Below are 125,374 nucleotides of genomic sequence, written 5' to 3'. Positions count from 1 at the left end.
GCCATTAAAAGCCTGTCTACCTTTTCATTGGTCTCTTCTCCCCTTTATTGGTGTTGCCACATGTGAAGCAGAAATACCTCCTGAATTGCTGGCAAGGGACATTGGCTACGACTGTGCTTGGGTTTCATTCCAGCTGCCATAAAATCGCCCCACAAGGTACATTATTTTTTCCTACATTGTGACAACTTAGTTGGCTGCGACCAACCCCAAAACACATGCTGGCAAAGACCAGGAGCGTTCCCTTGTTTCAGTATGAGCATCAATGATGCAGCTCCTGCCTTGTACATGTAAACAGGTAGGCAAAAGCTCAGAGCTGTCTGATTTGCCGGTAGCCTTTCCCTGTGCCACAGTGGTAATCCTGGCTCTCTCTTCTCTTGTGGCTTTGATTCTTGCAAGCAGACGAGGTCAGAGGAACAGCTTGGAAGAATACACCAGAGCGGGGCTGTTGCTATTCATGAAAGCGTTCTAATTTCGTGACTGTGGTTGTGACCCAAATACCTATTTGAAACATTTGAGTATATGGTAAAATACCTCACCTAGTATCATCATGGTCTAACACACCAAATGAGTGCTTTATCTGAGATTTCAGACTATAAAAAACCTACAAGGTAAGAACTTAATATGTACCAGTCAATGTGATTTTCTTGGAAGTTGTCTTTGTTAGGTAAATATGGTGGCTTCTTTTTTTTACATTGCGTTCCTATATGCAGCTTTTGACTGAACATCCCAAAACACACAGTTTCCACATTGATAACATGAGCTGCACAGTTCACAGGTGAGAGCTGCCACACCTCCTGAGCCCCAGGACACAACTAAGCCGAGCTGGGATAAAAGTAGCCATGGTAATCCAATTACAGAGCAATGAGGAGTAGCAGAAAGCTTAGTCTCCTTTGGGTACACGAGTCTGACAGGAGACACCATCAGCTCCTCTCAGCTTTAAAAGGCTGTGAAAAAATGGTGAGTGTGAAGAAATGGATATAAAATAAGTGCTGCCTTGGAAAGATGTTCCTATGGTGACAGATTTTATTCCTTCTCCTATAGCCAAAAGAAAACACAGTTGACTCCAGTGCAGAGCATAAATCCATAGAAAGAAACACTGGGATCTAAGAAGCTCCTTAAAGTCCATGTCAGGAACAGGAAGACAAAAATTAAAGCTGAGCAGCACCAGCTTGAGAAATATTTCAGAACCGCATGGACTGGCTGCCAGCAGGAGGGTTTGCTGGAGGGGCTTCATCACCCTCTCCTAGGTGGTGAAATGAGAGGTCCTCCGGAAGGCGTGTTTGTCAGATGCAAGGTGCAGGGTACAGCATTGGCAGAGGCACTCTGCCTTTGTCAAGTGAGAAGGCAAGTGGAGAAAGAAACTAAAACAGGCTGCTCTTACTGGAACAGTTTCAGGAAAGATGAAAAGACAGGTTTGTAGGAGGAGGTGGTATCTTTTCTTGGACCAGCTGATATAGCTGGAAAAACCACAGAGGCTTTTGGGCACAGAGACCTTTCTTCTGCAGACCTGACACAGCCACCTTGAGATATTTCAAGAAAGAAAAGCCCCAGTGTGGACAAGGCAAGCCACAGAAGTGCCTCACCACTGTAGGGGAAGCCTGCACTGCAAGGAAACACAGCTCCCACTTCTTATTCCTGGCCTTGCCTTCATCTACCCTCTAATGTCAGAGGGTAGAATCATAGAATGATTAGGGTTGGAAGGGACCTTTAAAGGTCATCTAGCCCAACTCCCCTGCAAGGAGCAGGGACATCTCCAACTAGATCAGGTTGCTCAGAGCCTCATCCAACCTGGCCTTGAATGTTTCCAGGGATGGGGCATCCACCACCTCTCTGGACAACCTGTTCCAGTGTTCTATCACCCTTATCCTAAAAGATTTCTTCCTTATGCCTAGTCTAAATCTACCTCCTTTTAGTTTAAAATGATTACACCTTACCCTATTGCAACAGTGTAGCTATGATGGACTCTCAAAGTGGGGCTCTGGAGTCAGCTAGCCCCAAGCACCGCTGATGTGAGAAAGCCTTCTGCAAGCCTGTAGCTTCAAGGAAGCTGCTAAAATGTGTCTGGTTGCAGAGGGCACCTAGAGACCAACAAACACTTACAGACAAAGACAATAACACAATTGAGTCCAGATGTTTGAATTACCTCATCCTTATTTAAAACACAATGAGGTAAAGCCTCAAATTTAAAATAACAGGCTAAACTAGTCCAAAACCTTGTGGTATAATGTCCATAGGCACATAGGACAATTCAGGCTGGAAGAGACCTTGCGAGGTCTCCAGTCCAAGCCCCTGCTCAGAGAAGGGCCCGTGCTGGTGTCCCACCAGGTTGCTCATCAGACTGGGGGGAGGTTGCACGTGTGACTCCCAGCCTCTGAGGCTGGGGTGGAGGTGCAGAGCACAACAGCATCTGAGGAGTTCATTCTACACTGAAAGCAAAGCAGCCAAGCCACCTTCCCAGAGCCTGTCCCAGAGCTGCTGATGGCGGATGTTGGCTGAAATGGAGCCATCACTGCAGACCCAGACGTGGCATCACCAAGGGTCCTGTAAATGCATGGATTGAGGAGGCCTGGGCAAGCTTGTCTATGGTGTCAAGAGGCTACCAAGCTCTAATTTCAGGAAAAAATGGCCAAAAAAAAAAAAAAAAAAAAAAGCTCAGCTGCATGACGTGCAGACCAAAGCAACAGCTCCCCACTCAGGTAAGACTGATGATAGGAAAGAATCCAGCAAGAGCTGCCGTTGGTGAGTACGGATGGGCTGGGCATGGTACAGGCAGCTCACAATCTTCCCTGCTCATCCACCGCCTCTGGAACCCCAGCAACTGCTGAAGGGGACATCTTGTGCGCAGGAGGACACAGAGCTGGGGAGGGCAGCAAGACCATTTTGGAACAGCCAACATTGCCATGGAAGGGCCATGTGGTGGCTTGCACTGGAGAGCTCCCTACAGCCACATTCTCTGACATACTCTCAATGCCACATGCAGGACAGATGGACAGGCAGATTGCCAGGACGATGCAAAGTTTTAATGCATGGCTCAGAAGAGGCGATGTGAAAATAGATTAATTAAGGAATTTCAGAAACTTGTGTACTGGGATGAACGGGTATAAAGACATGAACTGCATGCCAGTAATTGCATACATGACATTACCCTCAGCAATTAGATACATGAGAATACAATCTGTCTGCAGGCATATAAAATTACCTAAAAATAAAATTATGTTGCAATTTTAACCCAAATCATAGGTGTAAATTGAAAGCTGTCAATAAGCATCTAGTTTGGGACAAAGCATCTAATAGGAGGAGTCACAAAAACTGCAAACAAGGAACAGGTTGGAGGCGAGAAGACCATCTGGAAAGTGATATTAGATAAATGCCCTGTTCCTACACCCTTTCCCAGGCTTCTTGCTAGTGTTGGACATGGAGTACTAGGTGAGTTTCATATTGATTCAAGGGGTCAAAGCCTGATTCCATTTCTGTATTGCTGAAACTGCAGAGGATTCCCGTTCAAATAGAAGGCAGAAAATCAAACCTGAAGTCTTGGTCACTTAAGACAGGAGCTAGGGGATGTTTAGGTTTAAATGAGAAAGTTAGTGGAAGGAAGATGGTCAGTGGAGGAAGCTGATCAGTGCAGGAAGGCAGAGCAGTTCCAGTGCTGGAGACCTGGTGCTGTATGGAGAAGGCAGCTCCCCTGGACACCCTGCAGCTTTTCTTTACTCCTTTTGGGGAGGAAGCCTTTGGGAATGGCCTGGAAGGGGCAGGGAGGGCAGGCTGGAGCTGTGGAGCTGCTGGGATGTGAGAAGCACACAGCCACCTGGGCAGAGAAACACCATCAGGGCGAGCGTTAGACCTCGCTTCGCCCACTTGGTAATTACCTACAAATCACTCTCAGCATCCAGTCTCCCCGGCTCCTCTTTCAGTGGAACAAAGTGTGTGGCTGTGTGTACTTTCACTCCCACACCTTTGCTGTCTGCACAGGCTTTCCAAAAATAGTCTTCCAGCCAGCGCTAAAGCCTGCTCCAAGCTCCCCAGGCAGCACTGCATGACTTTTTGATGTAAAACCCTGGCACTTGAGGTAAGATACAGCGTGTCAGGGCCTCAAGGGCACCAATGGGTGTTACCTGTCCTGCACCTGCCACCCATGCACGTTCTGCTTTGGGCCCAGGACCTCATTTAAGCTCAGGTCTGGGTCTCCCATCCCTATCTGAGCTGCATTAGATGTGTTCCTGTCTCCAGCCCTGGCTGCTGCATGGACCTTGGATCTGCCTTGTAGCCTTATCTCCAGCCCCTTCTGCTGCTCCAGACCGGGCTCCTGGAGGGATTCTGGTGCCAGTTCATCCCCTTGCTGTGTCTGGGGCTGTTGATGGACCCTGTCCCACCTTTGGCTCTGCCAGCCAAGCTGAGACCCCGTGGGACTGTGCCCTGTTAGGGAGGGCATGGCCAGTGCTGGGGCCCCCTTAGCTCCTGGCCCATCCCCTCCTCATGCTGCTCCCTGAACCACTGGGGATGTGTGTCTTGAGCTCCCTGGCAACGTTTTATTTCACATGAGATTGTCCTCTGCAAGTGACCATGATTTCATCAGATTGTAGCTCACCCCAGAGGACACTGGATCCTGCCTGGACTTCCCATCCTTGCTGTGTCTTTCTTTCCCTAGCTAAAGGAGCAGTTTGAGTTTGCCTTTCCCTCAGTAAAACACAGCCTAATAATTTAAGCTGAATTTCTGCCTTGCTACAGTTTCCCAACAGCACTGGTGAGATGCAAATGTAAAGAAAACAGTTCCATAAGACGACTGGAGGAAGGGGCGCAAGACAGGTCTGCAGGGTCTGGCTAGGGAGCAGACAGGATGCGAGCGCTGGCTGTGGACCCATGATCACATGTGGCAGAAGACGTGGAAGTGGCTCATGTTGTTCCACGTTAAAGCAGGATCAATGTTTGTATTTCTGATAGGCAGGAGAAAAAGCTTTAGCCAGACCCAGTTTACTTACAAAACGGTTGTTATTTGTCTGTGTAAGCAAGTAAAATGGCTGCACACAAGACAACGGCAAATAATGGAAACTACAGGAATCTTGTTAATGTGGCACTAAGTCAGAATGGCATAAGGTCACTTTCTCCTAACACCAAATAAAGATCTTCAGGAGCCCCCAGGATCTCGTTGCTGGCTGCTCCTCTTCTTTCCCCAACAGAGCTACAATATCTGGTGTGCACATGTCCTGCCAAGAGCATCTGGACACACCACTGCAGTACGGTGCACCTTAGATCGATACTGCAGGCATCCTCAGCTGACTTTGGCCAACTTTGCAGGACCACATTGTCCAAACAGCCTTTGCAAATAATAGAAGCAATGGAGACTCCCTGTGTGCGGCACATCTCCCTCTTACAGGCATCCCAGGCCTGCCCAGCTGCAGTTAGATGAGGATACCTCTGCCCTCTGAGAGCAAGGCTAGTCTAGCTCATTGGCTCTGACGGGCACATATTTTCATGGCAGTCAGGCATAACTTGGAGGGGAGGGAGAATTTCAGGATCTGCAGCTTTCCCATGGGACAAAAGCATTTAAGCACCAACTTGCAACAACCCATCAGACCACCAGCTACTCTGCAGAGATTGAGATACCCATGGGGTGGCTCTAATTGCTAAAGGGGCAAATCAATTCCCTCGCAACTTTCACCATCCAGCATATTATAGCTCCACACAAGGTGTTATGAAATTACTGCTGGAAACAGAAAAGCTAGCACATGAGTGACTGAGTGATTTAATAATCATCCCTCTCGACATGTAGTTGGCATGCCGACCAGGACAGGATAGATTGCAGAAGAAAATTGTACACTTGTGAAGTACAAAGTAAACTCTTCTTTCCAGCTTCATACGTGAAAGGAGCAGCAGAGGAGTCTGCCTGCTCTCACCACTGCTGGGCAAGTCCAAGCCGTGTGAGTCAGGTCCTGAGTCTAATTAACCAAGGGGTAGGGGATAGTCAGTCACAGCGTTTGCACACATGGCGGTCATTAACTAAATTGGGTGACTGGTTAAATGAACACATTTGGGTTAGAGAAATACAGCAATCAACTGATGTATGCTTTAAACAACTGCAGTATGAACAGCAGAGCCCCAGGAGTTGCAGAACAACGACCCATAACCACATTTCTAACGGGGAGGCTGGAGCTGCTTTGCTCAGCAGCACAGTAATGAGAGTTTCTGTTCCTTGTTCTTAGAAGACCAGTGGTGAAGAAAAACAATTTGTCCTTTAGGTCAACTTCAGATTAAACTGTAACCCTGGAGGCACAGTGTTGTCAGGTGTCCCTGCTCCACTCCTGTGTGCAGGCTTATCCCAGGATGTGCACCAGAATGGTTCATAGCAAAGACTGGGGCAGCACATTAGTTAAACATGGGCGACCAGGAATGCTGCTGAAAAGAGCAAAGATCTCCTAAGGTCACAGCATGGCGTCCTTTGCCTTGTAAACATGAGCGCATGGTGTTCTGCTACTCAGTGTGCTTTGCACCCTCACAGCATTTAATATCTGGGCAACACTCAGTTTGGGCATTCAGCCACAGCAGGAGACCCTACGAAAAGCTTTTTCAGACCTCCTCGTCTCTACCTGTTGCTCTACAGCCCTTCCTCACTAGCCCTCAGCTGCAGGGATGGGGCAGGCAGTCACCGGCCAAGACAGCGCAGACAGGCAGCACTTGCCCTCTATCTGTGCCCCAGTTTCTTGGTGTGCCTGCATCCCAGCATCAAACGTCACCGCCTTCTAGGTGGATGGCCAAACTAGAGCTGCTTTAAAGCAGAGCATGTCCCAGCTTGGAGAAAGGTTCAGGATGACAGATCAGCATCCGGCAACACTGAAGACTGCAGGGTTGGTGCAGGAGGGAGGATGCAGACCACGCAGAAAGAAGTACAGAGTGGGAAGATGCAGCAGGGGATAACCTATAGCACACTGTCAGGAACTGGGCTTCTTCACATGCACCCTGCAAAGGGGCTGTAGTCTTTGAACAGGCAACGGGGTGCTGTCCCTGCTTGCTGCATGATGCAGCTCCAAACCTGTTTGCTCCCCAAACCTGTTGGGATGCAACTGTCTGGGATGTGTTATCCCTGGGGACTGCCCCATGGGTTCAGCCTGTCCAGAGCACTCACTGCAAGGGAAGCATGCCCACGCCTTGTACCCAGACCTGGAGAGGATGTTAAGGGACTTGCAGGAAAGGACTTTTGCAGGCTCTCCAGAGAGGCTCAAGATAGAGTCCCTTCTCCCACTGCTTCTAGTTTAACTGCCCTAATCTCATCTCTTTTTCCTAAGCTTGCTCAGTTGTGGGGCAGGGAGTTGTGTCTATCTTGTCTTGAAGTGCAAGTCATCCTCCAGCCAGGTCTCTGCCAGCCATGGAAGAGGTTGTACACCTCCTGACAATTTTGGCAGGCTTGGGGTACCTGGAGCTGCTAATTCTGCTGGACTTTTTTATTCCTGGCTCATGGATTAGGGACTCTTCTTTGAACTGTTGGTTGTGTGAACCAAGCTGTGCCAGCTCTGCTGCCACATCTTCTCAGTTGCTGCATTTTCCAGGCATTGTTTCTACAACACTTCCAAAAATTCAGCAATTTTTTCTGCTCCCTGCCACCCTGGGGTCAAAGCTTTTGCCCAGGAGCTATGTGATATGCAACTGTGTGTTACGCACCTTTGACAACCAGCCACCTTTCAACCTCTCAGATGCACCTTCCATTCTTCTGCTGCAGTGGCTTCAGATGAATAAAGAGCTCATTTTCTCAGTTAAGAGCATAAGAAGAGTCGAAACTCACAGCAAAGACCCACTTCTTCCAGAAAATCTCTCCCTGGAAGCAGACAGTGGAACAACCATGATGTTCCATGCCCATGCAGTGGTGGCAGCAGTATACTCACTCCATTGGCTGTCACATTGGTCCCTAGAGCGCAGCGGCACGTGGCTGTGACCTTGCAGGAGTACGTCATAGCCCCTTGTGCGGTAGGCGCAGCCTCTCTGCGTGCCAGCACTGCAGGTCTCATCACTTCCTTGTGTCTGTCCTGGAAAAGCCCTTTCCCAGGTGGAGAAAGGGACTTTGTGGGGAAATATTTTAACTTTTTCCATCCTTTGGAGGACACTGGTGAGCAGGTGGTCCTCACCTGCAGCCCACCCTTTCTCCCCAGAGTGCTCACCTCCTTGTTTGCATCTATCCAGAGACTTATCTCTCACCCTCTCACCCTCTCCATACTCCCTGCTCCCAGGTCATGACTCGACACAAGCTGTACTAGAAAGCACTTAGGTGATGCACAGCAAGCAGGCTTTGGTGCTTCTGGGCATCCCTTACACAGTGGGTCACCAATGCTTTCCTGGGGACCTGCTTTATGATGCAGCTGGGCCAGCTGGTGATCAGTTCACACTAGACAGAGTTTGTTGGAGCATCTGAGATGCTGCATGGTACCCCCAGACTAGAAATGACAGTGTTTTCACAGCACCCTTCCCACAGCCTCCTTTCCTGATGTGGATCTCCCTCTCAAATGCCACAACAAGAGAAAAGGACTCTAAAAAGAGAAGGTGCCTTGTGCTGGGTCCACTTGAAATGGGTCTGTTGTGTGCACACAGGGTAATTTCTTTGGCTCTACTCCAAATGAAGAGTTTCACTGTTACTTTTGACAACCTTTTGGCGAGGTCTCAAAGTCCAATGAAGTGGATGTATGAAAAGCCATGGGAAGTTGAGCTCCAAGGACAGAGACCGCTTTTCAAGCTCATGTTGCTGCTCCTTGGTACATAGCAGCTCTGAATGAGCAAACTCCACAGAAAAACATGAAATTTGAGGATCTCTTGCTGGAAATTGGTGGCTTTGGCAGATTCCAGATTTTGATTTTGTTTATCCTCTGCCTCCCAAGAATCAACCTTCCCATGCATTTCCTGCTGCACAATTTTCTTGCTGCTACCCCCTCTCATCACTGCGCAATTCCACACCAAGAGGAATTTGTAAATCTCACCACGGAGGAAGTTCTGCTGATCAGCATCCCCCAGGAGCCCGACGGCACTTTCCGGTCCTGTGAAATGTTCTCACGGCCTCAGTTTCACCTGCTACTCAATTCCTCTCTGCAACCAGAAAACGACTCCATCATCCAGCACTGCCAGCACGGATGGGTCTATGACCACTCGCAGTTCACCTCCACCATCTCCACCCAGGTAACACGTGGCCTGTGATCTAGACAGAAATTAAATTAGCTCAGTGTTTTGAGCAGCAGATGAAGAAGTGCTCGCTGGGTGCACAAAGTCAGAGGGGAATATTTGCATTTTTACCAGGGGAAATGACTTGTTGAGAGAAGATTTCCTGGGCTGGGGAAGCTCTCTGAAGCTCAGAGTTAGAAGCCAACATTTATTATTATTATTAAGAGCATCTTGCTTAGATTGATCGTTAGAAGCCAACATTTCTTGTTATAAGCATCTTAATTTCTCCAGGTGATTGAGAGATTGGAGGTGGAAGACACACATATAGGATTTTCTGTGCTTGGGCCACATGGCATTTGCACAGAAATGCACTCTGTCAAGATTTCATACAAGCCTCTGTCTTGCTTGCTTGATTTTCCAAACACTTTTTAACTTCTATTCCCTTGGCCATCCCTCCTCACTAATCTGTTGCTCTCAAGCCAGTTGTGCTCTCCAAGGGCCTCCCGCTGAGATGAAGCATGCTGGCCAGCCTGCCCGAGGTCCCTGCCCATCAAACATTAACCACCTGCCTTCTGAAATGCTTTGCTAAGGCTACGAGTGGGTGTTAATGCTTTACCTTCCTTGAAAAGTGGCCGAAAGCACGGGAGGTCTTAGGGAAGGGGACAATTTTGTCAGACAAAAGGGGTATGGTAGGGTCTGAAATGGTAGCAACTGACTGTCTCAGTGAGAGCAGGCCCAAATCTTAACCTAGAGCTGGTGCCTCCTCCCCACCACCCAACCACTCCTGGTTTTGGCAGGCACGGAGGTAAGGGTCAGATGTGCTGTTTCAGGGAGAAAAGTGCAAAGCACCCTTGGGGGAACAGGCAGGGGAGGTGCTGAGCATGGAGCCTCGTGATGCTGCACCCATGGTGCAGTGGCCTCAGGACATGTTCAAGGGGCTGGGGCTTTCTCTGAGGTCTTTTGCTCTTGCAGCAAGAAAGGTTGCTCAAGGTCTGGCTGGCCTTGTCAGAAAGGCTGGGTTGATGATTAAATTAAGTTTTGCCAAGTTTGCACATATAGAAGATTAACTCTGCAGCTTGGGCACAGCATTCTGTAATGATTAGCGACATTTGCACCTCCAAGAAAGTAAAATGATGCTCATTAACTTAATTAGGGTGAATATCTAGACCAACTTCTCCGTAAAAATCAGTACGGCTGAGAGAGCTGGGGCTGTTCAACCTGGAGAAGAGAAGGCTCCAGGGAGACCTTATAGTGGCCTTCCAGTACCTAAAAAGGGGCCTACAGGAAAGATGGGAAGAAACTTTTCAGCAGTGCCTGTTGTGATAGAATGAGGGGTAACAGTTTTAAACTGGAAGAGGGTAGATTTAGATTAGACATAAGGAAGAAAATCTTTACTGTGAGGGTGGTGAGGCACTGGAACAGGTTGCCCAGAGAAGTTGTGGATGCCCCATCCCTGGAAGTCTTCAAGGCTGAGTTGGATGGGGCTCTGAGTGACCTGGTCTAGTGGAAGGTGTTCCTGCCCACGACAGGGGAGTTGGAACTACGTGATCTTTAAGGTCCCTTCCAACCCAAACCATTCTGTGATTCTATTCTATCCATTAGCATCAGGAGCAAGTATTTGGTCTGACTCCCACCCTGCTCTCCTTCGTCCCCGCACGAACAACTTCAAAGGAAACTGGTCAAGGCAACAGTAACTGGGTATCAACAGGATATTCCCTAGCAAAGGTTGAGGCATGTCTTAAGCTCACTGCAATGCAGCACCCTGCAAACGCCCATCTCACCAGGGTGATCCCAGGAGCACGACAGAAGGAGCTAGAGGAGGCACTCACCCAAGTGGGTTGAAAGCAGCTGTCACAGGAGTCAGGAGAGGAAAATGGAGATGTCTCCATGATGAGTGGTACCCAGGAAAGCCTTCTGATGCCCAACGAGTGTCCACAGAGACTCTGTCACAGTAGGGACAGATAACTGGGAAGCCTCTGAGTGTAGTAAGATGCAGTTTTGCATTTTTCAGCACTCTGGCACTGTCCTATGTGCAGTTTAGTGCAGGATTTTACTCCCTCAGATTCGGCTGAAATAAATTGCAAGACACAACGGCTGACCACTGGAGGGAAGGGGTGTGAAAAGGCAACTGGGCACTAAGTGTCATTTTGGCCTTGTGTTTCAGTGGGACCTCGTGTGCGAGCAGCGTGGACTGAACCAGGCGACTGCAACCTTCTTCTTCATTGGCGTAACGATGGGGGCCGTGGTATTCGGATACCTTTCAGACAGGTTTGACTCCTTTCGGGCTGTTCCTCCAGGGCTTCAGTTTCACAAACCTGTGACCTACAAAAGGCCATCAGAGGGGCAAAGAAAGGAGAAAACACAATCATAAAGGGAGAAGCCAGCCTCCCACATGAAAATTGGATGAAAGTCATACCGGGAAGCAACGCAGGGGCTAAATGCTCCATGGATCAGCCAGTTAGCAGCCCACCAGAGAAGCAGCTCTGGCCTTGGTGAGGAGTAAGATGCACTACAGCAAGGACCACAACGCTGTGGTCAGCATTGCTGCAGGTACAATAAAAAGTTAAAACATCCACTGTCTGTGAGACTGCTTTCAGAAAAGACAACTGTCTAAAAAAGGGGAAAGGTGGCTAAAACAAAACCAAAACAAGAGGCTAAAAGAGGTTAACTCCTTGCAAGTTACATGGAAATTGGTTAAGGATACCCAGGTGAGCGGCTCAGAGAAAAGCATGCCGTAGCTGAAAAAAAAAAAAGTCTCCAGAAAGCAAAAACTGACTCTGTCATTACTAATGAAGCAGGGTAAAGGAGCTTATTAGAAGCAGGGAAGAATCCCTCGAGGAAAAGCTGAGGCAATGAGGAAAACAGGAACAAATCTGCTCTCTCTGGTTAAATGTTAGAATGTGGTAATGTAAATCTGAAAAACATCTGAGTAATAACTGAGAAATGGCATCAATTTAGAAATGAATTATTTTTGCAAACAGCAGAATCAGGAAATGTAGCAGAGAATACATAGTGCAGGCACGCAATGAGGATGTGATATTCTCTGTATGCTGTGCATTATTTAATATCTGAGTTTTCTGCATGGGAAACTGCTTCCCAGTTTCCTTCCCCTGGGAGCAAACAAGCATTAGTGTACAGCAGGCTACAAAATCACTGCAGAGCAGAAGGGAAGCAGCTTCACAGTACGAAGCACCCAGAGACCTAGCGCTGAAGATGGGAATTTTTACATCCGTATATTTGCATATCAGTACACTTTCACAAGGCCCCAAGACACCTTGCTGATCTTCAAACCGTGTGTCTTGGCTTTGTATCAAAAACAGTTTTGTAGCACAGCTGGAGAGAAAGAAATTCAGAATCATAAAAAGGAGCAGGACAAAATAAGGCAGAAGAGAAGGTCTCTGCTAGAGCAAAATGAAAAATAATTTGTTTTCCAAATAGATGTGAGAGAGAAGAGCCAGTAAAAGATCAAGGCATAAAAGGAGCATCTGGAAATAAAAAGGCTGTAGTGTGAGACATAAATGAGTTTGTGCGCACAGTGGGAAAACATGTCAGGGCAGGTGTTGGAGCCGGGGCTTTGAAATAAACTGACGGAAGAAGGCAGAGAGAAATACAGCAGGTGAATGCCAGTAAACTGCGAGGAGCAGGGAGTGCTCATCCTAGAGCCCTACAGAAGCTTTGGGATGAAAAAGCTGGAAAACTATGGGCATTGTGTGACCTCCCCAGCAGAGGACTGGGAAGGTATCACGTATCAAATCAGTTTTAAACTGGTTTCCAAAGAAGATCTCAGGAACTATGGTTCAAGCAGCCTGACATGTATCTGTACCAGGCAAATTAGTAGAAACTCTTCTGAAAGATCGAGTCAGTGGCCTCACGGGTAGATCTGACACATTAGTGAAGCATCAACAGGGTTTCTGCAAAAGATCCATGCCTTAAAAACATACTGGATTTCTTTGAATGTGCTAACAGGCATGTGAACAGGACAGGTACCATCAAGATGGATTTCGAGAAGTTTCCTTACCAAAGGCTCCTAAAGAAACTGAGCTGCCCTAGGATAAGAAGGAAGGTCTCCACATGACTAAACAGTTGATTAAAAGCCAGGAAGGAGAGGGGAGATGTAAGTGTTTGGTTGTGTCAATGGAGGGAGACCTGTGGGGACCTGTGCTTGGATTTGTGTGCACATGTACAAATTATCTGGAAAAGGAACAAGTGGGTAGGTGATGCTGAGTGCCCAGGCTGGTAGAGATGGGATCTGAGTGCGGAGAACTGCAGAAGGAGCTTAAAGAGCTCTGTGACTGCATGGGAGCATCAAAAGACAAAACTTCAGCGTAGATTACTCTAAAGTAAAGAGAGAAACAATTCTAACTTCTCATTTAAAATGGAGGCCTCTGAGCTGACCAAAGCTGCTGAGGAGCAAGACTTTGGGGTTACAACAGACAGCTCCAGGCAAACATCCATTCAGCAATGAGCAGTGGCCAGGGAAGCAAATGGAAAATTAAGAATCATTAGGAAAGGAATATAAAAGTAAAGAGAATATTACTATGCAGTAACACGTAAGTGCATGGTGGCATGGTGGCCCCACATCCTGAATATTGTGTGCAGTTTTGATTTCCCTTCACCTTCCTTCCCCATGGACACAGAAGAAATGGAGAAAATTCAGAGAAGCTAACAGAAAAGACCAAGCTATGGCCTGACTTCCAATTAGCCAGACCAGGACCCTTCAGTCTGCTAAAGTGGCAGCTAAGGCAGGTCCTGTGAGCAGCCTGGAGCACAGCTGGCTGTGCACGGCCCACCTGAGCCTCCTGGCCACGGGGCCCGCAGGAAAGGCTTGCAGCCCAGGTGATCGCTGTGGGGGGACCGCATCCAGTAAATCTGCAGTAAATTCGGCAGATCTGTTAAACCTCAGGTGTCGTGCACCCCACCTCCCTGAACACCCCTTAAGAGCTGATATCCCATTAGCTCTTTCCTTTTCTCTAACAGAGAAGAGGTCCCACTTCTTTGTGCTAACAGTAATGGAGAGATTTCATCTCTAGTGCTCCAGGGTGAAAACCATCTGGTCGTCTAATTTTGCTGCAGTTCAGGTTCCTTTTATTCTAAGCCCCTATAGGCACTTGGATTTGAGAACATCTCTACTGACAAACTTTACCCTGGTAAACCCTTCAACAGCCTTCACTGTGAACATATATCTATGCAAAAAAAATATATATGTTGTTTCTGCCCTTGTCTGCTCTTTTCCAAACACTCCTTTTGTACCTTGTCCTTGTATTGAATTGGCTGCATGATGCTTTGGCAGACTTCCAGACTGTGATATTTATGAAAAAGGCTTTTTTATTAATTTTTGTGCTTGTGCAGTTTGCTCCTTTTGTTACATTTTCTCCACTTAAACTTTCAGAGGTTGTGCTTTCCTACCTTTCCCTTTGAAGACAATTTTAATGGCATGATTGCTAGCAGTCGCCCTGTAGCGTGCAGTTCAATCCTGCCAGCTCGCCTCTGGTTTCCCTAGCAGGTGGCAGGCATTTGCTGAGAGAGTCTCGTAATGGGTCCATAAATAGCTGCCTCGCACCCTGCAGGGAATCTTATGGTTTTATATCTTTCTTACTGTGTTTTCAAGAAAAATCTTTAAAACATGTATCTTCTTTCTTAGGCAGTTACCCTATTGGAAACCAGATCCAGCTCTGGTGTGTTTCTGGATGTTCGCAGCTCTGACCCAGGGGCATTACGATGACTTTTGCAAACTGGTTCTGTTTAAATTTCAAAGCAGATCCAGGAAACTGTCTGACTCTAAGCCACAAGTTGTCTTTTCTCCAGTAGATTAATTAACTAGCTGCTGCATGAAGTAATTTATGATAATTTTCAGGAATGTTATTGTGGCAATATGTCCCAGCACATGATTTTTTCCCCTGGAGCAATCATTTTTGCCACCATCCTTCTCAGGTGGCCACTGAGAGAGTCCTAATGCCACAATCAGAGCAAGATTTGAGTCCCTAAAGACTGAACATTACCTGTTGACAGGGTTAAACTACTACTCCAGTTTGTACCTAAGCTTTTGTCACATGCAGTGTTGATCTTCATCAGAAGATTGATGCCTTATGCTCCATCATCATTTTTGGATTTTCACCAGAAATACATACACACACATTTGTCTCTGTGTGTGTGTATAGATGTGCATTTGTGTGTATTTCATTTTTTGTATTTCGCCACACGGGATTCTGCACCAGGGGTAAGATGCTCCTACAACTTCCAAAACCCTTGGGGAGTGACCTCCTAGCAGATTCCTCATAGATCCCTTAGGACATCAGGACTATTTGCACATGCAGGCTGACAATTGGATTCCTTTTATTTTCCTTTGGGATCTTTGTTTTCCTTCCAAGGACTGGGGTGAGAGTGTCACAGTTTTCGCTCCTCGAGAGCAGTGGCAGTGGCTGGCCCTGAGTGAGCCACAGGAGGAGGACACGCTGAGCCAGGCATGGGGACAGCCACTGGAGGGAGCAGGATGTGCCAGCACCATGGGATTTCAAGCTGACATCAGTGCTTTGATGACAGCGTTGAACAGGGGAGCCCCATGTATTGTTTTGATCAGTGCTGCTCTTCCCACCGGGGAGCCTCGTGCCCGATGCTTACAGGGCAGGCTGGCTTTCCGAATGGGATTGCACCACTGTGGCACCAGCTATATCCAGACCTGCTTCTTCCTCTCCAGGGCATTGCATCCTGCACTCTTTGCAGAGGGGGCAACATTTTCATTTTCCTTTTCGAGTCTCTGGTTTGTCCCATTTCAAATCCTACTCCTGGGACAGGTTTCCAGCTGCTGTAACCCAGCCTGTGCTCGTGGCAGGTTCGGACGGAAAGCCATGCTCCTGCTGTCGCTTGTGTGCGCTGTCGTATTCGGGATGCTGAGCGCCGCCTCCGTCTCCTACAGCATGCTGGCCATCACGCGGACCCTCACCGGGGTGGCCCTGAGTGGCGTCTCCCTTATTGTATTGCCTTTGGGTAAGTACGTGGGGGGTTTGTGGGTGCTCAGTTGTACAGGGGGACTTCTGACAGGCAGTGGGTAGGTAGGGACTTATCTACCAGAGAGGGCAGAGCTAGTAGGAACTGGAGTTTGGAAATCATTATGTGTGCCATTTCACTACAGGCAGCCAAAAGAACATCCCTCTTGGGAGGATCCAAGAATTACCATTTGCTCTTACTGTAATTAATGCTTTAACAGTCTACTAAAAATATAACAACCACTTACTAGTACTTCTGCTGCAACATCAACACTTGCAATCTACGCTACTCAATTCCTGTTAAGGATCATCAGTAGTACAATAAAAGCCATAGGCCAAAGCGTCTGCCCCTTTCCTCCAATACTGAGCTCTCACCCTTTAAACACAGTTAAGATAATTCACCAGCGTTGCCGTGTCCTCGGCAGGAGGAGGACGGTGTGTCATTCGCGGGGTGTTTCTACCTCCCCAGTCTTTAGTTTGCTCACAGGTTCCATATGTTCCCAATCCGTATTTTTAGAAAGAGTGGGGGGAAAGAACCTCAAAAAAAGATCATACAGAGCTAGGCAAAACTGAAGCTGAAGAGTTTAGGTAATTATGTAATAAAACCAAGCTCCAAACTTCAGGGTAGCCAACAGAGCACTGGATGATTTGGTAGATACTGTTGGGACGTACTAGTCAAGGCCCATTGTACCCAAGAGTAACTTACAGGGGAAGCAAAAATTTCCAGGGTTTTTGCAGATAGAGCCAAAATGGCTTCAATACTGGAAAAGTCCACACAAGACCTGACAAATCCCAAGGCCTGCTATGTTTTTTTTATTGTTATAAAGGTTGATGCCTGCAAAGCAAAGTAGAGCTTGGGAGGGACATTTCTGATTGTTAGAGCTTGTAGCAAGATGTTGAGATCTTTGGAGAAAAACTGACTTTTAGTTCACACATACCAACAAGGAGACCACTATCTGTTCTGGCTTCACATGTGCATCAGTATCTGCTTCGGGTAGATTCCACATGAACGACAATTCATCTTAATATATTTGTTTCATCTGGAATAATGAACAGGCAGAGAAATGGGAAACTGTGCAGGTAAGATTGTTAGGCCAAAAAAAAAAAACTATCTGATGAAGAAGACCATTTGAATGCTATTGAATGGGATAAAAAAAAGTACCACCTAAGGTATTTTTAGCACTTTTTCTTACTATATGTACAGTATTTCTTCTTTTAAGGCTTTATTTTAGTTGCTTACAGCTTTGCAAGAGGTTAAGCATTGTGGATGAACATTTTAAATGTGCCAGATGTTGGCCAAACAGTGGAACTCCCCTGGAGGAGAAGACCAGGGACATCACCTCACTTTGCCCTTCTTAAAAAGCCCTGCAGACCCCTTCCCAGATAAGTCCTGCGTGCCCCAGCTGAAAGCTGCCTCCCTCTTGCAGGGATGGAGTGGGTGGACATACAGCATCGCACATTTTCCGGGATCCTGACGAGCATCTTCTGGAGCATCGGGAACATGCTGCTGGCCATGGTAGCGTACTTGGTGCGGGAATGGCACTGGCTGTTAGTAGCCGTAACAGGACCTTGTCTTCTGAGCATTGTCTGCCTGTGGTGAGTGCCGCAACTTGCAGCCAGACGGCTGGTGGGGATGGGAGCGGGCTGGGATTTGCCTCCTCTGCTCTGTGAGTGTGGCAAATGTCACCACGCTGATCCTAGGATTGGCTCCAGCAACCCAAAGAGGAGCAGGACTTGTCTGTGCCCTGCACTCAGATTGTCGAGGCGCGGCAGCTCTTGAAAACTGGAGTGGCCTGGGTTTCATCTCTCCTCACTTCCGACAGGGCCGGGAGCCGAGGCTTTGGGGACAAGGAGGAGGCAGGGCTGTGGCTGAGGCAAGGCAGTTGCAGAAAGGATTTGGTGATGCAAGCACTGTCAGACGTGGCGTAGAGCAATCAAAGAGACCCCAAAAAAGGGAGGCAGGGCCAGGTCAGATCTCTGGCTTTATTCCCTGGTAGACTCAAGATAAATAATTTATTCATCATCTGGCCCCAGCTCATTAGGGAAGATACCTCTGGTACCAATTTTTCCATATGAGCCAATGACATCTGCAGGGCAGCTCAGGTGCATTTATCTCTGCATTTCCCATGGCCTTTCTCAGCTGTGTAACCATCCTGAAGGGTCAAATACATCCACTTTCCGTGGGCTATTTTTCTCCTGTAGCCTTATTTAAGAAATACCTGACATCTCTTAAGCCTTAAAATGGGAGATGATTCATTTAATCAAATAAATTCATTTTCCTTCTTTTTTTTTTCATGTAGTAACACAGATTAGAATACGGGGTTGATTCACTGATACTGTGACTGTAATGTGAAGTGTATTGGATCAACTTATTCGATGATTCAAAAGAGTTATTTGAATGAGCAGCTCAGTTTCCTGGCTGGACACAAATCCCATGTCGAAATAAGCAAGCAGGTATTCCCACAACTGCCCCACTGACAACATTCAGAAATGGAGGAGTGGGTCTCCTCCACCCTAGGGTAGTTGTTTAGTTCCTCTTGGACACTGGTGTGGTACTGGACGATGCTGCAGAAATCACAGACGTGACTCTCAGGGTGATGGGGAGGAGTAGCTGGAAACTATGCAGAATAAGCTCTGAACGTTCAACATATGAGCCCTAAAATTATATGCATAATCACTGAGCAGAAAAAGTGATATCCAAATACTAAAGTGCCTTTCAACTCCCATCAAAGAGGCTTCTAGAGACCACGAGTTGCTTGCTTACCATGTCTGTCCATCAGCATGAAGCAGTAGAGTAAATAGCTGCATAGATCTAGCAGAAAAATCTCAAATAATACTTACGAAAAATGGGATATAAACTGATGCTGTTGTTAACCAATGGCTCAAAAAAAAAAGATGTATTGTTTTGCTAGTGATTAGGGTTTTCTGGAAAAGAGTAACATCTAGTATTTAACTGATCGAGTCCAAAACAACCAAAATATGTGTTCTGCTGACTTTTTCAGTCTGAGCTCTTTCTCTAGGACAACCAGGCGTAATATATTGAGTCCTGGGAAGTGCTGAAATCCACAGATACTTTTGGACCCACCCTTTCCCAGATAGCTGATTTTTTTTTTTCTCTTATGTTAATGCATTTTATGCAGACCAGTTCTCCAACAAATTATACTGTAGTCTGATCGAAATTCAAGGACCCAAGAGGTCAGTGACTGCTGGATATTTAAAAGTCCCTCAAGTAAGGAATCAAAATCCAATTTAGCACACTCTGTAGATATAGTTGACACAATGTCAGAACTCAGTTGAGACGCTAGACAACCAAAAGACATAATATTATACTCTGGAGATGGTGGCAATGAGTGCAAAATGCCATGTTTCACTCTTTATATTTCCCAAGGTGCACTGGGTTATAAGCTTATGGGAAAGACTTGAAAACTTTCCAGAAGACCAGTTCTGCAAATGTTTTTGCTCTACACATCCTTTTCAGCTACTGCTTGAATAGTGACAGCAGTGGTTCAGTAGTTTTTTTTGTGACCTGATTTAAGGCAAACTAATCACCAACAGCTTACAGGCTCTCAGAGCACTCCAGTGAGACTCCAGTGAGAGATTTTCGACAACTGCGTGACCTTGGTAGACCTCATACCCACATACTTCTTCAAGGTTGAAGTCTTCCCACTAACTGCACAGGATGCTCAGCTGAAAGTCTCCATGAGAACAGCAGATTCTGTTTTCTGCTTCTCTCAGGAGAGATATTTGGGTAGCAGGAGGGAGGTGTTGGCTGCTCTAGCAGAATGTAGCCACTGTGGGGTATTTCCAGTGTCTTCTGGACCCTGACCACTATGCAGACCCAAAAAATACCCTCTAGGCCAGATGGGATGCACTGTGGTCTGGGAAGCTCCAGGCCAAACAGGGCCATGTAGTCATTAGTTGCAAACAGGTGCAAGATCAGAGAAAAAGAGAGTTGCAGATGCTAGTTTATGACAAGTGCTGGATCTTTCACTGGAACAGACAGCAAAATAAGAGTCACAGGACTCCCACCCTACACAGGTCTGCTAAGCAAACCTCTCAGAGCTGCTAATGAGCTCTACAGCAGTACAACATCCCTTGCTGCTCCATGACTAGCACAGATACTTCACTGGGGGTCACAACCACAATGATTTAAACCCTAGTTGACAGTCTTGTGCAGAAGGCTTTTACTTATTGTGAAAAAAAAATAATTTTAGCAATTAACAAAGTAAGTATGGAGCCCCCTAAAGCCTTTCTACATAGTAATGTTTTATATCCTACAATTTCAAAGTTTAAAGAGTCTCAAAAAGGATGAAAAAACATAAACTCTCTGGGGACAATTTTAAATGATAAGTGTTTGAAACTTCAACCAGCTCAGAAAATTCAAGCTTTGATCAAAGATCACATGATAAAAAATGTGTCTAGACATACTTCAGTTAGCAGACCGCACTCCTTTAAGGGTAGAATAGCATGTATGTGTACCAAGGGAAGCCCATTACTCTTATTCTCATGCACCACAGTTGCTATTTTCAGCTGAGGTTGAAGTCTCATAGAGAAGATCCTTTCTCTTTGGCCAGGGCCATGTATGTGGGATGGAAAACATGGAGCCCCAACAGGAACACTGTCTTGTCTCCTCGCACCAGGTGGGTCCCAGAGTCTGCCCGGTGGCTCATAGCCAACGGCAAAGTGAAACAAGCCCACAGGCATCTGCTTAGATGTGCAAGAATGAACGGAAGGAAAGACTTCGCTGTCTCACCAGAGGTGAGAAACTGAAGATGTGGACACCTGTTCTTCCTCTACCATTTTCTCTCCCTCTGTCTTTCTTCTATTTGATACTTGAAGCAATGCTCATCCTGCAGTGTGATCCGTGGGGCGCTGTGGTCTCCATTTTACTCTAGAAAGCAGCTACATCCAATCCTAAAGACAAAGCAGCAGCTCAGCTCCCATAAGGCCATAAATCCCCTTCATTAGGTGGAGTGTCTTTCCATTCATTATTGCCATGATAAGAAGCCTCAATGCACTGGCCACGGGACTAAATACACAGCGAGAGAGAAGCACAGCCTGAAAAAAATTAGGCAGAGGCATCACTCCCACAAGAGAAAGGAGAGCGTGCAGGTGCATGAGCAATTTGTGCAGCTTAGTGTTTGCCTTCTTGGCTGCCGTAGCGTTTGCCAAGTGTTGGTACAGTGCTAGCAGAAAGCAGCACACATGAATAGCATGTAGTTAGCATGTTTCCTCTCATATTGCACTAGAGATACGGCATGTGGTGTTATCCAAAAATGAGCCTAGTCCACCTCAGGCTGCATTTAGTGTACATGTGAGACTGGAAGATTGTCAGCCATAATGGTGAATGTAGGTGTAAAGAACATTCGGCACAATCAATTTTTTCCCCTGGCTAAAGCTCTGCTCTCAAATCAGTCTGGCTCTGCCAGTAGTTTTAAAGGGGCAAGAGTAAGGTGTTGGGCAAAGCAGGCACGTACCCACTGGTTTGAATCCATTTTTGCTTGATCCCAGATGTGTAAAGGATGGAGCAAAGATGCTCAGCTAGATGATTGAACAAATAAAGGGGAAAGAGAATCCTAAAAAAATAGCCATGTTTTCAACTCCAAAGCTCAAGATATGAGGCTGATCTGGAGATCTTAATCTTGTGCTAAGTTCTGTCTTTAAAATGTATTTTTGCATTCAGACTCACAAATGTTGAGACCCTGGTCTGTGATGCTTACTTAAGGACATGCTGGTGGCTCCAAGAGATGGTGATAAGCTCAAGTGATGTCCCAGCTCTAGGGAGGATTCAAGGGCCGGGCAGAAACTATTCTCTCCCTTTTGAGAGATCCCAAAGCATAGTCAGTGCTCACAACCACCCTTCACAGCCAGGCTTGGATGGCAGCACATCTGTCACCTCCAACTAATTTGGTTCACATGATTTGCCTTGACTTCTCAAGAGCAACAAAGCTCAGCTGTGAGATTCAGTGGGTACGGAAGTTTGTGGTTCATTCCTTTAATGGCCATTGTTTTTCCTCTTATCAAAAGAGGAAGATGGGAAACCTCTGGCACCAGCAGAGGAGCTTTGTGCTTTGCTGTAATGGTCCAGCTGCATCTCTATGCGCACCCAGTGCTCCTGCATCCACACCTTATCCTGGCCAGCATCCCATTTTTTAAAAGCAGTTTCTTAATATCTGTTGAAGAATTGATTAGCCCTTTTGATTTACAAAAGAAATATGTTGTTTGTTTGTGTGAGAAACTATGAATTTACTGGCTGTGGCAGACAGGAGTTGAGTGTGACTCTTCCTTGCCTCTAATCAAGCCAGTAGCTCTGATTAAATACATAAAAATAACAGGTTATAACCTCTTTCATTCAGCTTTGGCTGACAACTCTGTATTTCAGAGTGCAGTGTTTCCCCAGGAAGGGCATGGGCTTGCACCCTCATATGGTTCTTATGGTTAGGAAATGCAGCTGGGACTTCCCCACTATCACAGCCTTGCACCCAGTCACACCATACTGTGACCCCTGGACCACGATCAAGAAAGGCTTGCAGTTGTGACACCTTGCTGGATTCATGATATTCATGGATATGGACATTTTTCTTGTCCATATCCAAACATGCAGGCAATGCAGGACTGCCTGATTCTAGTTTGCTTAATTGACTTCGCCGTGCATCAGTGTGTTTTGATGGCTTACTGAGGTAACAACTGATTTTTCTTAGTTCAGAAGACTGAAAGACATATAATCTTTGGATAACTGCACAGCACGTTACTGACGAACTCTCCAGTCTAATAGCATTGTCTTATAGAACTGATTAAGGAATTTCCTAGTGTGAAGTTCTTTTTTCAGTATGAAAATCTTTGTCACTCATCCAAAAAACTGCAAAGAATAGTATGCAATTAGAAATAAAATCTTAGCTCTTCCCTAGTGAGACATGCTGTTACTTATAGCTATCCTCTTCCCTCTCCTAATGCTTTCTTTCATTTTGTACAATTATTTTAACCAGAGAGCAATTTGGGCTGCGATTTCTCTTTTATCAGGTATTGCTGCAAGCTCCCAGCCCCTACAACTGTTCAGCACCATCTCAATTGTAGGCTGCAGATTCCCTCACCCTCCTCCCTCCCCAGCCATCACTGAATTACGTGCATTTTAAGGTTCTTGGGGTTCTTGCTGTTCTGGTTCTCCCAGTTGTCCTTCCACATGCCAAGAAATCTGGCTAACAATGCACACAGGAAGATGTTTTCCATGTCAGTGTCTTATGTTAATATCAAATCATGCAACTTAAAGGGAGGACAGACTGCCATCAAGGCAACTTGAATGTAATACTGAAATTCCCAGCATTGCAGAAATAGTCTGTTATCAGTGCAATGATTCGTCCTATGCATTTGGATTAAAAGACTTACCTGTCTGTGAAAAAGGTTTAAAAAAAAAAGCCAAAAGTTTTAAAAAATAACTTACTTGCCATACTGCAGTATTAATAAAAGTTACCAGATCCAGAGATGGGTGTATAGAAATAAAAGAAAAACATGGGTTCAGCAAACCACTAGATGATGTGGGAAAGGATCATTGGGGTGCTAAACAGGCAGACACTCTGTCCAGTTCAGAAAGTCCCTGAACAGCTGGAGGTGGTGACATTTCTAGGGGAATATCTCTACATGCTTGCCTGGCTCTCCTGTAGGCTCCACTGCAGGATGCTGTTGGAGACAAGGCACTAGAGAAGATGGTCCTCTGGTCCAAGATGCTGCAGGCCTTCTTCATCCATCCAAGTTGTAGATTCCCTATGTGGGTCTGTGGCTGGGATTAAGTATTTATGCAAAAGCTTTGGCTGAGGTTTTGCTTTCTCTGAAAAGGATACTGATATGAGAATACATGTAACTAGTTAATCAGATCTCCTTGAGGAGATCAAGGTTTCCTGTGACTCATAACCTCACCAGTTTTAACCGTCCTACCCTGCATTTGCTGATGATGGTGAAGCAAGGCTGTCCTGAGAGGAATTCATCTCTCCCAGTGCGAGGTGTCCACATCATCACTGTCTTCAGTTTCCTTTACAGTCCACAATCTAATGAATAGTCGATGGAGGTTAGCCCATGCTTCTTCTGGCCATATGCGGTTCTTTGCTCTAGGATAAAATGACTCCATCACTTCCACTGGAGATCTCCACTAACTACACAGTGAGCCTAAGGCAAACAGCTTAGGTATGGCTGCATTGCAGGCCTCTAGCTGTGTGAATTTCTCGTACCTCTGCTGTGAGTAGAACTTACCGTCTTCTCCTGGTAGTTACCCCTCAATCAATTGCTAAAAAATTTTGTGAATAAGCACCCTCTTCTTCCTTATGGGCAGGGCTCACTTCTCAGTGCCTGACTTTTTCATATATTCTGCATTTATATAAACAGATGGATAAGTAATCACACTGTATATAAATGCACTCGTGAGAATAAAGCGTGCAGCTCACTGGTAGCACCTGTCTGAGACCTGACGTAACAGCAGGCAGCCACATGGGGAATCAGCCAACACTGACCTCACTAACACCATGATCTGCCGTTTTTCCGCAACCCTTTCTGCCACAAGGGGTATGTAGATAAGCAGGAAGAAGGGGACATGGGAAGAAAAAGAGGTCTAAAATGGTAGGCTACCTATAAAGTTGTAGGAAGACGTGCCTCTGACAATATATGCCCAGAGAATTGTTCTGCAGTGGGAAAGCATGGAAAAGCCAAGGTGGAGCTGCAGCTGGGAAAGGCAAAGGCCCCGGTCTGTCTAGGGTTTCATGTCTGGATCCTAGGGCAGCAGCTGAGCTATCTCCTTCTTTTCATCTCTCCCAGGCCCTCAGAAGGATGGCAACAGAGAAAAAGCCAGGAAGGAGTTACTCCTACATCAGCTTGTTCAGGACACCAGTCCTGCGGAAGATCTCTCTGTGTTCTGGGGCTGTGTGGTAAGTAGCGTCACTTCACCCAGGGCATTTGTCCTGCAGTTCTCCAGCTTGATTTCCCTAATCCGCGTCTCCACACATTCCTTGCAGGTTTGGTGTTGCCTTCTCTTATTATGGCATGAGCATGAACCTAACTGGCTTTGGACTCAACATGTATCTCTCCCAGTTTGTCTTTGGCATCATTGAGATTCCAGCCAAGATGATCATGTACGTGCTGGTGAATCGAATTGGACGACGGCAGAGTCAGGCGTGGGCACTCATCCTGACTGGACTATGCATAGGAGCCAACGTCATCATTCCCAAGCGTGAGACGTTCTTCCGCTCTATGCAGTACTTGCTAAAGGGGAGGTTTCCATTCTGTGCAGCACTAGAGAAGAAGAACCACTGATCTTGTCCACAGGCAATTCTGTACAGAGGTGTCCTCCACCTAAAGGGCATCTGTGGGACAAGGTTGCTAATGTGGGCTAGCCCCAATATCTGGTGGCAATAGTGTCCAGTCACTGTGAAGTGGCTGGTAAAGGTCCAGTGATGGCAAGGTGAAGTGTCTATCTTTATTATAGACATTGTCCAATGGGAAATGTCAGGACCTATCCTTTCATCAGTTCAGCTTCCACTTGGCCTAATAGTTACCCAAGTTACTGATACAGACTTTGGAGACAGCAGCTCCAGGGCTAGCAAGCTCCCTGTTTTGTCTGCAGGAGCACTGAACCTTCTTCCTTCTTGCACCTGAGGCCACAAGAAGCTTCTTCCTAGAGGTTGCTCTTTGACCATTGCCATAAATGTCTTTTCCTTCCTCCTAGCCTTCACCTCCTTGCGCTCCGTAGTAGCCATTATGGGCAAAGGTTTCTCAGAAGCTGCATTCACTACCGTCTTCTTGTACACCTCTGAGCTCTACCCCACCGTACTGAGGTAAGAGATGCCACTTGCCGGAGTGCACAACCAGAGCCTTGGTGGGATGTCATCCTCAGGTCTTCAACACCAGCCCAGCAGGACGTGCCGTTGGCTAGAATGCAGGACAGATGCCTTGCCTCTAGAAATAGCAGTTTCTAGGAACGACACATACTCACAAGAAAGAGGCAGAACGCTACTCTTTTTTTTTACCAGGGTTAGGTTATGTTGATAGGGAGGTGTATCAAAAGGTGAGGAGTAGTTTGTGTGGGAAGATTTTTGAACTCCATAAGGCATCAGTGCTTAGTAAAGGCTTAGTTCCCTGTGATAATCTGCCAATAACTGTTAAAAGACCCCCAAAATAACCATTTGAAATATCAGGTTTTATAAGGGACCCATACTATCACGTTTGACAGTCTTCTGGACATCAGATGATATTAAAGCAGGGATTAAAGAGCCTTTCAGGAGGAAAAAGAGAGCTTATTTGAAGTATCTGAGTAATGGTGGCATAAAACCAGATTTGGCATCAGCATAGTTTGGGATATAGCTGATACTGGTGAAGGCAGTCACCTCAGGCTTCTTTGTGAAAGTCTGAAGACACCCTGATGGAACACAGCTGCCTTGTGCCTTACTTCACCTCTGTCCCTCCCTGCCCAGAGTACCCTCCTCTGCCATTTTGTCCTTTAACTTTCACTGGTCTGTTCCATGTGGGGAATGATGCATATTTAAACAGGGCACACTGACCTGCTACTTTTCTTCTCAGATTGGTTTGTATCTTTACGTGCTCAAAGACATTGACAGATAAAGACAAAAATGTTGGTTCCTTCTGCAGCACTTTGCATATGCACAAGTAGGTCCTAGGAACCTTGTTGTCACTGTGAAACACTACCCATCCCCTGAAAATCAGTAAATGGAATAGCTCCTAGGTCTTACTTTTGGCCTCTTCTCCAAGCTCCCCTGGGCTTCCAGCTACAGCAGGACCAAAGGTGCTCACAGGTATCTCCAGTACATGCCACCTGCCTAGAAGTACCTGGGAGAAGGAGAGACTTAGGTCTCCTCTCAGCAGATCAGAGGACTCAGTAGGGGATGCGTACAAAGTGCACTCCAGGTTTTAGACATTTAAAGTGGAAACAACTTCAGAGCAGGTATTTTTAGTGTGGAACTGCACCTTCTTTCTCATAATAGATATAAATCTATTTCTCACAGCAGCTACAGTTGCTCTCTGGGAAATATCATTGTAGGAAGATACAAAGAAAGAAAAAAAAAACAATCTAGAAAAAATGTGGCAGAGGAAAAACCTGAGGGGAAAAAGCCTCAGTGCTTATAGAAAAATAGGGGGAAGGGGCAGAGGGTCTGCACTTTTTCCCAAGGTCTGATATGAAAGAAGTACCCATCTCTTTCTTGTGGTGGCCCGCACCACCACGGTGCCCTACCTTTCCAGGCAGAATGGGATGGGGTACACCTCCTTCGTGGCACGCCTCGGTGGGGCTTTGGCCCCACTTGTGTTTCTGCTGGATGAGGTGTGGAGGTCTCTGCCCGAGGTGACGTACTGCGGTGTAGCAGTGTGCTGTGGCTCGGTGGCCTTCCTGCTCCCAGAGACGCTCAACGTGCGCCTGCCTGAGGGCATCGAGGACATCGAGAAGCCACAGTGAGTCAGCTCCATCCCGCCCTGCACACGGAGTCTGCTGAGAGAGTTGGGGGACGCTCCTCTCTGCTGCCTGTAATTCCCCATCTGTGGGTGGCAGCAGATGAAGGGACAGCCGGGTGGGGATCGGGGCTGTCAGGCTTCCAGTTCTTCTGTCCATTAGGCCAAACGTGCTTTCTTTTCTTCCAGAGTGAAAGGGCCACCACAGATCAGTGCTGTCGAGGGCATGCCGCTGCAGTCTCTGCTGAAGTGAGGGACTCCGTGGGACAGCCACCGTGTAGGACGGCAAAACTGAGCTGTGCTCTGACCTGTCAATAAAAGAACCTTAACTGTCCACCAAGTCTCTCTCTGCAGGGAAGTGGGGCTGAGGACACTGGAGGAAGGAGGCGGATCACAAACCAGCTGCAGGGAGCTGACCCGCTCTGTAGTGTGGCCAGGAGCAAGAACACAGAGGTCTAACAGGGCGTGGAAATAAAGGCACCCTGTGCTAAGCTCTTCCAGTCTTTGGCCTTGCTGGACTAGCAGCACCCTTCAGATCACGGCACAGCCTTCCGGAAACTACAATCCATTGGTTTACACAGCACAAAAAACACAATGCAGCAGTAAAAACTGCTGAGTGTGAATTGTACAAAACCAAATAATCTCAAATAAATCTAACCGGATGGTGGATAAACCACAACTGTAGCTACCAATATTTCTTGAATTTGGAAATGGTCTGGACATTTTTCACGCTGAGGCTCAAAGCCAGCAAAAAGCACTGGCGGGAATCTCACTGAGAATGGGACAACCGCAAGCATTTGTCCCACATACAAAAAGAAGAAAAAAAACTTTGCAGATTATTTAAATCTAGTGTGTATGCAATCAGTGTCCTTTAAGCTAAAAAAAAAAAAAAAAAAAAAAAGCTACCTCGCTACAGGAACTTTTGCACAGAATATTGAATAATTCATTATTGGGCTTCATTCTGCTTACTGGTCTAACAGATTAATCTTAAATTTACGGGATGCCTTTGCCTCTTGCACTTAACTTCTGCAAACAGCAGAGATGAGCCACCATTTATTACCTGTAAATTTGGAACCCTGACAAACAGCACTTTCCTAAATTGGGAAGTGGGAACGGCCTCAGCATCCGAGTGATTCCCTGGGCCATGAGGATTTTAAGCTAAGCCACGCACAGGCTTAGCTTATGAGGAGGTAAGAGAGAGATATGGGTACGAGGATAACACAAACTGAGGATGCCTCTGGAGGTGGGTGGGGAGGCCCGTCCAATCCCAGGTCGACGAGCGCCTCCTAGTAGAAATAAGCTGCCTGGCAAAATTTTATACATCCCCTTTTTACTTTAAGGCAACAAAATGAATGCCAACTCCTCAGAACCACCCTAAGGCCGAGATAATTTTGCGTATTATTTCCGTTTTAAAGATCGGGTAAAACAACCTGCCAAAATCCCTGGGAAAAGAGCACCTCCCTGTGCACAGCCTTGGATTCATCACTGGCAGACCAGAGCCAACGTATCAGCTAGCTGCAACGCGGTAACTCTACTAATAGAGCATGATCTCCCTTCAGAAGTGCCACGTGCCGAGCACTTTTTGGGCACCTTTTCAGGGCATTTCCCTACCTACAGCAAATACGCGGTGGAGATACCCCAAGGTGCTTGTACCATGAGGCAGCAGGCAAACTGTGCCACAGAGTAGAGATTAGTAAAAATTTCCAGGTTTGGACAAGCCTGTTACCTCTCACCAGGTCATGTTTAGCAATTGCAGGAGTTTTCACATGTTCTCTATATACCTGTGAGTATAATAAATTATATTTGTAATGCTGTCATCGGTTTCTGTCCGGAGAGCAGTACAGCCTCACCTTATTTTGGCCATGCTGCTAGCAGCCCGAGCAGGCAAACACTGCAGCACTTTCCTCTGAGCCATCACAGGGGGCATGGCAAGCTCTGAAATTCACTTTCAGAGCCAGTCACAACCTGGCAAGTGCCAGTCCAGGAAAACTTTTGATAAAAAAAAAGTTAATATTGTGCTGCAGAGCAGGAGAAAGGTGACATTTAATATCTCAATTTCTTCCCCATCTCTTTAGTCTTATCAAAAGGACAACAGATGGGGTCCCAAAATAATGGGGTTGAGGGCTGACAGCTCCCATTCCCACTCTGCCCATGCAGGAGTGTACCCAGAGGCTTTTTTTCCCTCACAGCCTCACTAAAAAATTACCATGGCTTACTTCTACATGGCGAGGCTGAGACAATATTGCTTTAAAACCCTTCTTCTTGAGGAGATGTTTTAAAATCCAATTGTTTCTGTTTTATATTCAGGAAAAAAACTTTTAGCTTCAAAAAGACTAAATTCTGTATCCTGAGTTTCATCCCAGTAACAAATAGAATACACAACAGCATTCCATTTTAACAACTTCCATTTTGGCAATCAAAGTTGGTAAAAAAATTATTTTTCATTTCAATGTTGTTATCATCCATCTGGCCTATAGTTTAGTATTCTGTGCTTTCCTCAGACTATTAATAAAATCAGTGTTTTACTGTACTAACTTGGAAACACTGATTTTTTTCCCCGTCCATAATTCTTTCAAGGTAAAAAGCATTTCATTAAAAACATTTTTTAACAACTTAGAAGGAGAAAATGAGATAGCTGACATTTTTTAAATTACATTTTTCTGTTCTTGGATCGCCAAACACCTTATGCTGGTCGAAGAAGAAAAGGCAATAACCACACACTTGATTTTCCTTCAGCAAAATGTTCTTGACTTGTTGGAAATACATCGTGATTTATAGCAGCCAATACGAGCATGCAATGCTGATGTCATCCCTCAAACTATGTCTGTAGGAAAAACAGAGCATTAACCGAATCACAAACTCAGTTTCCATTACTGATAGGTTTAAGGCAAGTGTGATTGATTGTCACGTCACGGTGGGGTGGAATCTGATCTCCAGGTGCTGAATTTGTGAGTGTCTTTGGTCTGCTGCAGACTTGTTTAAGAGAAGCGATGGTTACAAACAAAAAGACCTTTTCACAAACAGAAAAGCCCAAGTAGATAACAATGCACAAGAAGGTAAGAACACATCTTTAGGAAAACTAAAAGATATCCAGAAAAATGTGGTTTGGAGAGTCAGACCGTGCCCGCCAGGCCCTTCCCCGCCGAGCCCCTCCAGCGCCAGCCACTGTCACTGTCAGTGTCACTGCCACCTTTCCCCTTCATCCTGAATTTCACCGGGTTCCCGCCGGACGGCTGCTGCCCTCCCTACCCAGGCGCCCTCCGAGCGCAAGGCCGCGGGCCGGGCCGGGCCGGGCCGGGCCCAAGACCCAGGGGCCCGGCAGGACTCTGGGGCCCACGAGGCCGCCGCCACCACCCGTGCCTGGGACTGGGACTGGGACTGGGGCCGGGCCTGCACCGCCACTGGGACCCAGCCGCTGCTACCGGGCGGTCCCAATGACGTCACTGCCTTTTCCGGTAGCGGCGGGTGGTTCTGCTTCCGGGCCAGCCCCGCCTCCCCCCCCCCCCCCCCCGGCCGCCGCGGGCAGGCAGGAGCGGGCGGTGCGCGGGGGCGGCGGCCCCGGCCATGCGGAGCGGGGCCAGGCGGCGGCGGCGGCGGGGCCCCATGGGCCTGGGGCGCCCGTTGGGCCGCCAGGGGTAGAGTAGGGCAGGGCAGGGCAGGGCGGGGTGTGTCCCCCCCCCGCCTAATCTCCCCCTAACCCCGCGCCATGTACACCTTCGTGGTGCGGGACGAGGGCAGCAGCGTGTATGCCGAGGTGAGCCGGCTGCTGCTGGCCAGCGGGCAGTGGCGGCGCCTCCGGAGGGACAACCCCCGCTTCAACCTGATGCTGGGCGAGAGGAACCGGCTCCCCTTCGGCAGGCTGGGTAAGCCCCCCCCCCACATCTCCCACCCGTCCCCCCCCGACTCCACTGCGGCACTTCCCGCCCCGGTGGAGCCTCCCCGGGGTGCCCAGCCTCCTGTCGCCCCGGCGTGCTCCGCGGAGACCCCCGCAGTTTGGAAAGGGGCGGGGGGGGTGTGCCTCCCCCGGGCCCTGTCACCGTGGGGCCGCCCCGCACTGCATCGCCCAGAACAAAGGGCGGGGGGGGCTCTCTGCAGACACCGGACCGGCTGTCACTGCCGGGGGGCTGCTGCCTTCGGCCAGGCCCCAAAGCATCCCCCTCGCAAGCTCCCGGAGGGCGGTTTCGCCCTTCCTCCTCAAAACACCCAGCCCAGCTCGGGGGCTGCGCTGTGGGGCAGCAGCGGGGTGGGGTGGAGGGATCCCCCCCTTTTCGGGTGTGGGAACCAGGCAACCTCAACCCCTTGTCCCGGAGCCCGGGCTGGTGGGGATGTGCCTCTGCGAGGGTTTGGTGGGGATGACAGCACGTCTAGTCCCTACTTGGAGCAGTGTCAGGGTTATTCCAGAGACTCTGTGAAGGGCCAAGCCACCTTCCCCCGCTCTTTTCCCCAGCTGTCTGACCCCCCTCTCTCACACTGCCAACATCCAGGGACCTGGGAGCTTCCCTGTGCAGGCTTGTCCCCTGCCTGCCACCCGCGCTGCCTGTCCTGTGACAGGCAGGGCTGTAAGCACAGCCACCCCAGCCCCCTGCTCCTCCAGACGGGGAAGAGCCCAAGAGTGAGGAGGGAGGGTACCGTATGCTGCCCACGAGCAGGGAGAGCCCAGCCAGGTGCTGGCAGCGTTGTAGGGCGCAGCGGGGAGCAGAGATGCACTGTCATGGCCCACGGCTGGGAGTGGGCTGGCAGGAGCCACAAGGCTGGCAGGTCTCCGTGCTCCGTGCCAGCTGCTGTGCTGGCCTCTGTCACCAGGCCTGTCAGAGTAGGTTTGGGATGAGGGCACTGCAAACCCTAGCAGAGCAGCGTGTTTCCTTCCTGTGGTCCCCCATGCCTTCGTCCAACAAGCTGACAGGAACCTCCTGGCCTCCCTCCTTGCCCTTGGCTCTGGTTTCTTCCTTCCTGGGGCGATCTTGCAGTACTGCTTCTGGCTGCAGAAACATGTGGAGCAGAAGGAGCCCCCTCGCCGCAGCAGCTCTGGGGCAGGGTGGCTTTGGCAGCCCCTTTCTTGCAGTTGAGACCCAGAACTGCTAGATCACCGCTGACTGCTCTTTCAGATTTGCAAGTCACCAGCTCCAGCACCTCTTCCCTTGTCTTCCACGTGCATTTGTGAGTGGAAAGTCCTCATCACATGGCGATGCCATCTGGTCACCCCCCACCACCAAGGTGTCTGCAGCAGGCAGGGAAACACTGGGAGAGGCTTAAGCAGCGAGGATGCACACAGACGCTGTAGCCAGGCACAGCAGGCAGACCTGCACTGTAATGTGGCTGGCAAGCAGGGCTGTGAGCATCGGGCTTTGTTGCAGAACGAATACAGTTCTTTGATGTATGTGGGCCTGCACAGCAAGTCCAGTTCGTGGCTTGGGGCTGTCTCTTGCTAACCCCTTCCATCCTCAAAAGTAGTCCTGGGATGATGGAAGGGCTTCAGCGAGCACTTCAGTGTGTGTTGCCATGGGATGTCTGAAAATTCAAGCCATTTCTCACAGTGAAGACACATCTACGACCCATGGAGAGGGACCATGCTTTGGCACTGGCTTCTTTAACCCATCCTGCTATAGCCAGTGCTGATTGCCTGAAATCAGTAGATTCAGATGAAAAATAACTTGGTTATTTCGGTACATCTTCCAAAAAGCTGTATCTTCTCTGGTACATCTTCCTAAAGGTGTCCTCCTGAGCAACTGTTGCATCAAAGCTGTCTTACTTTGGTTTTCCTAAAGGCTCTGCTCAGTGGAAGCAGACATTAATTCAGGCAACTGTAGGGACTTACATTACTCGGGGCTAAGCTCAACTATTTGACGTGGGAGAGGGGTAGAAGTGGGGACTCTCAGCATGCACCGCTGCTTCTGTTCAGCTGCAGGCACTTCTGTTGCTCTCACTGATACTGGAATTCTTGCAGGATTGTACCCTTAAGCTGTGAGTGTCTGCATCTTATCTAATGGAAAAGCAATTTGTGCTAAGGGGAGGGAAAGGAGGAAGAGGCTGCAGAGGCTTTGTGGAGCAGAGGATGCTGGACTATCCCCTGCCAGCCACGGGAGGAACACCAGTTTGCTCAGTGCCTTGGCAGCTTTTTAACCCTGCTAAACGCATGGGGAAGACCTCACAACTTGCCCTTCCTGCCTCGTGGTCCCTCCTTGCTGACCACCAGACTCCACATCGCAGCCCACTGCTCCGTGGAGATGCTCAGGAAACCAATGGGGATGTGCCTCCCAGCGGGTCAGTTATCCAACAGCAGCGGTTTCAAAACAGGTTTCAGCTGCTCCCATCTTCCTCCTTTCACCACCCCCATTCCTCCGTCACTATAGGCTGAGTGGACTGACCACTGTGGGGCAGAGCCCACTCAGAGTGGTGGGATCTCCTTCTGTGGACCTTGATTCTACCAGGAGCCAAGCAAAATCAATAAACTGGAAACAGAAGGAAATTTTATGTTTTTTACTAATTTCTTTCAGTAAATTAGTGCCTGGCAGTGCTGGCTACGCATTGCAGTGCCTGAAGTTACAGATCTTTTCTGGAAGATGGTTTTCAGCTATCTTGTATTTAAAGATTTGTGAATAAAATAGCGACCCAGGTCATGACTTTGGAGCTGAAATAGATATTCACTCTCCGTGATCTTGCAGCTGCCTGGTCTCTAATATAATGTTTGCTCCAGGCCTTTTCTTCCAGGCAAACACCAAAAAGGATAACTAAAACTCTGAATCCTTTTTCAGGGACCAAATCACTCCCACAAGTATTTTTTTGAAAAGAGAAGGTGAAGATTGAAGTAACTGCCGTGCTTGGGGGATCCCACTGGTCCAACCCCCCAGAGGTCTCTTCCCACCCCAGCTATCCAAGGGGGCTTGCTGCGAACTGCCAGAGGGAAGCAAGACTCCAAATCTTTTAACATTTGGCAGTGTTTTGTGATATCAGGTCCAACAGGGAATCCTCCTGTATATGGCAAAGAAACAAGGCCCTTTCCTAAGCTGTGATCTTTATCATGGTGTGCTTCCCTGCATCCTCCTACTGCATTTAAGAATAACTGAAATCTTGTCTCTTAAAAATTGCTACCAGCAAATGGAGAACATTTCTGGGTGGTGCTGCCAGTTCCCAGTGTGAATTAGGAAATTATTATTTTCCTTTGGAAAATGGAATTGTCAGATTCAAAACAGACTTGGGTAAATGCATGGGTTTTTTGTAACTAAAAGAAAGAGATCACAAGAGCCAGCACCAACTTAAGGCCATTTCTGTGATGCAGGGCAAGGAAACGACCTCCTTTCTCTTCCCTACCACACAAGTCCTTTGCACCAAGCAGATGTTTTTTCCTTTATTAATTGAGATGTTTGTCTGACTTCTTTGTTTCCCCTTTTCAGGCCATGAACCTGGGCTTGTGCAGCTGGTGAATTACTACAGGGGAGCAGACAAGCTGTGCCGCAAAGCATCTCTGGTGAAGTAAGAAATTCACTGAAATGTTAAATGGGATTGGCAGAAATTTTTCTTCCAACTGTTGTTGAGTGTTGAACCTGTTCTGAGGGTATTTCACAGAACAGCTGCCCTGGGAGTGTCCTAGCATGTGCTGGTCTCTAGAGCTATCTGTGTGCACAAAGAACTCTTTGTAACTTCAGGGGAAATGCCATTTCCACTGAATTGCATCTGCTTGAAACCATAGAGTGTATTGCGTCAGATTAGAGCCATATCAAAAGAAAAAAAAAACCCAACGTATTTGCTCTTTTTCCTTGTAGACATTTAATTAAAATGTATTCCTTTTATTCTGTTTCATACAGAGATGAGACACTAATATGCCTTTAGCTAATCAGATTTGTTGGTCAAACAAATGCTTGGAGACATCTCCAGGAAGAGCTCTGGGAGTTATTTCTGCATGACCAACTGTCCCAGGGTCTCCTGGGGAAATGTGGATGAGCTTAGATAACCCTCGTCCCTGTGCAAACTCTGTGGCCATTAGTGCATCTTCATGTCAAAGCTCTTGATGTCCTTCAAGTGTCTGATTCCACACTGATGTCTGTGCTGCCTCTTGCTGATGAAGTCCTGCAGACCGAGTGTGCTGATCCGAGGCCTCTCCTTCCCCTGCAAAGAACCTGGTCCCACTTACTTTAATCTTTAAAGTGGTGATGGTGTTTGTCAGGAGCTAGCACAGTATTTTTTTAAATGAGCACTCATGGCGCTCCCCAGCTGGATTTTGCTGTGGCCCGTGGTCTAGAGGTGGTGCTGAAAGTGCTTGCACACCTGTTTTTCTCTCCTGAAGCTTGGCTGACCTTTCTGACTGTGGGGTCAGCCATGCATCAAGCTACTTATGAACCCAAGGAACCACAAATGACATTCCTCAAGGCTCTCAGGGTGTCACTGACTGACTGCCGTTTCAACAGAGAGGCACAAATGCACAGAGAGAGTCAGCAAGTCATGAGCTTTGCTTTTGGCCTTAAGCAAAGCACAGAGTGGGCATTCAGAGGGGCAGGCAGCTCCCTTGACTCTGAAAAAAAAACAGGCCTGGGCTCCGCTAACAGGAGTTTGCTGGCACCTGTAGACGTTACTGGTAGAAGAGATGTGCCAGAGAGATCGGAGATGCAAGGGGGATCCCAGACACCTTGGGACATGAAACTTGTAGCTGTGTCCTTGCTTCCAGTGGGTTCCCAGTGGTTTTCATCCACAGCTGGGACACCATATCCATAGTATCTACAAAACGTTTAATGAAAGCATGCAGGTCTGGTTCAAAGAGCAGTGCTTGGCTGCAGGTTGAGGTTGCCATATCTCTAGGAAACCCTAATTTCAATGGTCTAAGAAAAATACAATTTTTGGTAAGGTGCTATTCATCACCAAATGAAAGAGCCCAGTTAATGATGATTTTTACTTATTAAATTATATCCATGCAGGTGGGGACACTCTGAAGATTAACAGCCTGTCTCTTTTCACCCAGGCTAATCAAGACAAGCCCTGAACTATCGGAGTCCTGCACTTGGTTCCCTGAGTCGTATGTGATTTACCCAACAAACCTGAAGACCCCTGTGGCTCCAGCACAGAATGGAATTCGCCATCTCATAAACAACACAAGGACAGATGAGCGGGAAGTCTTCTTGGCAGCTTACAACAGGCGGCGGGAAGGCAAAGAAGGCAATGTGTGGATCGCCAAGTCCTCAGCTGGTGCCAAAGGTTCATTCTCCAGCAAAATGAGCCACCTTCTTGTTATTCCTTACTCTTTATTTGATCAGTGGAGTCCCAGGTTTGGCTGAGCCCAGCTGATAATCTAGGCTGTCTTTGAAAGGCTTCACCTACCAGCTCCATGCCAGTCAAGCCAGCACAGGGCTCTCCTTTGTCTGCTTGGTGGCATGGGGCTCCTGACAAGCATTGTAACAAGCCACCTAGGACATGGATGGCAGTGAAAGGACCTCCCTTTTCAACACGTGCGCCTTAAAATATGGGAAAGTTTTTGCTGCAGGGAGAAGGTGGCAGGGACCAGCAGGCAAGGGGAATGTGGAAAGCAGGAGATAACAGGGAGCAGAACAGGATATGGGGAGAAGGGCAGCAGCCTTCAAGGGCATGGAGCCCAGCTTTCCATGCTGCAGCTAAGCCTGGTTTCACCTGGGCAAAAATACCACTGCTTGTCTCTTAACCAAACCCAGATGCTTGGTGCCAACGGCCTACCTGTGGTCACACTGAGAGACTGGCTGAGCAGCCACAAGCTCAGTGCATCCAAATTACACCCAAGCTTCAGGGGAAGGTACCAGAGCAAAGACAAGCAATGCAATGCCTGTATATCCCTTTAATTTTAATAAGGCAATAGATACGTAAGCGATAATGTGTCCTTCCTTGTGCCAGGGTCATTGCATTTCTCGGTCTACAAAATTAATTAGCTATTAGATGAGATAGCTGGACACAGCTACAGATGTAATGCTTTGGTAACTACGTGCTGTTTGTCACGGGCACGTCATCAGAATGGCTTTATGCAAACTTGGCTTGCCGTGTGTGCAGAGCCCAGCCCAAGGAAAGACCTGGTCTTTTCAAAGGGAACAAGCCCACATGCACTACTCATATTTGCAGAGTCACTTTTGATGCAGTCTTAAAAAAAACCACCAGAGAATGTGAAAGCTGGAGGTGGCTGCAGGGAGGCTGCATGATAAAACTGGCCTTCCTGCTGGCTTCCTTCACTGCTCTGCTCTCTTGGCTGTGTTACCAAGAAGCATCATAAAGGTATGCTTATTTTGATCAGGGAGGAAGGGCAGATGAGTCTTTTTATGCTGGTGAGGGAATGTGTGGCATAACTATCTGGCAAGGAATCAGTCTGGGCAACTGAAAAAGCAATTGCTGTAGTTTGCTGCAGGATGGGGAGGTTTAAACTCTCTACATACTTTATTGAAGTGTGATTCCATCTTTTCTGTATTAAAGCAGAGTAACCTTTCATATTCATCAGTGTGCTGCAGAACTCATGATGGGAATTAAAGTGGAAAGCAGAGCCTCATGTTAATCTTCTACAGGGAAGTTTTAAATGTCTGGGGATTACTTCTGATGAAGAAGAAAGCTTGTCGACTTTAATTGCTGAGGCAGATCCAGCTCAGGCACAGCCCCTGACTCAGGACAGGTCTCGTGGAAGCTTGGTTGTCCATCACTCAAAGGAAAATTAAAGGTTTAAGATGTCCTGGCTTAATAGATGAGAGATTTTTCAACTATGACTAGAGGTTTTGATGTTTTCCTTGAGAGAAGAGACAGCTGCCCCACATAAGCTGCTTTCCTGCCTCACTGGGTTGCTGACTAAGGGCACAGTTAAGCTAACCTCCCTCTTGATTCACCGTCTGTCCAGTGCAGAATGGGTGCCTCCTGATCTTCCCACCCCAGGAGCTTTGCTGGCTTACAGAGATGTTGTTTCCCTCTTTCCCCCAGTGCACAGCCTGTGGTTGTACCAGTGCAAGTTTCTGCCTGGCCCTGCTGTCATGAGGGGGCTAAAAATCTTGCCTCCTGCATAAAACATGGGTGAGAAAGATACGTTGATGAAATTACTTCCTTTTGGTGGAGGATGCTAGGACAGGTAAGAGATCAGTGGAGCTGGAAAGCTGTGACTCATAGGGATGCAAAGCACGCAGCACTGAAAGTACCTGCAGGGCTGTGTCAGCAGCGACCTTCAGAAAGTAGTCACAGCTAAGAGCATCTTCCATGGGATGATGCTGTCAACCCCTGCCTGTTCTCCAAACCTGTGTTCTTCCCCCAGTGCCCCCTTGGAGAGCATTTGTTTCTTTTTTTCTCAATATTTCCTCCAAAAGACTCTGCACAAAATTAAGACTAAGTCATCAGCTTTAGTCCAAAAAGTTAAATAAATGCCTGAAGACGAGACGTAGTGCCAAAGAAGTATTAGATGATTTTACCTGAGCTGGTTTATCCCTCGTGTGGCACCGTGCCATCCCTTTATCAAATCCCAGAAGCACTATGTTCTCTCTTCGTTGCTCTGCAACAGTGGTTTCATATCTGGACTCTTGCAATAAATTAACAGTGACAGCTTCAGCCAAAATGTGGCAGTATTTAAAAGGCCTATCTAACTTCTTTAATGAAGAGCTTCCACAGCAGGGGAAAACACTGACTACATGGATGAACATTTTGAAATAGTTCTTTTCCTAATTCAGCAATGATTTTAATGGTAGCTTAAATGAACTCAGTGAGCAGGGCAACACTGCAAGCGTGCATGTGTGACTGGCAGCCAGGGAAGCCAGGCAGGGGGAGAAAGTCCGAGTCTAGGAAAAAAAGAACCACAAACCTCACTCCCCCAAAAAACCCCAAATCTCACAAACAAACAAACCCTCAAACCCCCTGTTCTCAAAACTGGGGAAGAAAAATAAATTCAACGAGTGCTGAACATGTGCGCCACCCCTTCCGCCAAGCCCAGCCAGAAAAAAGTGCTGGAAAAGGAAACAAAATCCCCTAAACCAAGCAGCTGCCTCACTGCTTGCCAGAGTCCCTGTCTGCTGTGCATCCCCTTTCGTCTAAATAACCACCCCCCTGCAGATGAGCCCCAGGCAGGCCATGCCATTGCAGGTACCCTTGGTTCCCATTTGCGTTAGCTCTAGTTCCTGGGGAGCCAAACCCCGCTGTGGTGCAGTAATGGGGAGATCCCTCTGCAGATTCACTGCCTGCACTGAGTGAACATGTCATTGCTTGGGCAACAACCAGCCCCCGGGCCATGGGTTCTTGCATGTTGCGTGGCTTTTTGGGCAAATGAGCTGTGGTCTGCTTGGTCCCTGAAAGAGCTCCAGTAAAGGCAGGAGGATCCTCTGCCTGATTTTATCTTCATCTTCTGTGCCAGGGGAAGGGATCCTAATTTCTTCAGATGCTGCAGAGCTCCTGGACTTCATTGATGAGCAGGGACAAGTGCACGTGATTCAGAAATACCTGGAGAAGCCTCTGCTTTTAGAGCCAGGGCATCGCAAGTTTGACATCAGGTAACCTTTTCTACATTTGTAATAATACTGGTTTTCATTTTTGTGCTGTTTCTTTTTAAGCCACTGAAACTAGAGTTTGTTCTCTTGCCCCACAGGAGCTGGGTTCTCGTGGATCATCAATATAATATCTACCTCTACAGAGAGGGTGTCCTGCGGACCTCTTCCGAACCATATAACAGTGCTAATTTCCAGGACAAAACCTGCCACTTGACCAATCACTGCATTCAGAAGGAATATTCCAAAAACTACGGGCGGTATGAGGAAGGGAATGAAATGTTCTTCGAGGAGTTCAACCAGTATCTGATGGATGCTCTGAACACAACGCTTGAGAATAGCATCTTACTGCAAATCAAACACATAATAAGGTAGAGAGCTGCCTGTAGCACAGGGGAACGTAACCCTTCAGGGGATGTGTATGGACACAGCTGGGGGAAGCTGGGGAAGCAGACAGACTGACAAAGGGTTTCAATTGCATGGATCAGGGCTTGCAACCCAGAGATAAATTTAAGATCAAGCTATAAACACCCCAATGTCATTGCTCAATGAAAAGAAACCTCCGTAGGTGCTGTACTCTCAAGTGTCAGTGTGTCTGCACTTTGCCCACTGTGGCTGGAGAAAGATGGAGTGAGATGGCTTGCAACAGAAGAGGGTAGGTCGAAAGACAGGGCTAGGAGAGGTTGAGGTTAAAAAAGACAGAAGGTGTTAAGAGAGGAAGTAAAGCAGGACTCAAGTCTGCAGGATCTCACTGCTTCCCCCTCCGTCAGCAAGCAGCAGCATGTCTCCTTGGCACAGGTCTTCTTACTGAGTCCACACAGAGCCAGCTACCTCTTGGGCACAGAAGGTGCCTGGAGAGAGACCTTGGAGGTCACGGTGCTGCAGAGAATTCAGGTCTTACAAAGTGATCTTTCATGGTGGAATTTACTTTGAAAGCACCCCATTGCTGCTACTTACACCGAAAAGACACGACATGATCTTTGAGGGACTCGGAGGCAAATGGCTGTCAGCGGCAGTTCCTTGGGGACCTGGTGCAGCTGTTTGTGGTTCTGCTTTCTGCTCCAGGCTGTAATTGCATGTCATGTTTTTCAGCTTGCCTAATCCAGTAGCGAGGGTGGGTGCTGCTTTCCAGCTCTTTGGAAGTTAACTCAAGGGTGTCCCCACATGCTTTTTGATGGTTGCATGATCTCACTTGCAGGGACTTGGTTACCATGATGTATGTTGGATGTAGCTTGTAATTTGGGGCAGTCCCAGGTAACGGGACCCATCTGCTTAACTGCGCTGCGCACATGCCCTCAGAAGCTGCAGAGCAGCAGATATGTCTGCAGGGCTTTTAATCTTGGGTTTCTGTTTTTCCCTTCACAGAAGCTGCCTTATGTGTATAGAGCCTGCAATCAGCACGAAGCATCTTCACTACCAGAGCTTCCAGCTCTTCGGCTTTGACTTCATGGTGGATGAGGAGCTAAAGGTCTGGCTGATAGAAGTCAACGGAGCCCCAGCATGTGCCCAGTGAGTTATCAGTTTCTGTAATGCCCACGTGATGCCACCACTCACGTTCCTCACGCAGAACATGGCTGTGGCCCAGCTCCAAGTGAAAAAGGTGGAAGTGGATGGCAGGGGAGTTTTCGAGGTTAACTCACACTGGACACTGCTCTAGGTGCCAGTTGATATAAGTTTGTTGCTCCTTTCTCTGTGTTTGGTATCCCCCAGCTTCTTTCCATGTGAGACGGGGCACTAACCTCAGGTTTTGGACAAATGGGTTTAAATATAACTTGGGTCATTTTTATTGACACTACTGGGTTGAAGTTATGTTGCAGAATTAATGCTTTTGGGGTCAGGTGGTTTCTCAGTCTCTCTTGTGGAGCTACTGATCTTTACTTGAACAGAGAATAAATGAGTAGCATTAAGGGCAGCAGCTGGAAGTGAATGAATTTGCAGGCAGCAGGACCCCAGAGCACTCTGTGCATGCTGCAGACATTGGATCAAAGCCTCTGCCAGGCACAGGGAGGCTGGGACAGCCAAACAGCCGTGCCCATGAACATCTCTGCATAGGCACCGCGGGAGGTGCTGTATTGTGTGATTGAGACAACTGCGGGAGACTAGAAATCTTTGCTAAGTGGACATCTGTATCATGTACAAGCCCAGCAAAACAGAACAGGCTTGACATCACGACATTAGAATTTGATTAGATTAGATGTAGATTAGATTAGATGTAGATTAAATGAGATTAGATCATCACTAACAGTAGACAAAAAATACAGGTCAAACCTACCAGACAGCCTGTTCAGCAGCCTTTTCAGAGCTAGGCCTTGGGGAGCTTTCTGTGTCCAGGATGCCCTGTTCACCATGTGCACCATGGTGCAGTACTGCCTTGCACCTCCTTGTGTTGCTGTATGGGTAGAATTTGGCTGTTGCCGGGTGGATTTGAGTTGCAGCAGTGCCCTGTTTGCTTTGTGCCTCTGTGGGCACTTGGAAGCCATCAAGGCAGCTGAGGTAGGTTTCTCCTTTCCAGGGTTCTTTTGATTTATAGCACCCATATCACACAGTTCCCATTTAAGAGACAAAAACTGGCTGCTGAAAGCAGTAACATTCCCAGGAGCTGAAAAAGCATCCTACTGTCATGTAACCCAAAAGGCACAGGGTGAATGACTTTGGTACTGGGGTACCCCTCGGGTAGGTGGGGAAGAGGTGGAAGAGATACCACTCTCTTCCCGTTTGCCACCCTGGAGCTACATGTAATTGGGAGCAGGATCTTGTAGATGTTATAGATCCTGCTGGGAAAACGCATGTCTGTGTAAAAATTGGTCAGGGGCCTGCTGGTTTGTCCTGCCTGTGTATCTGATTCTCTCTCTCGTCTCTTAGGAAGCTGTATGCAGAGCTCTGCCAAGGAATTGTGGATGTAGCCATCTCTAGCGTTTTCCCCCTCAGTGACACTGGGCAGAAGACAAGCCAGCCATCATCAATCTTTATCAAGCTGTGATGACGACAGGAATGCCTCTGCTGTGTGCAGGGAGAGACTGCACCCATTGGGTCAGCACGGTTCGGTGGCTTATCTCAGTATCATGCCAAAAAGTGATGGAGACAGGCTTCTTATTTTCTGGAAAATCATCAGAAAGAAACCAACAAAACAGGCATCCACACAGAGCTGCAATGAGCCAGAGCTGCTCAGACAACTCTGCCTGCATTCACCAAAATCCACTTTAGAAACAGCTTGTCTGACTTTGATATCTGAAACAAATCTCTCTGGGAGAACAACAAAATAACCTTAAAATGAAACCCCAACAGGGATAGTATAATACTGTATTAGCTCCTCCTTTTCTACAGAGGTAATACTGGGTTTTTTAAAGGAATTGAGTGAAGAGTATGATGATCTTCTAGGACATCGTGGCTGGGAAGTTGTCCTCCCTCCGCTGTGTTTCTTCTTTCCTCACCTACTGCATCATTAGTGCCTTAGCTCAGCTCCAAATAGGTGACTCCTTTCCTTTGTTCCTGCTCTGTTATGTAGAAAGGAGCAAGCTCTCTTGCATCGCAGGATGCCTAAAACCAGGAACACTGAGAATTCAGTTTCCTTAGGTCATTTTCCAAGCTGTCTGGCTGAACACCCAGGCAACAGCTGGAGAAAGGGTGCTGAACTGTAGGCAGTGAATTAACCCAAGCAAGGAAGGCAATTTTATTTATATCTATCCCTTTTCCTAATGAGATTTGAATCAGTGTCTATCCCAGTCTGATGCAGTCAGATTCTGTTTAAAAGAGGTACAGAGACCCCCTCAGGGCTCACGGCAGGCTGTAGGATTTCTAGCATACCTTTTGTGCTGAGTGTTTCAAATAGCAGAAACTCGATCTCCTCAGTTTCTTCTGAGGTGCTGCAGTGAATTTAGGCTCTTCTCTCAGCTTTCACCTTCGTGCATTTGAGGCTTGAATCTGAAACCTTTCAACCCAAATGACTTTTATCGTGTTTGATCCAGTCAATTTTTTTCTCCTCCATTTGACAAATAGTGTTATTTTCTGCCCTGAACACAGTCCACAGCTTGGTCACAGCTAGAAGGAAGGCGAGTGAGGTTTTGTAGGGGTGCGGGGTGACGCTGGTGCACTGTGAGAAGTGACGAGGAGCAAGAGCTGTGTGAAAGCAGGGCTGCAGCTTTGTTCCACTTGCTGGTGGGTGGCTTCGCTTCCAGCAAGACCAGGAGTGCCAGGCCTGGTCTCTGGATTTGGGCCTTGTGGGTGTTCAGAAGAAGGACCGTGAATGCATCAGTTTGTGAGATGGGAAGCGCTGGGTGATAAGCTGGAAGAGGTTTCTTAACCTTGTGATAGCACACAGGTGTCAAAAATTTCACTGCAAGCCAGGTAAAACATAGCAGTAACACTCCAAGGTAAAATGTAGGCTGTAAGGGTTGTTATTCAACTTGCAAAGTTCACTGCATCTTCATTGACATTTTCATGTTAGCTCATGTGAGCTTAAAAATATGTCTTTTTGCCCAGCAAAGGGAACATCTAATAGCAATTGCCCCGGCCCAGGATGTGCCTGAGGTGACAGAAGAGACGTTGGGCTCTCGCAAGATCTAGGGAAAGCAAGAGCAGAGCACAAAGTGAGAGGAGAAAATTTTCCTCTTCATAATGAAATGAGAAATGCTTGTTTTCTGGGGTGCTAGACCCATCCTTTTCCCCTCGAAAGGGAAATGAAAAATAACTAATCACTCCCTTACTGCACAGTGACATGAGATGGCTGCTGATGTAGTGGGTTAAGGGCAAGAAAGCTGCCTGCATGTGGGCAAAAGCAGCAGGCCCCGCTGCTCCCCACCAGGAGCAGCTGGTACCTCCAGGAGGAGCAGTGACTCAGGAGCCTCTGCCTAACTTCATCTCCTTTTTTCACCCTGGGTTGCTTTGTGACATGTCAGCAGCTGGCCATTTTTGCTGCTCAGCTGAAAGTGGGGCTTCAACTTGATGGCAGAGCCGTGACCACAGGTGATGCAGCTGTTCATACCCTGCCTTTTCAGCTGGGCTTGGGGGAGATAATGATTCAGGGATGCTTTAATCATTGACTCATTTGCTGAATTTTTCAGAAATAAGCAACAGCCTCTGGAGGAAAAAAGCAATATTGTGTGTATTTTCTACCTGCTCTCAAAGTGCTCCCCAAGGTAAAGCACAGGAGGTAAATGGTAAAGGATGGACAGCACAGTGCCCAAGGTCTTGCCCACAGTATTATCTACGAGGTGGAGCAGAGGATGTGTGTATGGCTGAGGCCCAAGCATTGCAGCTGTGGGTGCACCTTGCAAGAGATGCTCACAAGCCCTTGTGAGACTTTTGCTTGTTTTTTTTTTTTTTTTTTTTTTAGGAATACACAACAATAAATGTTTTCTATTTAATTCCAGCTAAAAGGTCGATAGAAAAGATCTTACTCTCTTTCCTGAGCTTTCCAAAAGGATGGTGCTGAGTTTCCAGAAGACACCTACCATATTGCAGAATGTCTAGTCTCAGTTGTATCCCTTCATGTTGGCCGTGAAGGATTTCAGGCCCAGGTGCTCTGGCTGCGTTGACCCTGCTGGACTCTGGGTTTCCGGTAACTCCCATGTGGCTTCTCTCGTACCAGGTTAGTCGCAATTACCATACCAATACCAGGCTATCATGCTTCTGCCAAAACCAGTGGCTAGCCACAGCCCACGGAAAACATCGGAAAAGTCAAAGAAAGGCTCAAAAGCCGCTTCATCCAGGTGGCCCAGTTTCCCAGCCCTGCTGTGACCGGCGCCCTTCAGGACTGCTTGCATGTCCCTGCTCCCAGCATTTCTTGTTCTCCACGTGCAGCTCTCCCCCAGGAGAGCGATGCTGTGCCGTACGTAGGTTCATAATCATGTCTTCTTGCCAGTGTCTCCTGTGGCAGCCCTCAGAAAACCCTGGTGTTGAGAGGATGGTGGGGTACGTACGGCGCTGCCAAGCTGGCAGCCCGCCAGGCTGTGGTTTGCGTCCCCAGCTGCTCTCACGTCAGCATGTGCGTGTGGAGCCGGCGGGTGCCTGAGCTTACGGATCTCCGGTGACTTTACCCACATCTCTCCTAAAACATCATTAAAACATGCAAACCCACGCAGCCTGCGGTGTTTCCTTGTGGCAGGGGCCCTCGGGGTGTCGGCTCCCTCGGGGAAAGGTTCCTGCGGGCGCCTGTGGTGAGTGTTGCACCCCACCCCCCCGCCCCCCCCCCCGTGCCATGCAGGACCGCAGGAGCTGGCCCAGCCCCACAGCGGAGGTTTCCTCACCTCGGAGTGACAAATACGGGACAGCAGCATGGCATGAGGGGTGCTGGTCTCGCACCCCGGGGCTGTCCCAGCACCGGTGGGAGCTGGGGAGTGGGGGGGGCTGTTTGGGGGTCCGTGGGTGTGGAGGCAGCAGGGAGTGATGGCGGGGGGGGGATGTCGAAGTTTCCTCATTGCTGCTGCAGAGGCCCTGGGGTTCATGTGGCTGGGGGGGCAGGCCCTGGGGGGACATGGGTGCAGATGGCTGGGGACACGGTGTTGGGAGTGTCTGCCCGGGGGAGCGTAGCTCTGGGGGACACGGCTGGGGGTGGCTGTGGGGCACTGGGTGAGGAGCAGGAAAGGTGGGATACAGATGGGGGTGGCTGTCAGGGGCAGGAAAGGGGGGACATGGCTATGGGGGGTTGTGGGGGTCGGGGACGGGGGGCACACACGGCTGGGGCTGGCTGTGGGGGCCAGGAAAGGTGGGACAGGGCTCGGGGGTGCCCGCGGAGCACACGGCTGAAACCCGCCCCGCGCCTCAGGACAGCTGCGCGCGGGATGGCGGCTGTGCGCATGCGCGCTCTCCGCCCGCGGCGGTGTGTGCCGCAGCGCCCCCCGGCGGCCTGGCGGAGGGGCGGCGGCGGCGCGCCGAGCCCGGCACGCGGCCCGGCGCCGCGTGCCCGTGTCCCCGCCCCCGCCGTTTCCCGTGAGGCGGCGCGAGGCGGCGCGAGGCGGCGGCGCGGGGCCGGCAATGGCGGGGCGCGGCGGGGACCCGCACCGGCTGCGGCCGCGGCCGCCGGGGCGCAGCGAGGCCCGGCGCCATCTGCCCGGCGCCCACATCGAGTCCTTCAACTACGCCGTCAGCGAGGGCGTCTACCGCGCCGTGCAGGTTTGGAGCGGGGGGGGGGGCGGGTTGCGGCGCGGGGCTGGGCCCCGCCGGCGGGCTCCCGCCGCCCCTCATCCGGTGCCGTTGCAGGATTTGTCCCCGCTGGAGTTCGCGCTGAAGGACAGCCGGGTGTCGCTGGCGGTGGCGGGGTTGTCCATCGCCCCCCCCGCCGTGCCGGCCGGGACCGTCTGCCAGGAGCGGAGGGTGTTCCCCGCCGAGTGCCGCGGCCTTCGCAGCACCTACCGCGGCAGGATCACCGTAAGTGTCCGGGGACGGCGTCCTGCCCGCCCGCCACGCGTGTCCCTGTCGCGGAGGGGACAGCCCCACGCCGCCGCTCCCGTGGAGAGCAAAGCCGGCCGGGCCCCGCTGCCCGTTGCTGTGTGCTGTAGTTAGGCCGCTTCCCGGTTCCACCTGCCTCGGGAGGGGTTTCAGAGAGCTCTGTCCCGCGTGGGGTCTCGGGTGTTGGCGCAGTGGGAGCTCGCTGCGCAAACTTCCATTCACGCCAACTCATGAGGGGCCTCGTCTCCCCTGCCCCTCTTTTCCGCGGGACCCTACCCTGTTCTTTGCTGTCGAATTTTCCTTGCCACCAGCCAGCCGGTTCAGAAGACCTTGGAAGGAGACCTCTGTCATCCCAGAGAGCATGAGAACCCAAATCTTGTTTCTGCAGGGACCCAGGTTTCAAAAGCAATGTCGCTCCCCTATCAAACTCCAGAGTTATGAGTCCGTCTTGTGCACATCATACATTTTTCTGAATTGCTGTGAAATTTGCCTAGAGAAGAAGGAGCATCCTTAGCAAACGTTTTCCTTTGCACTGCGGGAGGACTGCACAGCCAGTTCTGTTCTCCATTAAAGTTGTGCCATTGCGTCAGAGTTGTACTTTTGCATGAGACCCTTGGTGCATGGGAATGCTTGCTTGCAATTTCAGGTTTTTTTGGTTTTCTTTGTCCAAAGCATTACAATTAACAGTGATAAAATCGACTCTAAGTGCACGAACATGAAAGTCGGGTGGTCGCAGGCTGTTGACAGCCATTTTCCCAGTAGCTCTTAGATTTTCCCAAGCTAGAGATGCTTTTATTTTTCATATTGGAATAACTTTCTATCTTTTTTTCCCAGTGTTTGTTTGTTTAATTATTTTTTGAACCTGTGTAAATGTTTGGAACGGTTGGAACAAAACATTTTTCTGTGCCTTGTGTGGGAAGGTCTTGCCTTGTGCTGGGAACAGGTTGGTTGGTCTTTCCCACTCCCTGCCCTTGCACAGCAGGAAGCAGTGTGTCATCATTCCCCCTTCTCACTGTGCTGCCTTTTGCTGCACACTCCCACAGATTCTTCCTGCAGAAGTGAGCTCTGGTCTGCTGAGTGGCTGCTCATACCGGAGCCACTTCATACCTTTTGTCATTGCTTAGCGTCCTTCTGCAGACCTGCTGCCAGATCTTGTTATTGTAAATAAATAATTTTCTTTTACACACACTTTTCTTTCTCACTTTTCAGATCACTCGTGAACATGTTCAGTGAACAAGGCTTAGGAAGGGTCCCTGCAGCTTCGTAGTGTGGATGTCCTTTAGTTGAGCACTTTCTGTTTACTTCTACTTGTTCTTTTAACTGTTTGTTAACTTCTGAGGTTTCCTTTCATATCCTTTGGCTGTCTTTTTTTATTTAGGCCAAGTAGACTGCATCAACTTTGTTCCCTCTACTAGCAGCTTCTTTACCTGGTTCTGGACTTGTATGGTTTTCTTCTGTAAACCCATGCTGGCTGTTTTCCAGAGTGTAATATTTATGCATGTCTCTACTAGTTGTGCTTTTTGTTATCCTTATTGCTATTTTACAGTGATAGAAGTTTGTTAGACAGATTGTAGTTATATTAAATGCACAGTTAATATAGCAGGAAAGATTAAAAGGGCAACTTGATTTGCTCACTGTTTGCATTGTGTCATTTTAGGCTGACATCAGCTGGTCAGTGAATGGCATGCCACAAGGGACTGTTAAACAGCTCCTGGGGTATATTCCAATCATGGTGAAGTCCAAGCTGTGCAACCTCTATAATCTTTCTCCGCAAGAGCTCATACAGCACCATGAGGAGGAGGAGGTAACGGGGATTTTATGTGTCCGGAAAATCTTCGTTTTACGTGAGCAGTGTATCAGGCGAGCTTCTCTGTACAGGTCTTGAGCATTTATGTTTTGTTTCCAGTTTGACTTGTTAGTTTCTCTGAATGTACCCCATCTATGGTGGCTCCATACAGCATCTTGAAAATATTGCGGTCACAGCTGTCTCTGAATACAGGGATCTGTTTGGTGCCGATACCTACAGTTCCAATATATGACTTCTCAGCTGCTAACAGCTGAGGCTAGGTTGCTGTGGAGAATAGGCGTTGAAAGAGACGTTTTCATTTTCAGTTGTCTTCTGCAGCTTTTTCCTTATCTCCCCAGTAGCATGCCAGCTGTGGGGGACTGAATACAGAGTTATTCAGTGCCATATTTTGTGCTCACAAAAAGAGTGACCAAGCTATGAAAGAAAATCTACAGTGGCCATACTATTGCTGTCCCGCTAGTAGGATGCTTGTACCTTTATTCATAGTATTACTTGCTACTGAAACACTTTTTGTCTGATGGCATACTGTATGGGGAGCTATACATTTATCAGTGTTAAGCTTGCCTGTGACCAGAGAGAGATGTACCGAAACCTCTGGTTTATAAACTGAAAATGAGAACTTCAGAGTATTTATTTAAAAAATAGTTAATGTCAACTCGTCAAAGCTGTTCAGTTGACCACACAGGTTTTCTGGATTTTTTTCTTTCTTCCTTTAAATTGTAGAACATACATCCATTTCCTTGCATGATGTGCTACATTTAGACTTCATAGTCACTGTCAAGGAGTGCAGCCTTTCCCAGTGCTCTTCTGAAACACGTGTCTTGCTATGTATTTCACAGTTAAAACATTAAATGTTTGTTTTTAGTGTATAATCTGGGCATTTTTGTCTTTTACTTAAAATGCTGGGTTATGAATTTCTAAGCACCTTAAAATCATTTTTCTTCTTCTGCCAGGAAATGGGAGGCTACTTTATAATTAATGGCTTAGAAAAAGTTATTAGGATGCTGATTATGCCCAGGCGAAATTTCCCTCTTGCAATGGCAAGACACAAATGGAGAAACAGAGGCCCTGGTTTCACAGAGTACGGTAAGATGAACGGTTTCCTGCAGCATCCTGCTAGTAACTACTTGAGGATAAATAGGAGAGACCATCTATAGCTGGCTTTTGGTAGTTCATTTTGGTGTAGCTCTTGTATAATGTGTGTGTTTTTTACTACATATAAAAACAAAGGGCCAACACCACCATAATGGTACAAGCACGAGGCAGGTGCTGGCCTTGTGGGAGCTGTCTGAGCCACCCGTGCTGAGCAAGGAGATTGTATTCCAGGCCTTGCAGTACGTGTAAACTTCTGTTATGTGGAAGGTGTAACTAAAACCCTCCCGTTGGTAGAAGTCAGTGTAAACTGCTGAACTTGTTTAATTGAGTTTTTTACCCATACTTCAGGATGGCAGATTTAATTTGCATGAAGCAGATTAACTAGATTCTTGTCTGTCCCATACCTTTGTCATGTATACTCAGTAAAGCAAGTTTAAAATTTAATTAAACCAGAAAAATTACAGTTTTAAACTGAGGTGTTACCAGCTGCTGATTTGACTGGACTATGGTGCCTTGAGCACACACTGTAATTCCACATTGATTAATTTCAAGGCAGTGCCAGTTTAAACAGTCCTGTTTAGTTTATCTTTCTTTGTCCTGCAGTGGGACAGGACCAGGAAACACTGCTTCAGCAGTACCATCCAAACACAGAGATGTGAAAACTTGACCCAGAGTGCCATTTGGAAGAGTACTTGTGTGTTGCTGTATGTTACAACCTGAGATGACAGGTGGGATAGTTGAGGCTTAGGGCTTTCTTTATCTTAAAAACTGTATGCACCTTCCAAGCCTCCCTGCAAGCATGCTGGCTATCCAAAGAGATATGTCTACTAAGAACTGAATTGAGCTGGTTTAGTTAGTTGAAATGGGAGAACGATGCTGAAACTAGTGGATCTGCCTCATGTTCTCAGCTGTGAAGTACCAAAGTTTCTCTCATTAGTTGTCTCGCACCTGCTTGGATACGTCACAGCAATGCAGCCAGTTGGTTTTGTACTGCTCACGTTGGTCTTTGCTTGTGTTAATTTTTGCAGGAGTAGTGATGCACTGTGTTAAGGATGAGCACACTGCGATAAATATGAACCTTCACTACTTGGAGAATGGTTGTGTCATGGTGAATTTCATTTTTCAGAAAGAGTTGTTCTTCCTTCCGTTGGGATTTGCTCTGAAGGTAAACAGCTAATGCTTGCGCTTTCTGTGTTGAATAAATAAAGAAGTTTTGCTAAGCATTTTTGTTTAAGTAATGAGAAGAAACTAGTTCCATATTAAGTATTTTCAGTTCTTTCCTATACTGGCTGAAGAACTGTAGTCCAAACTAAGCCTGTGCCTCTGATGTAACACTGCTACAGCAGAGAAATTGTCTGCAGGGTCAAGAGAGGAGGGAGAGTTACGCAAGGGTTTTGTGGCTTTTTGCTACTGAATGGTTTGGATGAGTTACTCTTGGAAGGTGTAAGAGTTTTCCTCTGTCGGACAAGAGGCAACATGTGCTCTGGCTGCTTCCAATTGTATATATCATGATTACCAAGCGGCAGTACTGAGCTTACGTTGCTCCATTTCATAATGGGGTCCATAAGGAAATCTTCTTTAGTGTCTTTTTCATGCAGCCTTCAATTTTTCATGAACTTTTTAAAGCCTACTTAAATGTAATGAACAAATTGTTTACTTAAAGATCAGGCATATTTGTCAGTAAATACAGAATTAGTTGGTGGACAATGTATTTGCTTAACTCTGATGTAAAGATACAACTAGGAAACTTATAAGATCAAGAGCTAAAAACGTTGGATTTAAGTTTGAGCTTTAGTATATGAAGTGCTGAAGCTAAAGTGAATTCGTTTTAATAGCCTTCATCAGAAGGCTAAGTGGTCTTTCGGTTTGCGTGAGTATAAGAATCTTAGAATCACAGAATGGTTAGGGTTGGAAGGGACCTTCAAAGGTCATCTAGTCCAACCCCCCTGCAAGGAGCAGGGACATCTCCAACCAGATCAGAAGTAGCTTGAGACAATGGTGAATTAAATTCATGTTTCTAAATGAGCTTATTCTGTAAAGATAGTAAATCTTACCTGAACAAGAGAAGCCTGTTTTGAGGGTGAAAGTTTGGGTTTTCCCAAGGGTCTCATTGGATTAGGAGTACTTGTGATCATCACCAGGGTATGAATATCCCCTGCATTACTTTCTAAGCACCTCAGCCCCAGAGTATTTTTCGTTCTACATGGTGGAAGGGTATTCTCAGAGGACCGGAAACCTAAATCAGTGGGGTGCCCAAGTTCTTTTGCTGTATTTTAAGGCCAGATGTTGCTATGACTGTTTGCTTTTCTGATCTGATACATTTTTGTCTTTCAGGCATTAGTTAATTTCTCAGACTACCAGATTTTTGAAGAGTTGGTTAAAGGAAAGGAAAGTGACACCTTTTATGTGAACTGCGTTACTGAAATGATGAGAGCAGTAGTGGATGCAGGCTGTTTTACACAGCAAAATGTCCTTGAATACCTGGGAAAGAGCTTCAGAATAAAACTTAACCTTCCTGAGTGGTACAGCAATGAACAGGCTGCAGATTTCATTTTGAAGTATGTATTTATGCACGTAGTAGTGTGTGATTCAGTGTAATTTTATGGAAATTATAGGGAGATTTAAGAGTACACTGCCATATTGTATCACACTTTGTTATGAATTTTACATGCATTTATAAAACGATAGGCAGTGGCCAGTTTTTGATGGGACTCTGGGACGTTATGATAATCTGTATTTGTGGTGTTCAGAAATATGCATTTTAGTGGATTGACAGAAGTATTCCTAAAATGATTTCAGGAGACAGTATCAGTTGTTATTGAGGTGTGATTTTGTGATGTATTTGATTAAAACCATCAATATTAAAGATTAAGGAAGAGAAGGCAAGAGCTAGGTGTGTGACTGCTCAGGGCTCTGTTTAACAGAAATACTGCTGTTTGTAGCACTTTATCAGTTTCACACAGTCGTTGGCAACTATGATGAAAATTACATTTATCTTTTTAAATGGTGGAAATTAGATGCTTTAAAATCTCGCTTCTTCCATGGAATAAGTTGAGAATGGAAGAGCTGGTTTTGAGACTGTCAGTGTGACAGGCATTCAGCTAAATTTCTTTCTATAGTAAAGTAGGTGTTTGCTCGTTGAGAGATTTTTTTAGCACATAAAAAGGATCATTTGGGATGCCCAGGTCCTTGAGTGCTTGTAAATAGGGGCTGGTCAGGTGGAAACATGAAGGCAGCCTGCAGATGCCTCAGAGGAGAACTTGAAAGTCCATAGACCAGCTTTGTACTGAGAAATTTGAGTGAATAATTTCAAGAAAGTTGGAATTACTCTGATTTTCTTATTTCTAAATATTCTGGTGGGTGTTTTGTTTATGGTTTTGGTTTTTTTTTTTTTCCTTCTCTGATATGTTCTATACGTATCAGCTGAAGAGATAGAAGAGGAGGAATAGTGGAAACATTAATTGGGATGTACCCTATATGTAAGAGTGCTGGAACTGTAATTTATCTGGACAGATTCGGCCTTCAGGGTTTTGTTTTGCTTTGCAGTGAAGTTGTGAAGGCTTCAGTAGAGGGCAATGTAGAGCAGAAGTCAAAAGCTGAAAAAAAATCCTTGAGTGCTGATGGAAGACTATTGCACTTGTGTCTTGGAGAGCAAGTGATCTCAAGTGTCTTGGAAAGCACTCAGTCAGCTTTAGTGGGAATTAGGTGTGGCCTTCCTTTTTGCTTGTGCTAGAGTGTTGTTCAGCCCACGGTCTTCCTTCCACACATGGTTTGATAGCAGTGGAAATTAGGACTTTCTGTGGCAGGACACTGATGGTGTTAACAGAAATGTTTTGTGATTTGCTACTAGTTTCCAACTCAGATTTGGGGTGGGGTGCATGTATGTGGATATGTGCGTGTATGTAATTGGTGTCATAGCTACTGTAAAATAACACGCAAATCTCATCTGTTGACTGGTCCTGACTCAAATAGCTGTTTACATAAACTGTATACTTACAAGGGCATCTAACGTGGGAGTGTGTCCAATCAATCTTTCACAAGATTTGCCTTCATCTAATCAACAAGGTGTATCCTTAGCAAAACCATCCCCTTAAAAAGACAAGCTGATCATTTTTCAGCTCAGTCTCTGGATTTTTTAAAATTGTTATTTCTGGGAATTTTCGTATAATACTAAGGGCAACTGGAAAAGCTTGTTGGGCTTTTTAGAAAAAAAAAATTGGTTTGCGATGACTTAGGAGAAATTTAAAGAACAGCTAGCATGAAGAGATGGTATTAGCTGTCCTCCTTTTTTTCTCTTCGTCCAGCAAGTGTATCTGCATACACCTGACAAACAGAACTGAGAAGTTCTACCTGCTCTGTATGATGACCCGGAAGCTGTATGCTTTTGCCAAAGGGGAGTGCATGGAGGATAATCCAGACAGTCTGATGAATCAAGAAGTGCTTACTCCAGGACAGCTTTTCCTTATGTTCTTGAAGGTAAGATCTTAAAGGGTTTCAGCCTGTGAATGTAATGGTCATCCAGTCCAGATCTCACGGTGACCATGGGGACAGGAGAAGTGCAGGAGCCAGACTGAAGAGCCTAGAAAAGTGCTGGATGTAGAGTAAGTGGTGGCTGAAAAAATGCTGGATGTAGTGTAACCAGGCAGTGTGGCCAAGGAAGGCTCGGCTGTCTCAGTATTGAGTACTAAATGTGCTGAAGAAAAGCCTGTACAAAACCTGGAATAAAGATCTTCGTAGCCTTCTAGAGCAAATGAAAGCAGCCCATTCAGGGTGGCAGTCAAAGGAAGGAGGAATACCAATCTTTCTGGTGTTTGAAGGAGGTTTTGAAACAGCATACTTCTGTTCTGTCAGTTGATACAGGAGTGGTAAAGGTCCATCTTGTTGCGGTTTCACATGGTAAATGTGCAAGAAAATAACTGTCCCCCTCATCTTCCAGAAGTAATGATTTGTGATGTTACCATCTTTCTCCTATCATTAAATTCCTTTAGGGATCAGAAAGTTCATAGCAAGCTTCTGTCTTATGCAGTTAAGTTAGTTTATTACTGGTGATGTAATCTATTCCGATTCAGTATGAATTCAGTTTATTTCTGGCGGTTCCTCATTTTAGGATGAGAAGCTTGACTATCCCATGAAAATACTTGTGGAATAGTATTTCTGATCCCCAAGGAAAGATATTTCCCTGAGTTATTAGATAACTCTCTTTTAACCTTTCTTTTCCATTTTAGCCAAAATTTTCTTTAGTATTGTTTTGCTGAAAGACTAGTAAAAGTTCTCTGCTACTTGAGTAGTTTCAGTGACTTTAGAAATGAAATAAAATAAAAGGTGAGTTCTATGAAGCACTTCAGTGCTATATGGAACTGCCACCAGGAGCCAGAAAAGGTTGCTTTCCTGCCTGGCACTGTCAGATCAGCAGGGGAGTGAGTTAACAGCCCCTTTCTTAAATGCAAAGATCCTAAATAGACTTGAGCATACAGTAGACACCATGTGGCTGTATATAGTGGATTTTTACTAAGAGTTCAAAACGTTGTTGGGTGTCTTGTGTCCTTTTCCCTGTTTTTATCTAGAATCTAAGATCACAGCAGGGATAAAATTACAGGTAAAATGAAAATCCAGTCCACTATCTCAGATTGTCGAAGCAACATTTAAATACAGTGTGTCCATGGCCTTCAAGTTTTGGTTCCTAAAATTACTTCATAATGTGGTTTTGCTTCATTGCTGTATTTATCAGGCTAATCAGTGGAGTTATCTTTGTGGTCAGATTATAGGTACAATTTTTGCTTTGGGTTTTGTTTTGTTCTTTGTGAAATTCTGTTACTGTACTTTGTTTGCCAGGCTCGTCACCAGTCTGGGTGGAAGTGATTACTAAGCTGTTGGATGGGTATTTTCCTTGCAGGTCTGCGTTGGCGTGGTACCGTCAGCATTTTGATAGAATGAGTCAGTGTGGGAAATACAGCTGGAAAACTGTCAGTTCACTCATCGTTGTTCATCCCACTGATTTCAGAGGATTTCTGTAGCATGTGCAACTTACGTGAATTTCTAATTTGAGCCTTTATTTTCCCGTTTTAAATTTAAATCTCTCACTTTTAAACTGCAGGAGAGGCTTGAAAGCTGGTTGCAATCTGTTAAGTTTGTTTTGGAGAAGAGAACAGAAAAGGCAGATATCAACATAGATGCAGACAGCTTGGTGAAGGCATTCAGCTTGGCAACAGACTTTAGCAAGCCATTTGAATATCTTCTTGCAACTGGTAACCTGCGATCTAAAACCGGTAAATCTTTGGGTTTAAGAAGCCTTTTCTTTTTTTTTCCTGCTAAACAGAATGAGAAACAACATAAAACTGAGCTCTTAACTGAAAACAACTGCTTGTATGCAGACATTGTACAGTGTATCTGAATTGATGAAAGTGGTTTGAGGAAAGGGGTAGTAAAGGGAAAAAGCAGGATTTCTCCTCAAGCCTAGACTTAGTATAAAACTGGTTAGTTATTAAAACAAAACTTCTACCCAGATAAATAGTTGAAACTAAATTTAGCATTGTCCAAAAGAGCAACCATATTTTGATCTGTTTTCCCAATTATTATTTCTTCTTAGAAGGTGCAGTGAAAGATAGAGAAGGGGTTTTTGTTTATCAGGACTGCCCCCTTGGTCACGTGAACTTAAATGGAGAGAAACTGCTCCACGAATGTATATTTCACCTTACCTGGTGCTTCCCTGAAGTGTCTAGTGTGATGATGTTGTAATGGAATGCCCACTAGAAAATGAAATGAGATTAGAAAGCCACAGAATTTCACTATAAAAGTACCAGCTGCAAATCCCCGAGTTGCTTGACTGGGAATGACTTTCATGTGTTTCTGAAAGGAGTTGGATTTCAAGCAGTAGCTTGGGATTTAAAGTCTCTAGGCTTCTTGCAGGTCACAAAGTTGCCTGTGCACAGGCAACAGCATGTGTGCCTTCTGTTGTTGGGGTCCTGTGTGAGCGTCTTTAGGGCTTGTCAGTGAAAAATAAGAAACTGCCTTGTAACATCATACTTCATTTGTTAAACCTGGATGACATCTTGACATAAATCTCCATTTTGTTCCTAAGGCCTGGGCATGTTACAGGACAGTGGACTGTGTGTGGTGGGAGACAAGCTGAATTTCATTCGCTACCTTTCACACTTCCGCTGCATACACAGAGGGGCAGCATTTTCCCAGATGAGAACTACAACTGTCCGCAAGCTGCTACCTGAATCCTGGGGATTCCTGTGCCCTGTGGACACCCCAGATGGAGAACCCTGTGGCCTGATGAACCACATGACTGCTGTGTGTGAAATAGTGACAGAGATGGTGCCCGTGACAGACATTCCACCTTTGTTATGTTCCCTAGGTATGTTTTACTGGCTTGGTCATTTAATGAAGCAGTCTTCATTTTTGCTCATGTACCCTCCAAAGCGGTATCTGGGAAGGGTTCTCCAGATACCATCACTGTACACTGTTAATTTGAGAAGGTGAAATCAAGTTAAGCCTGTACTTACTGTGCTTCTGCTTAGTGATAAGTAGCACGTTGCTTATACAAGCATGTCAGCCTTTTGGAGAGCGCAAAGTTCAATGTAAACGTCTTTTAGCTGTGTGCTGTAGAGCGAAGATGTTCACTTAAGCATGAGGAATGGCACAGTGCAAGCTCTTAGAAATTGGACCAAGCAGTGAGTTTCTAATGCTGCTGGTGACTTGAATTAAACTGCAACTCCCTTGCGAGTACTACAATAATAATGTAGTAATCCTTATTTCAATCAGAAAAATGGGGAGGAGAGGGGAATCATAGAATCATAGAATGGTTAGAGTTGGAAGGGACCTTCAACGGTCATCTAGTCCAACCCCCCTGCAAGGAGCAGGGACATCCCTGACTAGATCAGGTTGCTCAGAGCCTCATCCAGCCTGGCCTTGAACGATTCCAGGGATGGAGCATCCACTGCCTCTCTGGGCAACCTGTTCCAGTGCTCTACAACTCTCATTGTAAAAAAATTTTTTTCTCATATCTAATCTAAACCTACCTCCTTCTAATTTAAACCCATTACCCCTTGTTCTATCACAACAGGCCCTACTGAACAGCTTCTCCCCATCTTTCCTGTAGGCCCCCTTGAGGTATTGGAAGACCGCTATCAGGTCTCCCCAGAGCCTCCTCTTCTCCAGGCTGAACAGCCCCAACTCTCTCAGCCTGTCCTCATAGGAGAGGTGCTCCAGCCCTCTGATCATCTTTGTGGCTCTCCTCTGGACCCTTTCCAACTGGTCCATGTCTTTCTTGTGTTGGGGACTCCAGAACTGGACGCAGTACTCCAGGTGGGGTCTCACCAGGGCAGAGTAGAGGGGCAGAATCACCTCCCTCGACCTGCTGGCCACGCTCCTCTTGATGCAGCCCAGGATGCGGTTGGCCTTCTGGGCCGCAAGGGCGCATTGCCCACTCATGTTGAACCTCTCGTCTACCAACACTCCCAGGTCTTTCTCCTCAGGGCTGCTCTCGATCCAATCCCCGCCCAGCCTGTATTTGTGCCTGGGATTGCCCCGACCCAGATGCAGGACCTTGCACTTGGCCTGGTTGAACTTCATGAGGTTGGCACGGGCCCACCTCTCCAGCCTGTCCAGGTCCCTCTGGATGGCATCCCTCCCTTCCAGCGAGTCGACGGCACCACAGAGCTTGGTGTCATCGGCGAACTTGCTGAGGGTATTGTATTCTTCATTGTGCATGTTTTGTATTTTCTGTTAAGTAATCTACAGCTTTGCCCTGTAGGTCTGAATTTTTTGATGTCTCAGAAAGCTTTTTGGTGTGGATTGAGGCTTCCTGCAGAAGTAACTTGTGTGTTTTGTTTGTTTTTTTGGCTGCTCCTTCAACCAACTCCCTCTTCTCACAGGTGTCACTCCCATTGATGCGACTCCAAGCAAGCCTTACGCGGAGTGTTACAGAGTTGTGTTGGACGGCTCTGTGGTGGGCTGGGTAGAGTGGGAGCTGGCTCCTGAGATTGCAGATACCCTCCGCCGTTTCAAGGTTCTCCTGTTTAAAATGTTTCTTAGCTAAACATCTTCAATATGCAGTGGTCAAAAGTAGGCATGTTTAGAACTTCTTTTTTATTTTTTCTTTCCCCATTTAATCTGACCCAGTAAGTTATCTTTGGCTGTATGTTAGTATTGGAGTGGGCTTTTCTGTTTTTTCTTGTTTATTTCCATATGTTTGGACTGTTGGTTTATAAAGTTATCACTGTTAGAAGAACTTTTTCTTGAAAAAAGGTGAGATAGACATATTCTATTCTCTTCTTGGTTGAAATTTTTCTAGAAGTATGTTAAAAATCTATTCTCCGCCATTTTATACTAGTAGCTACACCTGCAGTTCGCATTTTCGTTGCGTAGCCTGTTGGATGCAGGTTAACTATAAACCAGTGTTGGTTTGTGTTTCTAAATTGGTATTTCTTTGTACAAACAGATAACACAAGAGAAGAGATTTCCTGCACGGGCAGAAGTGGTCCTTATCCCGATGACAGGAAAACCCAGCCTGTATCCTGGGTTGTTCATTTTTACTACCCCTTGCCGAATGGTGCGGCCTGTCAGAAACCTGTTCTATGGAAGGAAAGAATGGATTGGTACTCTGGAACAGGTGGGGTTTTTGTATTTCCTTTATAAAGCGCTGACTATTACTCAGGTACCTGGCATCAAAAACAATGCTTTGGAAAATATTTGTGAAAGGAACTGAGGATGAGACACAGGGAGCTTGTGCTGAAGAGCTGGAATAGGTGGCAAAAGGGTTTTCTCACCTCCTGCTAATTGGTTTCCAGTAAATGTCTTAGATGGGCTGTAGGGGTCTTTTTGAATTATTGAATTCTGCTCTCAGTATTAACTTAATGAAGCTTCTGAATGAAGCGAAGGGTAGGTGTCTCGTGTGTACTGTCTCATCTTGTGTTACATCGTGTTCTCCAAACTGCCCATGGGTAGCCAAGAGGTAGATTGCTAGGGAACTTAATCTTTTGGAACAATTAAAAAGGGAGACAGGAAGGAGGACATGTTACTGCAGTTTTGTATTTCCAGGCTTGCTTTCCTTGCAGTTGGTCTGTGATTGTGACTGGTAGTTTAACAGCTGTCTGATGTTTTCCTTGCCTGCTAATACACTAAGATGCAGACAACAACCACAGCTAGAACTGAAATGCATGAAAAGACATTGGAGGCAGCTTTGTTTTGTTTCCTTCCCTTTAAAAGAAGGAAGCAAACGAGTGTTGTCCGATTTGATGTTTGCAGGTCTTCATGAACGTGGCCTCACTGGAGTCGGAGGTGGTGCCCGGAGTGACCACCCACCAGGAGCTCTTCCCTCACAGCATTCTGAGTGTTGTGGCCAACCTCATCCCTTTCTCTGACCACAACCAAAGTCCACGAAACATGTACCAGTGCCAGATGGGTAAGTGCTGTAGTACCTAACGCTGCAATTTCCTGGGCAAGGGAGAGGGGAAAAAAATCTCCCATGTGTCTATTCAGGTGTGTCTTCCCACATTCCCAAATAACAGCTCTTCCCAGCTGTTTTTTCAACATTGAGGTTGAACAACAGCCATTTTTTCCAAGGCAAAGTAAATGAAGTCAAGTTTATCATCCTGGCTGCCTTCCAGTGGGCAGTCCTAGGTTGTTGCACTCGGGTTGCCTTCCTTAAGCCTTTAGTAAGTTCTGTTTGTTTTTTATTAATTTGATGTTGTTGATCATACAGATAAGTGAAGAGCACTGCACCAGCTGTTTGGTGGTGTTAGTGTCTGACAACTGTGCTGCCAACAGTCCTCTCCTCCCCGCAACCGACAGAGGTTAACCTACTTCTAACTGGTAGCTACAGTAGATGCTCTGCAGTACTTAGTGTGAGGCTTCCTTGCCACCTGTTTTTGGTGAGAGACTGCTGTCCTGACACTGCAGCTGTTGAGAGGACACTTGCTAGGCATCTGTTGCAAAAGAGTAATGCAGCACTGTGGGGTCACGTTTTTTTCTGACAACTATTTGACAAAGATTTAAATCTATTTGGTTGTCTGAAAGAAGTAGGGATAGGGTATGTAGTGAGGTTTCAGTCAGTGATGTGCAAGAAACTTATTAAAAAAAAAAAAAAAGGCAGGCTAAGAGAAAGTGTGTGGGTAGGAACTTGAAGAGAGCGGGTCTCATTACCTCGATAGCATCGCTAGCATATTACATTTCTGACAATATTATCAGAAAGATGTCCTTAAAATGCTACCAGTTTTTCATACTTTTCTGAAAGTACCAATGTGACTATGTTTAAAACTTGTTTTCCTTGCCAATATATTTATACTGCAGAAACAAACACTTTTTGGCCTGGAAATAAGTAAGGTGTGCCTCACTACTGGAAACTCTAGGGAAAGGATAAAAAAAAAAAAAAAAAACAAAACAAAACAAACTGAAAACTCCCAACCAACCAAAACAAAAAAAAAACATGACAGCAACCTTATTGGAGATTTCAAAATTGCAGAAAAGACACAAAATCACAAATAGTCCTTATGAAATGCTATGAAAGGAATTAAGTGTTGTGGTTCATAGAAGCTTTTAGAGCTGAGCTTACAGCAATTATTAAATTCCAAGGGTTTTAAGATTGATAATCCCTCTAAACTGTAAGTATTTCCAGCTTTCTTCTTAAAAAAGATACATAGAGGATGAAACATAGACTAAATTTGAATTGACCCTGAATAAATCCAACTTTCTTTCTTTCTTTATAGGAAAGCAGACCATGGGGTTTCCAGTTTATAACTACAAGGACCGCTCAGATAACAAGCTGTACCACCTTCACACTCCCCAGAGCCCTCTGGTGCGGCCCAACTTGTATGACTATTATGGTATGGACAGCTATCCGATCGGCACCAACTCAATTGTGGCTGTCATCTCCTACAGCGGCTATGACATGGAAGATGCAATGGTAAGCCACCAAAAGGAGAAATCCTGCTGTCCTGTAAATAAATTTGGTGGGGGGGACTGGGAAGAAGGGTGGTACCTAGCTGAGAAGAGCCTGTTTTCTGCTTCTGCTGGCCCATGAACTCTGTTAGGGCAGATAAAGGAGCACAGTGGATAAGTGTGGTTACTGCGGGTAATCCTGGAGGTACTAAGAGTGGAGCGGAGCTCCCTTGTGCAAGGCAGTGGGCTTCCAGCATTGAAAAATAGTGGGGTTACAGGAGGTTTGGGCCTTTTGGAACAATGACTTGCTGGAAGGCAATGTTAAAAAGGTAAGCATCAAATGGGAATAGAAATGCTTTCTTTGTTAAGTTACTAGCAAGTATTTAACAGGCCTTTGATTCTTCTTTTTAGATTGTGAACAAATCTTCCTGGCAGAGAGGGTTTGCTTATGGAAGCGTTATAAAGATGGAGAGCATTGACCTTTCCCTTAAAGCCAGCAAGGCAGGCGATAATTTAGTATTTGGTGTCAGGCCTGGCGATCCGAACGTTTCAGAGAAGCTCGATGCTGACGGACTGCCTTTTGTTGGCTCTGTCCTGCAGCCTGGGGACCCCTTCTACAGCTTCATGAACCTGAACACAGGGGAGACCTTCATTCAGTACTATCCGTAAGTACAGCTTGTGCCCCCTGGCTCCACACACCTGGTGGTGAGCAGTCTGAGAGCAGGTGGCCCTGATGAGCTGCAGTATCTTTTCCTCCAGGTGTTCCCTTTTCTCATCACACGATAGCATCTGTGTCTTACTTAACAGAGAGAGCATGAAGGTAATGTTGTAGGTGACTCCTATGCCTGTGTCATGGCTTTTCTCGAAGCCAGTGTATGCTCCAGAGCCTGACTTATCCCAGGAGGAGAATCTGAGGCTGGTAAAAAGAATGAGCTTGCAGAAATGTTTTGCTATCTCCCAAGGACTGTTCCTCTGCCCATCCCCCCCAGTTATTTTCTGTAGCTTTTTGTTAATTGACTCGCATAAGGTGTTCTCTTTTAAAAAACTCGAAACACCAAACATAAAACCAAAACAAAGTGCCTGGTCCCAGAGATTTATCAGAAAACCTTGGGAAAGCTGTTGTTTATTACTCTATCACAGATGGTGCTTTAGCTACACTGGGCAGACTGCTGTGGACTTGTGGAATTAGTCATCCTGGTCGTAGAGCATGGCTAAGAGATTCAGTTTGTGGTGTAAGCTCAGCCTTGTCCTTGCGCTTGTGGAGCCCTTTGACTCTCCCACCCCGTGCTCCTGCTCCCCAGCTCTCTCGTGCCAGCCCAGCCTTAGTTTAGATTCCTCATCCAGAGGGCTATTTTACCTCTGTACCATTCAGCTTTTGTTAATTTTTGGTGTAAATCAGATAATTATTTAGATTCCTACAGAGAGATGAGGTTCTTAGTTCTCATTGTTGGCTCCTGCTCCCAGTTTTCCCCAGGCCCTTAAGCGGGTGTTCTCCCTGCTGTCCTAAGTGCTGCATACGCTGCTAAATCTTAGGCAGGGTTTGGAACAGAGGGAGGACAAAGGCTTTAAAGTAAAAAGTTTTGAACAAGGCTGTAAGAGGCTTATGAAGCACAGATTTTGGGTTGGTTTTTTGTTGTTTTTATTTTTTGGGATGGCCTGTACCCTGGTTGCATTTGGATAACAGCAAAATAATAGCTTTGAAACAGAAGCTAAACATAGGTACAGGCCTTCTGTGAACACTTGTGTTCATTAGGACTTCAAAGGAGAAGAACAGTAACTTTGTCTTAACATGGTACAAAATGTATTTATTCTGTCCCTGTCATCTCCAAAACAAGTGGAGAGTTTGGGCTAAAAGATCTACAACAACACTTAAGCCCGCAGCAGACGCCTAGCAAGTCCAGCATCAGGCTGAGGAGAAGCAGCACAGCCCTGAACAATGCACGCGCTGGCAAAGCCCTCTCTGCTCAATCTGCGCCTTCCCTTTCTGCTCTGAACTTTCCCCTCTGCTTTGCACTTAACCTGGTTCTTGATTTTGGTACCCCACCAAGATGGTGTGAATTTGCTGGGGGTAGGGAGAGGGGCTGCTGCCTTAACACAAAACAGATGGCACAGGAGTGCAGTTTGTCAGATGAAAGCGCAATGCCGATGAACCAGGTTTACATGATCTTTATTTGAAATCACGGGTGGTATGTTACCTGATCACCTGAAAGTTGTAGCTGTGCTTCTAGTATTAGAAAAACAAATTAATGGCACTTGTGTGATGCCATTGCATTGCTTCCTTGCCCTGATTCTTATGCGGTCTGATTTCCCTCGCTACTGAATAGTACTTTTCAAGAACAGTGGTGTTCCCCAGCTGTCTAAAGGCATTTTATGAGACTTCCGAAATGGTTTGGTTTTTTCCTTCACTTCCCTTTCCTAGCTAAAAATAATTAGCACGCCTGACACCTTTGCTGTGGTTGTTTTTCCACCTGTACAGGAATAAGGAAGTCGGCATTGTAGACAACGTCAGGTTATGCAGTAATGACCGCGGCACTGGGAAATTCAAGAAGGCTTGCATCACCGTGAGGGTTCCTCGAAATCCAACTGTCGGAGACAAATTTGCCAGCCGTCACGGACAGAAAGGTATCCTGAGCCAGCTCTGGCCAGTTGAGGATATGCCATTCACAGAGAACGGGATGGTTCCAGACATCCTCTTCAACCCGCACGGCTTTCCCTCCCGCATGACCATCGGGATGTTAATCGAGAGCATGGCGGGGAAGTCGGCAGCGCTGCACGGCGTCTCCTACGACGCCACTCCCTTCACCTTCACGGAGAAGAACTCTGCTTTGAAGTACTTCGGTGAGACTTTAGTGAGCGCAGGTTTTAACTTCTTTGGGACAGAAAAGATGTACAGCGGCATCAGCGGCCTGGAGCTGGAGGCGGAGATCTTTGTGGGAGTGGTGTACTACCAGCGCCTGCGCCACATGGTCTCGGACAAGTTCCAGGTGAGAACAACAGGGCCCCGAGATGCTGTCACCAACCAGCCTATCAAGGGGAGGAACGTGGAAGGTGGGATTCGCTTTGGCGAGATGGAGCGCGATGCTTTGCTGGCTCACGGCACGTCTTTCTTGCTGCAAGACCGCCTGTTCAACTGCTCTGATGGCTCCATAGCCTACATCTGCATGAGCTGTGGCAGCATGACGTCTCCTGTGCTGGAGAAGCCGCCGCACTCCTCCTCTGTGACAAGCAACAGGAGGTACTCCTGCTCTGTCTGCAGCAAGGCGGACACGATCGAGGCTGTCCCTGTGCCCCATGTCTTCCGTTACTTTGTGGCGGAGCTGGCAGCCATGAACATAAAAACAAAGCTCAATGTGGAGTAGCTCTGTCCTCGAGCACGGCGGAGCTGCTGCCGGAAGGGTGGAAGCACGTGTCCGTTGTCCTGCCTTTGCCCCCTGTGGGTTTCAAGCGTTAAGTCGGTTCTCAGGTTTTTCAAATGTTTGCAAGATTAATTTGGTGTTTGTATTGAGGACGGGGCAGTCGCCACGCCGAATGGCGACGAAATACGGCTCTGTCGAAGTTCGTTTGCACCTCCTGAAGGATCACTAGCTATTGAGATGTGGCGCGTGGAAATCAAGCAATATCACTGCTCCCACGTGGCTGCTGCGTTGAGAGCGGAGGGGTTCTTTGTTCTCCGAGTGCTGGCTGCAGCTGCAAAGATGAAGAGGTCATAAAACAGCATGAAGTGAATGCTGGAAATGACAAAAAAAAAAGAGAGATGTATTTTTGTTTTTGAAGAAAAATCCTTGCAAACCCTATGCCTTAATGATGGGTACACGTTGAAGTGATTGGACATGTTTTGTTTGGCTTTATTTCAATACATACGCTGTGCAACTCATGAAGAAGGAGAAGGCACAAAGTTCTACCGCTCGAAGCCGCAGCCTTGACCGCAAGAGACCAGCCCTGGCCCGGGAGCGTTTGGCGTGGCTGGGCCCAGCACCGGTCGTGGCGCGGCACCGCAGTGGGGGCGGTTTTTTTGTTGTGTTTGACTGAAGAAGCAGCAAGCAGAGGGCTCTCCAGCCTGGCCCCCACCCCAGATCGCAGCCCTCGCTGTAATGCGTGGACGCCGTGGGACGGAAGCTCGCCGTTGCCCCGTTCGAGGCGCACAAGCCCGGTCCCCTGCAGCAGCGGCCGCCGCCCCGGTAGACGCCGGCCCCGTCCCTCTCCACCCTTCCCGGCCGCCGGGCATGTGCCCCGGGCGGCGGCCTGACGCTTTTCGTTAAAGAGTTCTTTTGTACGTTTCTACATCACCTGTCCTCAGAGCCGTGCCGGGGGCGCGGGGGGGCTCCCCGGGGCGGGGCGCGGCTCAGGGCCCGGCGGGACCGGGACCGGGTCCGGGACTGGGGCGGTTCTCCCAAGGCTTGGCGGGCGGCGGCAGCCGGGAGGCGGTGGGGGTGTCTCCCGTGGGCGAGGCGTGGGGCCGCCGCACGCCAGGCGGTTCCTGCCCGCTCTGCACCAGCCGCAGGACCTCGGCGAAGGAGGGGGCGGGCGGCGGCGGGGCTGGGGCCGGTACCGGGGCCCGCTCCATGGCGCGGGTGGGGGAGGGCGGCGTGGGACGGGCCGTACCACCGGTGCGGGGGGGGAGCGGGCGGTGCCATTGTAGGGGAGGGAGCAGGGACGGAACCATTACTGCCGGGGGGGGGGCGGGGGACAGCGGTGTCACCGCCTGGGGGAAGCGGGAGCCGCCGCGCTGGTGGCAGCCCCGGGGCCGCCCCGCCGCGATGCCAGGTGATGGGCGTCGCAGCTGGCGGCGGCAGTTGGGGACTGAGCCCTGGGCTGAGGCTGCCATGGAGGTACCCTGGGTGCTGCTGGCCGCTGTTCTGCTGCCGCTCCTGCCCCGTGAGTACCCCCGGGAGGGACGGGGGACAGCCCCGGGCGGCGGGAGGGCCGGTGGCCACACAGCCCGGGCGCGAAGGCTGAGCGTCGCCGAGCTGGCGGCCGCGGGCGGGGACGCAGTGCCCGTAACCGTACCTGTTCGCCCCCCGCAGCTGGGAAGGGCGCCGGGCCGCTGCCCACCCTGGCCCCGCCGCTGAGCATGGTGGTGGGCGGGCAGCGGCGGCGGCTGGTGGTCTGCGTGGTGAGCGAGCTGGGCCCCGGCTCCGGCCACGCCGTCTGGATCTCCGGCGGGAACGGCAGCGCCCTGCAGTCCTTCACCTACGGGGCCTCCCCGGAGGATGGCGGCACCGTCTGCACCGTCTCCCTCCTCCCCGAGGACCCCCCGGCCGAGGGGGATCTCGCCTGCCACGTTGGGCCCAACAGGACCTCCCCGGCCCACACCTCCAGCCCCGTCCGCGTCACCGGTACGGCCCCGTTGACAACCCCCAGCCCGGTGGCCCCGGTAGCCCGAGGCCGGCGGGGAGCAGGTGCGAGGCCCCGCGGGCCAACGTCGCTGCCCCAACCGGCAGGCGCAGGAAGGGGTTTGTGGCCGCACCTGGCACCCGGCCGCTGCCACCGCCGCCTCCCCAGCTGCTCTGTCGTCCCGCAGGCGACGAGGCGGCGGCAGAGTTGTGTCCCGGCAGCGCGGCTGGTGAGTCTGCAGGCCCTGCCACAGCGGGAATGTCCTCTTCTGGGGAGGGACCCGGCTGGGGCTGTGTGGTGGTCGGGGTGGGTCCCCACAGCGTCGTGGGGCTGGGGAAGAGGGGGTCGGTGAAGCTCCATTTCGGTGGGGAGGGTGGGTCAGAGCCAGCCAGCTCCTGGGCACAGCGCAAGGGTGGCACAAGCTGTCTCAGGGACGCGCGACAGTGGCAAAAGCCCGGGATGGGCCCCCGGGAGCCCACGGGGCCTGAAGCCTTGGGGACGCTCCCCCCGACCTGGCCCAGGAAGGGGCGTGGGGGCAGCGAGGCGCCCATAGCAGGCGTCACCCCGTCCCCTCCGTTGCAGTGCCACCCGCCCGCGCCTCGGCAGCCGTGCTCGTGGCCGTCCGGCTGGTGCTGCTGAAGGTCGCGCTCTCCGACGCCCTCCTCACCTCCGTCCTCCTCGCCCAGAGCTGAGGGCCCCGGGCGGAAGCCCACCCCCAAGGGGTAAGTCCTCCTCCTTTGGCCTTGGGGGCGCAGAGCGGGGAGAGGAGACCCCCAAATGCTGAAGGGAGGGAACGGACCCAGTGTTGTTTGGGGGGGAGGGATGACACCCTGTGTGGGTGGGGAAGAGAGAGGGGCTGACACGTTTTTGTGGATGGCCGGGACCTGGAAACCTGCGGGGTAGGAGAGGGCCCCAAATTATCTGGGGGCATGGAGAGAGCCCTGAGTTACCGGGGGGGGGGGGGGGGGGGGGGGCGGGGAGGTAAGGGCCAGCCCCCAGATTTCCAGGGACAGGCAGGGGCCCCGGAGGGCTGGGTGGGAGGTGGGGGTCGGGGAGGGGTCCGGGGTGGGAGAGGCGGGGTGCACCCCTCCCACACCCCCCGGGCCCTCTGCACCGGGGCCACGTGCGCGCCCGCCGCCACTCACGTGGGGGCGCTGGGCGGGGCAGTCCGGAGGCGAGTCTACGGTGGCCGGGAAGGGGTCCCTCGCGTTGGCTGGCGGGGGGCGGGCGGGGATTGGCCGGGCGGGCCACGCGCGCCGCTGGGATTGGCGGGCGCCGCGCTGTTGTTATGGTTACCCCGGCGGGGCGGGCGGGGCGCTCCCGGAAGCGCGGCCCCGGAAGTGGAGCCATGGCGGCGGCGGTAGCAGCGCTGCTGCTGCTGCTGGCGGCGGCGTTGGCGGGAGGCGATGACTCGGACTGGGTTCGGCTGCCCAGCAAGTGCGAGGGTAAGCGGGGCCGGGGGCGGGCTGGAGGGGCCCCGCCGGAGCGCCCGGGCCCGGCTCGCCGGGCGGAGCTGCGGTGATGGGCCGCCGCCCGCTTGGGCCGAGGGGTGGTTGCTAGTGCGGGGACTGCCCGCCTGCCGCCACAGCCCCGCGGGCGGAGGAGAGGAGTGAGCGCGGGGGAGCTTTGCGGTGGTCGCGGCTGCTGCGGGCCTGGCTGGGAGCGAGCACCCACCCGTGCCCCTGCAGCGACGCAGAGCCTCCCACGGCCTGTCCCTGCCGGCGACTGTCTTCCGTCCTTCCCTGGATGAGAGGTTTCGGGGCGCCCTGGCAGCTACCGCTGTTTCCAGTGACTGGCTGTTCGTAGCTGGGGCCAGTCATCTCTGCTGCTCAGTCTGGCCTCGGTGATGCTTCCTCTGTGAGCAGCCCCTTGACTCACCAAAGGCTTCACAGGCAATGCAGGGCAGGTCGTGGCAGACCTTTGCTATCTGCTGTGGTTTCCTCTGTCTTTGCTGTGCAGGAACACGTGGAGCTTGACAGCAAAGAGAAAAGGAAGAAATGAAACTCTTTGCAAAGCTTTCACTGCTGAGGAAGCAGCTGTGGCGATAGCGATGTCTGAGCTGTGCTGTGGCACCTGCGTAACCTCACAGCAGCATCACAGCGAGCACTGACTGTGGCGCTGCTCCTCTTCCTGCTCAGGCATGGAACCTGTGTCAGCGCACAGCGATAGCTGTGGGCAGCACTTGGAGAACTGGACCCAGCAGTGAGCACTCCTGGTACGCGTGGGGAATCTGCAGCACGTGGGGTGTGGAGAGGGACATCCTCGAGGCCTGAGTGCAGAGGGGCTGCAGGAAGGAGCATTCGTCCCACCTGAGAAATGGCTGCTGTCGCCTCCAGCCCCTGGGGCCAGCAGCGTAAGGACAGCGCGGGAAGTGTGCACAGGGCTTCTCAGCACGTGGACGGCAGCCCTGGAGGGGCCACCTCGCTCTCTTCCTGCCTGCGGCACATCTCTCTGTTCATGTCATTGCTTAGGAGAAGACTTTGTGGCTCATGGCTGTCAGACTGTTCCTGCTGGGGCTTGGCCCTTCTCTCAATGTGGGGCTTGAAGAATAGGGGGCTCCTGGCAAAGAGGAGCGCACAGCACAGGACAGAGCTTTCTCCAGCCTCTGGGGACCCCAGCTTTTGGGGAGGAGTGGCCACACTGTGCCTGACTTCCATCCTTCCACATTTCCAGTTGTAAACCTCGGAGACATTTGTTTCTGTTCCTCTGTTGGACACTTTGTTACAGAAGAAATAAAGCTTTTGTTTCCTTTTTTTTTAGCCTTATAAAAAAAACCAAACGCGCTGTGTTATGAAGCTGTGGTTGCTGTGGTCCCTGCTGCAGGCAGTGCCTCATGTGGTGCTGCTGGAGCTCGTGCACCCCTCGTGCAGTGACGCAGCCCGTAGCCAGCATCTTGTCCCACCACCTGGCCAGCTGAACCCTGCCAGCTGCTGGATCCCCAGTGTCCCCTGGGAGAACTGTTACGGGCTGGGATGGGCTGGTGTCGCGAGGAGGAGCTGTGTGACCCACGCTGGGGCTTGCGTGGTGGAAAGACCCCGTCCTCTTCCAGGATGAAGGGAGCAGCTTGTGGCGCGGAGGCAGAGGCTTCAGTGTCTGCGAGGTGGAGCTGTCAGGAAATCCGCAAGCAGAACTGGCACTGTCTGCCTCCCCAGCTGTGCCGCAGCAGCTGGCTGCACTTACACCGAAGCATTGATTCGCATGTTTCTGCTTCAAGGGATCTCCAGTGGAATCAGCTGAGCTGTTCCCAGTTATTTCCTCGAATGGCCCAGGCATCTGTTTTCTGCTCACAGTGGCTCTAGTGCGCCCGGCTCCTGGCGCTTGTTTCTGCCACTGCCCATCCGAGCGGCGAAACCCCCTGACGCGCCTGTGCTTTCCTTCCCGCAGTGTGCAAGTACGTGGCTGTGGAGCTGAAATCCGCATTTGAGGAGACCGGCAAGACCAAGGAGGTGATTGACACCAAGTACGGCTTCCTGGACGGGAAGGGCTCTGCCGTCAAGTACACGCAGTCGTAAGTGAGAGCAGGACGGGTGGTCTCCTGCCGCCGTCGCTGCCTGTGGTCTGCAGAGCTGGGGGTTTCGGGAGCCTGCGGGCAGGCTGCGCACAGCTCCTCTGAGAAAACAAAACTGCGCCAGGACTGGGGGGTGGGCAGGGCAGGGCAGCTGGGGAGGGGGGGCTCCTTCTGCTTGGGGGGAGCCTGGGAGCCACAGGCTGGGCTGAGGCTCATCCTGTGCCCGGGCTGATGCTGGGGGACAGTGCCAAGCCCGAGCTCTCCCTCCTCTCCTTGCAGGGACATCCGGTTAATTGAGGTGACCGAGAACATCTGCAAGCGGCTGTTGGATTACAACCTGCACAAGGAGAGGAGCGGCAGTAACAGATTCGCAAAGGTGAGGGCTGTTCCCCGTTTCTCTGCTCCCAAGTGTCCCTTGCCCACCCCCGCGCTGCCAGGGCTCCGAAGTGAGGCTCATTCTTCCCATCTCCTGGATCTCCTGCCAGCATCCAGCGCGCGAGGCTGCACTGCCCCTCAAGTCAGGTGTGGGGTGCTGTCCCTGGGGGGTTGGGCCGGCCCCCACCCTCGCCTGCATAGAGGGAGCCAGGGGCTGCCTTGCCTCATCTGTGTCTTCCTGTTGTTTTTGGGAGTAGGTTTGCAGAGGGAGCCTTGCTGCTGCTTGAACTCCCTCCTGGTAGCGCTGATGCCCCAGGGACCTCGATTTTGGCTGGCCTGCTTGTACTTGCGTCCCTGGGTGGGGTTGTATGGCTGGTGCGGTGCTGGGACGGGAGAGCGGGAGCCTGGCGGGAGGAGTGCTGCCGCTTCACCAGGCAGCGCTGCTCCCCCAGGGCATGTCGGAGACGTTCGAGACCCTGCACAACCTGGTGCACAAGGGCGTCAAGGTAGTGATGGACATCCCCTACGAGCTGTGGAACGAGACCTCCGCCGAGGTGGCTGACCTCAAAAAGCAGGTACCCGGCCCGGTGGGATTTGCCCTCGGTGGTCGCCCTAGCCTCGTGGGCTGGAGCACAGGGGGAGAGAAGGTCTGGGGGGTGCGCCGCCGGGAATCGGGGTGTCGGCAGGACCTGCTGCCCGGGTCCTGGTCGTGCCCCGGCGCCTGGCTGGAGCAGGGCTCTCCTCCCCTGCGCTAGTGCGACGTGCTGGTGGAGGAGTACGAAGACGTGATCGAGGACTGGTACAGGCACCACCAGACCGAGGATCTCTCTCAGTTCCTCTGCGCCAACCATGTGCTAAAAGGGAAGGACACAAGTAAGTCCTGGCCGCAGCCGGGGGCAGCACAGGCTGGCTGGGGAGCGGGGGGAGTCCTGCCGGGGCACAGGGAGCCCCGCTTGTCCCTCAGGGCCTCCTCTCCTCCCCAGGCTGCCTGGCAGAGAAGTGGACTGGCAAGAAGGGTGATTTGGCAAGCGTGGGGGAGAAGCAGAGCAAGAAAAAGAGCGGGAAGAAGAAGAAGAAGAAGGGCCGGGAGGAGGAGAGCGAGGCAGCTGCCGGCCTCCCGGAGGCAGGGGAGGCCCTGGAGGAGAGCGGGGTGCAGGAGCAGGCTCCCCTCACCCACAGCCCGGCCGATGAGCTTTAGCTGCGCAGCCCCTGCCCCCGAGGGCTGTCTGCTCGGGGGTCTCGCCCTGCCGTGTCCCACGGCTACGGAAGGAAAAGGGACGTGTGTGGGAGCGACCCCGGAGCGCCTAGCCCACGCGTGCCAGCCCGGGGGCGGTGCTGCGAGCAGAGGTGGGTGGGCACGGAGCCGCCCACCCCGATCTGCGGGGGCTCGGCCGCGGGTGCAGCCTCGGGGCCGGCCCCGCGCCCTGCCCGGACTGTAAATAAAGACGTTTTTTCGTCCGCTGCCGGCCCTGCTTCCCCCGCCGCGAAGCTGCCGCTGCTCCTCCGACTGCGCCCCGGGCCCGGGGCAGCGCCGGCGGGCGCAGGGTCCCTGACCTCTCGCCCCGGGCCCGGGGCAGCGCCGGCGGGCGCAGGGTCCCCGACCTCTCGCCCCGGGCCCGGGGCAGCGCCGGCGGGCGCAGGGTCCCTGACCTCTCGCCCCGGGCCCGGGGCAGCGCCGGCGGGCGCAGGGTCCCTGACCTCTCGCCCCGGGCCCGGGCCCGTCCGGCCGCCGAGGCACAGGGCGGGGGGGGCGTGGCGAGAGGTGGCGGTGGGAGCGGGGATTGGCGGAGCCGCAGGGGGCGGAGGCGGCGGGGATTGGCGGGGCGGCGGGGGCGGGGCGGAGGCGGAGGGGGCGCGGTGCAGCGGGGACGCGTCGGTGCGGGTGTCGGCGGGATGGTGGACAGCGTGTACCGGACGCGTTCGCTGGGGGTGGCAGCGGAGGGGCTGCCGGATCAGTACGCGGATGGGCGGGCGGCCCGCGTGTGGCAGCTGTACATCGGGGACACGCGGAGCCGCACGGCCGAGTACCGCAGCTGGCTCCTGGCGCTGCTCCGCCAGCACCGCTGCCGCTCCGTCCTCGACGTGGCCTGCGGCACCGGGTGAGGCCCCGCGTCCCGCGCCCGCCCGCCTCCCCAGGGTCCCCGTCCCAGACGCCCCGCTGCCCCCCGGCCGTCCCCCGCGCCCCCCGCCTAGGGGCCGGCGCCCCCGCTGACAGGCGTGTCCCCAGGGTGGACTCCATCATGCTGCTGGAGGAGGGCTTCCAGGTGACCAGCGTGGACGCCAGCGACAAGATGCTCAAGTACGCGCTGAAGGAGCGCTGGGAGCGGCGCAAGGAGGAGCCCTTCGACCGATGGGGTGCGGGGGGCCGCGGGGGCCGGGAGGGGACACCAGCATCTCGATGTGTGGGAGGGGGGCTCTGCGCAGGTGGCCTTGCTGCGGGGACCGGCCCGTACCCGCTGCTGCGCTCTGCTCGGCAAGCCCGGGCCGTGGCCCTCACCTGCCTGCTGGGCCCAGGCCAGATCCAGCACCTGCAGGGTGCTGGGTGATGCTGGGGGTCTGGCATGCGGAGGGGGAGGCTTTTGGGTAGGTGGGGAGTCCTTGCCCTCATCCGCTCCCCTGTGCTGCTCCAGTCATCGAGGAAGCCAACTGGCTCACACTGGAAAAGGACCTGGAGAAGCCAGGGGACGGGTTTGATGCAGTCATCTGCCTGGGCAACTCCTTCGCGCACCTGCCTGACTTCAAAGGTGAGGGGGGGGGGGGGTGGGGAGGGAGTGGGTGTACCTCTGCACATGTGCACAGTGTCTCTCAGCAGGCTGAGAACATGCCCTAACTCATGCCATAAGTGGGCAAGTGAATTATGCATGGTGGAGTTGCTGTGTCATGGAGTCTGCAAGGAGGCCGAGCGCGTGCCCCAGTTGGTAGCATGAGTGGGGCTGCTGGGGCCTGTGGTGGTGGTGGAGCTGCATGCATCTGTGTCACAGCTCTGGCAAGGCTAGCGAAACACTCAGACTCGTGCCAGAAGTGGCATGGTGGGTTCCCCACGTAGCATGTTCTGCCCCAGTGAGGCTGAGAACGTGCCTGAGCTCATACCATGGGTGGGGCTGTGGGTTCTCCAAGCTGGGGGTGGGGGGCAGGGGGGAAGCACAGGTGGTGGAGTGTGTATGGGTGCGAGATGTGGTGCCGTGGGAACACAGTCAGTGCCTGTGGACACTACGGTTTCCTCCCAGGGGACCAGAGTGACCACAAGCTGGCCCTGAGGAACATCGCCAGCATGGTGCGGCCTGGGGGTGTCCTGGTCATCGACCACCGCAACTACGACCACATCCTGGCCACGGGCTGCGCACCGCCTGGCAAGAACATCTACTACAAGGTGGGTGGCCCCCCATCCCACTCCCCTCTGCCCCAACCCCCGGCCCTGAGGGGGCAAGGCAGGGCAAGGAGCAGGGCTGTGCCCAGGCTGGGGGCCACCACATCCCCGCAGGACACAGACATCTTCCTGTGGTTCCCAGAGTGACTTGACCAAGGACATCACCACCTCAGTGCTGCTGGTAAACAACAAGGCACACATGGTGACCCTGGACTACACGGTGCAGGTCCCCCCCACTGAGGCAGGGGCAGCCCCGGAGCTGAGGTGAGAGGGGGCTGCGGGGACGGGGTGGCTGCTGCCGTGCCCTGCTCTGCCCGCCCCGCCTCACCATCATTGCCTCCTTGCAGCAAGTTTCGGCTCTCGTACTACCCGCACCGGCTGGAGGCCTTCACAGCCCTGCTGAAAGCTGCCTTCCAGGGAAAGTGCCAGCACAGCGTTCTGGGCGACTTCCAGCCCTACACGCCGGGACAGGCCCACATCCCCTGCTATTTCATCCATGTCGTGAAGAAGACCGCCTGAGCGGGCTGCGAAGATGGGACTGTGGTGGCTGAGAGCTGCATGCAGCTCTGGGGACAAGCAGGGGCCTGTGGTCATTGCTGAGAGCCCTCTCCAATTAATGAAGAGCGTTCGTGAGAGCTACCGGAGCCCGTGATTCGTGTGTCCGTGTATGGGCAGGGTACGGGGCGAGGGGGACAGATGCAGCCACCTCAAGACTCCCGAGGAAGGAAGTGCTTGGCCTGGGGGGAGCATGGACCGCGTGCAGGCACAGCCTCACACCCAAGCCCCCTGCTGCAGGTGCCAGTTGTGCCTGTGGTGTGGTGTTTGGGGCTCCCCTTGAAGCAGAGGCAAGGGTGGGCTGGCTCCTGGCTGCACATTGCTGCCGAGCCCGCTGCAGCACAACTCAGAGGGGTTCTGCAACCAGCTTTTTCCCTTGTGTCCCCTCCCTCCAACCTTTTCTTGACACCCCTCAGCCACATCCAAGGGTGCTTCCAGGGTGGGGAAGGCTCTGCGCACCTCAGCAGCACTTTTGCTGTGGCTGCAGCTCCTTCCTTGCCTGCCATGGGGAAGAGGTGGTGGCCAGATTCAGTGGCGCGTTGTGGTCAGGGACAGCTCTGCCTGAACACGCTCAGGTGCCAGAGCAACAGGGCTCGAGGCACGCGTCGGCTGGATCTTTGTGCGTGAAACGCCTGCAGCTGCTGCAGAACCAGCCCTTTCAGGGAGCAGCTCACTGGGAAGCTGGTCCTCAACAGCCACGCTGGGCTCCGGGATGTCACTGCCAGTGGTCTCAGTGCAGGCATCAACGACCCCTTGGGCTGGGGCACACACAAGCCCCTGTGAGCCACACCAGCAGCTGCAGGGACCTGGCTGAGGCAGCTGCCAGGGCAGTTGCAGGGACCTGGCCACTACACGTTGCTCACACAGGGATTTATTTGGCATTTGTGCAGGTGTGATGGTGCCAGCAGCTGCCGTGAAGCTGCAGAGAGAGGCAAGATAGAACTTCAGGGGGTCTGGGCCAACTTGTGCTCAGCAGTGGCCAACACAGATAGTGCAGCTGGGAGCTGCTCCAACCATGGATTGAATAGGTTCAAGGCTGGAGCTCTCTGTCCTCATGACAGATTTTTCTTAGTATCCGGTGGGAATGTCCGTTACTGGCACTTGGCGCCATTGCCTCTTGTCCTGTCACCAGCACCTTCAGGAAGAACTGGGCTCCCTCTGCAGCTAGAGCTCAGCTTCCAGCTAAGAAAACCCCACTTCTTCAGCCTCTCCTCATCCACTATGGGCTCCAGCCATTCCGGCAATCTGCTGGATGAGGGTGGCCCCAGCCCTGTTTGCAGGGGCCCCCACTGTACCTGGAGGACACCAGTTTCTCTGCAATACCCAGCCCACCTGGGGGTTCGCAGAGACTTTCCTGAGCCCACAGACATAAGCAGTAAGCAAAGACCTGAGGCCAGGCAGTGAACACCTAGTGTCGAAAACCTGTGTTTATTCAGAGAGACCCTGTCGAGGCCAGGCCAGCTGCAGCAGCACTGCCCTGTGTCCTGCTGGCCTCAGCCACCACTCCTCCCTGGGGGTCGACACCCCTACAGGCAACTGCCTCCAGTTGCACTTCTGCTGCCAAACCAGGTGCGGTTTGGGCCTTGCTCCCCCACCAATGCTCTGTCACCCATGGAGACACTGCTACGTTGCCCACAACCATGGGAGTCTGCTTCCTCCCTGTGGGGAAGTCACCTCCATACACTTCTGGCAGCCCCAAGTGCTTCCTGAGCTGTGAGGGACTGTTAAAGAATCAGCCAGAGCAGCGCTTCCACCAGGCTTTGCCTCAAGAAACTGCACAGCCGCTTTTTCACCCAAGCTCAAAAGAGGGGTGGACCCAGGAGACATCAGAGAAGAACAGCTGGGTGCCTGTTTGTGCCTGTCCTCTCACACCCCTTAACCCACTGTCCCCAGCACTCCTCCAGCCCCAGCTCTGCTGAGCGTTAGCAGGCAGCAAACTTCTGCTGGATGAGTCTGTACCTGAGCAGCTCCTGCTCAGAGACCGATGGCTGCAACCTGGCAACAGCCTGCAGGAAGTCTTCCATGGTCAGGATCAGAGCAGAGCTCTCTGTATCCAGTCCTGCAAGAGAGAGAGAGAACAGGAGAAGGTTGAGAGCTGAGCACAGGGGTAGCTGGCAAAATCCAACAGCCCCCTCTCCAGCCACTGGAGACTGGAAGGAAAATCAGTGTCTCCTTCCCCCTGGAGCCAAGCACTGGAGATTAAGATGATCATACCTGCAGAAACTGCCTGCCTGCCTGCCAGTAACCCAAGGCCGAGAATGCAGACGTGGTCCCAAAGCAGTCAAGGTGCTTATCACAAAGCCCAGTGACCAGCAGTGGTAGCTCTCCTCTCTACCCCTGTGCTGGGACACCCCACTGTGTGGGACAGGTAGGGGCTGGGCTCCTACCTTCCTCGATCCATTCCACCTTGCGTTTGACAGCGCACATCATGGCATCTGAGCACAGGGCATAGATGTCTGCTCCTGTCAGCTGAGCCGGGCATTTTTCTAGGATGGTGGTGAGATTCACAGAAGGATCTAGTTTAAACCTGCCAAGAGAGAAAAGTGCAGGTATAAAAGCCACAAAAGAAACAGACCAGGAGAGATGCAGGAGCCAGTGTGAGTGGGCAGGAGGAATCAGAGCTCTCATGTTTAGCTACTTCTGAACTGTGCTCTGCGTGCTCCAAAAAAATCAAAGGGGTTGGTTTGTTTGTTTTTTCAATGCAGTCACTTCTCTTTGCGACATCCGCACAGCAAGGTCCTCTCTCCTGCTAAGTAAGATCAAAGGCAACTTTGAGTTCTCAGTCAGAGAAATTAAGTGCTCCACATGCCTGGGAACAGCCTACAGCCAGGGCTGGATAAGAACATATTTAATTACAGACAGCACAAACCACCGTAACACCAAAGCATCCCATCAGAGCCACGCTGCAGACAGTGAGCCTCCTTCAGCATGGTGCTGGAGGGCACGACGGCCAAGCCACATGGCGTGACAAGATGCTCGCACCCAGCCCACGCGCTCACCTCTCCTGCTAGCTTATTGTCACGGGCAGCAGCGGCCACAGCTGTTCATGACAGAAAGTCTCTGCAGAGGCAGATTCACAGCCGCTCACCCAGCTGCGGTGGGTGCTACCTCTGCACCTGAATTGCAGGGCTTGCTTTGCTCCCTCCAGAGATCCTCTCAGGAGCTCAAAGCAGCTGGGGAAGCAGTCAAACCCCACTCAGTGATCCCATACAACCAGGGTTTGGAAAGACACACAGAGCACAGGCTGAACACCCCTCAGCATCACAGGAGGAGAGGCAGTGAGATGAATGGAGTTGCCTTCACCCTTGGACCTGAAAACAGCAGGAGATGTGCTAGGGAAATTCTTGCAGGAAGCAAGTAGGAGCTTCCTGACATGTTGGTGCACTACAGTCCCATCCCACTGCTAGAATGCGGCTGAGCTCCTCAAGAAGAGCACGTGGGCACGATGACTGGAGAGCTCTACCAACCTCTGAGCTGAGCTCTAAGCTGAGCTGCTCCCATCTTGTAGGAAAACCAGCCCCAGTTCTGCTTCTGGAAATTGCCTTCTAGAACCTGCTGGCTGCGTGCAGGTCAGTGACTCAGCTGCTCCCCAGGGTTTGCACGTAAAGCCAAGCTAGAGCACACTACGCCATCAACCCCAGGAAGGCTGCGACCCACTGGAGGGTGGTGGAAGGCTGCTGTGAAAGCACAGGGTCACTCACTTCCTGGTGACGGCGCTCAGCACCTGCAGCTGTGACTCTCGGTCTTCGTTTATGCCCACATAGACCAGCTTGTCAAACCTGTCAGTAGAGGGAAGAGACAGTCGGGAACAGGCCAAGACAAATCTGCCACTGGTGCTCAGCCCTGTGCACTGGAAACTGAAGGGTGGCCCTGGGGCAGCTCTTTTTGTTGCCAAGTTCATGGACGATACAAAGCTTGAGGGGGAAGTAGTCCATGTGCTGGAGGGCAGGGCTGCTCTTCTGAGGGACAGGGCTTCTGGAGAAACAGGCTGACAGGAACCATGCGAGGTCCAACAACAGCAGATGGAAAGTCCTGCCTCAGGATGGGCAAGCCGCATGGCTGGGGGGCAGCTCTGCAGAACAGGCCCTGGGGGACCAATTCTTCCTGCCAGTTTGGTGCCACGGCAGGTCCCTTATTGCCCTACTCTGCTGCTGGGCCCACAACCAGAAGCAGGAGGGGGATAACAAGCAGTGGTACAGCCATAGGCACTGGCATCCTCTTGGCTTCCCCACAAGCCAGGGCTGGGGGGCCTTAGGAACAGTCTCTGTGGAGGGAATGTGGTGGGGACACAGTCCAGCTCATCACTGCCTGACGAGCTCTGGGGAACTGCTCTGGAGCGAGGCAGGGTACAATGCAACATACCTGCCTGGCCGGAGCAGAGCTGGGTCCAGGAGGTCAGGCCTGTTTGTAGCTCCAATGACAAATACCTCTCTGCTGGAATGAAGGCCATCAAGCTCTGCCAGGAGCTGCGAGACAACTCTGCAGGAAGCAAGACAGGATGCTCACAACTAGGCCTTGGCAAGTCACTCGCTGTCACCTTCAGCCACCAAAGAGATGAAGCAGCAAGGCCACTGGCAGGTTTATGTCTTGGACTTCAGCTCATTTCTCTTCTCTGAAGAGCCTTGACACAGACGCCCAGACTTATCCATTTGAGCGCAGCCCATGAGTGCATGGGCTCATTGCAAAGTGACTGCAAACTCCTGGTACCAGAACAATCCTTCGGGCCTGTTCTTGGCTCTGAACCCTTCCAGGATGGCCACACGTCAGACACCAGCAACACAGACTAAAGGTAGGCAGGCACACATGGCTACGGCTCAGGTTCCCTGCTCGGATGTGCTGGCTCACCCTAACTCTCCGTGCTATCTGGTACTGCCCAGCAAGTTCAGCTGCAAGACTGCCCTATCAGCCCACACTGGGATAGCCTGGCAGGCCAGTGATGCTGCCAACCAGTCCTCAGGGTGGGGAAGGGCTAACATGGCAGATCCAGTTTACAGTCACAGGTCTTAAGCTGGTCTGGCAGCACAGTACTTCAGTGCTGCACAGACCTCCTGGAACAGGGGTATCTCCATCAGGTTCTGGGATCACCTGAGCTCAGTAATGGGCACCCCCTATTAGTGCCAGCCCCTTCCAGAGCTGCTAGTTGGTGTGTGCGAAGAGGGATGCCAGGGGCATATGGTGTCACTGAAAAACTCTGCAGAACCCCTTGTGGATGGACGGGAAGTTTAGATGGGGACAATCAGCTCAGCAGAAGAGGTCTAGGGGAAAATAACCCCTGTTTCTGGGTATCTCCAACCTGTACACACTTCTACCAGAGGCAGCTGAAAGGTTTCCCACCGCAGGGAAAGAGCGGCTAATGGGAGGAAAGCATGGCAGGGGTGTGAAGGATGACCTTGGAGAGGCCAAAGGGAGCAGTTGGCAGCCACACAAGTAGCTGGAGAAGACTCTGGCTTAACCAAATGTTTGCACAACAAGCTTGGGCAATCGGGAATCTGTGGCAATGCAAACAGCACTACTAATGTCCACAGAGAGGAGACAGGCCATGCAGAGGAGCTGAAGGGAGCAGGGAGGGAAAAAGTAGAGAAAGAGAGCTGGGATGGACTCTGCTTCACAGGACAATCCTGTGCATCGCCTCAGCTGAGACTGGTATGCTGCTCACTCACCTGTCCATGACACCCCCTGAATCTCCACTCCGTCCACGACTCGGGGCCAGGGAATCCAGTTCATCAAAAAAGATAATGCAGGGAGCAGCTGCCCTGGCTCTGGCAAACACTGGGAAGAAACAGCACAAAAGGTGAGAAGGACCTGGAGGAGCAGTCAACAGCAACAGGACCTGCTACATCACTAGCAGGGAAGAGCTGTGGATGGAAACCAGCTGCCCACTGCCTCACCACCACCAGCTACTCCAGCCTGAGGGGCTCAGCGGGAATGGGAACAGGCAGCACCCAGCATGATGGGTCCTGAGGCTCAGCTGTGTCTCTGAGGGGCTGCTGTCCCATCAGGAACACCAGGAACAAGAGCAATAGGAGCAGAGGGAGCAGGAGGGGAAGCTGCAGCAAGGCAGGGAACAGACCGGGTGTAGGAGACAGCTGGGTTCGTGCCCTTGCTGGCAGCTGTGGGTGGGAGTTGGGAAGCGGGGTATAAGCACTACCTCCTTCTCTCCAGCACCACAGAAAAGCCCCATCTTCCCACATGTAGGAGCAGGATGCATCTGCTCACCATTACGCACGTTCTCCTCACTTTGCCCAACGTACATGTTGATGAGCTCTGGCCCTTTCACACTGTGGGGCAGGAAAAGAGGGAGCCAGTTAGAGCATGTCCAGCCACTGACAGGAGAAAGTCAGCCCCATTGCATGACCCCCCCACTCTTCACCTAAGGAACGTCATGGCACAGGTGGTTGCCACAGCTTTTGCCAGCAAGGTCTTCCCTGTCCCTGGAGGCCCGTACAGCAGCAGACCAGAGCGGCACAGACCCAGTGACAGCAGCTCCGGGTGCTCCAGGGGCAACTGGATAGTGTCCAGGATCTCCTTCTTCGCCTCCTGGAGCCCACCAACATCCTGCCAGGATACGGAGGGGATCTGCCAAGAGAGGGAGTTCCTGTTAGCACTTCTTCTGGAGCCCTGATCAGGCCTGGGCAGCTCTTGCTCCAGTGGCATAAGTCATCAGCCCCTCGTGCCATCAACTGTGTCTGGCTACGCAGCAAGTCAGCCATGCAGTGTGCTGCCCAGACATCCCTGCTGTGGGATCCCCCAGCATCCCCATTTCAGCTCTCTTGAGCTTTGCAATGGGGAAAACAAACTGCACATGTCCCCAGGCAAGCTGCGCTCGCAGCATGCCACTTCGTCTCGAATCCTCCGATGCATCTCATGTCACCTGTCGGCAAAAATACCCCAGGAAATCATTGCCCGCAGCTTCATGGGGAGAGAGCCCTTGGGATAGATGAGGGAAGGTAAAAATAATAAAGGAAAAAATAATATATATATATATATATATAAAGAAACCCAGACCTAGCAATTATGAGCTACTTGTGTTCAGGGCACCTTGTTCGCCAGGGTGGCAAGGCTGCGCAAGGGCTTCACACCACAGCGACAAAACCTGGGCTACTAGGACCTCAGTCACGTGAAGGAGGATGCGAGACAGACATCCTGGAGGACACTGTACAGAAAACTGGCTGCTTTTGAAAGGGGGAGATGCAAGAACAAAGTCCATGGATGCTTACAAGAAACAGATAGGGATGGGGTCAACTGTAAACACGCAAGGGATCATTGCGAAGAGAGGAAAGAGAAAACTTGAGAGGGGTGAGCCATGCCGCTTTTGTTATTTTGGGCTGAGCAAAACTATCTCAGAGGATGCTGCTGCTCTCTCACATCAGAAATAGCAGGAATGCCACAGTTTGCATGACAGATCCTACTGAGAGTCAGAGCAGCTCTCCTGGGAACGTGCAGAGAAAGCAAAGCCCCAAAACACTTCCCCCCAGCTGCTGGCTGGATGGGGAACAGGTGCCAGCACAAATGGGGAGTTTAAAAATAGGCTAGAGCAAAATTCCGTCCCCCTCTGGCTCTCCTTCCTTCATTACTTGAGATGATGTTATCTCATGCTATTTCTCCAGCTGTCCAGCAAGTCCGTCAGGAAAATCAGGTCAGATAAGATAAGGATTTCCAGAAAAAAAAAAAAATCTTTTAAAGCAAAAGGTCACAGACCCTCCTTCTTCAGTGCCAATGAATGGAAGAGTTGCCTTCCCCCCTGCACTCTTGCTTATGCTGCCTCACTATACAAAGCTCTACAGACAGCATGGGAGCTGGAAAACTGCAGCAAGGTTGCTTTCAGGGGAGAACATTGTAAGTCTAGGACATGTTGCAGACACTGCTACCAACTGGATGTTAGAAATTAGTTCTCTCCAGGAGGCTCAAGCTGTAACTGCAAACAAATGCGTGACTAACCAGAAAATGCAAGCACAAGGTGTCACCCTGCTAGGGCAGGGCTGCAAGTGAGCGGTTGGGGAAGGCGTCAGAATAACTGCTCCAAGGCCAGCGCTTCTTGTCCTGTGCTGAGCTCAGTCATCCACACTCGAAGGTGTGGAGAAGAGGCTCTGATCACTTTGCTTGGTCCCAATACCACACTACCCAGCAAAAACAGTCACCCTAAAAGCTGCTTTCCCAGTTGCTGAGCTGCCAGAGGCAGATCACGCCCCTCCCAAGAAGTTGACTCTGCTGGTTTTCTCTGTCCCTTTCCCTGACGAACTCTCAAGTTCTTCGAACTACCAGGCTGTCAGAAAAGCACGTGCCACTTTGAGCAGTGTCCAAGGCCAGGGATCAAGTACAAGGCTTCTCACATGTGGGGAAACTCCCCCACCAGCTTGTGCCCCAGCCTCTCTGCTCCCACACACCACGTGGCTGGAGAGCCAGCCTGCGGTTGCCTTTGCCTCTTGAAAGGCTGAGCTACCCTACAGCTGGCACCCCTACGGCACTAGCCAGTTGAGCTGTCTCCAATTAGAGCAGCAAGGGCTTCCCTGACCAAATTCAAAGCCAAGAGGGTGAAAAGCACTAATGGGGGGAAGCCCACAGTGGGACTGTTTCACACCCAAGGCTGGGGGAATACGTGGAAGGACACAGCAGGAAGTGAGGTGCTAGAGCACAGTCGCACCTGGTGAGGTCTGCGAGAGGCACCTTGAGCCGTACAGCTCTAGAGAACCAGCCTCCCCTCCTCTGCCCCAGCATCCTACCTTCGGGGCTCCCACTGCCTGCGAATGGGCATCGTGCAGCTGGTCCAGTGCAACACTAAAATCCTCCTCAAGCACTGGGAAGCCAGCAGTGCAAAAATCTCTCTCCACTTCTTCGCTCAGTCCACCTGGAAAACTGGGAGGAAAGAGAAGGGAAGCAGTCAGGCTCTGCCCCACTCCTGGCATTATCAGGCCAGCTGCAGCCCCTGCCCTCCCCTGTTGCCTGTGCTACCTCAAGGCCTGGATGCGGGTACAAGCAGCCCGGCTGCTGTGGGACAACAAGGCACAGAAATCTCCCAGCACAAAACCCTGTGAATGCGGAAACAAACAGCATCAGTTCAGTCCCTGACCACAGCTTCAGCTAGGTCATAAAAGGTGTATGGGGAAAAATTCCTCACAGAGTTTTTCTTTGAGCTTCCGTGCCCTGGTTAAAGGCTTTATTTTTTTTTCCCTATTGGCTCTGTTTTCTAGCAGAGCTGTGCATCAGCCAACACCTCTGAAAGAGGCATGCAGCCCTTAGGCACTAGAAATCTGCAGTTAAAGCTGATGTCTGCAGATAAGGGTTAACCACTGAAGAAGTTGACCGAGCTGTGGGAATTGCCCTCTTTCTCCATGGCCAGGTAGGGGAGGTTGGCCCAGTATTCCCAGCCCCTTTCATCTCCACATGTTGCTGTGGTTTCACTCACCGCAGTCCTGCGGGCCAGCTTGGATAGGCTCACTTCTTTGCCCAGAGGCAGACTGGCAGTCAGCATGCTCAGCATCGACCTCCTCTGCTCTTCTGAAGGGGCTTCGATTTTCACCTCATGAAGGAAAGCAGTCTGCACGTCTGTAGGAACATCCTGGGGCTTGCAGGTTGTGCCGATCACCAGGATAGAGTGGCTGTTGAGAAAAGGGGGACAGCGCATGGTCTCAGCTCTATGGAAGCTTCCCTCTTACATTGCCATCACCCATGCCATGTCACTCTCCAAAGGCCAGCATCTCCTCTGAGAAATGTGCACATACACATGGCCAAGGTGTCTTGCAGCCACTCTCCTCCAGCTTTGCCCTTGGACTGCTTTGTGAGCTCTGTCTGCAAGTCAAGGCCCTTCAAGTGACATCTTATTTGTTCGCTTGATGTCTCTCTCCCTGCACCCTGGTACTTGTCATAAGCCTCAAGATTCTCCTGGGGCCCAGCTCCCTTCTGGGGTCCCTGCGACCCTTGACAAGCCTCACAGCATTAGGTTTGCTTATCTGAACAACTCAGAAACCAGCTTCAGGCAACAAAGCTTCCCAATTCCCTCTGCCACTAAGCTGGAAGAACAAGGGCCCTCTGAAATAAACAAAGCAAGTCTGGGACAGATTCCAGCAGATTAAAAATAAAACAGGTGACTGCTCCCCTAGGAATTGCAGAAGCAAACAATCACCTCCGATGCCCACAGCAAACATGCAGGGTCCATACCTCAGTGCTGGGTCTCTGTTCAGGAGCAGCTGTCTCAGAGTAGCGATGACCCTGGCGTCCTCTCCTAGCCTGTCCCGGTCTCTGCCAAGCACCTCGATGTCTTTCAGCAGGAGCACACACGGGTGATACTGCTGGGCCTGGGCGAAGGCCATCTGTACTTTCTCCTCTGTGGCTCCACTGGTGTCACTGCACAAACTAACGCAATCAACCTGTGAGACAGACCACACAACACACAGTCCACAGCATTGCAACATGGACAGCTGGGGGACTCAGGACAACGTTCACTTCCATGGGCAATTCATAGCTGAAACGAGATCTAAGTGCATGTTTTCCAGAGACATAAAATAGACACATTCAGGACAGACTCAGACACATTCAGGACTTTCTGGCATGGAAAAGAGGCTGTTTCTTGCTTCTCTGCCAGAGGCAAGGTGGGCAGGAGGGTCTTGTCTGAAAGAGGTGAGGCCAAGGGACTGGAGAAGTCAGTACAGTGGATGTCACAGCTCAGCACCCTAAGCTGGAGGGGATGGGAAAGCCATGGAAGAGGCCAAGACAGGGAGAACAAGGTGCCTTGGAGGAACAGTGCAAAGAGCAGAGGGGGAGGTCCAGGAAACTGTTCAACCCACTGCCGCGCAGGCTCAAAGTGCAAGAGGAAGGTAGAAGGCAAGGGGGATGGGAAGTTAAAGGTGGCTAGAGGCCCAGACACTGTTTACAAAGCAAGCACTTGAAGTCATCCAAAAGGGAGAGCTGACCGGTGAGCCTTGAACAGCAGCTTGAACGCTGCTGGAAACAGGCAGTGCTGCCTCCTAGTGCTGCAAGGTTGCTCTGGGAAAGATAAACCATCTCCGGGATTCCCTGGGCCTTATCCTCAGAAAGGGTAGCTTGGAGCAGGGAGAATGTCACAGCTTCAAGAGCTGATGTAAAGGGTAAGGACGGGGACACAGAGCAGAGGAACTCCTGTGTATTACAGAAAAAGAACAGGAGCTAGGGTTGTGGCAGGCACAGTCTAATGGCAGCAGTATCTGTATGCAAGTACAAAAGGGCAGAAAGAAAGGACAAAAAAACCTGCTGATCTTCAAGTGGTGGAGATTACCGTGTGGAAGAATTACTGGGTCCTGGTAGGAGAGCAGGGAGAACAGTCAGAGGAAGGGAAGAGAAGGTGGAACAGTAACATAAGCATTGCAGTAAGTGAGAAAAGGAGGGGAGACTGTAAAAGCTGGGATATGAGAACAAGACGGACAGGAAATACCTCTGGCTTCAATAATAAGAGTGTCAGTCTTCAAAAGCAGCACACAAGGCCAAAACCAGACCTATAGCACTGCACATCATGCTAGAACTTAAGGCCACCTGTCAGGATGTGACAGTGCCAAGTGCGCCCAAACACATCCTATTCATGGATCTGAAGGTACCGTGAAGTCTCTGCAATCTTGTACGGGATCCCAAGAGCTATGGCACATTTGCAGAAGAGTAACAGCTCAGCACCACTAAGGATCATGTCCAGAAGATGAGCTGCACAGCAGCTGGCCAAGACTGTATCACCTCCACCACTGACCCACTGTTACAGCTTTACTTGGATAGAAAAGAACAGTTAAAGAGAGTAATGTCAACTTAACGGGACTCAGTTTTTAAATAGAAGAAGAAAACCCAAATATCCAAAAAGTTTAGCTTGTTTTCTATGAGTTTACTTTTAAAATACCCACAAAAAAGGAGCAAGCCTATGTTTTTCTTTCACAAAACAGAACCTTCCAGCTCTCTTCTTTCCATCTTTCTTCTTCCAAGTCGTTTCAGGGTTTCAGAAACTCTCCTAGAGAAGTCACCATGTGACTTCCAATCCCCTCACCTTCGCAAACATAACTCTACAGGATCAAGGAGATTAAAGCATTTGCAGGATACACCCAGACTGTCAGAGTGAACCAAAGAGGCGTGCAGAAGGAAAACAGTATTTTCAACAAGTCAGTGAAGGCTGCGTTGGTGCTCAGAACCTGCAGTGCTGGACAGAGACAAGGGCTAGACCTCATTTTGGCCACAAAAATTACCCAGTACAGCCACAGCTGTAAGAATAAATGAATGGCTGCACTGGTTCAGACCAAGAGTCCATTTCGCCCGCTGTTTGGTCTCCAAGCATGACTGCAAGCAGCTGCTTAAGAGAATAAGATCAGAGTAAGCACATATAACCCTCTCCCCTCAATACTCTTCCAGGAGCTACCATTCCCACCAAAAGTTATTTTCCTCGTCAGATGTGGTTTCATAACAGTAGATTTATCCTCCAAATACTCTTAGCTACACAAAGAACCATCCCCTTTAGCTTGCGTGTTCCCACTAGCTTCACCTGACAGCCCCAGGCCTCGTGCTGGTACAAAGAAAAGCAAATTCTTTCCACTCTCTGCTGACCATTTGAGATCTTGTAAACCTCTATCAAACTCTCCCTAAGTTCTCTATTTTTCAAGCTGAAGAGCCTGTTCAGCTGCTCACCACACAGAAACTGATTTAGACCGCTCACCTTCCCCAGTGTCCTCCTCTTAATTTTTCCAGTTCAGCTTTATGCTTTTGTGCTGGGAAGACCTGTGCATGACAGTCAAGCTGTGGCAAGACACGAATCTGCACAGCAGCAGCACCTACTCTTGAGTTTGTTTCCTAAAATGTGATCTGATTTTTGACATATATGGACAAAAGAGCCCAAGTTTTCATGGGAAAACTCTAAATTACTGATTCTGAAGCACTGGAGGTACACGCCAGAGGAAACATCTCTTCATGCTTACGCTCTCTTCCTGAGCATCTGTTACTGGCCAGTCTCAGAAATGGGCCAGGGGGCTAGACAGACCTTTAGGTTGATCCAAACGGTTACTCTGAGGTTTTGCCCATCAGCAGCCATAACCTGTGCCAGAGCGAGCTGCTAAGCTCAGCGTACTCAGACTCCTTTTATCTGCATGCGCACATGGGAGCAGCTCCTGGGTAGAACCATGTCACGGTTGCAGCAGGGGTGTTGGTATGGCTAACCTACAGAACATTTCTGTAATTCTTCGTACACTGTAAATCCACCAATCACCTGCCCACAGGAGGAATTACCTTAAAGAGGTGAAGGTTGAGGCAGCTGCACACAGCTCTGACAGCCACCAGTTTCCCACTGCCACTTGGCCCCGAGAGGAGAACGCTGCCAGCCCCACTCAGTGCACTTGCCCTGTAACAGAGGCAGTTCTCCCGGTGACTGGGAAGCAAGGTCCTGGATCTCCTGGGGCTTGCTAGAAGGAATTCCAACTCACTGACTGTTCAGGTGAGGCCGAAGAGCATCACAGAGCTGCTTCACAACATCAGAAAGTCCAGCAGGAGACAAACTGCTCCAGAACTCGTGGCTGTAATAGGCTGGGGCAGATGGGACAGCGCTGTTTGTTGAACCCACCTATGAGGAAGTGAAAACAGCACTCTGTGGAACACCACTTGAGAAAAGACAGGTACCAAAGTGACCAAGTCGGTCCTCCAATTTCAGACACAAGCCTCCACAGGCACTTTTGTCATCCTTAGCACAACCTCAGCCTCAGATCTCCTGTACACACTCCCTACTCTCCACTGACATCTTACCAGATAGAGAGAGGTGTTCTGGGTGTCCACCAGGTAACCCTCAGATTGCTCGCCTTCCACCATGCCTAAAATCTTCCTCACTTTGAAGTAAAGCTCTGGCCACCTAAGGGGAAAAAAAAAAAAAAAAAAAGCAGTCTAAATTGTTGAGTCAAGATCTGGAAGACAGGAACAATACAGTTGTCAACAAGAAGGCAGCCGAAAAGCACAGGTCAGCAGAGATACTCTTGCCCTCTCCCAGGACCCACATGGATCCTTTACAGACCTCGGTGCGCTGCCTGGCCAGACAGACCAACAGGACTGTCAACAGCTGCAGCTTCTGCTGGTGGCTTCAGTGCACAAGTACAGCTGTATTAACCTTATTTCATCTGTCTAAGAGCTCAAGACATTCTCTCTTCTGCCATCACTTCCTTTGCTACAACTCCACAGAGATTCACCTGCAGCATATAAAACCTTAGAGCGCAGAGTCCTCTAGGCTGCAGACTAGGACTCACCCAAATACCATGAGAACCTTACAGGCACCCTGCCCTGGACACCTCACAGGAAAAATGCTTGTTCCTACACCGATATCCCACTGGACAGATTAAGAATCTGCGGAGGTTTCCTCCAGGATTTTCTCCACCCTCTGAAAAATTGTACCACTTGCACACCAACACAGTTACAAGCTCCTTAGGTCCCATGAACTCTGCTGTCTTCTCTGGCTTGCCACGGGGCTAGTATCTGAGTTCACAAATGGAAGACTTTTGCCTCCTATGGTCCCACCTCCCGCTGAGAAATAGCCTTAGAAAACACTTATTGTAGGAGTGCTGTGAAACTGTTAAATTTTAAAATACATAGCGGAGCTGAGCAGTGTTACAACATGTCACTGGGTACATCCTGCGTGAATCATTCAAGGCAATTCTTCACATCGCACGCCTCGGTTACCTGCGGCAGACCCCTCAATGACACAGCCGAAGCATTTCTATTAACACCAGCCAAATCCTGCTGCAAGCATCCCTTCTCTGGTACAAAGGTGACTTTCATCTAGCACAGAACTGTTTCAAAGCAGTATGAGCAAAACCAAGGAAGGCAGAATCGGTGGCCAAACAAAGTTATTCTAACATGAACTGTAAGTGTTTACATTCACACTTTGTTTATCACACATTGACAAGGTCAGCTTCCACTTTGCTTTCGTTACGTGGCACTGGCTGTCCTCAGGCCACACCTTCCTGCTCTTCATTCTGTTTCCTCATCAGTTTTTCTCTCTCTTTTCCCTTTCTTCTCTCCATGACTATCTGGGTGAGCTAAGGGAGGCCTCCCTCTTAGCTGCAGCCCTCCATAATCCAACAAAAACATTTTCCCCTTGCCTCTAAAACAGGAGGCAGATAAACTCTAAGCTCCAGAGACACATCCGAATGGAATCCATTGTCTTGTTTCAAGAAAGTCAGTAGTGGAACAGTGTCTTTTCTCTTACAGTACTCGTGTAATAGAGCCCTATTTTGTTGCCACCTACCTTAGGAATTTGTCTGCATTTACTTCTAAAAACTCGGCGTATCCAAATGTTGGAACACATAAGATGTCTCCCTCCTGGACAAGCCTACAAAAAAAACATGGAGTTTCACCAGTGAAAGAAAGTAAATCCTTCTGGTTGTCTGTCCTCCCCACCTCATACCACATGCATCTTTACAGAAAAGGATGCAGCTATTCCTTTCTGACTCACTCCTTTCCTGTGAATAAAACTCTGAATAGTCATTTGAAGGTCTAGCATGGACTTGATGCAAATAGGCACATCCAGACTACTAAGGGGAACCTTCTGGGAATGGTATAGAAGATGAACACCATTTAAAGAGCACTTCTTCCAGGCAAAATAGCCTCCTTATCCCTGGAACTGCTGAGTATAATTCCAACAACAGAAAGCCTCGACAGCCAAATGAAAGAGGCTCGGAAGCAGATGTCCTAAGAGAAGATGGCAACAAATCCAGCTTCCCAGTTAGTCAACTTCATTCAAAGCCAAAAACTGAGGTTATGAACATGCTCCAGAACAGAGGTTTGTGGGGCAGTGCTCGGGAGCCTGCAGCACTGGATGGTAGATGACGAGGAAGGAGACTTGAAGATGACTTCCGAAGGAGAGGGTAAGAGGTGTCATGTGCAAGCAAAGCACATTCACAAGGAGAAGACGGTACAAGTGGATGCTCTTAAACTACTCAGCATCTGCATTAAGGTGTTGATGATGCACAACATCAGTGCATATCAGATCTGGCTGCTACAAATACAGAGTGAGGGTGCACCTCACGAACAAAAATGTGCCTGCCCCCCGCACGGCTCACCGGGGCGTTTCGAAGTGCTTGTAGAGGATGCGGTCGTAGCCTCCCCGGGCGCTGTAGGCCGGCGAGCAGACGACCTCCAAGTGCAGCTCCTTGGCGAAGGGCGGCACGCACAGCACGGACCGGCTGCAGTTCCCATCCGCGGCACCGGACCTTTCGTATCGCTGCGGAGGAGACGGGGCGCACGGTCAGACCCCGCCGCCGCCGGCCCCAGAGGCCTCCGCGCTCCTCCCCAGCCCACCTCCCGGGGGTGCCCGGTCCCGGCTCACCTGCAGGCGGAGGTGCGCAGCGGCGGCGGGGTCGCAGCCCAGGTTGAAGGCCAGGGCGGGGGCCAGTAGAGCGGTGCCGTCGGCCGGGCCGCGCCGGGCGGCCCGCGGGTACTCCCAGGGCGGCGGCCGGGCCAGCAGCGCCGCCAGGTGCTGGCGGGCCGCCCCCTCGGCCCCGACCCGCACCCACTCCCCCTGGAAGAGCCCCAGCGCCAGCAGCCCACGTCGGCTCACCCACACCTCCGCGCCGCCACCGCCCGCCCCGCCGCCGGGGGCCGCCCGCAGCCGCCCCGCCGCCTCCCCCTCCGCGGTCCCGGCGGCGGCGAAGCGAGAGACGAGGGGGGGTGCGGCGGGGCGCCGGCAGGGGGCGCCGCCGCCGCCGGCGGGCTCGCGGGCCGGCGGTGGCGGCGGGGGGGCGAGGGCGGTGCGCGTGCCGTTGCCCAGCAACCCCTGAAGCGCCGGCCGCGCCTCCAGCACCAACGGGCCCGGGCCTGGGCCCGGTCCCGGCAGCGCCTCGCCCCGCCGCACCAGCACCGCGCCGCCCGCCGGCCGCCCCCCCCGCCCCGCCGCCCCCAGCAGCACCCAGGCCAGCGCCGGCGGGCGGCGCACCGGCCACACGGCCACCCGCCGGCCGGCCGCCAGCCCCAGCCGCCGCAACAGGGCCCCGCGCAGCCACAGCTCGGCGCCCCGCCGCCCGCCCGCCTCCAGCGCCACGGCGCTCAGCAGCACGGCCTGCGCCCCGGTGCGCCCCGCCGGCCTCACCGCCAGCACCAGCCCGCCACCGCCGCCGCTGCCCCGCCCGCGCAGCGCCGCGCACAGCGGCGGCGGGGCTAGCAGCAGCGCGGTGGCCGGCGCCAGCTCCGCCGGCGGGGCGTCCAGCGGCCGCAGCACCACCACCGCCATAGAGCCGCGCCGCCGAGCGGGGCGGAATGGAGCCGACCCCGCCCCGCCACCATAGAGCCGCGCGGCTAGAGAGGGCGCGGCGCGCAGGCGCAGGGCGGCCGCGGGGCCTCTGCCCGCTCCGCCAAGGCCATCGAGCGGCGGTGCAGAGCGGCCCCGTCGGGCCGGGGACCGGAGAGCGGGCGCTCAGCGGCCGCTATCCCTCAGCAGCGCCCCGGCCTGGGCCCGCTGCCAGTGGTGCGGTGGCGCCGGTCCCGTCCTCCTCGGGCTCCAGCGGGACACAACCAGAGGCTGCGGGGGGTGGGAGAGAGGGGGAATGGGGCCAAAAAGGCCAGGGAGGCCTTTGCTGCCCTGCCCGCCCTGGGCCTGGCTCAGCGGAACGTGGGATGAGAGGGAGATGGCGCGGACACAGAGCAGAGCAGGGTGCCCTCGCCGGTGCCAACCCGGTGAGGTTTTGCGGGCTGAAGACGTGCGCTTGGTTCGTAAGAATGTGCTTGTGTTGGTGTTAGTGCTGGCCTAACCTTGGAAAGGAGCAGCGTGGAGGGAGTCAGAGCCTCTGACCCCTGGCTTGCTCTGGGGAAGGGGCTGCTCGTTGTACCGAGTGCCGGCTGGTCGTCCAAGAAGAGAGTAATGAAAAAAAAAAACAAACGAAACCCGGAGGATTCTTTAATTCTGAATCCAGACACCCCTGCGTGTCGCCCCACAGGGACCTGGTGGACTGAGAGGAAGGAGCGAGGCTTCTGGTACCCCGGGACTCCAGCCAGCCCTCCCCGTTCCTGGGCTGCTCGCTGGTTCCATCGCCCAGCTCCACACGAGGGAGCGCTTACAAAACGTTCCTACTGGCTTCCCAGTCTCCCGGTCTGAAAATCCAGCCCGCAGCTTGGGAAGATGGTCCGAGACAAAATGCCAGTTAGAAATTAATATTACTAAGCTGTACAGAAATGGCACCATGAAGATGCTTCTGCAAATGCAGCCCTGCAGCGTTCTCTGTTCTGGTCTGCCCGGGGCCCATCACCAGGACACCCCCACTGCCTCCTTGCCACCCCCAGGTGTGTGCACCTTATAGTCAGCCTTCAATCCCGTAAAAGCTGAGAGACAGGCCAAAATAATCTAATTTTACTCCCTTTTCCCTTTCCTCGTCCTTTTGTCCGTGATTGGTTTAGCAGATTGCTGAAGTCCCCAGCTAGCACTGTGAAGATGACACTGTGAAAAGATCTGGATGTGCCAGGGCAAGTGGCAGACCCGATGAACTGAAGCAAAGCTGTGGCAGCGCTGGCTGCTGAACAGCGGTTTTGATATTACTGACTTCTCTTGCTTGAACCACATCAAAGGGATCTCCTGCCTGAGCAAACCCAGCCATTGCAGCTGAGGGACCCGCCGGGACCCTCACAGCTGGAAGCTCATGCCGGGCAGGCCCTGGTGCCGTCACTGAGATGGCTGCTGGGTCTCACATGGGCAACCCCACTGCTGCAGTGGAGATATGAGCAAGCGGCAGCCATTGCCAGAAGTTGAGATTTCTTCTGTCGTACTGTTGTGACCAGCCCTGGCCTGAACCAGCACTGGCAGGAGCCATGGCTGGGTTTGGCTACCACTAACGTCAGAATGGATCAAATCTGAAGCAACGACAAGAGGAACGTGCTGCCCTGCTCCTGCTGCCACTACAACCACAGCAACATATGGAGTACAACAAGCACTTCCCTGCCGGGCTTACCACAGGCAGCTAAGAAGCAAGTGACTGTCCCTGCTCCAAGGATTGCTCCACCAGACCCTGCCACCAGCTCCTGATGGCAGCCAGAGCCTTGGGCAGTCACTGTCATCCACCAGCACCTCCCTTCACTTGGCCTCCCCTGGGCTCTCGCCCTGTGAGCGGAGCAGCAAGGGCTCGTCTGAGCTCCAGTGTACCTGGCTGCACACCACAGTTACTTCCCGGCACGTGAAAAGTGCCTCAGGCCCGCAGCCCTTCCTGTGAATCCCCATTCACAGTGTGAGGTGAGAGCTGGGAGCCCAGCAGGCCCTGCCAGAAGAGTTGTCTGCGCCCTGCATGGGGCCGGGGCCGTGGTGTTTCCCCTTGTAGCAGTTGTGGCAGTGACGTGCTTGCTCTCGCAGCGCTGCGCCCAGCGCGAGGCGAAGAGCCAGGCCATCTGCACGCAGGCAGGGCAGAAAAAAAAAATGATTGCAGGCATCCAGTGCCAGCATGGCACGGCCCAAATAAAAGGTTTGCAGATGCTGCTCAGGCAGGATTAGGCCTCCAATGTGCTAAGTCTCGGCTCTCGGTGAGCCTAATTGCTGCTGCAATAAGCCCTGGCTGGTCCTTTCCTGAACCGTGCTCCCCACGGCCCCCCCGTCAAACATTTTTTTTTTTGCTGCAAAGCTTGTATTTGCCATGCATATGTTCCCCCCTCCGCCCCGCCCAGCAGGGCCTGGCCGAGCGGAGAAGGGGAAAGGCAGGAAATCTGCAGATGCCACTTTTATTGCTCTGCTCTTCCCATCCAGCATCCCACCGCTCTCCCCCTGGCCGAGCACAGCCAGTGGCTGCCTGTGTGTGGGAAGCCAGGCTCAGCAGCAGAGGTGGGGACAGGTGACAGCATCCTTACATGGCCACACACCCCCTGAGCTGTATTAGGAAACTTTCCAAATTGGAATTATTCAGATTTTAATAAAACCTTTTGATAATTTTCCGTTAGGTTTTGGCCAGTAGATGAAACTGGAGGTGTTCCAGGAGAGCTGTTGCGGCATGTGCGTAGGCCAGTTCAGCCCAGCCGTGAGGGGAGGTCCCGTCGCAGCCAGGAGTTAGGCAGTTGGATGGCCATGAAGCCATTGCGCCTCCCTGGGGGTGCTTGTGCGGTTGGGACCATGCAGCTGCTCTGTGTCCCTTCCCGGGAGGCAGAGGTGTCCCCAGCGGCACCTCCCACCATGTGTCCACCCAGCCCAGTGAGCAGCTGCTCCTCGTATTTAACCACAAGAGACGTGGTGGTGGAGGACCTGACTCTGCACCCTCCAAAGCAGCAGGATCAGGAGGAGGGGGAGAGCACTGCACAGACACTAGGCAGAGCACCTTTTCTGCAATCAGGGCAGGGGACATCTCAGTGAAGAACCTCACACTTGAGCTGTATTGAGGAGGATTTTCAACAGTCCTTGGGAGAATGGAGCAACTTTCTCCCCATGACTTCCCGCGGGAGCTGGCTGAGTGCTCCGTTTTGGACCATCTCTTAACCCATCAGCCACAGTTTGGATCTTTGGCACAAATCAATCACCTTCTGGCACGTGTAGGCCACTGGACTCGCCCTCAGTTCTGAGAAGACACATGAGGGCTTCGCTTTGCCCCCTTGGAACAACTACACTGCCTCAGCAGTGCTCTCCAGCCCAGTTTAGGCACGAGTCTGTGGAGGATCTGCTCAAAGCTGGCCACTACCACGTGCCGAAGGAAGGTACAAACTGCAATGCAGAGCATGAAAACCAAAGATACAGCACAATTTTATTCACGGATGTATAATAAATAAACAGTGGACAAAACAGGAAGAGCCACATTCAAAAATCCAGATCACTAAAGTGCTTTTAGACATAAATACAGGACGACCAAGAAACAGCTTGACATTAACACTTTTTACAGACAATTACAAAATATCTTCTTATGTCAATTCACAAAATTGTTTCATTGCTCCGGGGTACTATGGCTTGGTTTTCAAAAAGGTCTGTTCTATTATGCATAGTCTGGCAGATAACATTCAAGAGTGTACAAAATCGTTGCATAAACAAAAATGTCTTTACCCCCTTCTCCCAAATCTGAGTTAAGGAAGCTACACAGTGTAAATCCAGTGATAAGGCTGCATTGGCAGGCCAGATCCTCAGGAGGTATAAACCAGCACATCTGTCAGGTTACACCAGCTTGAGGATGAACCCTACCGTGTTTAAAAACCCTGCTGCTCCTCGAGGTGGAAGAATTCTGCGTTCCAAGTGGAGGGACTTGCCACGCGGGCGCTGTGCAGGGGTGGAAGTGCTTGGAGAAGGCGTCTGTAAACTCCTGAACTGTCTTTGCAGCCGCGCGTTTGAGAAGGGAGCGACTCCCACTGCATTGCTGTTCTTTGTGCTCCTGGCTGGCCGGGGAAGCGCTCGCAGCCCAGAGGGGAAGGGCGGCTCTTCCCCAGCAGCGGTCCACACTGACCCCAATGCGGTCTTGTTTTCACACAGCCCTGGGCCCTGCTGGGACACCTCTCCCACCCTCCACCCTGGCTCTGCTGAGGAGTGAACAGCTTAAAAGTGAGGGGACAAGGGGATGTGTGTGCCCAGTTTTAAAATGCCCTGAATTCAGATAAAAGTTCAATTATTTAATAAAAATATATATATATCTCAATAAATATTATTATCTCGCCAGGAAGCTGTGAGGTCTGGCCTCCTCTGGAGCAGCCCAAGCTCAGTGGTCCCTGTCCTTCTGCTCTGTGGGGGTGTCCCCATTGATGCACTGCCTCAGTACGCCCCTCTTCTCGTGCTTGGCTGTCCTGGAGAGGTCAATGGCTGTGTCCTCCGAATCTTTTACAGGGCCAAGCTTGTCGGAGCCCCTCGGGGAACTGGCCTGCTTCCCTTTGAGTTCTTCCTCCTCCTGCTCTGCTCGCCAGCCATCTGCCAGCTTCTCTTGGCTCTCCGCCTTCCTGCTCACCTCCATGGACTTTTTGTGCATGCCTTGCAGAGGGGAGAGAGCAAAGCCAAAGGCACTGGTTGCTTATTTCTGCTTGGGACCACTCAGCATCGCCTCCTGCCTTCCTGCTGCTTCCTTCAGCTCTTGTTTGCATCCCGAGGAAAACTCAACGCTAGCTATGGGCCTTTCCCGACCTGGAGCCCTGCCACCTGCTCTCTGCAGCCCGAGAGGACGGCTTGCGGCAGAACTGGTCCGTACCTCCCCTGCAGCGGGAAAGACTTGCAGGGAGACAGGTGCTGTGATGGCCCATGCCATCCTGGATCTCGAGTGCCACCTCAGTGTAGGACTGTGTATGAGCAGAGGATAGCTTTGAGGTAGCATTAACATTATCTGCAGTTTTTGGGGGGAGGGTGATGACTCCCTAGACACCCTGCAACTCCCACACTGGCTGCTGGCACTAGAAAGCGATACCGAACCACGGGAGGCACTTGTCTGACATGGCAGTAAAAGGTTTTCCCTTTCCCAGCTGTTCCTTGCAAGGAGGGAATGGGAAAGGCAGGGCGCTTGGCAGCCTGCTCATGGCCGAGGCCTCATTCTTTTCTGGAAATAGGCGAGGGTGGCCATACAAAAGATGAACGGCCGTTCGCTCCACAGCTGCTCCCCGACCCCCCGCCCCCAGCCCCAAGCTCCCCCTTACCTAGCAGCCACGGGGCGCAGGATCCCACCAGCCCGCTCTTGGCGGAGTTGATGATGGACTCAGGCAGAGGGATGGAGTGCCTCACCATGGCCCCGTAGAGGCCGTACTCGGCCATCACGCTGCTCCGACCCCAGCACTTCTCCCGCTTCCGCCACTTGGCTCTTCGGTTCTGAAACCAAACCTTCAGGGGTAACAGCCAGGAGAGCACGGAGGGGTGGGATTGGGGAGGAGATGGCCCCCATGGCCAGGCATCCAGGGCCCGTTGGGCATGCAGGAGCATGTGTCCAGGGCCAAGGGGCAGCCGCAGGGGTGTGTGGAGGGTTTTGGGTGTGCGAGTGCAGGGTGCACCGCGCAGGTGGCAGTGGGAGGGTGGCCAGGGCGGTGCGTGGGGAGGGGGTTGAGGGAGGGCACACATGTGGGCGTCAGTGAGAGAGGGGAAGAGAGGGGGAGAGGGAGCACATGTTACACGAGGCTGATCATGACACAGGAGCGTGATCCCAGCCAAAGTCACCCTACGCTCCGCCTGCCTACAGGGCCCCTCTGCTGCCTCTGCACAGATCACCAACCTCTCCAGAAAAAGGGGTCCAAAATGCAGTGGCCAAAGATGACAGAGGGTGCTCAGGTCCCTCTCCCCACCCCCTTCCTGCGTTCAAAGGTTCAAGGGATGTAGCTACAACCTGTCTGCTGCCCAGACTACCACCCCATCCTTAAGCTAACGAGCTGCCCCACAGTGGGGCAGGATCAGGCCCTAAAATACCATGTGCCCCTCCAAGGGACAAGCTGGTGAGCAAGCTAGTGGGACACAGCTTGGCGCAGCAGGTCCTGAATTGCTCTCAGGTCCTGCCCGAGCTGGGTCTCCAGAGGACAGAGCTGAGCTGCCGGCAGTGAGCAGCTGTCAGGGCCAGCTCAGTCCCCTGGTTCTGCATTTCCATTTGGAGCCTGTTCAGTGCCGGCGGCGTGGAAGCTGAGCCGCCCTCCCCAAGTGTCCCGCAGGATCTCAGGGCCAACATGTTCCCACCGCCTGCAGCATCTCAGGGCCACCACGTTCCCACCGTAGAGCAGCAGAGGCAGCCCGCAGACCCCACGGAGAGCAGGGTCCCTCACAGCCACCTACCTGTATCCTGTCCTCTGGCAGCTCCGTCTTCACAGCCAGCATCTCCCGGGCATAGACGTCGGGGTAGTGCGCTTCGTTGAAAGCCTTCTCCAGCTCCTCCAGCTGATGGGCTGTGAACACCGTCCTGCCGAGAGGAGAGAGGGACCGTCCTGTGACACAGTCCGGACCCTGACTGCAAGCGGTGGGGCTGGCAGCCCCCTCCCCACTGAGGTTTTCCTCGCCTACGCCCCAGCTGCAGCCCTTCTCTTCGCTCCCTCGGGGACACCGGCCGCCCCCGGGGCGGGAGGGCTGGCGGCAGCAGCGAGGGGGTGAGGACGTGCCGGGGGGCCCGCTCTCCGGCTCTACCTGTGCCGGCGTTTCTTCCTCTTGACCTGGGCGGCGGACATCTTCAGGTCGCTGGCGTCCCCGGACAGGCTGTCCTCGTCTGCCGGCAAGCAAGGGGAAGGAGTCACGGTCCCGTCGGGAGCAGGGGGAACCAAACCCATGGGGCTCCCCAGACACGGTTCCAGCCGCCCGGGGGGAACGGGACCGGAGCTGGGCTCCCTCCTCCCGCAACACCGCGCCGGTAAACGCCATCCCGCGCCGGGGACGTCGGAGCCCACCGTGGCCGGTGGGAGGCAGCCCTGGCAGCGGCTCCGGACGGGGTTTCCCGGGTCAAAAGCCCCCCCTCCCACCCGACCCCGGCCCCCCTCACCGGAGATGTTCTCCTTGAGACGGCGGGAGGCGGGCGGCGGCCCGGGGGGCGGGCGGGGGCCGCGGGCGGGCAGCAGCGGCAGCGGGGCGGGCAGCAGGCACGGGGCGCCCGCCCCCCCGAGGCCGCACAGCAGCCCCAGCCCCAACCCCAGCGCCCCGCCGCCCTCGTAGCCACCGGTGGCGGCGGCAGCGGGGAGAGGGGGACCGGGAGGCGGCTGCAGCTCGGCCTCCAGCCCCAGCAGGTCGGTGATGGCGAAGCCCTTGGCCCGCAGCCCAGCGCCGCCCGGCCGCGCCGCCGCCGCCGCCCCGGGTGCTACCGGTACGGGCACGGCCACCGGCCCCGCCGCTGCCGCCGCGCGTCCCCCCGACGGCTCCGCCCGGCCCGGCATCGCCGCCGCCGCCTGGCCCGGCCCGGAGCGGGCACCGCCGTCCGTCGCCCTTTTTATCGTCCCGCCGCCGGCCCCGGCTCCAATCAGACCCCGGGCCGGCGGGGGGGCGCTCCCAATCCCCGGATTAACGGCCCCGGACACCCCGACTCCATCCTCCCCCCCTTGCCTCACCAGCCCCGCGCCCCTCCCCTGACCCCCCTCGGTCACCGCCCCCGGCCCCCACCGCCTCCTCCCGCCGTCCCTCCCTCCGCTCCCCTCGGCCCCCGCCCCTCGGTCCTCCCCGTCCCCTCCACGGGTCCCCTCGGGTCTCCCTCAGTCCCTCCCCTGGGCCCCCTCAGTCTCCTCTCCCCGGTCCGGGCCACCCAGCTCTCCCGTAAACCCCCCTCACATCCCTGTGGGTTCCCTCTCTGGGTATTCTCCCAGGACCCCCCCTCTATGTCCCCATGTCCCCTCTTCCAGGGCCCCGCAGTGCCCTCCCCAGTACCCCTATCCCACCCCATGGCCTTTCCTTCAGCCCCACATCCCAGACAGGGCATCCCACCAGGCTGCTGTCCCTCCGCTTCGCACCCCATGGATGGGGATGGGGACGGCGGGGGGCCATGGGGCAGGACCCTCCCTGACCCCCCTGTGTCCCGCCACCGGGGCCGCCCTGAGGTGCCTGGCCTTCGTGCTCCGTTTTGCTTCCAGATTCTTGCACCTGGGCTGCAATTTTTTCCCCCCTTCCCTTCATCTGTTGATGGAAACGATTTACAACCGGCTTACATGGGCCGCCTGATCCGGGCCTTCACTGCACGGTCAGATTAACCGAGGGTCCTTCTGATAAAGATAATTACAAGGGGACTCCGCATTAACTTTGCATTATTAAAGAAAGACCCAAATCTCCCCTCGCAAGCTGTTCCTGGGATTAGCAGAACAATAACTTTCATTTAGGATAATTGCCGTGGCCGGCGCTGGGGGCTGGCGCCACGGGGGGGGGACATCCTCTGGGCCCTCGCACTTCACACCAAGAAAGGCAAATGGGTGCGAGGGAAGCTGGAGGTGGGGGGGGTCACACTCCCAAAGCCACTGAGCAATTGGGAGTCCCCATGTGCTCAGGATGCAGGGATGCTCGGGGCATCCCCACCGAGGGCTGCCCCCCACCTGCGGATGGGGCACCCCAAGTTCCCCTTGGGTACCTTCACTTTGCCAGAGTGGTTTTGCCACAGTTTTGCTGGAATCGGAGACTTTCACTGCTAGGCAGGGAGGATCTGCCACAGTAATTAGAAGCCATAATCCGGCCACCACCCACAACAAATTTCCTGTCCGAGCAGATATTAGTGGATAAAACCCTAATTTTTGACGTTGTCCCAGAATCAGCTTGATTTCAGCAGTTTACGTTCAGGCTGAGCTGTTGGGAGAGATGATGAAGCCTTAAATATGCATATGGCCTAGGCATTTGGAAAGTTTGGGGATAAAGCGCGCATAATTGCTCCTAATCAGTTTATGAAACGTAAAAGCTCAAACCCAAGAGAAAGCCGATAGATGCAGAAATGGAAACAGCGATTAAATCTCCCTGCGCTGGCGAGGTGGCCTGGATACGGCACTGCTGCCCAGGGCAGAGGCTGCCGTGGCAGTGCCGTGGGGGACAGGGGATGCGCCCCATCCTGAGACGGGGCTGCAGGACGGGATGTGGGGGGACAGGCCGGCTGCCACCGCCGGCTGCCCCAGCCATGGTGGAGAGGGGCGTCTCCACTGGTCCTTTGGACAATAAATCAGTTAAAGGATATCTTGATATATGCTCATCAGATAGGATTAGCTGGGATTAGACTAATCAGTAAATGTTTCTCTGCTCATTATTTTCCAGGGAAGATTTTCCGCTGATTCTCCGACGCCAAAAGATTATTAATCGCTTAAAGAGCAGAACATCAAACATCGCCCCTTGCTCTAATTTCCCTGGGGTTTCCCTGCCCCTCCATGGGCAGGGCACCTGCGCCAGCCAGCCCGGCATCCCCAGGGTGCCCGACCACCCAGCCCCTCCATGGGGGCTCCGGACAGAGTGGACGGAGACCCCCACACCCCGGCCCTAGTGCAGATCCATGTCCCAGGGATGGGTGCTGCCCGCAATCGATGCTGGAGCACACCGGTCCCCCATGCTCTTCTCCCCGCTGCACTTTGCAGGACTGGGGGCACAGCGAGGTGGGACAGTCCCTGAGGTGTCCCCTCTACCTCCCCATGTCCCATCCACCCACTGTGCCCTGCAGCACCCTATGGGATGGCATTGTGAGGGAACAAGGCATGGGATGGGTGCCTGGGGCTGTCCCTTTCAAACACCGGGGACAAGCCTTGCAAGTCCTTGGGGGATTACAGATAGGTGCAACATTTTGGCAGACCCTTCTCGGATGATGATGGCTCCCAAGCCAGCGGCTGATGGCTTTTTGGGGCCCTCGTCTTTGCAGGAATATGAAACTCGGGGAAAGCTCAGAAGGATGCGCGCTTGTCTTGCAACCACCTGCTGTAGCAATGAGGAGGGGGTAGCAAGGAGAAGGTATTGAAAGGCCTGGTTTAGGGGATTAGTAATGGGATAAGACAGCTTTCACCTCCCTGGTTTAGATATGAATCAGGTCAATAATAAAGGACCATCTGACAGATTCAGACAGCTCGGGGTGGAAGAGGCTCCCATGCTCCAGGCTGGATGGAGAACCCCTCTCCAAAAGGGGTTCTGTCACACGCCCACCCGTTGGACCTGCACCAGCAGTCACAGTCCAGTACTCCTTGCCAGTCAGGAGTAGATACATGTAATGACCAAATATCCTCCATTTTGGGGTGATGGATTTGCAGGGGCAGGTGGCATGGCAAGGTTAAACAAACAGGGAAATCTATGCTCTCAGAACTGCTGGGCTGGGGAAAGTGCTTCGTTTCTAGCTTGAGTTTACGTGGGTGAAGCAAAGGGTTTGCAGGGGGAGCGCAGCCACAGCTGGCCATGCACACCACCTGCTCAGCGCTGTAGCATCACCAGCTGAGCTTACAAGTGCATCGGCAGCCCTAATTTGGCACTGGGCAGGGGGTCCCTTTCTGTGTCCCACTCTACACCCCCCCAGAGACATCCCTACTAATTCCTCTGCACAGATTTCTGTCTTAAGGCATTTGCCTTTGATTAAAACCAGAAGAGCAGTCACGGTTTAAGTGGAGTTTAAGAGCGAACCATGTGTTGATGCACAGGGCACTCACATCTGGAGTGTCGCAGATTTAATCGAACTGCTGGGAAGTGCCACACGCAGACAGCTGTCACAGCAGCCTGGAGCCCATCTCCTAATTAATTCCTCGCCAAACACAGGGCACACAAATGACCATCAAGGTGCTACACCTACAGCCTTGACTGGAGGCTGGGCTGGCAATCGGTAAGCAAGTGGAGCTCATGTCACGTGTCTCCAGGTGATGTAGCCCATGGAAAACCCTGTCCCTGCTCCTAGAGAGCAGCCTGGCGCTTGTCCCAGAGGTGCAAACCCTTAGGTGATACATGGGAACATGAGGGACAGGGTGTTCAGGAAAGGCTCCGGGCAGAACAGGCACAACAGCCGTAGCTCTGACTTCTGGCTGCTCCTTCAGCTGGTGCCTTTGGCTTCCACTCCACTTTGTTGTTGTTTTCTAGTCCCATTTACTTGCCCATCTCGCATCCCCATGGGCAACCCCCTCCTGTCCTGTACAGGTGTGGGTCCTATAGAGCCCTCCATGGGGATGCTGCACCTGGTGCTACCCAGGGCCCCATGCCTGCTGTAGGTCCTGAGCAAACTCCACTTGCTTCCCTGGCCTTCTGCAAAATCTGGGCAACGGCAAAAGAAGGCAGGTCCAGACTCAGTTCTCCTTGGTGCTCATTCACAGCTCATTAAAGCTAATTGAAATGACTACCGGAGCTGGGTCTATGTGGGTGCTTGGAAGTCCCAGGCACACGGCACAGCTAGGCTGGGAATATCCAACTGTGAGGAGCCCCAAACTAGCCGATGGACTGTCCACTCCAATTAGCCCCACAAAGGAGCTATTATTCCTCCGCACTATGCCTGTCCGATTACTTTATCTTATTATTTTTTGATCATTCCTCCAAAATGTGCTAATTAAACAGAAATCATCAAGTCAATTAGAGAAACACTCATTAAAACGGAAAAGAAAAGAAAATATCAGCAGAAGAAAAACGGCTGTGAGGCTCCCAAGCACACACAATAGCTGCCACATTCATTAAATCAGCATCTCCCAAAAGAGGGGTAGACATTGTCCCACTCTGGTACGCACCCTGGAAATGAAACTTCCCAAGCGATGGAGTCCGATTTCTTTCTTTCCTTTTTTTTTTTTTTTTTTAAAAAAAAAACCAAACAAACCAAAACCAACCACCATTTCACCACCACCTCGGATTTATTTTACATTTGGGAGAGCAGAGAATTTTTGGTCCCATGAAGGACCCAAGGACAATGAAACCCACTTGAACACTTTTATTGACTTCAGTGGGTTTTGAACTGAACCTGTGTTCCTGACTTCCAGGCTGGAAGACTGTCAGCCAGTTTCTTCATTCAGGTGTTTGGTCTTCAATCAGATATGGCAGGAAGTTAAAATAAGTCAAAGCCCAGCAAGGTCTTTCAGAATATCTCCACTGACACAGTTTTAGCATTCTCCATCTAGATATGGAGGCTTGGGGGAGCTTGCCATGCTTTAGCCTGGAGGATATCAGCAGCAATGGGCAGCTGCTCTGTGCACTACGTAGCACGGGCAGGTGGAAGGGACTTGCCCATGGCCAGACAGCAGGACAGGGACAGAGCTGGAAGCCAAATCTTACTGGATCCTAGCGCAGGCGTCTTATCCAGGTGCCACGGGCATTGCTGCTGCTCTGCACTCACTCTGGGTGTAACAGCGTAAAATATCCCAGCCTGTGGCAGACACACCAGTTGCTTCCATGGGAAGTCTAGGCTTGGCTCCAGGACTCCAGTCTCCTGACCTGGCTGACCCTCAGATACCCAGCAACGTGCTTGGGGAACAGCGCATACCTCACACTCCCTGAGAGCCACAGCTACAGCTTGTGACTGCAAGCAGTGTTGGAAAAGCTCAGGGATAACTGGGTTGATTTGGAAGCCACGGGTCCCAGAAGGTGAAGGAGTGATGGAGATGTGACTGGGCTGCAAATACTCCTTGTGTGGCAGCTTCTGTAGTAACCTGAAGGTTGATTTTTTTCCCCTGCCTTGCCTCTTCTCCACCTCATAGCTGTCTTTCCCTCCTGGACACCTCTACCCACCCAGCCTCCAAGCCACCCCTCTCTTTCTCTAGGTGCCTGTCCAGTGTTCATTGTCACAACATCCTAACCTCTCTGCCTTTTCTTCTTTCTGCTGCCTGCCATGGCTTTCCCAGCTCCCAGCCCAGGAGCACAGTGAGCCCCCAGGCAGCACCTTCTCCATGTTCATACCCAGCACCTTGCCAAGCAGACGCCTCCCAGAACAAATGCATCCCTTCCCACCTCCCTGCCCTGACCTGCAGCAAGCTGGAAGCAAGCGACTGGCCCCACAAACACAGGGAAATCCAGGAAAACAGGTGAAACAGTGATGTCAGTATTTCTAACATATCTCTGTTGCATGTAGAGAAAGGGGGATTTCACTTTATTCTGACCCCAAAGTGGTGGAGAGTCCATCTCAGCTCTGGGTGAAGGTGTGGCCTAGCCTTCGCATTTCCAAACCAGTTCAGCCATGCCTAATCGTAGGCGCAATGCAATGAGACCTGACAGAACTACTTCTCCTTTAATTAATCTCCAAGTTTGCTATCTGAGTGCTGTGCCATATGGTATTGATTTTTCAGCTCTGTATGACAGCACTTGCCATGAAAGAAGCTAACCTAATTAAAGCAGGGGACACCATGCACACAGGCAGCTACTCTCACTCTTCCCTTTAATACCGCTTTCTAGACAGGCTCTCCCAAAAGCAAACAGGTGCCGAAACGTGGCGCCTCTGCTTGAAGGCGAATTCAAAGGTTTTGGCTATACAAAGAGGTCCGGGTCCTGTTCTTGGCACCAGCCTTGGCTTGCAACATGGCTGTGGGTCTGCCATGATAAGTGATACCCTGGGCGTTCCCAGCTCTCTCTTCTCTGCGGCTGAGCGGGGAGATGGCATTGGCAGGAGGGCCAGGAGATTTTGGAGCACGGCTTCCCAACACCAAGCAATGTTTCAATTTCTTTTCAGACAGAGCAGATAATTCACTAATGAATTTCACAGCCTTCCTTGCCCCACATGAGGATTGGACTCCCAAGAGACATTAACCAGGATCTTGTAGCTAAAGAGACTTAAATGTGGCAGTCTCACACTGCCCATCCGGCATTACACAAGCAAATGACCCTTTACCAAAGCGATCCTGTCCCAAGCAGACCACCTAAAGGACTTAGAGAAATAATAGAGAAGTAACATCAAATGTATCCCTGCGCACGGATCCTCCTTCTTATATGAGTAGAGGCATATGTGCCTGGCCATCTCACCTTTGCAGTCAATCAGTGTTTGGCCTTAGAAATACAGACATAAGAGGTGCGGTTCCCATAGCTCATTTCACCCATTTTACTTGACCTTGCAAGAGAGCTCCTCATGCCCAGCTTCCCACCACACTCTCGGGGACATGTTTTCTGCGCTTACACTGCATTCTGCAATTTTCTGTTTGGATGCAGAAAGAGCAGCTTTCCATGTGCCGGAACTTCCCCCTGCCTGCTTCTCCTGCCCCAGCTCAGCCCTGCTTTCACCAATGCCACTCCTGAGCCATCCTTTTCTCTTCTTCTTTCCTCTTCAGCTCCTTCATTGTCAGCAACTAGTTCTAAAATGTGTAAAATTTTCTTGTGGGATTAATTTTTCCTGTAATAATGGACAGATTTTAGCACAAAGGACTTTCCAGTGTTCCTACCACCTCCTTGTCTTTGCTTTGATGTGATTCCTCCAACATAGTCAAGGTGGACCTTGATGCCAAAAGGGAACATATTGTCCAAAATTAACAGATTGAATGTTGCCAACAATGAACAGTTACCTAATCACTTCAAATAGGGACTTACGTTATTGGTATTGTCATGCTCTGGGGAAAAAAAGAGGATGAAAAGAATTAAGAGAAAGAAATAAACCTCTCTGTTGTAGGATCATTGTCTGCAATCTTCCCTTTCGGCTTGAGGTTTTGCTGGATGTTGAAGGCAGATAAACATATTTTCTTCCTATTTGGAAATGTCAGCAAAGGCTCTTGTTTCCTATTGCTCAGCACCTAGAAAGGTTCCGGTTTCATTTGGGGAGAGATGTCTGCTTATTTGTTTCCTTCAGCATCCTTCTGCTCACCCTCCTTTGCAGTTCCTGCAGTGCTCACTGCCCCAGTGCAGCAGACCATCTTTGGGGGCGGATGCAGCCCACCTGGGAGGGGACCCACCGCTGAGGGTGTCCTACCCCACTTCCCCTTACTTTTGTTGGCCATCCTGGCACCATAACACTCTGGAGCACAGGCGAGCGGGTTACCTGCCTCTCCCCTCTAGCTAGGAGCACATCGCCCATCCTTTCTCTTTTTAAGTGACTCCTGCTTGGTTTCTTTAGCTCATGAGGGGACATGTAACAAAGAGCCCCGTGGCCCCGCACAGCAGCTGAGTGTTCATTTGTTTGGCAAAGAGATGCTCAGGCTGAGGGAAACCCTGAGAATGCTGGCGTGAACTGTGGCTGGCGTGAGTTGTGCAGCGGGCCGTGGGGCAGCCATCCCCAGGGGCAACCTGAGAAAAGAGGCAATTAGCCAGCCCCTCACCAGCACAGCAGGAGCAGTTCAAGGGGAAAGAAAAGCTGAGCCCTGGTGGCAATGACATTTTTCCACATGGGTAAATGCATTGATCTGTGACAAACAATACCAGGCTGTCCCTCTGCCCATAGTGCAGAGGAGGAGGGACGGGAAAGCTTCCCCATGCAAGATGTTAGAAGCAGAAGTTTCCCAGCTTCCCTGCAAGAAGCTGGATGTATGTGGAGGACGGGATGCTAAGGATGTGCCTCCAGCACCTGCTGAAACCACAGCGCAGGGCTCGCCCGGGGACAGGCTTCCCAGCGGGTGCCAGGGGCTCCTCCTTAATGGCAAGTACAATGCAGGCGAGCCTCATGCACGATCCCATCTTGCGTCCTCAGAAAGTCCTGCACAGCAGAAAAGCAGGGTACAGAGCACTCATGCGAAGACTGACAACAGAGCTACACTGGGGTAAAATATCTATTCACTGAGGCTCACACAGTGACAATTAAATCTGCTGCTGTCCCTGGTATCCTAACTCATCACTATATCCTTTACTTTCTCCTGTCACCCATCCCCTGCAGGGCTTCAACTGCGGGCTGATCCCATGCTTGTAGAGCACCTGACATAAGACAGCATTGGGGTAGCACCCCAGCCAGTGCCTGGGCTGGGGCATCTCTTCAGGGGAATTCCTCTGGGAAAAGCCCAAACCATCTAAAGGCTGAACCCTGGCAGACCTGGACCTCTGCTTTGCTTGGAGCAGTTCCTCCTACTTCTTGACTTCGGAAAATAGCCAGGTGACCACATATAAGTACCACTACTCAGGCAGAAGTGGTGGGATGTCCCAGGAACATCATACACCCTAAGGACCGGGCACCATGCATGTTTGAGAAGAAATACATAGGAGTGTATTATTAGTCTCTTGTCATCGAGTGGACAAAATTGTTTAGGAGAGCACAGGGCAAGCCATGCATCATGCCCAAAGAGCTTAACTTCTAAGCTTTAATCAAAAGAATTAGGGCTTTACTTTAGCTCTAATTTAATCAGAATGAATAGCAGAGGTGGTCGTGCCATTTCGTGGGCAGGGTGCTATCTGCTTGGGGCATTCCCTCCTGCTTTGCCTTCCCCAGGCAGCACCCCTGACCGCCAGCAACAAGCACCATCCCAATGGCCACAGCTCAGCTCTATCTCAGGCAGGACGACAGCCCCCTTGGCTCTGGTGGAGCTGCCTGGGCCGGCTTTGCTCTCCTGTCGGAGGCTTAGCTCTAGGTGGGCCCCCGTCGGGCTGTCTGAGGTCTCAGCTACTTGGAAACACGTGCATGCATCCAATGGCAGTTCCATCAGGTCTGTGCTCACTCAGCACTCTCCTTTGGGCTGGAGCCATCAGGAAATGGCCCGTGATGGTCGTTTTATTGCCAGCTGGCCTGTAGCCTGGGACCTGGTTTAGCCCAGCTTCCAGCACCCGTGCAGTCATGTGGCTGTGGTGTGGGCGTAGCAGAGTTGCACCAGGTCTCCCAGCAGCGATAGCAGGCATAAAGGAGGGAGATTTGTCCCCTTCATGGCAGGCCTCTCCACCCAGGACACGGAGTTGCAGGCGCCTTGGCAGGCTGGGATCTGTGCATGGGGAAAGGACCTGGGGCTAAATGGAGGGCAGGCATCACTCTTCTCCCTGACTCAGCACCTGCCTCACCCACCACATCACCATGAGATTGGTTCTCTTTCCTTTTTAACTGCGAAATGGCACTTTGGGGAGTGACACTTCCCCTGGCAAGCTCCAGTTCAAGGCAAAGAGCCCCATGCAGTGACTGTTAAAGCAAACTGCCCCGTTGTTCTGATATGACCTGCAATGCTTGGAGGGCTTTTGTCACTTACCTCCTTCCCCTCTTTTTTTTTTTGACACTCTCTTCCATTTATTTTTGCACAGGAGCAAGCAGATCCCACTGCAAAGCCAGACCCCAGCTGCCCTGGGCATGGTGCCCCCCCAGCTCTCCTCCCTGGCCAGAGCACATTCCCAATTGTGGCAGCAGGCAAGTATCAGGCACAGGCACTGGATGTGACCCCCATCTCAGCGCGTCTCATGCCTCCTTGCTGTGTTTCCAGCCCACAGAAGCGGCTCGTATCTTCCGGAGCAAAATCTAATCAGGTCTGTGTTAAAAAAACGGAGGGGGAAAGAAAAGCCCCGACCATATTTTTAAATAATACCAAAAAGCTGTAAGTATTTGGTCAGCCTGCTTGTTCTTACTGCCTGGGATCAGCCCGATTATTCAGGGATTCATTTTTATTTCTGAGTTTTATTTTTTCTCATTTAACAGCTGCACATTAATAAAAACTCCATTTATTGGAGGATTTGGCTGGGATTGCTATAATAAAATAGAAGGATTTGTGCTGGGCACTAAAAGAACTCTTTGCAAAAAGTAGTGTTTTTCCAGTGATTAGGAGCGCCGGAACATATTGTTTTGCTGTGTAGCCCCGTCACTGCCGAGGACGGTGACAGATGTCTTGTGTTAATGTTGAATGATTAAATGCCATTTTTGAAGCCACTCCCTAGCCGTGTAGCACGGCGCTGCTTCACCCACACAATCTGCCTTCAATCTGTTCCCTTTGCCGAGAGCATCCCGCCTCGCTGACTGTCAAGAAGCCCCCATCACAACTCGGGCTGCACGCCGTGCCCCAGGGCCTGGCTACATCCAGCCAGTGTAGGGACACCAGCCTTTCGGTCACCCTGTGAGGGCCAGACCAACCGTCACTGCAACTCAAAGATGGAGGATGTGTCCAGTGGAAGCAGAGAGAAAAGTTCAGCTGTTGGCCTTCTCATGCTGTCGTGGTGTCCTTCAGTCGCACCTCTAGAGAGGGCAGGTTTGGTGGGAAACATGAGGCCAGCCCAAGATGTCACTATCTCCAGAGGCCACTGCCTCTGTCAGCAGGGACTTCCTCGATCTCTGTTTTGACCACTGCTTTTGAGCAGGGAAAAGAACATCCCAATCACGGGTGTCCACACAGCCATGTCCAGCTGCCCTGGGGGCTCCACAAGCCCTCTAGCGCTGGCTTACTTGCTTTCCAGTGTCCCCAATCCATCTCCTTTCGCTCCCTTCTTCTAAACCACTACAACCCACAAACTGCATCCTGCTCTGCCCAAAATCAGGTAGGTAACTCAGCTCCGGGAAAAAAAAGAGCCTCTGCCCAGGGGGAGATGATGGCAGGCCAGCAGCGAGGTGGAAATAGTGGCTCACTGCTGTCCACCTGAAATTTAGCAAACAGCTATGCTCCTCTTCTAAAAGCCTGCTCTGCCCTCAGCAAACACACACAGAGATACCCAGAGAGATGCACACTCGTGCGCATGCGCGCGCGCACACACAGATCCTTGATCAGAACATCTGTATCCTCTGGAAGTATGTTGTCTTCGCAAAACCATTATCTGTTTGGCATCTGTTGCAGTGACCTACTCCAGCGACAAGTCGCACACACACCACTTCTGACCCACACGCGCGCAGGCAACATTCGAGTCCCGACACAGCACAGAGGACAAATAAGGTTGTTTCCCCAAATACAGCTGACGTGGTGGGGTGAAGGGAGGAGCCAGCTGGGGAAAATCTGGCTGTTCACATGCATTCACACGTTGCTACAAGTCCTGGCAGCCAAGGGGAAAACATGGTAGGGGGCACTTCGGCAAGCCGGGAGGGGCAGAAAGAGGGAATTAAGGAGGGGGATGCAAAGCCAAGATGGTGTGACCGCACCTGTTCACGCCATCCGCAAACAGCGCCCTTCTGCCTGCCTCTGTTCCCTCCGTTCCCCTCTCTCTGTGCACCCCGTGGATTCGGGGGCAACGTCTCCCCTTGCCCCAGGACCAAGTGCCACCAAAGACATCAGCCCCCGGGCTTCAGCAACCTAGCTGTGCAAGGCGGCTCTTCTGCAAAGCACAAGGAAGCGGGAGGGCAAGGTGGTGCCAAACAGCAAGAGGCCCAAATTGACTTATTTCTACCACCTCTCCTTCTAAAAAAATATGAAACCTGCTGTCACTCGCTAATCCATCAGCCTGACAGGTCAAGTAAAAGCAGGTTGCCCACTCGCTTTCACTTCTCCCCCAACTTAATCTCTGTGCTAAATTACAAGTTGATAATGGGTTCCCATTAATTATTGATTTTCCAGATAATACTTGTTAAAGTAGAATTAACGCTATTGTTTCTGAACAAATACTGCCCAAATACTGTGTTTAGCGGGCTTGTAATCAGCTTTACCCACTTCTCCTCTAATCTGATTGAAACAGATTTCCTACCAAATCTTTTTTATCATTTTGTTGATATTAAAAGGTCACATATTTATGCCTGCCCAAAAGTTTAATTTAAGTTACTGCAATTGATTATCATTACGTGCTTGTGTGTGAACAGCAGAGTGCTGATGGATGCAACTTTAATTTAAACTGAGAATGAAGCAGCAGAGAGAAAATCAAAGAAGTACACTTTCCAGGGTGTTCAGGGAGTGATGTTAGGCATTGTACATTTTAGCTTATTTTCCCAAGCCCTATATTATGATTCTGTTCATCATAATGCCTTTTGACCCGCTGCATTTACTCCATCATAATTATCCTTTAATACTCTTATAAATGAACTTTTAGCTTATCTTCCATTAATTCTCAGAACAAGCAAAGCACACACGTAACAAACAAAGCCATCTAAATAAAGTGTTTAACCCTTTTGGCGGCTTTCCCTGATTATTCAAAGGCAGGCCATGCGTTTACAACATAGGTGACTTAATTACACTTTCTCTCATGAGGTGCAGAGCGTGTGGTGGCATTTCAGCCCCTCTTCAAGCCAAGCCTCACTGAATGACTCTCTGAAAAGCAAAAGCAATGAATCAAAACCAAAGCAAAACCAGCTGGCAAGAGAATCACAGATCAGCCTGGGATTTCTCCAGTGTTGGGTGGCCGTCCAAGCCGAATGGCACATAGGACCTGAGATGAGCTGGTTAGAAAGGGAAGGTGGAGGTGACTTGTCTCAAGTACTTGAGAGGCTCCAGTTTGATTTCCAGCGTGGCTGCGGGTTCTTGGTGAGCCCTTGGACAACTCAGCTCTCTAGGACGTGGAGGGAATACCCCTGACAGGTCTGTCCTGTGCACCTGCACCTTGGAGGAGAGACCATCTTTCACAACACAGCCATCAAAAAGCTCACAGTACTGAAAACTGTATCATTTTCCACCTTGTTTCTCCTCCACGGCCATGCTCAAGCCATGGTGGGAAATGGCAATGCACCAGCTTCTTCTGTTTACTGTGTTCCAGAGTTTGGCACATAATCACATCTCAGCTATGGTCCCAACAAATGTTTCTATAAAGATAAATATGCCAGCAATACGATATCTGGGGAGCATAAAGACCAACACTGGTTTGCAGCTGTAGCTGGGCGCAGGCAAGAACCTGCGTACTGGGCTGGAGACACCATCTGCCAGCAGAGTCCTCCTCGTCCTTCATAACCTGGGAGGGACGAAAGTCTCCGATACTTCCAGTGCCTTGGACACTTGCCACTGACCCGGCACGCCAGGCTCTCTCAAACTCTTCTGCAGATGGCAAAGCTGCAGCCCATCTCTGCTGTGACCTGATTTCCCTGATCCACCTCATGCGACAAGCACGAGGAGGCTGGCATTGGTCAGCCCCTGCCTCCCGAGGCAGGGGACAGGGGGCCTGGGCACCCACCGCCCAGACAGCCCTGCTGCCCGTGCATTTCTGAATGTCCCAGATGGGGACAAGATCAGCAAGGGATCTGTGGCACAATGAGGGGTCAGCTCCTTGGCAGGAGATGCCTGTTGCTGCCAGTGATGCAATCGCAGCTCCTCTTCTCGGTCACTCCAGTCCCCTTCCCTTAGTTATTTATGCATGACAAGCAAAGCAACAGAAGGTCCCTTTCCTGGAGAGTTTGCTAAACCTAGACATACAAGGGCAGAGAAATGGAGTGTTATTTTCCCCAAAGAAGCTGAGACACAGAAGTTAAAGACCAGTTCCAGTGCAGGCTTGAGCTGAGTGGGGCTCAGGTCTTAGGTGTCTATGTGCAACTCTGCAAACCTTAAACACCTTCAAAGCAGCTGGTCAACAGTCAGCTCGAGCAGCCACACATTTTCTCAGGACACATGGCAATGGGGTCCCGCAGGCAGAGCGAGGAACGGAGATGTGTGGATGCTTCAGCTGCCAGGCCGCTGTCCTGAAATGGCTTCACATACAGCAGGGACTCACCCACTTCAGCATTTCCTTCCCTGCACGCATCCTGCATCTACCTGTTCTGAAGGCAAACAGCTTTCATTTTCCATCAGTTCATCAGAGAGTATCTCACCTGCACAATTCAGAGGCAGCTAGAGGACAACTCACTAGCAACAATTCTTAAGATTCTCTTTTATAGACTGGGTAAACTCTGCTACTTGCCAGGGAAAATCAAACAGATTTTCATGGAAATTTGGTGATATTCAGTGAAAAGCTATTAGCGTGCATAATGAGAAAATACCTAATTCTCCCAAAGAAGGTTTTATGCCCATAAGTGCATCTACAATAACCTGGAAGGGTTAGATTATAGCTAGTAATGCGAGGCAGACCTCTAAAGGAGATTAACTCAGGAGTTTTGTTATTAAAGGTGTACTGTTCATGAGTCTAACTCCACTACGGTGATAGATACTCAACAGTACCAAAAAAGGTTAACAGCCCTGAGCGGCTCTACGAGACAACTTGCCACACTGGTGCACATTCCAATAAAAAAAGATCTCGATAAATGACAACGAAACAGCCGTCCTACTTGGTCCCCAGCCCATCTTATTTGCTCTCTAATATAATTTGCCCTCACAAAATCCTGTTATATTCTTTTCCCTTGTTTTGCCAGCAAGATGATGATTCTTTCAAAGTCACGGGGCTGGATCCTCAGCCACTGTGGACTGACCCAGCTTTGTCAGCTAATGGGACTATGTTGACTTACATCAGCTGGGAATCTGGTTGCTCCCCTGCTTCACGTGGAACGGACTCACAAAGATTATCAGTTAGCTTTAAGACTATCATGTTTTTATTGTAAAGAAATCACTTTAAAAGCATTTTTCCCTATTCAGTTTTTAAGAATCCAATCCTCTACTGTAGCTTAAGGACAAACAATTTCACGATTACCACCAGCAGAGCCAAGGCCAACTTGAGAAATTTTTATTTATTTCCTGATAACATAATCCATATACCACAGAATTTGCCATGTGAAATATACTCCTGTGTAATACCAAAGTGTTAATGGCGCAGAGTAAAACCACAAGCTGGTTTGAAATGCAGAGATTTTGAAGGAAAAGATAGGAAATCACATAATGCAGCTCCATAATCGTTTGACAATAAGTGATCCTTTTATCCGATTATTATTTCTGTTGCAAGTCTTTAATAAAATGCTGCAGTTACCCGTTCCCCAAAGCATTTGGACCACAGTTATGAGCAAAGAGCGGTGGTCTGTACCAGGAAAGATGGGTCCTGGTCCTTCATTACCCCATCCTCAGCCCGAGCTTCTCAGATCTTAGGACCATCAATGGGATGAAGCATAGGATCACATCATTCATTGCTTTAAACTGCAGTAGCTCCAATGAAATCGTTGTACCAATAGTTATCGACTGGCAGGCAGGAAATGGCGAGGACCGATACAGGAATATAAAGACAGCATTGAAAAAGACTGTGACTAATAGAGTCAAAGAAAGTAAGAAGGAAATCTCTACATTTACCAAGAGCAAACATATCTCCTGCTCGTTAGCTAGCTTTCCTACAATATGCTGCTTGTTAAGCTGCCATTCACGGTTCAGAATAATTTTCTTTCAGTCAATAAACTTTCGCAGTTTTTAAACAAGGAAAGAAGCAGTGGTCACATCTTTTGGTGACAGCTGCAGGAAACTACCAGCTCCTTAACTTTCCAAAGGGAAATTCTCCAACACTAATAGACGACTTAATTTGTAAAGAATTTGGGAGAGCTAACACAGCACCAGGGAAACCCTTGCTTTTTATGGTTTCAGAAAAGACAAATGATCCTTTTCCATCAGATTAGAAGTTGGCTTAAAGAATGTAAGCATGTTGATAAAATAGTACTACAGCTTCTCAAAGGAATCTGATTTCATTCAGGTTTAAAAAGAAATGAGTGTTATACAATATTGGCTGCACCTATATTGCCCAGGTTTCAACCTATTTAACCGCTAAATCCTCAAATCAACACCAGCCTTTTCTCAGCCCAGTAGAGTTTGATTAACCAGCAGGCTGCAAAGAAACATTCCATGTTACTGTGTTTTTATCACATTTGGAGAGGATTAAAAAATAAGCACTAAATAGCACAGAGTCAGGTCAGATACGCAGGCAAATTTAACCACCTGCAGAAATACTTCAGTACTTTCAAAAAAGCTACAGCCAAATGCAAGTCTACATCTCCATGGAAAAAGATGGTGACTGGAGACAGTCCTTTGGGATGGTGCCTAAAATAGCTGAAGGAAAGGTTCCGTAAAATGCCATGGCTGGAACTCATTCTCTCTCTGAAGTGAGATGAATTTGGACAAGAAAGAAGGGACAAATTTTTCACCATGGATTCCCTGATGTTATTTACAGCAGCCAAAAATCAGGCTGTTCTTAACTGTGCCAACTATGAACTTGGCTGTTCATACATGGTGTCAGGTGTACATGGGGTACAATAAAATTATGCACCCCTGGAACTAGGGCATAAGGATAGGAGGCAGAGACAGAGTTTTCTCTTTCTTTGTTTTGTTTTGTTTTGTTGTTTTTTGTTGCTCCTGGGGACTGAGAGACAGAGATGTAGAGGGGTTTTGCCATAGGTAACTCACCTAATCAGTACACAAAAAACACATGTTAAATTTCTGGAGGAGAAGATCAGGAAAGATGCAACCTCTTTTGCCTTCACAAATTCTGTAATTGAAAGGAAGAGTCTTTGCATTTTGCCTTCCAGTTAGTCTAGTGGAAAAAAAAAAAAAAATTAGTCCTACAAAACTACAAAGCACCATGGGATTCATACTGCCTTGGTCATCCCCTGCTGGCCTCACACAGTGAGATATCGGCTGTTTGGGAAAACACCCAGTAAACCGGGATGCTTCACTGCTGACTACAGACCAGTTACACGGATCCATGACACGGGTCTGATTTTCACACGTGCCCCACTCTACCCAGTTCCCAGCGAAAGCGATGAACACTGCAGTCTCACAGCACCCCACAAAACCAGGCACTGTGTATCTGTACAGCAATGCCCGTGGGCTTTTAATGTCTTTTTCTTGCAATAAGGAGGCAACAACGAACACAAGGAAGGAAGATGTGCCAGAGCAGAGTTATGTATCAGAAAACAAACCACCAGAGCCAGGCTGGACAGGAACAAAGTGGCTGGTCTAGTGCAAATGCACAGATCTTCATTGCTATAACAGTGTTTTTCAAAGTCTTCACAGCTGTCAAAGATATTTGCAGTGCAGTAAGTTTTCTTTCTTTACCCTAATCAACTGCTGAAGTTAAAGATAGTCCCACAGAGCATCTACAACAGCAGCCTCTGAGGTTTCCCAGAAGAAATGCAGATGTCCATGTAGCACATTCATGCCTCCTGACCACAACTTGCTCTTCTATAACATTTTAAAACCCCGGGCAGTAGCCCCTGGACTGACAAAGGTCTGGACATCTGGCTGAAATCCAGTGAATCCAGAAGGTGATGATATAGCAGGAGGTGAATAGTTATATTAGGGGCTGCAAGGCATGCAGGGCAAGCAGCTGAGCTGAGCTAAAATTCAGGACCCTTCTTCCTCGTGATGGTGGAGAAACATTAGCAGGTTCAAAGCTGGATAACTGAAGCCTTAGACACCTGTTGAAATTATCAACGGTGCTAAGAGTACAAATTCTTTCTTTGGCATGTACAGATTAATTGAAATGTCTGACCAAAATACTCAAGTATGACATGTAGAGACGCGCCTCATCTATATTTTACTTGTGCTGATGAGATAGCAGTGATCTGCGGTCTGAGTTTTTGAAGTGGAGAACTAAATGTGATGCAAACACTAAGCAGGACTGTCCATTCAGTCAGGCTCCTTTCTTTCCAACATGACTCTCCACCAGCTCCAGCAAATTCAGACCAGAATAAAACTGATGTCGTTAAATCAGGCTGAATATATTGGTGGCTCTGGTACTACTTTGGCTGTTGAAATCCCAACATGGGATTTCTCCAGAAATGAAGGAGCAGTTCAGTTACAGGATTGGGGTCACATCTCCAAGCACAGAGCATGTGCACCAGCGATGGCAATACAAGCTGACAGCTGTCATCTATTTTCTCTCACCAGAAAAAGAAAAAAAGCTATTAAATGAGCAAAAAACTTTGCACAACGCATGCCACCATTACACCAGCATCAGCCCAGAGGCTTAGAAATGCACAGAGGCAACATCCCTGGGAACCACTCTTTTCCTCCCAGGGATCCCACCCACTGCCTGTCCTCTCCGAGGAAGAGATGAGAACTGGGTGCATGCGTGTGGGGAGAGATGCGTTTGTCCAAATTACCTTATTTATTCATGGGCCTTCCTTAATAGTAACGATAAGAATAATAAATCCTTCGGGAGCAATGTAACTAATTCATGCGGGGATGTGCAAATGGGCAATTTGCAAACTAATTACCCCCACACAATGCGCTGCGCAGACAGGTTGTTCGAACGCTGGCCCTGCGTACTTTTTGTGCGCGGCGGCTGCCCCGTAAGAGGCGGTTGAAATGCCTTCTGGGCAGACAATGGGCTTGCTCAAGTGTGCAACTATTTCGGAGGGAAGCTATCCCGCCCACCCCGGGTGGCGAAGGTTTGTTCTGCCCGCGTCCAGCTGCCATGTCCTGCCAGGAAAATACAGGGGCCATGTGCGGGACAAAACAGTTTTGCCTTATTGCCTCTGCCGGCTCAGAAGGACGCAGAGAATATCAGCAGCATATGGGCCTCGGGGGATTTCAGCCATTTAACAAACATTATATGCTCCATAACAAAACAACAATATTTTGGTACTTAGATCAACCAAATAACTAAATTAAATTCCCTAGACGGTGAGGGCTGGTATGCTAATTGGCTTGCCTTGTGGATTTTCTATGCAGCTCCCCAAGAAACAGATTGGCCCATTTTTCAGGCAACTGATTGTTAATTGGAGTAATGAATAGCAGGCTGGAGGGGCTGATCACTTCACTTGGTAAATTCAAACCCCTGTTATTCATGAGGACAAGCGAGAGGTGAAGTGGTTTTCATGGGAGGTGGGCAGACGGGTGGATACCAAGTCAACTCAAATGCGTTTTTCCTTCCCTTCAGGCTGGGAGCACAAGGGAAGGCTTAGCACCTGATTCCTCCATCCCTCTGGGACACTGTGCTCTTCAAACAGCTGAATCACCCACAAGAAGGGCTTCCCCCACTGACTGCAGAAGGCCAGCCAGAACCTTTACTGAGCAGGCCTCTGCAGATCTCCTGCTCTGGCTCTGTGGTCCCTACAACAAGCAACTTCTGGGAAAGTCCTCGGTTATGCTAGGCTTTGCTTCCCTGGTAGTTCTGATGTGCTGGGCAGAAGGATTCGAGGTGCAAGAGCAGGGTGGCCCAGCCAGGTCAGCAGGACACAGCTCCGAGGCTCCATTGCCCAAGCTCCTGCATCCTCAACGTGCCACGCAGCCACCGCTCCTTCCCCTTCCCGCTCACTCACCAGTGGTGGTTCTGGTTCCCCACTAACCTAGCTTCCCAAGTTGGTCAGAGGAACACAACTGCAGTGTGGGGAAAGTGAAGCTTGGGGTCTTGTCTATTCTTTGGTCCAGAAGACACAGCCCTCAAGCCCATACTGGCAAGGATGAAGGCCTTGTTTCCCACCCAACTCACTCCAGTGCCTGGCTTTCATTTCAGAGAGAGTGTGAAAATGCTGAGCCACAAACTTTGCTGTAAGCCACGCTCTCAGAACCTTCCCAGGGCTGAGCAGCCCTCTTCAGACCAGGCTCTGTGGTAGCACACGGGACACCTGCATGCCGTTCTGAGCAAGCTTCCTTGCAACTGCTTTCTGCACCAAGAGCCAAGGTAACGATTGCCTGAAAACCCTGGCCAAACCACTCACCAAAGACTATCTCAGAAAAATTTTTAATGAGTCCCTTTAGGGTATTTCAAGTACTACTCTGCAACTGATGAGCTTTTCAATTCATTAGCTGAACAAAAAAAAAAAAAAAAAAAAGCTTTTCTAAATTCACAGTTACCCAACCAAAATATTTTAACTTGTTAATACATCACCTTTCCAGACAACTACAGTTACACATTCTACTGAGATGCAGCAAAGTTTCAGTTGCTTGTTCTCCAACAGATGCACAGTTCTGGTTTCATGTTGAGCACAAAGGTGGCTCAAACCACATGTTAGGCACATGCGCCTAACATCGAAAGTCACTTCTGAAAAATCTCACTTAGGGCATAACTTTTCTGCATCATGGTATCAAAGTAACTGAGCTTGACGTGCGGAAAACGGACTCCACAATCTGCAAGATTGTAAAGTAGGTATGTTTATTCAGCACCGGGCAGCACTGGGGGTAGTCCCGCCAAAACCGTGCGCCCTGACGCGGCAACTCACTTTGAATTTATACAACCCAGTGTTACATACACATGAAGTTTTAAAACACGCCTATACATATGTATGAGCTATCCCTGCTTTGTATTAAAATTAGTCCCAATGAGTCATTTGGTCGGTTTTAGCTGGTTCTTGAAGGAGGCTCCCCAGTTCTTATCAGGAACTGTCCTTGTGAGGAAGTGCAGGACTTCTGCTTCAGGGCACAAAGCAAGGCCCCTCGGTTCTTATCAGGGACTGTCCTTGTGAGGAATGCAAGATTCCCCTCCCCTTAGGTAGTTTTCACAATAGCTAATTAGCAAAGCAAAAGGCATCAATAAAGAGTTCAGGGCACAAAGCAAGGCCCCTCGGTTCTTATCAGGGACTGTCCTTGTGAGGAATGCAAGATTCCCCTCCCCTTAGGTAGTTTTCATAATAGCTAATTAGCAAAGCAGATGATCATTTGTGTTAGCATGCACAGCAATAATTAAACAATGCCATATCTACTAAGGTTTCTTTAACACCTTCTCTCAGTCCCCCCTTTTCTAGAGAATTAGTAAATTCCTTTACTACACCTAATTCTGGCACGATGTTTCTTTATTTAGCACTTTCTCAAAGTATTGGTTAGACTCAAGCCTCTGTCGTAATTGGTTTCTCTTCCAATTACTATAGGAATTTTCCCGGCTCTGGAAACACCAGAAGCCACACCAAACTGTTATAAAAAAGGATTATGAATGAAATTATAATTATAATTGTTACAATAAATAGTTGTTTCAGCCATGTTAAATTTGGTAGCCAAGAGGTTAACTTCTCCCACAAGTCAGAAAATCCCTAGGAAATGTTGTCCCTGGTTACTTCATGAAAACTTTTAGTGTGTTCCCTCATTTTAGATAAGTCTTTCTCTATCCTTTGTTCTTGGTTTACATATGTACAACAATGTTTGCCTATAACAGTATATAATCCCCCTTGCTGGGCAAACAACATATCCAAACCTAGTCTATTCTGGAGGACCATTTTTTTCAGGGAAGAAGTCTCCTGTTGGAGGGTTTGGATTGCATCCCCTGTTGCAGTACCAAGATCTTCCATAGTAGCCGAAATATTTACTAAAGCTTTTTCTAACTCACTCACTCCCAACGATGGAATAAACCACTGCACAAAACTATGGAAGCCAGTGGGCCTGTCTATTAGGGGGTTTGTACCACGCTTCTGCTGAAAGAGTCTCATGTGTGTGTGTAAGAATTTCGGTGTGTTAAGGTAGGTCAGGTTCCGCGTAACAGTGATGTTTGGTATTATGATTCCTACAGTATATCGGCCAGCCCAATCAAATGGTAAGACTTTATATCCTGTGTGTCCACAAACCCAGTACCAACCACGTGGGGCGGGGAATCCCATCAGTTTGATTTTTCCACTCTTGTGGGCCTGGTCTCCTGCCCACTGAAAGATATACACCTTGGATCAGTGCTAGTTTCCCCCGCAAGTGGTGTGGCAGTTGTTAAATTGCACCCTTGAATACATGGTACCCCTTGGGTTTCATCCCATAAATTTAAGTTTATCTGCCAATTAAGATCTTCCCGTTTTATCTCTGCATATGCCTTGGGAGACATGCCTAGGAAAGCCTTGAGACCTTTTGGGAAGACCATAGCCGTTACAGGGTGTCCACTCCCCACGTTTTTCGGTAGATGTGAGCATAGCCAGCAGTCAGACCAATTCATGACCTGAGCCATTTTTTCGTGGAGTTGCAAAAATGTGTCACTTTCCCATGCCCTGACTTTGCTTATCAGGATAATGACTAGCGTTGTGATAATGTAAGTTTTTGAGGCTGTACTTGGGTGACCCTCCATGTAGACTTAGGTGCTCTTTTTACTCTAGTGTGGTGTATCCAGGTGCTTTGCTTTTGGATCTTGATTGCTGTGAAGGAGGTGAGGAGTACCTGGTATGGTCCTTCCCACTGTGGTTCCAGGGGTTTTTCTGCAGGAGAGAGTCATTGGCCTTCCTTAATCTTAACTTCGACAGGTGGAGCACTTTTCGCTCTTCCAGGTACGTCGGTAGCCCATACTCCTGGATACACTTGGTTTAAGATTTCCTCATTAACTTTCCCTCCTGAGGGGAGACTAGTTAGGGATAGACTTAATATCTGAACATATTGTTGATCTTTTACCTCCTCTTTTACCTCTCCCCTTTTTTAAATGTGATTTTTGCTCCCAATTGTTCCAGCAAATCTCTTCCCAAAAGTGCTTTTGGGGAGTTAGGCATATATAAGAATTTGTGGATACCCCATTGTTTTCCCAGTTTGTATTCCAGAGGCTTACAAAAATATGCCTTTTCACTTTGGCCAGTCACCCCTTTTACCATAACATAATCATTCCCCAGGGGCATCAAAGCTTGATTCAAAACTGAGTATGTTGCCCCTGTATCTACTAAGAATTTTACCTCTTCTTGTTTTTCCCCTAGCTTAATTATAACCAGTGGATCCACTAGGGTAGATCCCCCAGGTTCCCGTCAGTCTTCCCCTGCGTGGGCTATTGTTCTTCCTGCTTGAACTTTTTGGCCTTTTTCCTTATTCCTCGGGCATTCCTTCTTCCAGTGACCGAACTTCTTACAGAGAGCACACTGATCTTTACCCAGCCGAGGCAGGTCCCGTTTAGTCCCTCCTTCCTTTTCTTCCCGGATAACAGCTATCAGTTTCTTTTGCCCTTGCCTATATCCTCCCTCTCTGTTACTAAACACTCTCCATGCTTCATCCAGCAGCACTTCTAAATTCCTGCTTTCTGTGGGGCATAATTTCTGAAGTTTGCGCCTTATATCTCCTGTGGATTGACCCAAGAATAAGGAGACTGATTGTTGTATTCCTACCTCTGACCCAGGATCCAGCGGTGTGCTGCGGCGCATCACATCCCTCAGTCGATCCAGGAATTCAGATGGGGACTCGGAAGGGCTCTGTCTGATTGCATACAAAGCTGACCAATTTATAGTTTTGGGGATTGCCCTCTCCATTCCCTTTGAAATCCATTCCTGATACTTCTTCAATTTTTCCATATGTGCAGATCTATTAACATCCCACTTTGGATCTTGGAGGGGGAAATGTTCTTTAACGTCCCCTCCTGTAACTTTATAATGGTCTTTGGCCAGATTCCCTGCTGTTTTTAAAACTAGCTGCTTCTCTGTTTCAGTCAGATATTCCAACAATAATTGTATATCATCCCAATCGGGATTGTGTTGTCTTACAATAAATTGGAAATGCTTAGTTACACTCACCGGGTCACTTCTATAATCTTTTGCAATCTTCTTCCGTTCCCCTAGGTCAGCAGTAGAAAAGGGTACTTTGATTAACATCCTCCCACCATCCGGCCCCACCGCCTCCCGGAGAGGTGCTTGCAAGACTGTTGGAGCGGATTTCTTCCTAGTACGGGAAGATACGGGGCTGTCTGGGGGGGTCGAAACTCTGTCCGAGTCCGCATCCCATTCCTGTGGTCAAGGGGGAGGCTTAAACAAATCAGTTAAATCTTGCTCTGGTACCTGGTGAATCTTATCTGCCTTAGTACATCTTTGTCCAATACTACATGCCGAGCAGCACCGCCTCAGTTTACCTCCTTGTTTTCTCGCTCAAGTGCGAGTACCATAGGGTCCTGTGGGGGTACCATTCCACAGTCCCTTTGCCACTCCGGATAATTTCGGAGGGTGAAAAACATATCTGCATACGAAACCTCATCCCATTTCCCTTCTCCCCTTAAAAACAGCATCAGTTGTAAAAGGGTGTTATAATCTGTTGACCCATTGAGTGGCCACTTAGCCTCGCCTTCTAGCTTATACAGTGGCCACCACTGATTGCAATACTTGATAAGGGTCTTTTTACTTTCCGTACCTCCAGTCCCAACAATATCTTTCCAGTGTGCAAGTACACACCCCAGAGGACTCTTCTTTAATATTCCTCCGTGGTTGTTTCCCACTTCATTGATTTTTATCTGGTCCTCCTTTCCACCGTACACAAACACAGCCTTTTCTTTCCTATCCCAGTCTCTGTCTAAATTTTACGCTTAGGACACTCGGAATTCTGGCCAAACCCTACCCAAAACTTTTCACTACAACACTTACACTCTAGAGCAATACAGGTTTACGAGAGTTATCGTGGTGTAAAGGACACCATTCAGGACCGTTGGGATTCCACCACAAGGGAACAAAGAAATCTACAAGGACAAAACTCAATAAACTACTACTGTGGTTACAACCACACACACACACTTTGGATCTAGTTCAATCTTTGCACACAAACAACACAATTTACACAGAAAATCATATAATCTCTCTTCGTGCTGACATACAAAGGTACTCACAGTGCTCACACTCTCATGGACGTCCACACACTCATAGTGGTCACACAATCATACAAGAAACTTCGAAAAGAGGAAAGTCCCCTTGCTTTCTAGCCCACCTCAGAAGAATCTGGGCGGCTAGGGGCGGCTGGACAGACCTCACGCCACACACACAGTCACAGCTTTGCTTAGATTCCCGGGACTCACTCACGCTTTCACAACACAGGCATTTACACCATAAAAGGTCCCACACCACATAAACTTTCCACATGCAACACAGAAGATCACACACACAAAAATCCTTCACACAAACACTGTGGTTCAACAAATCCAAATCAGTAGCCAACACCAAATGCCTTATTACAATAACCAAAACCCAATACCGAAAGAGATTTCAAAACACTGCCATCTATATCATACACTTATCGCTCCAGTTGACAACCTTCTAGCAGCTGCAAGTATCTTTTAAAATTGCAAGAGGCCCGCTTACCTTTCTCCTGCTTCTCATATACCGATCATCAGCAGGTCCGTCCTGGCTCCCAACAATGGGATGCAGCGGTTACCTCGGACTCACTCAATCTACCCCAAGATCGCTAGCAGCCGCTCTATCGGTCAGCGAGTCCCCCAGTTGGAGCCCCAAACCAAGAGGCCCGCTTACCCTTCTCCTGCTTCTCATATACCGGTCATCAGCAGGTCCCTCAGATGCAGCGGTTACCTCGGACACACCCGATCAGTGAGTCCCCAGTTAGAGCCCC

At 50.7% G+C, this 125,374-nt stretch overlaps 8 protein-coding genes and 1 long non-coding RNA gene across 10 annotated transcripts; 6 read left to right on the top strand and 3 right to left on the bottom strand.

Annotated features, from left to right (window-relative positions):
* The first annotated feature begins 8,775 nt into the window (after positions 1 to 8,775).
* On the top strand, positions 8,776 to 27,810 carry SLC22A7 (solute carrier family 22 member 7). Its single transcript, XM_010123992.2, has 10 exons — positions 8,776 to 9,153; positions 11,300 to 11,403; positions 15,965 to 16,119; positions 17,546 to 17,714; positions 20,759 to 20,876; positions 24,918 to 25,027; positions 25,115 to 25,329; positions 25,825 to 25,933; positions 27,354 to 27,560; positions 27,747 to 27,810. The coding sequence occupies exons 1-10, from the start codon at positions 8,776 to 8,778 to the stop codon at positions 27,808 to 27,810; spliced, it is 1,629 nt and encodes a 542-aa protein (XP_010122294.2).
* Positions 27,811 to 31,221: 3,411 nt separating this feature from the next.
* TTL (tubulin tyrosine ligase) lies at positions 31,222 to 46,081 on the top strand. The gene is made up of 7 exons (XM_086743796.1): positions 31,222 to 31,420; positions 34,949 to 35,027; positions 36,508 to 36,740; positions 39,877 to 40,012; positions 40,108 to 40,377; positions 41,372 to 41,515; positions 42,869 to 46,081. Exons 1-7 carry the CDS (start codon positions 31,264 to 31,266, stop codon positions 42,984 to 42,986), a joined length of 1,137 nt encoding a protein of 378 aa, XP_086599922.1. The 5' UTR covers positions 31,222 to 31,263; the 3' UTR covers positions 42,987 to 46,081.
* An 897-nt stretch (positions 46,082 to 46,978) lies between these two features.
* Positions 46,979 to 66,458, top strand: POLR1B (RNA polymerase I subunit B). Its single transcript, XM_086743436.1, has 15 exons — positions 46,979 to 47,116; positions 47,204 to 47,371; positions 49,050 to 49,196; positions 50,153 to 50,285; positions 51,323 to 51,459; positions 52,629 to 52,852; positions 54,599 to 54,770; positions 56,389 to 56,560; positions 57,373 to 57,654; positions 59,174 to 59,307; positions 59,740 to 59,910; positions 60,546 to 60,702; positions 62,006 to 62,202; positions 62,589 to 62,842; positions 64,654 to 66,458. The coding sequence occupies exons 1-15, from the start codon at positions 46,979 to 46,981 to the stop codon at positions 65,534 to 65,536; spliced, it is 3,369 nt and encodes a 1,122-aa protein (XP_086599562.1). The 3' UTR covers positions 65,537 to 66,458.
* Positions 65,672 to 66,747, bottom strand: LOC147601279 (uncharacterized). Its single transcript, XR_015258001.1, has 2 exons — positions 66,465 to 66,747; positions 65,672 to 65,864 (listed from the first exon to the last, which is right to left on the bottom strand). It is a non-coding gene; the product is annotated as an uncharacterized LOC147601279 (long non-coding RNA).
* A 143-nt stretch (positions 66,748 to 66,890) lies between these two features.
* On the top strand, positions 66,891 to 70,264 carry PTCRA (pre T cell antigen receptor alpha). 2 transcript variants are annotated; one of them, XM_086743441.1, is made up of 5 exons: positions 66,891 to 67,052; positions 67,202 to 67,513; positions 67,699 to 67,740; positions 68,094 to 68,233; positions 69,650 to 70,264. In XM_086743441.1, exons 1-4 carry the CDS (start codon positions 66,935 to 66,937, stop codon positions 68,201 to 68,203), a joined length of 582 nt encoding a protein of 193 aa, XP_086599567.1. In that variant the 5' UTR covers positions 66,891 to 66,934; the 3' UTR covers positions 68,204 to 68,233; positions 69,650 to 70,264. The 2 variants fall into 2 exon arrangements, with proteins under 2 accessions (XP_086599567.1, XP_086599566.1); XM_086743440.1 differs by having other exon boundaries at positions 69,471 to 70,264.
* Positions 68,813 to 72,853, top strand: CNPY3 (canopy FGF signaling regulator 3). The gene is made up of 6 exons (XM_086743439.1): positions 68,813 to 68,956; positions 70,896 to 71,019; positions 71,299 to 71,395; positions 71,847 to 71,969; positions 72,150 to 72,267; positions 72,378 to 72,853. The coding sequence occupies exons 1-6, from the start codon at positions 68,860 to 68,862 to the stop codon at positions 72,590 to 72,592; spliced, it is 774 nt and encodes a 257-aa protein (XP_086599565.1). The 5' UTR covers positions 68,813 to 68,859; the 3' UTR covers positions 72,593 to 72,853.
* A 413-nt stretch (positions 72,854 to 73,266) lies between these two features.
* Positions 73,267 to 75,396, top strand: GNMT (glycine N-methyltransferase). The gene is made up of 6 exons (XM_086743438.1): positions 73,267 to 73,493; positions 73,622 to 73,749; positions 74,025 to 74,138; positions 74,622 to 74,764; positions 74,904 to 75,025; positions 75,109 to 75,396. The coding sequence occupies exons 1-6, from the start codon at positions 73,288 to 73,290 to the stop codon at positions 75,278 to 75,280; spliced, it is 885 nt and encodes a 294-aa protein (XP_086599564.1). The 5' UTR covers positions 73,267 to 73,287; the 3' UTR covers positions 75,281 to 75,396.
* Positions 75,397 to 76,725: 1,329 nt separating this feature from the next.
* Positions 76,726 to 92,519, bottom strand: PEX6 (peroxisomal biogenesis factor 6). Its single transcript, XM_086745350.1, has 17 exons — positions 91,617 to 92,519; positions 91,351 to 91,511; positions 90,537 to 90,620; positions 89,048 to 89,150; positions 88,732 to 88,868; positions 88,538 to 88,649; positions 85,472 to 85,680; positions 84,720 to 84,912; positions 84,266 to 84,342; positions 84,037 to 84,169; positions 81,687 to 81,892; positions 81,533 to 81,594; positions 80,977 to 81,085; positions 79,679 to 79,795; positions 79,018 to 79,095; positions 77,704 to 77,843; positions 76,726 to 77,375 (listed from the first exon to the last, which is right to left on the bottom strand). The coding sequence occupies exons 1-17, from the start codon at positions 92,514 to 92,516 to the stop codon at positions 77,239 to 77,241; spliced, it is 2,958 nt and encodes a 985-aa protein (XP_086601476.1). The 5' UTR covers positions 92,517 to 92,519; the 3' UTR covers positions 76,726 to 77,238.
* Positions 92,520 to 96,790: 4,271 nt separating this feature from the next.
* VSX1 (visual system homeobox 1) lies at positions 96,791 to 100,039 on the bottom strand. The gene is made up of 5 exons (XM_086745234.1): positions 99,652 to 100,039; positions 99,303 to 99,381; positions 98,958 to 99,081; positions 97,844 to 98,024; positions 96,791 to 97,190 (listed from the first exon to the last, which is right to left on the bottom strand). The coding sequence occupies exons 1-5, from the start codon at positions 100,037 to 100,039 to the stop codon at positions 96,925 to 96,927; spliced, it is 1,038 nt and encodes a 345-aa protein (XP_086601360.1). The 3' UTR covers positions 96,791 to 96,924.
* Positions 100,040 to 125,374: the final 25,335 nt, after the last annotated feature.

This window comes from Chlamydotis macqueenii, chromosome 3, assembly GCF_036417535.1.
Source record: "Chlamydotis macqueenii isolate bChlMac1 chromosome 3, bChlMac1.mat, whole genome shotgun sequence".
In the NCBI taxonomy this organism is placed as follows: Eukaryota; Metazoa; Chordata; class Aves; order Otidiformes; family Otididae; genus Chlamydotis; species Chlamydotis macqueenii.
This window is presented reverse-complemented; position numbering and strand designations above follow the sequence as displayed.

Coding starts and splice junctions, on each gene's coding strand:
- PTCRA (XM_086743441.1), top strand. CDS start 66,935: ATGCCAGGTGATGGGCGTCGCAGCTGGCGGCGGCAGTTGGGGACTGAG. Junction 67,053..67,201: donor TCTGCTGCCGCTCCTGCCCC/GTGAGTACCCCC, acceptor CGCCCCCCGCAG/CTGGGAAGGGCGCCGGGCCG. Junction 67,514..67,698: donor CAGCCCCGTCCGCGTCACCG/GTACGGCCCCGT, acceptor GTCGTCCCGCAG/GCGACGAGGCGGCGGCAGAG.
- TTL (XM_086743796.1), top strand. CDS start 31,264: ATGTACACCTTCGTGGTGCGGGACGAGGGCAGCAGCGTGTATGCCGAG. Junction 36,741..39,876: donor GTCCTCAGCTGGTGCCAAAG/GTTCATTCTCCA, acceptor CTTCTGTGCCAG/GGGAAGGGATCCTAATTTCT. Junction 40,013..40,107: donor CATCGCAAGTTTGACATCAG/GTAACCTTTTCT, acceptor CTTGCCCCACAG/GAGCTGGGTTCTCGTGGATC.
- GNMT (XM_086743438.1), top strand. CDS start 73,288: ATGGTGGACAGCGTGTACCGGACGCGTTCGCTGGGGGTGGCAGCGGAG. Junction 73,494..73,621: donor GACGTGGCCTGCGGCACCGG/GTGAGGCCCCGC, acceptor GCGTGTCCCCAG/GGTGGACTCCATCATGCTGC. Junction 75,026..75,108: donor GGGGCAGCCCCGGAGCTGAG/GTGAGAGGGGGC, acceptor GCCTCCTTGCAG/CAAGTTTCGGCTCTCGTACT.
- SLC22A7 (XM_010123992.2), top strand. CDS start 8,776: ATGAAATTTGAGGATCTCTTGCTGGAAATTGGTGGCTTTGGCAGATTC. Junction 9,154..11,299: donor CCTCCACCATCTCCACCCAG/GTAACACGTGGC, acceptor CTTGTGTTTCAG/TGGGACCTCGTGTGCGAGCA. Junction 17,715..20,758: donor CTGAGCATTGTCTGCCTGTG/GTGAGTGCCGCA, acceptor TCCTCGCACCAG/GTGGGTCCCAGAGTCTGCCC.
- VSX1 (XM_086745234.1), bottom strand. CDS start 100,039: ATGCCGGGCCGGGCGGAGCCGTCGGGGGGACGCGCGGCGGCAGCGGCG. Junction 99,382..99,651: donor TCTCAAGGAGAACATCTCCG/GTGAGGGGGGCC, acceptor GCTTGCCGGCAG/ACGAGGACAGCCTGTCCGGG. Junction 97,191..97,843: donor CTGCGCCCCGTGGCTGCTAG/GTAAGGGGGAGC, acceptor CCCCTCTGCAAG/GCATGCACAAAAAGTCCATG.
- PEX6 (XM_086745350.1), bottom strand. CDS start 92,516: ATGGCGGTGGTGGTGCTGCGGCCGCTGGACGCCCCGCCGGCGGAGCTG. Junction 88,869..89,047: donor AGAACACCTCTCTCTATCTG/GTAAGATGTCAG, acceptor ACTTCCTCATAG/GTGGGTTCAACAAACAGCGC. Junction 81,893..84,036: donor AGGCAGTGGGAGCCCCGAAG/GTAGGATGCTGG, acceptor CTCTCTTGGCAG/ATCCCCTCCGTATCCTGGCA.
- POLR1B (XM_086743436.1), top strand. CDS start 46,979: ATGGCGGGGCGCGGCGGGGACCCGCACCGGCTGCGGCCGCGGCCGCCG. Junction 50,286..51,322: donor CCCTGGTTTCACAGAGTACG/GTAAGATGAACG, acceptor TAATTTTTGCAG/GAGTAGTGATGCACTGTGTT. Junction 56,561..57,372: donor TAACCTGCGATCTAAAACCG/GTAAATCTTTGG, acceptor TTTGTTCCTAAG/GCCTGGGCATGTTACAGGAC.
- CNPY3 (XM_086743439.1), top strand. CDS start 68,860: ATGGCGGCGGCGGTAGCAGCGCTGCTGCTGCTGCTGGCGGCGGCGTTG. Junction 68,957..70,895: donor GCTGCCCAGCAAGTGCGAGG/GTAAGCGGGGCC, acceptor TCCTTCCCGCAG/TGTGCAAGTACGTGGCTGTG. Junction 72,268..72,377: donor GCTAAAAGGGAAGGACACAA/GTAAGTCCTGGC, acceptor TCTCCTCCCCAG/GCTGCCTGGCAGAGAAGTGG.